The sequence below is a fragment of the Cajanus cajan genome, chromosome 11 (assembly GCF_000230855.2).
Source record: "Cajanus cajan strain Asha chromosome 11, NIPB_CcT2T_4, whole genome shotgun sequence".
Lineage (NCBI taxonomy): Eukaryota > Viridiplantae > Streptophyta > Magnoliopsida > Fabales > Fabaceae > Cajanus > Cajanus cajan.
The window spans coordinates 46,449,195-46,584,286 of NC_138527.1; the positions used below are offsets into that span (position 1 = coordinate 46,449,195).

At 32.7% G+C, this 135,092-nt stretch overlaps 15 protein-coding genes, 2 long non-coding RNA genes and 1 other non-coding gene across 34 annotated transcripts; 10 read left to right on the forward strand and 8 right to left on the reverse strand.

Annotated features, from left to right (window-relative positions):
* Positions 1–3,329: 3,329 nt before the first annotated feature.
* Positions 3,330–8,536, reverse strand: LOC109795677 (Glycosyl hydrolase superfamily protein). Of its 2 annotated transcripts, none has more exons than XM_083066708.1 (8): positions 8,203–8,536; positions 8,042–8,115; positions 7,887–7,967; positions 7,106–7,190; positions 6,638–6,735; positions 4,748–4,835; positions 3,962–4,316; positions 3,330–3,696 (listed from the first exon to the last, which is right to left on the reverse strand). In XM_083066708.1, exons 1-8 carry the CDS (start codon positions 8,443–8,445, stop codon positions 3,449–3,451), a joined length of 1,272 nt encoding a protein of 423 aa, XP_082922834.1. In that variant the 5' UTR covers positions 8,446–8,536; the 3' UTR covers positions 3,330–3,448. The 2 variants fall into 2 exon arrangements, with proteins under 2 accessions (XP_082922834.1, XP_020210756.2); XM_020355167.3 differs by having other exon boundaries at positions 3,330–3,702; positions 8,203–8,534.
* A 7,093-nt stretch (positions 8,537–15,629) lies between these two features.
* Positions 15,630–16,337, forward strand: LOC109797080 (abscisic acid receptor PYL5). The gene is made up of 2 exons (XM_020356986.3): positions 15,630–15,764; positions 15,827–16,337. The coding sequence occupies exons 1-2, from the start codon at positions 15,630–15,632 to the stop codon at positions 16,238–16,240; spliced, it is 549 nt and encodes a 182-aa protein (XP_020212575.1). The 3' UTR covers positions 16,241–16,337.
* Positions 16,338–16,477: 140 nt separating this feature from the next.
* LOC145953080 (uncharacterized) lies at positions 16,478–20,283 on the reverse strand. Its single transcript, XR_014430629.1, has 3 exons — positions 19,669–20,283; positions 19,414–19,458; positions 16,478–16,945 (listed from the first exon to the last, which is right to left on the reverse strand). It is a non-coding gene; the product is annotated as an uncharacterized LOC145953080 (long non-coding RNA).
* A 1,625-nt stretch (positions 20,284–21,908) lies between these two features.
* On the forward strand, positions 21,909–26,575 carry LOC109797172 (alpha/beta-Hydrolases superfamily protein). 4 transcript variants are annotated; one of them, XM_020357118.3, is made up of 7 exons: positions 21,909–22,140; positions 23,726–23,829; positions 23,925–24,642; positions 24,742–25,245; positions 25,343–25,402; positions 25,481–25,897; positions 25,981–26,575. In XM_020357118.3, the coding sequence occupies exons 3-7, from the start codon at positions 23,974–23,976 to the stop codon at positions 26,407–26,409; spliced, it is 2,079 nt and encodes a 692-aa protein (XP_020212707.1). In that variant the 5' UTR covers positions 21,909–22,140; positions 23,726–23,829; positions 23,925–23,973; the 3' UTR covers positions 26,410–26,575. The 4 variants fall into 4 exon arrangements, with proteins under 4 accessions (XP_020212707.1, XP_020212706.1, XP_082922955.1 ...); XM_020357117.3 differs by lacking the exon at positions 23,726–23,829; XM_083066829.1 differs by lacking the exon at positions 21,909–22,140 and having other exon boundaries at positions 23,315–23,829.
* A 1,646-nt stretch (positions 26,576–28,221) lies between these two features.
* LOC109795948 (uncharacterized) lies at positions 28,222–35,325 on the forward strand. Of its 3 annotated transcripts, none has more exons than XM_083066176.1 (9): positions 28,222–29,209; positions 29,386–29,574; positions 30,191–30,283; positions 30,425–30,607; positions 30,686–30,788; positions 30,884–31,069; positions 31,299–33,715; positions 33,930–34,501; positions 34,781–35,325. In XM_083066176.1, exons 1-9 carry the CDS (start codon positions 28,976–28,978, stop codon positions 34,788–34,790), a joined length of 3,987 nt encoding a protein of 1,328 aa, XP_082922302.1. In that variant the 5' UTR covers positions 28,222–28,975; the 3' UTR covers positions 34,791–35,325. The 3 variants fall into 3 exon arrangements, with proteins under 3 accessions (XP_082922302.1, XP_082922301.1, XP_082922303.1); XM_083066175.1 differs by having other exon boundaries at positions 28,223–29,209; positions 33,927–34,501; XM_083066177.1 differs by having other exon boundaries at positions 29,070–29,209; positions 29,450–29,574; positions 33,927–34,501.
* A 5,141-nt stretch (positions 35,326–40,466) lies between these two features.
* LOC109797883 (uncharacterized) lies at positions 40,467–49,775 on the forward strand. 4 transcript variants are annotated; one of them, XM_083066430.1, is made up of 10 exons: positions 40,487–40,623; positions 40,713–40,841; positions 40,960–41,086; positions 41,435–41,590; positions 41,752–41,857; positions 42,143–42,325; positions 43,488–43,653; positions 44,336–44,595; positions 44,795–44,884; positions 49,279–49,775. In XM_083066430.1, the coding sequence occupies exons 3-10, from the start codon at positions 41,057–41,059 to the stop codon at positions 49,356–49,358; spliced, it is 1,071 nt and encodes a 356-aa protein (XP_082922556.1). In that variant the 5' UTR covers positions 40,487–40,623; positions 40,713–40,841; positions 40,960–41,056; the 3' UTR covers positions 49,359–49,775. The 4 variants fall into 4 exon arrangements, with proteins under 4 accessions (XP_082922557.1, XP_082922556.1, XP_082922558.1 ...); XM_083066432.1 differs by having other exon boundaries at positions 40,713–40,740; XM_020358038.3 differs by lacking the exon at positions 49,279–49,775 and adding an exon at positions 45,702–46,106 and having other exon boundaries at positions 40,490–40,623.
* A 330-nt stretch (positions 49,776–50,105) lies between these two features.
* Positions 50,106–51,174, reverse strand: LOC109796542 (non-specific lipid-transfer protein 3). The gene is made up of 2 exons (XM_020356210.3): positions 50,764–51,174; positions 50,106–50,259 (listed from the first exon to the last, which is right to left on the reverse strand). The coding sequence occupies exons 1-2, from the start codon at positions 51,120–51,122 to the stop codon at positions 50,241–50,243; spliced, it is 378 nt and encodes a 125-aa protein (XP_020211799.2). The 5' UTR covers positions 51,123–51,174; the 3' UTR covers positions 50,106–50,240.
* A 3,285-nt stretch (positions 51,175–54,459) lies between these two features.
* Positions 54,460–59,352, forward strand: LOC109796056 (cyclic nucleotide-gated ion channel 1). 2 transcript variants are annotated; one of them, XM_020355670.3, is made up of 9 exons: positions 54,460–54,617; positions 55,201–55,278; positions 55,720–56,290; positions 56,430–56,642; positions 56,852–57,150; positions 57,384–57,495; positions 57,809–58,045; positions 58,148–58,542; positions 58,851–59,352. In XM_020355670.3, exons 2-9 carry the CDS (start codon positions 55,250–55,252, stop codon positions 59,140–59,142), a joined length of 2,148 nt encoding a protein of 715 aa, XP_020211259.1. In that variant the 5' UTR covers positions 54,460–54,617; positions 55,201–55,249; the 3' UTR covers positions 59,143–59,352. The 2 variants fall into 2 exon arrangements, with proteins under 2 accessions (XP_020211259.1, XP_029126982.1); XM_029271149.2 differs by lacking the exon at positions 54,460–54,617 and adding an exon at positions 54,656–54,922.
* Positions 59,353–60,708: 1,356 nt separating this feature from the next.
* On the forward strand, positions 60,709–62,863 carry LOC109796057 (Ubiquitin-like superfamily protein). Its single transcript, XM_020355672.3, has 3 exons — positions 60,709–61,465; positions 61,563–62,124; positions 62,426–62,863. Exons 1-3 carry the CDS (start codon positions 60,810–60,812, stop codon positions 62,570–62,572), a joined length of 1,365 nt encoding a protein of 454 aa, XP_020211261.1. The 5' UTR covers positions 60,709–60,809; the 3' UTR covers positions 62,573–62,863.
* Positions 62,864–68,435: 5,572 nt separating this feature from the next.
* Positions 68,436–71,607, reverse strand: LOC109797335 (cytochrome b561 and DOMON domain-containing protein At3g61750). Of its 2 annotated transcripts, none has more exons than XM_020357344.3 (5): positions 71,029–71,607; positions 70,045–70,498; positions 69,477–69,763; positions 68,874–69,180; positions 68,436–68,766 (listed from the first exon to the last, which is right to left on the reverse strand). In XM_020357344.3, exons 1-5 carry the CDS (start codon positions 71,257–71,259, stop codon positions 68,762–68,764), a joined length of 1,284 nt encoding a protein of 427 aa, XP_020212933.2. In that variant the 5' UTR covers positions 71,260–71,607; the 3' UTR covers positions 68,436–68,761. The 2 variants fall into 2 exon arrangements, with proteins under 2 accessions (XP_020212933.2, XP_020212934.2); XM_020357345.3 differs by having other exon boundaries at positions 70,105–70,498; positions 71,029–71,584.
* A 6,172-nt stretch (positions 71,608–77,779) lies between these two features.
* LOC109797048 (Acid phosphatase/vanadium-dependent haloperoxidase-related protein) lies at positions 77,780–80,722 on the forward strand. Of its 2 annotated transcripts, XM_083066785.1 has the most exons (3): positions 77,780–78,434; positions 79,470–79,589; positions 80,328–80,722. In XM_083066785.1, exons 1-3 carry the CDS (start codon positions 77,955–77,957, stop codon positions 80,487–80,489), a joined length of 762 nt encoding a protein of 253 aa, XP_082922911.1. In that variant the 5' UTR covers positions 77,780–77,954; the 3' UTR covers positions 80,490–80,722. The 2 variants fall into 2 exon arrangements, with proteins under 2 accessions (XP_082922911.1, XP_020212532.1); XM_020356943.3 differs by lacking the exon at positions 79,470–79,589 and having other exon boundaries at positions 77,799–78,434.
* Positions 80,723–85,611: 4,889 nt separating this feature from the next.
* LOC109797221 (phosphatidylinositol 4-kinase gamma 4) lies at positions 85,612–88,787 on the forward strand. The gene is made up of 2 exons (XM_020357182.3): positions 85,612–87,616; positions 87,962–88,787. Exons 1-2 carry the CDS (start codon positions 86,210–86,212, stop codon positions 88,343–88,345), a joined length of 1,791 nt encoding a protein of 596 aa, XP_020212771.1. The 5' UTR covers positions 85,612–86,209; the 3' UTR covers positions 88,346–88,787.
* A 1,418-nt stretch (positions 88,788–90,205) lies between these two features.
* Positions 90,206–96,689, reverse strand: LOC109796082 (E3 ubiquitin-protein ligase SINAT3). Its single transcript, XM_020355709.3, has 3 exons — positions 96,101–96,689; positions 90,989–91,375; positions 90,206–90,789 (listed from the first exon to the last, which is right to left on the reverse strand). Exons 1-3 carry the CDS (start codon positions 96,293–96,295, stop codon positions 90,427–90,429), a joined length of 945 nt encoding a protein of 314 aa, XP_020211298.1. The 5' UTR covers positions 96,296–96,689; the 3' UTR covers positions 90,206–90,426.
* A 2,337-nt stretch (positions 96,690–99,026) lies between these two features.
* Positions 99,027–101,932, reverse strand: LOC109797806 (ENTH/VHS protein). Of its 5 annotated transcripts, none has more exons than XR_014430766.1 (3): positions 101,561–101,932; positions 99,398–101,228; positions 99,027–99,286 (listed from the first exon to the last, which is right to left on the reverse strand). XR_014430766.1 is itself a non-coding variant. In XM_083067041.1 (3 exons), exons 2-3 carry the CDS (start codon positions 101,237–101,239, stop codon positions 99,474–99,476), a joined length of 1,653 nt encoding a protein of 550 aa, XP_082923167.1. In that variant the 5' UTR covers positions 101,240–101,289; positions 101,561–101,703; the 3' UTR covers positions 99,027–99,473. The 5 variants fall into 5 exon arrangements, 3 of the variants coding, with proteins under 3 accessions (XP_082923167.1, XP_082923165.1, XP_082923166.1); XR_014430767.1 differs by having other exon boundaries at positions 99,027–99,290; XM_083067041.1 differs by adding an exon at positions 101,229–101,289 and having other exon boundaries at positions 99,027–101,115; positions 101,561–101,703.
* Positions 101,933–107,399: 5,467 nt separating this feature from the next.
* TRNAQ-CUG (transfer RNA glutamine (anticodon CUG)) lies at positions 107,400–107,471 on the forward strand. The gene has a single exon. It is a non-coding gene; the product is annotated as a tRNA-Gln (tRNA).
* A 345-nt stretch (positions 107,472–107,816) lies between these two features.
* Positions 107,817–110,998, reverse strand: LOC145953036 (uncharacterized). Its single transcript, XR_014430572.1, has 2 exons — positions 110,547–110,998; positions 107,817–108,126 (listed from the first exon to the last, which is right to left on the reverse strand). It is a non-coding gene; the product is annotated as an uncharacterized LOC145953036 (long non-coding RNA).
* On the reverse strand, positions 108,347–110,066 carry LOC109796829 (Eukaryotic aspartyl protease family protein). The gene has a single exon (XM_020356645.3). The coding sequence runs from the start codon at positions 110,007–110,009 to the stop codon at positions 108,609–108,611; it is 1,401 nt and encodes a 466-aa protein (XP_020212234.2). The 5' UTR covers positions 110,010–110,066; the 3' UTR covers positions 108,347–108,608.
* Positions 110,999–127,822: 16,824 nt separating the features above from the next.
* LOC109795843 (uncharacterized) lies at positions 127,823–131,495 on the forward strand. The gene is made up of 4 exons (XM_020355395.3): positions 127,823–128,222; positions 128,395–128,500; positions 129,806–129,896; positions 130,274–131,495. The coding sequence occupies exons 1-4, from the start codon at positions 127,884–127,886 to the stop codon at positions 131,226–131,228; spliced, it is 1,491 nt and encodes a 496-aa protein (XP_020210984.2). The 5' UTR covers positions 127,823–127,883; the 3' UTR covers positions 131,229–131,495.
* The last annotated feature ends 3,597 nt before the right edge of the window (positions 131,496–135,092 follow it).

Genomic DNA, 135,092 nt, shown 5'->3' on the forward strand with positions numbered 1-135,092 from the left:
TCTTAATTGTTATATATCAATTGATCTATATTCTTTTTTATAATAGAATGTATATTGTTGCCTATTGCTAATGAGTCTAATAATTAAGGACACTAATTGCACAATATCTCTATTAAAAAAGACATTTATAAAAAAAATATTTCATATTCAAATAAAATATATATATTTACTTTCATTTAAAACTCAATAGTCTACTATTGTTCTTTTTTTTTTTTAACTTCTGCAATAATGATGTCCTTCATTAAAAAAAAAACTAACTTTTTTCTTTTTATCTGCTCATTTTGAAAAGATTTTTTTTATTATCTATCTATTTAAAAATCCAAAAAAAATATTAATGACTATTTTTTTAATTATTTCTTTATCATTACTTAATTCTTAATGTCTTCGTTAGTGTATATAGTCATAAAACTATAGTAAAAGTTTATTAATTTTTCGTTGTAGGTATGGCAAGCTATAACTGCAAAGGAATGCCAAGAGGCCAAGGATTATGATTACTTAGAGACATTTGGTGATTCTATTGAAAAGTTAACAGCGGATGTTTTCACTGACATGAGGTCTATTTCTGTGAACAATGAGTGCTACGCACTGTTAAACTGCACCAACACATACTTTGTGACTCGGAAGTAGCAGATAGCATTGCTGACACAGTGAAAGGTGCTGAGTAGTTATCTTTGGAATCAACTTTTGGATGGGAGCTAGAAACATATTTCTGTGGGGTAAGTAAATTGTTTAATATTTGAGTTCAGTGCATGCATGGCTAAGATGACTTGTTCAAATCACTTCACTTGAAATTCTGTTTATGCATGACATGCAATTAATTACATGTCTCTGATTGGTTTTTACATGAGATATAATCCAAGTGTAATTTTTATTTTTATTTTTCAAAAAATTCAAATGATGATTTGTCATCTAATGTGCAAGTGATTTTTGAAACCGGTTATTTTATAATTGCAGTTTTCCAAGTCTCATGGCTAGTTGCTGTGGCAGAATGTTCAAATAAGATGTCGCCATGCTAAAGCCATTATGGTATTTTGAGGCCTTTGCTCGTGATATGGTGAACAAATAGTCCAATACCATCATTGCTTTCGTTATACGGCATCACTTTAGATATATTTATGAATTCAAATCGAAGGTTTAGATAATACATATTAAATCTATAATAATTTTCAAGGTTCGGAGTATAGGTGTATGTCTTGATTATGTTTGAATGATAAATGAAATAAATAATAAAAATTAATTAACTACATGAAAAAAAAGAAACAATCAAAGTTAATCACAAATTTTATTAAAAAATAAAATTATTTTTATAATTTAACTACAAGATATTCAAACCATAACTATGTATAATTCAAAATGTAAAAAGATAATATTTTATTAAAATATATTTTTTTTCTTCATAATTTAACTTAGAGATATGTTATACCTTCAAATTGCATTTGTCGAATTACTGTTTGAAAGGTTAAAAGTTGAAAATAATAACTTAAATTATTATTTTTATTTTAAATTAACTGACAAAATATAGAAGTTTAAAAAGTTGAAAGATATTTTGGTGTTTGAAATTTGAAAGATACAACATTTTCCTTTAACTTATCACAAAATCATTTTATTTGTAAGTGGATTCTATTTTTATTATTAACTAACAAAAATAAGACATTTTGTAACTTACTGTTACTTTAAAAAGTAAAAAATAAAAAAAAATAAGAGTAAGCCATTAATTTTATAATAGTTGAATAGTTGTAAAAAGTAGTTGAAGGGTAAGAAAATTCAAAAAAAAAAATGAAAACAACACATTTCCCTTATTAATAGTTATTAATATTATTTATGTCAAAGTGTAAATAAAAATGATTAAATAAAAAATATTTATGCATAGATTAAAATATTATATATTATAATAAAAACATCGTTTTCACTCTTTAGAATTACAATCAATGTAAGAAAATATTTGGGCAACCTTTTGTCGTAATTCCGAGAGAATGTCGAGCCAAAATTGTCATCGCAAGTAATAATTCATAATTATAACAATATTGCGGATGAAATTAAATATAAATAGTTCAAAATGCGATAATTCTCAAAATTCAACTAGAAGTTCGTATATGAAAATTAAGGAAAATAGTCTATTGTTGATGACTAGTTTTCATATAAACGAGAAAATGTGTAAAATTTTATGGGATTTCATTAACTTTGGGAGGGGAAGGAGTTATGAAAGAGGGAAAGTTCTTCACTGATCAAAAATCACCAACTTTAGTTTGGCACTTGCGATGAAAAGCGTTTAAATACGCTTTAAAGTTCAAACCGGTCAATTCAATCGGTTTGATGACTTGTTCATTAATTCTTTAAAAACCAGTCCATCTCTGAAATTGCATAAAAAAATAATAAAAAAAACCTGGTTAAACCAATCCAAAACCAGTAAAAATCCGTTAAAAAACCGATTTGACTTGCTTTCTATTTTTTTTTAATTGCTACAGTACCCTCAAAGATTGAGGGATTTCAATATATTTTTCTATGTAAACTCATAAAAAATTTTAAAAAAATTAATTTAATTATAAAAAGAATAATTCAAATTATACTTATAAAATAAAAGTAAGATAAAATTATAGAGATTAAAATTATAAGATTTCAATAATATTATAAAATATTAAAAAAATTAGTAAATTAATAAATAGTAAAAATAAAAAATTATTAAAATTACAATATAGAAATTAAAAAATTTAAGACAAAAAGATAAAAAAAATATACTTAAAAAATTATTAAAATTAAAATATAGAAATTCAAAAATTTTAAGTGAAAAGATAAAATTATACTTAAAAAAACTATTAAAATTAAACTATTTAAATATATAATAATATTATTACAAATAAATTAAAATATATAAAATAAAAATAAAATGACTAAATAATTTAAAAATTAAAAAAAATTATCATAAATATTATTTAAATAAATTATTAAAATATAAAATATAAAAAACTGTACCGGCACCCTCTCAAATAAGATGAGTACCATAAAATTTCTCTTTTTTTTTTACACAAGAATTATTTTGTCGATTACTTTTTTTAATTTATAAAACATAATTTAGTCATTTATATTAATTTATAACTTTTTATCCTGATTTCTAATAAATTTATATTATTTTGTTACTTAAACTACTGTATACAACATTAAAAAACATAAATTTAATTACTATCTGTAACTACAGTTGAACCAATGAATAAATACTTTCACTAATTTAATCATCAATCCAATTCTTAAAACATTGATTTTGCTCAACCCTTTGTGCCATGACATCGTATCTGTGCAAGTTGTAACTGAACTAACTGCGCATTTGCTCAAACTGAACAACTGAAAAAGAAATTCTGATTTAACCAAAAGGAACATTTAGATTATACTCAAGTACATAACAGTTGGGAACAAACACTAATATGGGCAATAAATGTAGTACACAAACGGGGTTTCACAGAAGGTCAAAAAAATAATCCAAACCTTGGCCAATTTCCCAGATCGAAATGCCACATCCCCATGAACGGGCTTCCTCTAATCGCAAAGAAATCGACTTCAAAGATGGATAGAATACCGCATGCCTGATATCCTTGTCGTCAGAGTAAAGGAAAAAATGCTCCCCACTTTTCTCATCCCACTGCAGTTCAGGCCTGTGCTTCTCCAAAAGTGCCAGGTAATCTCTCCCAATAACAGCCCCGCCACCTGCATCTGCACTCTCAACATTTAACTACTATGCAAAACAATTAAGTTTTTAACTCAAAAGCCAAAAAAGAAAAGCAATAGTCCTCTAAGATGATGCCAAAGTATCAAAATTGCTCATAAGGGTGCTCATGGTCCACTCAAAATGTGTGTACAACCATTAGTTTAGTTCAAAGGAAGAAATACAAGGGATTTTTGCCCTGGTAATCCAACCTCCTTCGTTCCCCTCCAACCAAACAAGTAAAGTTAGCAAAGGAACAGGAATTACCCCTTGAAAGGGAGAAATCATTTCCATAGAAGTTGATGCCGAGAAGTATCTTGGGGGCAAGGCTTTGGGCTCTATTGCCAGAGGTACCAAGAAGCAGCTGGAGAACAATTTGAATCCATTTCAGAGGTGCATTAGGACCAGGATTATGAGGATTAGAGAAGTCATATGTCATTAACGAGAATCCATCCACTGCTTCACTTAAAGTCTCGAGATCTTTTGGACCAAAGTCATGCTCTAGCAGCTTCTCAGAAGATGGTGGACCTATAACATAGATCAACTGTAGCTGCTTCCCACTAATTTTCTCTGAGCTTATAGAATGCAGTGCATCTCCAAGCTGTTTTACAAACTGCAATGCCTGCATTTGGAAAAGAAGAAAACACCATATCTATTACTAGAGCATGCCTAAATACAAAATGAATAAGCTGTCTAACAGAAACATGATGAATGAATTTTCAATTTTTTCCCATGGCAATGAATATATGCTACTAGAGTTATCAATAACAAAACTGTCTTACAGGTAAGGTGAAATAATCATAATGGCATGCTTCAAATTGCAGAGAACTTAATTATGTGGTCTATGTTCCATGTGGAAAAGGAACAACCTCAGTCATTAAGCAATGGCAATGGTAATGTAATATAACCACATAATGACTGACCTTGCAACTTTAAACATTCAACAGATTGGAAGAAATTTTAATAGCTCGGTACATGAATCACTGGCAGACTTCCGTATTATAACTTTGCTGTATAAAAAGTATTGACAAGATTAATGGAACAAATGCTCACCAAATTCCGCATGTTTGGATCATGCAAGATCCCATAAGCTGCCCACCTTGACCAAGATTCTAAAACAATACCATCATATCCCATTTCCCTACAGCAGAAGAACATTCACATGAGAGCATTTCATAGCACAACAGACTGAGAAAGGAAGTGCTTCATATATGCTTCTGATTTATCTGAATACATGCTTCCATGAACAATTTCTGATACCCCATGCAGTATATGGGTAATGAGTTTGCTATAGAGGAAGAACCTCTTTACATAAGGCCTTTGGCGGTGTAAAGAAAGCAATAATACACCATAAACCATGTTCAGGTAAAATAAATAATGGGAAAATTACAAGAAAAAAGGAATAATTGGCAATGATATCCCTGATTTAAAAACAAACCACTCCAATGGTTAGTTAAGTCGATTAGAGTTCACTTAACATCCACATGTTAAATGTTACAGATATTGTGAATATATTATAGATATTGTGGATACATATATTATGGTTATTATCCTCACTATAAATTAGGGATATGATTATATTAGTTTCCATAATATTAGAGATTAGTATCTCTATCATTTATTATATTCACTCTATAAATAAGATTGGTATGTGTACAACAATACACACAATTTCTGAATCACAATATGGTATCTAGAGCTTAGGTTCTTTTCTTTTAGAATATATTTTTCTCTCTTCTTGCAAAGGCCCTCGTTGCAACCTCCGGCCGCCGCCGCCGGCGGCGGCTGCCTCCGGTCGTCGCACCGCCGACCGCCGCCTCTGGTTGCTACCTCCGCCGCTTTCGGTCGCCAACTCCAACCGCCTCTTCCAGTCTGCCGCGTTTGGTCGCTGCCTCCGACCGCCGCATCCAGTTGCCAACTCCGGTCGCCGCCTCCGGTCGTTGACTCCGAGTACCGCTTCCAGTTGCCGACTCCGGTCACTAATTCCGACCGTCGCTTCCGATCGCCGACTCTGGTCGCTGACTCCGACCACCGCTTTCGATAGCCGCCTCCGGTCGTCGCCTCTGACCGCCGCTTCCGGTCACCGACTCTGACCGTCGCTTTTGATAGCCACCTCCGGTCGCCGACTCTGACCGTCACTTTTGATATCTGCCTCCGGTCGCCGCCTCCGATCGCCGCTTCCGGTCGCCCACTCTGACTACCGCTTTCGATAGCCACCTCCGGTCTGCGCCTCCGACCGCCGCTTCCAGTCGTCGACTCCGACCGCCGCTTCCAGTCGCCGACTCCGACCGTCTCTTCAGGTGGCCACCGCCTCCGATCGCCGCCTCCGACTGCCGCTTCCGGTCGTTGCCTCTGATCGCCGCCTCCGACCGCTGCCTCCGGCTGCCTTCGGTGACCAGTTAGCAGATGTGTTCACAAAATCGCTTAAAGGACCTCGGATTGATTACATTTGTAACAAGCTTGGTGCAATGATATATATGCTCCAGCTTGAGGGGGAGTGTTACAGATATTGTGAATATATTACAGATATTGTGGATACATATATTATGGTTATTATCCTCACTATAAATTAGGGATATGATTAGATTAGTTTCCATAATATTAGAGATTAGTATCTCTATCATTTATTATATTCACTTTATAAATAAGATTGGTATGTGTACAACAATACACACAATTCCTGAATTACAACATTAAACATCATTAACCAATTGATTGGTCAGTTGACTTCTAACTGAACTACAAATATATTATCAAGAATTCCGTCTGCACACGGCACCAAGAGACAAAACCGCTGATGATAATAAAAAACTAAGTAGCTAAATAAGAGACCATGAGAAGCTTATAAGCAAAAGCAAGACATTTTCTAGCATTCAATAAATAACTGTTCTCATAACGCCATAAGCCTAAAAGAGACATCTAGAAAAATAATCAGAAGCTTACTCGCACTCTGTTACAATAAGATTAATGGCTTTGTCCCTTAGTTTTTCCTTCCTCAGCAGCACTGCTGGTGATGCTTCCAGAACAACTCTAGGCAAAATCTACATCCAATGAAAAGATAAAAAATGGATGGTTTAGTGAGGTCTGTTACAAAGAAAAGGATAACAAGAATCCTAAGACAATTAAACAAGTGTTAGGTTCAACAAGTTAATGATATCATGAAAGAGGGTTAGCCACATAAGTAACCAGTCCAAGGCCAAGATCAGTCCTATTAGCAAGCCTATACATAATTCTCTAATTTAACTCCACTTTCTAGTTTACATATCCAGTATTACATGTCATCAAGTAAATAGCTTTCAAAATGAAAATAAGATACGTGCAAGTGCAATAACTTTTTGGATAAAAAAGGCATTTAATTTATCAGTAATGAGCTGAAAATAAGTTTGAAGGTAGAGGACTCATTCATTGTACCAAAGCTTCTCCTGTCTTTTTAAGATCTGACATCCATCCTCGGTCAGCATTATGTCTCCCCTCTAGAACTAAGCTAGTCTGTTGGCTGGCAATAACAACTGATGAAGCAAAACCATAAAGCAATATAATAAAAACACACTAAATAACAAACCCCAGGACTTATAATCAACTATTCACTAGAATTTCATCCTAGTGCATAAATTAGAAACATATGTGAGTATATAAAAAATTCTGTTGACCCTCAAGAAGGCTGTTGATAACAGTTAAAATCAACCCTGGTGTTTTATTTCCAAAAGTAAGGCATCTAAAGTCATCATAATTGTAGTAAATAAAAAGGAAGGATACATAATATATAGAACTAAGAAACCCGAATGTAAAGCTACTAGAAACTTTTGAATGCTTGTAAAATACATTTTAAAGTTCTGATGAGCTGGCACAAAGAGAGTTTGAAATGAAACAGATCTTAACTCTGCTCCCACCCCACACCTCAACATTTTCAATAAGGATTTGTATGGATAAATTTCTGCAGAAACACTACTAAGAGAAAAATAGGAAAGAAAAATGAAATAAGCTTCTCTATAAGCTAAGATTAGCTTAAGCTAATTTGTCAAAACTCCTTTTTAGTAGTTTTTTCAAAATCTTATTTTTAACTTAAGCATAAGTTAGTTTTAGTTTCTGGAGAAATTAATTTCAATTTTTCTTCCTATTTTTTTCCCCTACAAGTGTTTATAGAAAAGTTTATTCAAACACACCATAAGACATTTAGGTCAGAGGTACATACCTCTTTAGATCATACCAGACGGGTGATAAATGTGTAAACTTTGAGTTGAACCTTTTTGCCAATTCATAACCTCGAGAATTCCTGTCACAAATAAAAAAAATTGAACATGCAAAAAGGTTCAAAATAAATATACAAAAAATAAATAAATAAAATACCAGGGAGTAATGTAGCCAAGCACAGGATAGGTATAATGGCGCTGAGAGGTATTTTCTGATACCTTAGAATTTTCCTAATCCATTGCAAATTTTCAACATTAGATACTAAAATCAAAACTAGAAAAGGAAAAAAAAACTGTTGTGATTTGGGCGATACTCACGGTGAGTACATGGTGGTAATTAGCATGGGTTGTAACAAGGCCTTGCTCATACACATTCGAATCTTTATATTCCGACTGAGAGGATCGCCTGAAGCGGTAAGTGACGATGATAGCAATGATTGAAGACACGATGAACAAAACAACGAGTTTGCTGCGACCGGAAGCTGAGTCCACTCGTGCAGAAGATGGTTCGACTCGGTTTTCCCGACGACCGCCACTCGGGCCTGATCGCTTCTTCGCCATCTCGCCCGACTAGGTTTACTAACACCGGAAAGTAGGAAACGACACCGTTGTGCTTCGTATCCTATATCTGTGTAAGGCAAACGGTCACATGCACACACAAAAAATATAAACTGACTATAGTTCTTAGGAAATAAAAATAAAAATATTTTAATTTTTAAATAAATGAAAAAAATTATATGTTTAACTAAGTATGTATTTTTCTATCATAAATGCAAGTATGTATATGATACTTTGGATATATGAGAGAAAAATATAGATAAAAAATTGTTTATACAGGATATTATGTCTTTCAATATAGACTTCATCTTTTCACACACTTAAAAGTCCAACCCATATTGTTTACTCAACATTTATTATGAAAAAAAAAAATAGTGTACATTTTGCTAATTGACACAAAAATTGAGAAAGGTGTGAAAAATAAAGAAATATCAATAAGATTGGTGATATAATGTGATAAAAAAAAATATAAAAAATAAAATGTTTCAAATAGGTATCTATATTTTTTAAAAAAAATCTATATATCATTGCTCCTTTGTTATTCTTGTTATTTCTACGTTATTTAAGGCTAATTTAACTAGTATAATAGTAGAAAAAGATTATGAGGCATGTCTTTGTAGCAAGTGAATTTTTGTGTATCATAAAGGGTTTAAGTAAAGATAAGATAACCTCTAACATGACTTTGACCATGTAGCATGCTTTATTATTTTTTATTTTATTTTTTATTTTTTTACTTTTTTTCATGCAATGTATCATGCCGTGTAAGAAATTATATGGATGCAATTTCATTTTTGCATATCCATTTTCTTTGGATCAAGTAAGAAGAATAGAAATTAACTAGATAATTAAAAAGGTAATTTATCTCAAGTCATATATTTTCTTTCCTTTCATATTAACAAAATATTAACATTATTTTAAAAAAAATAAAAGATAAAGTTATTAAATATTATTATAGATATTAAATATTTCAATAACATTGACAATCTTGAACCTAACAATCATTTGTCACAAATCTAATAGGATTAAAAAAAATGAGAAAAAAATAATAAAATGTAAGACTAGATCAAAATCATAAATTCTAAACTCTAAACAAACAACACCAAATACAAAAAAAAAAAAAAAAAAAAAATCCTTTCATATAATAACACTCACCTTATAATAATACAATATTTATCACTAAAAATAATTATTTTTATTTATACTATAAATATAATATATATTGATATATTACGAAAAAAATCTTATTCAAAATCAATATTAAAATTGTGTACAGTTATATGTTAATATATATATATATATATATATATATATATATATATATATATATATTATCTATAGAGATATTTTTTATGTGTCATTATATGTAACATTTTTTTGTGTAATGTCATGAATAACTATATAAAGAGTGGGATAATTAATTATTATATTTTTTATGCATTGTACTTTACTTTAATTAGTCTTATTTTTATCTGCATTTTATTTTTTAATAATAAAAATATAAATAAAAAAAACTTGAATAACAATATAATATCACAATATAAAATGATAATTATAATAAATTTACTTTTAATTGAAAGTTAAATTTATATAATTAAGTTGTAAACTATAATTTAGACACATAAATTTTATATTGGTTATATTTTTGTGCCTATGTATGAACAACTAATCAAACACAGTTTAATGATCAAATTTTAATCTAAATTGTTTTATAATTTGACAAACTACTATGATCTCATTTAAATTTTATTTTCTTTAAATTTTACTCATTCTACCGTGACCTTATTCTTAAGCAACTTTATAAGTATTTTGTTTTTATGGAAGTAAATAATAATATTTTTTCATTGATGGGTGAACTCACAAAAATAGAATATAATGAAGATCAAATTATTACGATCATTGCAAATCAATTAACAAACATCTTTTTCCAATGTTAGTACATAGGAAAAGATTCCTTTATCAAAGTACTCTACAAAAGGCCAAATACTTTATTGCTAAGTAAGACAATTGAAAAAGTTATTGAAAAAAGAGATATGGCATTATCCAAAAATTTTGAATAGCCCTTTCATGCACTAAGTAAACCAACCATGAATTATAAACAAAAAAAAACCCTCAATTAATTGTGTTTTAAGATCAAACAAAATAAGAATTGCGGGTGTGAAAATGTAGTTAAAGCAATAGTTATGAAAATAGAAAAATATATTATGTTTATGTGCATGCTTAAATTATAGTTATGAAAATAGAAAGAAAAAAAAGCTTCTAAGGACTTAGAACACCTAGAAATAGTTGACGAAGATGAAAATTATGACAGAAATACTATGATAGGTCCAAGTTTATTTAAGAAAATACAAAAAGAAGGTTTAGATTGAAAAGAATGAGTAAATATTAAAAGAAGTGAAAAAAAAAATATATTATGAATTTATTCCATCAAAGAGAGAATATTATATACTGTGGAAATATAATATACATGTGAACAACTTATAGACATATATTAAATATATGAAAACACTTGTTTATAATTATTATCCAATAAAAAATTTTAAAAATTAAGCAAAGAAATAAATAATGAAAGTGGTAGAAAAAAGATTGGATATATACATAAAAGACTAGAAAAATCACTATTCTAGAACATAATTTTCTTTAAAAAAAATATAATAAAACTTGGAGATAAAATATTTTCAATAACTTATTCAATTAGCTATGCATTAACTAATTCTCATCGTAATATTAGCTTTAAGAATTATGAAAAAAATAGATGTTCCTAAATTATTTGAAGAAGTAGGAAAAATTTACTATCCGCCAAAGAATGAAATAACTAAAGCAACAGTTTTAGTAAATAAACTAGAACCGTTAAAAGTTGAATATACTAAGATAACCAAAATTACTAAAATACTTGATATATTAAAAGGAAGATAAATGGGGTCATTTTACACCTATGCAAACCTACATAGTCCAGCACGAGTTGTAACGAGGAGCTTATATTGTTGGCCAAGTTTGACACCGACAAACTCCACCAACTCTTGTCGATGTTGGTGCTGAAAGAGAAGCAATGAGCTCGTGACCTTGGTCGATTGATTCATTTTATGTCATGGTGAGTAGATGATTCATATGACTGATCATGGCAGGTTGGTGTATTTGTACTGATGAGTGGTGTTTGTAGCTGTAGTGTGGTGTGTTTGGTGGGTGTTGCTGCTTAATGATGGGTGTAGTGTCGTTGGTGCATGACTGGTAATTAAGTTCAAAGTGAAACTTGAACAGTGTTATCAATTTTTTTTTTTTTTATATGTCATATACTCGATAATAATTATGATATGCATAAGTAACAACCTATTTGTATACAAGGGAAAATTACATTTGATATTATGTTTGTAATGACCCATGGTAATGAGGCCAAGAACTGTATAGGAGTAGAAGATTGTGGAAGTGACTTCACCACCAGCCAAATGTTGGGGAATAGGCCTAAACGCACTATAGTTAGGCCCAAATACTTTGAGGACTATGATTGCAATGTTAAGGGTAGATTAAAGTAGGTCACATGGCTTATTGTGGGCATGAGGGCTGGATAGTATTTTTCTGGTTGTTATGATTCTGCTAGATTGTTATCTTCCTGTTTTGTGACGTGTCCTTTCTTGATGGACACTGTCTTACTATATGTATTCATTTTGTTATGGAATAAAGACAGAGAATTATTAGTACCTTATTTTTTCTTTATGGAGGAAGCCTAACCTGTAAGATAGGTATTACAATTTGGTGCTTTCATTGAGAGTCCTACACCATGACTTCATCAAAACATGCTGACAAAATGGATGCCATTCTTCAGTTACTTGAGAACCAGAGATCCTTCGAGGAGGAGATGAATGATCGAATGACCAACTTAGAAGCCCAAGTGGTTGCTCACATGAATACAGGGCCCGAAAACCCAAGACACAACTCCGTCATTCAGCCGTTCACCCGCTCTACCATGAAGCTCGATTTGCCCCGTTTTGACGGAACCGAACCGGTGTCGTGGATCTTCAAAATTAAGCAATTCTTTGATTATCATCAAACGCCAGAAGAACAAAGGCTTCGTATGGTCTCATTTGCCTTGGAAGGCGAAGCTTTAACCTGGTTCCAGTGGGTACATGCCAACAACATGATGACCACTTGGGAGGCATTTCTTCAGGCATTGGAGGTACGCTTTGCATCGTCACACTATGAGGACCCAAAAGGAGCCCTGTTCAAACTTTGCCAAACCTCCATCATCCACGAGTACCAGAACCAATTTGAAACCCTCGCGAATTGCATTGTTGGGTTACCTCTGTCGTTCTTCCTCAGTTGTTTTGTCTCCGGCCTCATTACCATGGGTCATTACAATGTCCTTTTAATTTTTATTTTTTTTTACGAAGAGCTATTTTAAGCTGTTAAGATTTGCTTAAGGAAAAGCAAAAATGAAACCACAATGAGAGAAAACATGACAAACTCCAACACGCTATAGGATTGTCCATAAAACTTACCCTTGGTAGAATAAGCAGGAATGTACAAAAAATACAAATTGATCCGAACTGATCCATAACTGATCCAATTTGTATTGAAAAATCTGATTTATTTTGAAAAAAATCCAAATCGATCCATTTCATAAAACTGGTTCAATTTTCTAATCCATTTTAACAAAATGGATCGGTTCGGTTCGGTTTAATTTAAAAAAAAACCAATCTATATATGAATAAAAAATAAATAACCGCAACAAATCAAACCAATCCAATTTTAGAAAAACGTTACATAATTTAAAAAAATCGAACTGATTCATTTTATAAAAAATAAATCGATTAATCAATCCACTCTTATAAAAATGAAGCAGTTCAGTTGAATTTTTTATAAAACCGGATCCATGAAAACTCCTGGTGAAGAGTTCAAAAGAGGGGCTAAATTTCCTAAACGCCATCGTGAAGTCTATATCATATAATTGACTGTAGATTTGCAAAATGATCCTATGAGAAACAGACACGTCTAGACTTATTCATATGTTGATGTGACGACTATGCTGTGTCCTGTGTGCTTGGGTTAATTTTGAGCAGCTAAAGCACAACCCACACTGAAAGCGGTCCAACAATTTGTTGCAGTTAGGATAAGGATTTGAATTCTTGTCATACGAATTTTTTCTGCAAAACTACTATATATTTAGCTTTGTGGAGAAAATTATTGGCCTGCTTCCCCTTTTCTCCGCCTCATATTTACTATCTAATTGGTTAGTGGCAAAAAGTAGCTTTTATTTAATGGTATCTCAAATTTTTATTTTCTGATGATAAACCTTTCATGTTCATCCGAAAGATGGGTGGTAAATTTGACAGAGCCAAAGATAGATATTTTCCATACGTGTTATGACTTTTTTTTTGGGTACCCTACATGCATTATTTTTTCCCTTCTATATATATAGACTCGACAATAATGTAGGAGAGTGAGTTTCGTTCTTTTCTTACTCCCTGATACTATTTTTATTGCATCGAAATTCCATAACGGTAGGAAAATAAGTACTCACCCTTGACAGAACAGAAGTTGGGTTTCCCCACCACTCTGAGTCTTTGGTACTAATTCCATTACTTTTCCGTCAAAAAATAGGAAATATATACTTCGTGTGTATCTTTCTTGGCCCCACTTTTTTTTTTTTTTTTTTAGGACAGCTTTTAACTTTTTTTACTTGATGCATTTATTCATATTCTATATGCTTTTTGTCTAAGAATCAATTAGTACTAGTATTATTTATTCAATTTTCTAAATCGATTAATATTATTAAATAAGCTTGTTTGTAAACATATTCCACAAGAAAAATACACACAAAATGTTAGACAAATAACACATTACATTATAGAATACATGAAGATGTTTGCATAATTTCCTGAATAGCATGGCATCATTCTTATTCTTGCCCTTAATTTTAGAAACCGAAAAAATTGAAACTCAATCTTAGTTGCAGAGTTTTTTCTTGTTAAAATAAAGATATTAAATTCTCTCAAAATTATTAAAAAATATATATATATATATATATTAATATCAACGATGGTTCACACAAGTAACAACTTATATTTTTTAACAAAATTATTCAAGTTTGAAACCAAATATTGAATATGAAATAGACTATATTAAAAAATAATACTTACTTTATGCAAACTCAAGATTTTTGGTAACAATAGATACATGTATCAATATAATGATTAAAAATATACACATTAATTACAAAAGAATAATTATACCTTTGAAAAATTAGATGTTACTTGCTTAATATTTTTGTTGTATAAGAAAAAACAAATAAATATATTATATAATCGAGAAACACAGAAAGTTTTGAATAGTACTGAATTATGAAAATAGAAAATAAAATACATCCAAACATATTATGGTATTTAATGTGAACTTCATAACTTATATATGGTAATTACTAATTAGAGTCTTGAATTCTTCAGCTGTATCTATAATTAAGCTTAGTGCTTTGGGAAGCTATGCACATTGATCCACACGCTTAGACTTGAACATATCTTAAAGAAAATATTTTGTGAGATTTCTCACAAATTTAGTGAATATTGTGATCTGAGTTATAATAATTACTGAGTTCATAAAATATTTTTTTTAAAATCGAAGGATAGAATAATTAATTTTTAAGACTGTGAAATGTTAATAATATTCTTTAAAACGTGAAATTAACCATCATTAAACCAACTACAACTAGTCCATCATCACGGAAAAAGTTCATTATTTGTTTAGTTGTTTTAACCTGATCGAATTATATTCCTGACTAAAGTCCCATCTATTTTAACATTGCCTAAATGGTATAAAACTTTATGATATTGACATAGTGCAAAAGGGGTAAAATGACTTGCCAGGACTTAGAAAACAGGATTTGATGTGGAATATTGAACATAGCACTAACTGGTGTAGATATTATAGCCTATAGGCCATGCCAGAAGGAATGGAAGTGGAGAGGAAAGGGAAGAAAAAAGAGAAAGAAAAATGGACAAGGTCGTGAGTGGTGACAATTTTTTGGACTGCTACTCGTCCTGGCGCTGAATTGCTGATGCTGCAGAATTTGTCGTATAGTGGTTATTATTATTTTTCTTTTCCTTTATGCAGCAAAGAATCAGTGGTTGATTTAAAAATTAGAATTTGAATAAACTATTTTACTTGTGGCATAAAAAAAAGAAAGAAATTGAAAAATTGCAATGATAAAGGGGGGCAAAGAGAGGGTGAAAGTAAGCGAAAGAGAGATGGAGATATGGAGGCATCACAAGCATGAAGCGAGAGAGAACCAGTGCACTTCCGCCCTCGTCAAGCACATAAAGGCCCCTCTTCCCCTCGTGAGTCGTGTCGTAACTAACTAACTTTCTAGATCTCATATTTAACTTTAATTTCTCTGTAGGTTTGGTCTCTGCTTCGAAGGTTCGACGAGCCGCAGCAATACAAGCCCTTCGTCAGCGGCTGCGTGCTCCAACAGGCTCACGTCAGCATCGGCAGCGTCAGAGAGGTCAACGTTAAATCTGGCCTCCCTGCCACCACCAGCACCGAGAGGCTGGAGCAGCTCGACGACGACCGCCACATTCTCGCCGTCAAGATCCTCGGCGGCGACCACCGCCTCAGGAACTACTCCTCCGTCGTCACCGCGCATCCCGAGGTCGTCGAGGGGGCGCCCGGCACCGTGGTGATTGAATCGTTCCTCGTCGACGTTCCTGATGGGAACACCAAGGACGAAACGTCTTACTTCGTGCGGGCTTTCATCAGCTTCAACCTAAGCTCCTTGGCCACCGTTTCTGAGAGGATGGCTGTGCAACCGTAATCTCATCATCTTTTATGCTTGTGGAGTGTGTGCAGAGTAGTCTTGTTTGTAAATATCTTTGTTAAAAAATAATAATACTTTTGCAGCTGTCATCACATATGCTACTCATCTTAACTCCATATGTTATGGCGAACTTTTCAGGGCTTTCATCTAACTTCTGATACATTCAATTAAGCTTTCGCATTTCATAAATTAATTGACTCGATATACATTTCAAGTGTTCATCGAAATGGATGCCTCTCTTGCCCAAACAAACATGAAATTCCAACCCAACCCACAAATCCATTCAAATCAAGCAAAATTAAGAGTTTATCATGTTATTTAGCTAAAAATGGTAGCCTGTTACCGAACATTAAAAATAAATTTTTAAAACAAATACCAAGTAAATAGGTTGAAACCCGCTCCACAAGCTTGAAATTCCTACCAGCACACACTCCCTCTTTTCTTTTCTCTCAAGGCAACCCTTATTTTTCAAGAGTGAGAGCAGAAAACTATCTTCCAACAGCAATCTTTCTTTCCCTCCTCTAGATACTTTGGTGATTCCAACGGAGGTAAGCTATTGTATTTCCCCTTCTTCTCCCTATATTCAAGTTTTTGATCCAATGAAATGCTCTGTAGTATCAAATTTCTGATGTGAACCTGTTAGGTATGGTATTTGGTGTTTCATCGAGTTTTCTTGGCTGAAGAGTGTTTCTTTCCTCTCCTCTACCCAAAGAAACCAAAGCTTAGTATTAGGACTATAAGAGGTAAGAAAAGCTTATTTAAATGCGTGTATGTCTGTTGAGAACTTGAAAATGAACTCAAATATCCTAGTTATGTGGAGTTGTAGAAACTGAGTTGCCATTGAATCTGTGTAACATGTATTGTACTCATTGTTTTGGTGATTTTTTATGCAAAGTTTGAATAGTGGATGGTATGGTATGTAATGTTAAATTCATGTCATTGATATTAGAAAAAAGATTTGAAGCGAAAAACAGCCATATATCTTTTCTGTCATTTTTGTTGAGCGAAGAAATATGGTTGCCAGCAAAAATGACATCAAGGGAAGGGAAATAAATTTCTAACACAGTCTAATAATCATTTATTTATGGTTAAAATCCTAATTTAGTCCCTTATAATATTAAAAAAATTTAATTTAATCCCACTTTAATTTTTAGTTTCAATTTAGTCTCAATTTATTTTAAAATTTTTAATATGAGACTTACGTCCAAATTTTACAAATAACGTTAAAGATCCGAAAGAATACGGACGTGATTCCAAATCACGGCTGTGATTATCACGGTCAGATTCTCACCATTTCTTTTTGCACCTCTTAATCTCATGTAATTCCCAGGTTGTGAGAGTCACGGCCGTGATTTGAAATAATCACGGGTATGATTCTCTCGGACCTTTTTGTGAAATTTGGATAGAAGTCTCACATTGAAAATTTTTAAATAAATTGGAACTAAATTAAAACAAAAAATTAAAATAAGACTAAATTGAATTTTTTAATGTTATAAGAGACCAAATTAGAGTTTTAGCCACCATTCATTCAATTACTACCTTACAATATAGTTGATATTATATTGAATCTAACTTTTTTAAGCTTAAAAAAATTGAAAAAGACAAAATTTACAAGTATTATTAATATTTTTAGTGCCTTCAATTAAAAAAAACTAAGATCATTAATATCAAATTAATGCTCATTATTTAAGTCTTTTCTTTTTATAATTCATCACCTATAAAATTCTCAAATATATTTGGATACGGATAAAAAAATAAAGAAGAAGAAATTAAGTTTGGTTAAAATTACGCTCTTGATCTCTCTATTTATTTCAATATATAATTTTAGTTCTTTATTTTAAAATAAAAATATTTAATCCTCTTATTTTAAAAAAATATAAAATTTTTGTCCAATTGATAATTTGATGTTTGTTGATTGTTAAATTTTAACGTTAACCAATAATTTATCACCATTTAAATGACATAATATTTAGTGATGTGAATGTAAGAATAAATATTAAAAAATAACATACATAAAATCTTCGTTTATATTTTTTTTAACAAGTGATTGATATTTATTTTATTAATAAATTTTATTTAAACTTTTTTTATATGTTATGTTATTAAATATTACATTATTTAAATATAAGTAAACATCAAAATCTATTAATTATAAGATGTCAATTTGACGAAATGATAAAAATTTTATATATTTAATAATAAAAAAATTAAATATCTCTATTTAAAATGACAAAAATTGCAGTTATTAAAAATAAAGATTCAAAAACAGAATTTAGCCTTTTTTTTTTAAATATGTTATACAGTTAAAAGAAAACAAATTATTCATTTAATATGTATATAAAACAATTGAAACTAAAATAATTAATCTTTTACTGAATGTGTGATCTCACAACTACTATTTCAATAAAATCAATTTTTTATGATTGCTACTATTTTTTTTATTAAATTTAATCTCTATATTCCATCTATTGTATTTTTTGTTTGAACTTAATGTAAAATAAATTTTCTCATAACGTTTCAAATGAATAATAAAACTTTTCACACAATCTATAGTCTATAGCATATTTATTTATTTGTATACATATTTTTAAACTATATAATCTTAGTAATAAATTAAATATGAATAATATAATATAATTTTCTATTAAACAATTAAAATTAAACTACTTTTTATAAATATGGATAAAAATTAAAAACTTGAAAGGGGATTACCTAGCTGGCTCTCCAGTGACCACGACTAGGGATGGCAACGGGACGAGTCGGATACAGGTTTCATGATACTCGTCCTTGTACCCGTTCCCGTACCCGTACTTATCGGGTATATGATTTTCATCCCCATCCCCATCCTTGTCAAGTATCGAGCATACCCTCAATTTTTTTTTTGTAAAAAAATGATATTTTTAAATTATTTTTTTATTTATATTAAAATTATAATTAGATTATTTTTCTATCTCATATTATAATAAATAATCACACATAAAAAATATTAAAATTATTTAATATAATTAAATTGAAATGGGTATTAAATTAAAAATAATAACGGGTACGGGGCGGGTAAGTACATATCCCTATCCGTACTCAATTTAATATATCGGGCTTTACCCGTACCGTACCCATAATTGGTCAAACCAGGTATTTTTCATCAAAGTTGGAATGAGTTCAAGTATTACCTGCAGGTACGAATATATATGCGATCCTTAACCACGACTTTGCTTCTGAAAAATGCATAAAGAGTTACACAGAAAAAAGAAAAGAAAGAGGTGTGACAATTAATATTAGATGGGCCAACAAAATTTAATCCAACAATGGAGTGTATCCGGTAAGAAATGAGTTGTCTAACCCAACTAAAGTGTTCATTCAGATCACACTTGAAAAATATGTTTTGTAAGGAAATTGTGATTGAGTTCCAGAAATGATGGAAATACCTCATTTCCTTTGGCATGTGAAATTGTGCTACAATTCATCAGTGACATAACAACAAAGAACTGTGTTAAGCAGTATCTGGAGAATTTTTTCTAGAAGACAAGTTGATGAGTTGGGAACATCACTTCCCCTTAAATAACCTTAAATTAATATCTGCTTCCTGTTTTTTCTTCCACTAGTTAGCAAACTTGTTGGTTGGTATTTATGGAATACCATATGAAACTTGTGGGGTCCACATAGAAAACTTAAAGAGGCTACATTAAGGGCAATGGTTGTATCATGTTTGGTGTTGGTGAAGATGATAGAGGGTGAGGCAACAGTGTGAAAGTGAAAGAGTAGGGCTTTGAATGAATGAATGTGACAATAAGAAATGTGGCTGTCACTGCGCATCGTGCTTCATGCAACCGCCCATTTGGCCCTCGCACGTGCCACCAGGTGCTCATCAAGTAAAACATGAGCACCCTCTACCCGATCATTTTACCAAAATGCCCGCGACTGAGGTCCTAACCTATGTCCTAACAAATCAGCCTTTTATTTTATGCCTTCTAATTTTGGATGAATTAACTCACATTTTAATTTTTAACCTACTCTTTTTTTTTTTTTTGTTTTTTTTTTTTGTTTTGTGTTTTAATCAGTCCCACCTGCTTTCTAAAATTGATTTTGCATAGATACTAATGGATGAACGAACAATTTTAATCTTTTATAAATTTTTATTTGTTTAATTAAATATTATTTTAATATTATAGATATTAAAAGAACTAATAATAAAATTTTATAAGAAGAAAAATGTTGCTCCCATGTTTCATATTAGATCAATCAGAGTTATATTTAATCATTTTTTTGTTCACATATTTTATTTTATTGTGGGGAGTTGGTTCTTATAATTGATTTAAATTAAAATAACTTTAAGTAATTTTATTTCTTTACATCGAAAATCTTATATCTATTTTTTCTATTAATTTACTTTTAAAATTTTAATGCCAGAATATGATGAAACAATAAGATAATTACTGTATTCTATCCGACATTTTAGCATGTGTTGTACATGATGCTCATTTATTTTATATAATTAAATTTATGGAAATTATTTTTAATATATAATAAATAAAGTTCTGTTTGATTAAACTTTTTCTTAAAAATGATTTTATAATCAAAACAAATTTTTTATAATTTTTTGATGTGTTCGTTTTCATAACTATTATTTTAAATAGTTTTCTATTTTAAAAAACATTTCTATTTGTTTTCTTAAAGAATCACTAATTTAAAAATATTTTAAAATTTTAAATTAACAATAAATTATATTTTAAATTTATAATAAATAATTTATAATGTGATATAAAATTATATTTAATTGTTGATAATTTTCAAAAAAATATTTCAATATCAAAAATGATACATCCTCCGAAACTAATCTCCGAAAAGTATTCCAAAAATTAAAATATTAATTTAAATTATAAAATATTAAATTAAATAATTAATTTATAATAAATTTATTAAAAAATATTAATAAAATATTATTCGAAGGATGATTTGGCCTCCTTTTTTGTAGCAGTGTTCTTTAAAAAAATAAAAATAATATATATATATATATATATATATATATATATATATATAAACTGATATATTTAAAGAGATAAAAGATTAAAAATTGAAACAAATTATAAAAAAGATGTCGAGAGATAATATTTAAAATGAAAATAAAAATGAGTGAGAATGATAATAACAAAATGTTTACAAAATAAATAATTATTATAATTTATATATTTAAAAATTAAAAATAATTTATTTGATATACCAATAAGATATATTTTCTTATCCTATTATAAAGATTAAAATTTTATATTATTCTTTTTATATGTTTTTTTTATAATACTTTTATCTCTTATCTTATCAATAATTAAAAATAATATTGTATTGAAATATAAAATTATTTTTTTATAAACATAAAATATAATTTATATATTTAAAAATATTTAATATATTAATTTTGAATTAATAATTTATATATTAAAATACATAATAATTACCTATATATGAGAATTACATCGGTATGGACGCTAAAATACTAATAGAAATAAAACACGAACACAGAAATAGCTCGGTTTGATTTTGCATTAACAAAAATTATCAGGACTTACGGAAAAGAAGGAAAATGAAAAGGATATTTTGGTCCCTTTGGTTTGAAGATTAGAGACCCCACGTGAGTATATTCTCTCATGGTCGTTTGTAAATCATTTATTATCACTTCTCTTCCTCAGTTTTCTGTAAAAACTAAAAACATGCAGAGAGAAGAAAAGGGTCCTGCATCTGATCTGAACACTTATAATTATATTATTTTATTCACTTTTAAATTGCGAGATTCCCTCATATGCACGCCATTGGCGGAAAGCTTCCATCTGTGTGGAACTTCGTGGTTGTCTTCTCTCAATAGTACTTCTCTTCTCTGCATTCATTGCTCACCTGCGCCTCTCTAGGTATATATACATATATATATTCTTTGTTTTTCACTTCTTCTTCTCTTTCACCTCCTTGGTCCTTGCATTGATTAATCATGTAACAAGTGTCAGTTATTTTCATAGTTTTGCTCATTTGATCTCTAAGCTTTCTCCTTTTTTATAAACCAAGTTCTTTTGTCATCTCATCTCCCTCTTTCTATATCAATTTTGCTTGCATGCCTATGGGAAAACTGGTTGTGATTCATAAATTTCCTTGGCTTTTGGTCATTGTTGTTTTTCTTTTTTAATGATTTGTTTTTGTAATAAAAACTATCCATGAGAGACTACTTTTCATTCTCCATCCAATTCCCTTTCTTCTTTAAAACAAGTGATGGTTTTGTAAAATGTTTTTCTCAAAATCATTTTTATATTTGTATAACTTAATTACTTTTACACATCAATTGATTTTTGAAACATTTACAAAGTAGGTAGGGGTTGCACTTCCAATTTATCTGGTTAATAAGTTCCCCGCGTACTTGGGAGAAAGAAATTAATAAGTAGTTCGTTGCCGCCGGAGTGGTTATAATCTCATTTAATCTTTGTATCACATGTATTTAATAGTTTTTTTTAAGTTATAAAATAAAATTAATAATTTTCACAATGCTATAAATTCGCCTTTTTTCTTTACTTGAATTACATGCACATGCATGTTAAGTATCGTGATTGATGACTATAAAAAATATTAACTAACTTGGTGTGCAAATAATTTTAAAAGTAGTTAGAACAATTGATATTTTTTCTTTTAAAGGCTCATCCTTTCGCAACGAGAAGAATATGTTAGTAATATTACATCGGTAATTCCAAGGTACCTTTCCTTGTATAATGCTTTTATTTTGTTTGGTACTTTGTGTGTGGAAAAGTATAGTGTTTGGTATACTACTACTGCTATTTAATAGTGTTTATTTAAGTTGTGGAGGAAGTCTTTTTCTTTTTAATTTTTCCTTCCTACCATGTCGGTTGAAAGCGTGATCTATTAAATATGTGACAATTCCAAGAAAATTATGGTACAATTTCAGATGTAACCCTCACTAACTAAATTAAGGAATATAGTTGGGTAATATTTCCAAAAAAATATTATCACATTATTGTTTTGAATTTGCAAACTAAATATAATAATTTTTACTTATCGAGTAACATCGGTTTATAATTTGTGTTAACTCAAATATATAACGACATAAATCCTAGATTTCAATAAATTAAAGTAATATAGTAATCTTTTCTTTTTAATAAAGAGAACCCAAGTTCAAAATAGTGCCTTTTGTTTTCATTTTCAAACAACAAATGAAACTTGTTTCTCCCCCATTCTTTCTTTGCTGTAACTTTTTTCCCTCTCATGAACCCATACTATCTCCATGTGCACATACAACGACAAATAGCTATCTAGTAAATGTCTTTATTCAGAAATCATAGAATTCAACGAACATGTCATGTCTTTCACTCATTCCTTTGGTCCAACGGTTTAGTTGTCAATATTTTCCAATAAGCACGGTCTCGAGCTTAACTATGTTTTGGCTTTGGTTGTAACACACCGCATAACGATGTTTTCGTCTATACCTTGATTTAGGAGTTGCATTCATTGATAGGTAAAGTAATTTAACTAATATGAGCAGATGTGAAGTTTGAACATCTTTAAGAAGATCCTCGTTGATAACAAGAAACATAGTTGTTGTAAGTTTTTGTTATAAAATCCATATTTTGTACTTGTTTCAATAACCACAACACAACACATCAAGCTTTGAGGTCTGATCATTTATAATCTACAGAGACCAAGTAAAGTGAAGGATCTAGCTATCTGATATAAAAGTTACAAGCATGGCTCACACTGCAGTTGCCATGCCTACCTCTCCAGCAGCTATCTCTGCATCTACGGACATTGCAAAAGAGCATAATGGTCTTCGTCGTTCCCAATCCAGCACAGAACTATGCACACGTTCCATCATGCGGAGGTCTTATTCTGATAACCACCTATGTTGCTGCATCAATCGCACACAAGCCACATCAGTGTCACCAAAACTTAAGAGCAATCGGTCATTGGGAATTTCTCCATTCCAATTTTCAGGCTCCATTCTTCCAAATTCACTGCGGTCCTTGTTGTTTGACCCAGAAACAAGCAAGGATATGAGTGTGGGGGATAAGGAGGTAAGTATTGAGGAAAACATGGTTGAAAGCAGCAAAGAAGAGATTGTAAATAGAGCCAACTGGGTAGAGAGACTTATGGAAATCAAGAAACATTGGAGAAACAGATTACCAAAAGAAAGCATGGACCCAGATGCGATATGCAACAGCAATAAGTATGATGAATGTGAATGTGATGCAGATGACAGTGTTTGTGTGGTTGGTGAAGACGAAGATGAGCATGAAGTGACATATGATCGTGAATCATTCTCAAAGTTTTTGGTTCAAGTACCATGGTCTGATACCAAACTATACTCTCAACTTGCTTTCCTGTGCAATATGGCCTATGTAATACCCCAAATCAAGGTAATATGAGAGTTCATATGTGTTTATTCGTTTTCCTTTCTTTCATGTAAGAATCAAAAAAGAAACACAATCAAACAACTCCTGTCAATCAATTTGCAGGCTAAGGACTTGCGAAGATACTACAACCTTCAATTTATAACATCTTCTTTAGAAAAGAAAGCCGAAGTGGCCAAGTTAAAAGTTAAACTTGATCAAGACTCCACTCGCGTTCCTATAGATGACCCGGTAGTCTCTCAAGATGTCTCAGAGAAAGGCAAAGATACTACACCGAAGCATCAAATGCAAGTAGCTTATGATATTGCTGCCTCAGCGGCCTCTTATGTTCAATTACGAGCTAAGGGACTCATGTACCATGCTGCTAGGTCACAACAGGGTGAAAATGAAGATTCTAATGAAAAAGGAGAAGATCTAGAAGGCACTTCACGAGGTTACAAATCAGAGGTTGCAGCTTATGTTGCGGCATCCACAATGACTGCAATGGTTGCAGCAGGGGAGAAGGAAAAGCAAGAAGCAGCAAAGGATCTCCAGTCACTTCATTCCTCACCTTGTGAATGGTTTGTTTGTGATGATCCCAACAATTACACTAGATGCTTTGTAATTCAGGTTATTTCTTAATCACTCTTTGCTATCCTGATCCATACCATAAGGCTATACATTGTTCAAGTTTGACTGACACGTGCAATTTTGTTCTATGTTGCAGGGGTCAGACTCCCTGGCATCTTGGCAAGCAAACCTCTTCTTTGAGCCAACCAAATTCGAGGTAAGAATGTGTCTTCTTTAATTTAGACGTTACAATCTTAAAATAATAATGTATGACTAAGGATCTTTTCTCTTACAGGGCACAGACGTACTTGTTCACAGAGGAATTTATGAAGCTGCAAAAGGAATATACAAGCAATTCATGCCGGAAATAATGGACCATTTGAAGAGACACGGGGATCGCGCAAAGCTTCAATTCACTGGGCACTCCCTTGGGGGTAGTCTTTCTCTTTTGGTTCATTTGATGCTATTGACTAACAAGGTTGTTAGTCCCTCCACTCTTCGACCAGTTGTCACTTTTGGCTCACCATTTGTGTTTTGTGGAGGCCAACAAATAATCAATGAACTTGGTCTGGATGAGAGCCACATCCACAGTGTGATGATGCATAGAGATATTGTTCCTAGAGCCTTCTCCTGCAATTACCCAAATCACGTTGCTGTAGTCCTTAAACGCTTAAACAGCTCATTTAGGTCACATCCTTGTCTGCTAAAAAATGTAAGCATCATAATACTCAAAAATCATGAACTATACTCACCACTTGGTAAAATATTCATCCATTTTCTCTGGATTTTTTTCAGAAGCTGTTATACTCACCACTTGGTAAAATATTCATTCTCCAACCCAATGACAAGACATCTCCTCCGCATCCTTTACTCCCTCCAGGAAGTGCCTTCTATGTCTTGGACAATACTAAATGTGGATACTCTTCAAGTGTTCTAAAAGCCTTCCTGAATCAACCACACCCTATTCACACACTAAGTCATCCAACAGCGTATGGTTCAGCAGGCTCAATTCTAAGAGACCATGACTCCAGCAACTACCTTAAAGCTATGAATGGAGTCTTGAGGCAACATTCAAAGACTCTTGTTCGCAGAGTGAGGAAGCAACGGATTAATCAGCTGTGGCCACTGTTGACATCACCGTCACCACACTCTTGGAGCCATGAACAGAACTTGGAGCCATGCAGATTGATGACAAAGGAGATGGTCTCACTCACAAGGGTTTAAAAACTCTTTTTCTTCAAGATCATGATCAAACATTTTATTTTTATATTTCTAAATAAGTAGGGTAGTAACTAGTATCTATCTGTTACTCCATATTTAAAAACCTTTGCCTTGTGCATATCAATGTCCATAATTCTTACAGAAAATAGAAGAAAAAATATTCTACTGATTTTTTATGCATAGCACCCAAAACCACAAGCAAGAGAACGAAACCATTCCAACCATCTGAATGCACAGTCGAGGCAAATTACCTTCCGTCTTCCCTAAAAGGAAAGGATAATATATAGTACATATGTGATATTTTTTTTTAATGAAAACAGAGTAATTTGTTCATATTATCAGGATAAAATAGTACATACGAGATTATAGTATAGTATAATAATCAGCTATCATCAAAGGGATGATTTCTCATGTTTGTAACACAAATATCCCAATAAGACAGAAAAATAAAACCAATGTTAGTGAATGTAATAGTACTTTTGTGATACTGCCACTGAAAATAGCAAATGTAATTATTTTAAAAAATAATTACTTGCTTGTTGATGAAAAGATATAAAAATTTATTATTATTTCTTCAAAAAATAAAAGTTTCAAAGACACAATTTGAAATTGTTTTCAACTCATTATCGTTAGAAGTCGTTATAATGCTTTATAACTAAAATTTATAATAATTATATATATCTATAAATATTATATTTAAATTCTATTTATATATATGTTTTAAATATATAAAAACATTTTAAATTTATGATAAATATAAATATAATAAATAAAATTATAAAAAAAATCACTAAAATTTCTCTCACAAAAAAAATCTTTAAAGTATTCTCACTCAACCTCTACACTAACCTCTCCCCACCCAACTACTAGGTTAACCCTAGTAGTTCATTTGTCTTTAATATATAAAGATAAATATATGAATTAAATTTTATATTTATGTTATATAATTTTTGTTGTGACAAAATATTATTTTTAATTATTGATAATTTATTTTAAAATTATAAAAAATAATTTATAAGTAAATACGATAAATAAAAATTTTAAAAATAAAAAATCAGAGCAACTCTTAAAAATCTTCTAATTAAAATTTTTAAAAATGCACACTGGTGCAAGATGATCATACTTAATATATAAAATTTTATTATTTTAAATTATTAAAATTTAATTAATAAATAAATATGATAAAATAAAATTAGAAATAGATAAACAACTGGAAACATTTTTACAATTTTCTCTATTCAAGAAATTTTTTAAAAATATTCTTTTACAATTAGAAATAGAAAATATTTTCTCAAATCAAACACACTCTTAACTTGTGTTTGATACAGAAGAATGAAATAGGTGAAGAATATAATGAGGAGAAATAAAAAAATGAATTGAAATAAATAAAAAATAAATTAAAAATTTGATTGTTTAGTTGAGAAGAAATAAGTAAAAAATAAGTGAAAAATATGTATAAAAAAAAACAAGATTTATAGAAAAGAAGAGAGAGAAATAAATAAGAGAATCAGGTCTAACATTTTTTAATTTTCTATTCTCTTATTTTTTTCTCATTCAAACAATCAATTTTATTTTACTCTCTCTATCCTATTTTTCACCTATTTTTTCTATATCAAACAACTCTATCTTGTTACAGTCAATGAAACTGAAATTTAAAAAAAATAAAAATTGTTAAGTTAGTGTTTCAGTTCACCATGGCGTGTGGATCGGCAACAATAATGGGCTGGACTTTCAATATTTTTGATCATGTATGTAAAGAGACCCATTAACAGACATAAAAACGATCCATTAAAAAAAAGAAAGATTATTATTATTATTATTTTCAATCTTCCTCTTCCTGTTTCTTGTATCCCTCTTTCTTTCTTTCCCTGTTTCTTCTTCTTTCTCTCTCTCTCCAGATTCTATCCTATCACACCCTCTTCTTCCCAATATATTTTCAATTTCAAGAACCTAAAAGAAAACGGCGCAACGTTCTTAACTTCAACACCCATTAATAATAATCTGCATTTGGAATCCTCGTTCTGTTTTCTATCCTTAGCCATTGGATTTGATACCCAACGGATGTTCCCTGCATTTCCATTTTTGCCCTCTTCGCTCCTCTCGTGTCACTGTTGCTACGCCCACACTTCAGTCCTACAGTAAATGCGATTCACAACTTTCCATTAGGGTTTTAATCATCTCAACTACTATACTGTTGTTTGAAAAATTAAAATAAATAAACCCTCAACATTTCCTATTCATTTGCTTTTCTTCTTGTATTTTTTGATTACCTTCCTTTTCCTATCTTGGGATTCACTTAATATTAGCTGTGCACTATGATATTGTTTTAGGTTCTGTGTTTTAGTGTTGTTTTTGAAACATGCCAAGAATTGGTTAAGTGGTACTCTGCTGCTTACTTCTACTTCGGAGGGAAAAAGAAATCCTAGGTTTGTGTTGTATTGTTTATGTTTTTTTCTCCACCAGCAAAGTTTCCCTCTCATTTGTTGCCTCCATTAGTGGTGTGGCAGTGTGTTGGGTTGGGTTGTTAGGTTTTGTAGGAAGAGTTTTCAAAGGGAAAGCTTAGGGTTGTATGGGAGAGCATGAGGGGTTGGCACAGCCACCAAGTGAGATATTGCCAAATGGCTTGCTGCCGAATGAGACCGCATCGGTGATGCGAGTGCTTGACAAGGAGCGATGGTTAAAGGCTGAGGAAAAGACTGCAGAGCTAATTGCCTGCATTCAGCCTAATCCGCCATCTGAGGAGCGTCGCCATGCAGTTGCAGACTATGTGCAGCGGTTGATAACGAAGTGCTTCCCTTGCCAGGTGGGTTTTGTTGTCTTGTGTGCTCAAACAAATATGTTCTGTAACCATTCTGAGATTGAACATGACTGTTTGATCAAGAGCTTTTGATTATGGGCTGCTTTAGCTGCATTATCGTATGATGTTTGAAGTATTGGAGACTGCTAGGACCAAGCACTATCGTTCATGATTTATTACAGGTGTTCACCTTTGGGTCAGTACCCCTCAAAACTTATTTACCTGATGGAGATATTGACTTGACAGCATTCAGTAAGAATCAAACTCTGAAGGATGCGTGGGTACGCCAAGTTCGTGACATGCTGATAAATGAGGAAAAGGATGAAAATGCAGAGTTTCGTGTCAAAGAGGTTCAGTACATCCAGGCTGAAGTAGGTTCTATCATATAATGCAGCATTTTTTAGAATTGTTTATCTTTGTGTTTGCAGTCTCTATCATAGATGAAATAAGATTTGAGGTGTTATTATGGAACTGACTAAATCATGAGACTTTTAGTGGTTCTGTAGATAGATTGTTGCAGCCACTTTAGGTCATTGGACGTGAGTATGGATATGAGAAGTCATAATACCTGATTATGGATATGAAGTGACCCAATAATAATTGTGAAATGCAAGTTTTAAGTTGTATAAGTATTATATTATATTCTTCTGATGGAAAAACACTGGTTTATTATTGAAACACGGGAGTGAATGTTAACTGAACTGAGTCACGTGACTTTAGTAGGTAAATTGTTTCTGGCCTGAAAAACCTGTAATTTGATTACTAATTACTAAATTAATATTAAACTTCAGAGTTTTTGGTCTGGATGTGATAACCATATATTCTTAATTGCGGAAGTCAAAATTTTAGGCATAAGCTAATGGTTTTATAATTCTTTTCAGCTGCCTGACTTAATTTAAGCTGGTCTAAAATTTTATGTGGGTTTTGGACAACTACTGGATTATATAATTTCTATTTTGCTTGCAATATTTTTCTTCATTTTTGCAGGTGAAGATTATAAAGTGTCTTGTTGAGAATATTGTGGTAGACATTTCATTCAACCAGCTTGGAGGGTTGTGCACCCTTTGTTTTCTTGAGGAGGTAATTGGGTGAATCCTACTTCCTAGAATCCTCATTGTATCTATCTCTTTGAATTTTGACCTTGATACCAAGTTTCCTTGTGTTGACAAGAATTTAATCTCTTTTTTTTTTTTTTTTTTTTCTCTTTTTTTTTTTCTGTAGGTTGATAATTTGATTAACCAAAACCATATATTCAAGCGTAGCATTATACTTATAAAAGCTTGGTGTTACTATGAGAGTCGTATACTTGGTGCCCACCATGGACTTATCTCAACTTATGCACTAGAAACTCTGGTTCTTTACATATTTCATGTTTTCAACAATTCCTTTGCTGGACCTCTTGAGGTAGCAATATTTAAATGGTGTTATTTTATGTTTTTTTTTGGTGGTTGTGTTGACTAAGTGTTTTCTTTGCTTTTGTAGGTATTGTATAGATTTTTGGAGTTTTTTAGCAAGTTTGATTGGGATAATTTCTGTGTAAGCCTATGGGGTCCTGTACCCATTAGTTCACTCCCAGATGTGTCAGGTAGTTACAATCTGATTAAAGATTTTGTTTTTTTAATAATGATATAGATCCATCTTGCTTATTGTATTCTTCCTTCCCTTCAACATTTTTCACAGCTGAACCTCCTCGGAAAGATGGTGGAGATTTACTGCTCAGCAAAATATTTCTTGATTCCTGCAGCTCAGTTTATGCCGTTTTCCCTGGTGGCCAAGAAAATCAGGGGCAAGCATTTGCTTCCAAGCATTTCAATGTTATTGATCCTTTACGTGTCAACAATAACCTTGGGCGTAGTGTCAGCAAAGGTTTGTTGCACGCTGGAGATTTTCTTTTATTCTTTCCTACATATTCAACTTCACTGTGTTTATCTGATGAGAATTAGAATGAATGATGAAAATTATGCAAAAAAATTATGCATGCTGTGGAATATATAGCTGAAATCATTCTTTTATTGATATTAGTAGTTTATTAGTTTCGCTGGACCATCTGATTTGGTTATGGCTAATAATTGCATTTATGATGTGCATGAACCAGGAAATTTCTATAGAATACGCAGTGCTTTTTCATTTGGGGCCAAAAGGCTTGCTAGATTGCTTGATTGCCCAAAGGAGGACTTGTTTTTGGAAGTCAATCAGTTCTTCATGAACACTTGGGTCAGACATGGAACTGGGCAGCGACCTGATGCTCCAAGTAATGAATTGTGGCGTTTGAGGTTATCAAGTCATGACCAATTACAGGGGTCTGACAATATCCAAAAAAATAGCAAAAAAATTGATGATACCTATAGTCATGAATTTCAAGTAAAAGGGGTGCATGCTTCACAAAGTGTTCTATCTCAGCACTGTATTTTGTTCTCTGAAAGCTTATCTAAGAGTAATGATGCTTCTACACGATCACATTCTTATGCTTACCAAAATAATGCAAGGAATTATTATCAGGTCAAAAGGGAAGTTAATTGTAATCAAGGTGCTCATGTTGATAAAGGACCGAGAAATGTTAAACAAAATAACCCATTCAATGATGTTCCAGGAAGGCTTTTATTTGCAAGAACATGTTCTAGTCCTGAGTTGACAGACTCGTATGGTGAAGTTCCTACTGATGGAAGAAATACAAGAGCCCCAGAGGGTAGTAAAGGCCCAACTTCTTCTGCAAAGTTGGAGAATAGTCACAGGAAGCCTCTTGATTCTGACATGCCTGCTACTTATGGTGTTAGAATTGACGATTCATCCACTAGGCACATCATATCTCGTCAAGTTAATGATAGTGCGGATAATTCAAACAATGGCTCAAATAGTTATGATGATGATGAATCAGGCCATGGTGTCATGGGTGAAGCATTTGCATCTGTTGCTGGAGTAGCTAGAACACATATGACGCATCAAGAGGAGCAGGACCTTTTGAATATGATGACATCTTCCACAGCTCAAGGTTTCACTGGTCAGGCTCACATTCCAGTGAATTTAGCTCCAGGTCACCTACCACTTCCATTTTCACCTTCGATTCTTGCATCAATGGGATATGCTCAGAGAAACTTGGGTAACACTCCCTTGATTGAGGCTCCTTGGGTTACTAATATGCAATTTCCCCAAGGTTTAGTCTCTTCACCATATTTCCCTGGCATAGGATTGACTTCAAATCCTGAAGATTTAATTGAAACTGGTAACAAAAATTTCAACCCTGTTGAAACAAGTTTAGCAGAAGCTGATAACAATTTCTGGCATGAGCAAGAAAGGGCTTCTGCTAAGGGGGTTGAAGTTGATAATGGAAATTTTGAAATGCTTCCAGATGATAAGCAACAGTCAACTTCTGGTGGTTATAACTTTATACCACCATCTCATGCTGACAGATCTAGTAATGCTGCTAGACTTCAGCAGACATTTACTGAAGAAAACCAAGGTTCAACCAGAGAGGAGCACATTGGTAGTCCACTGTATCAAGATGGCAGAGGAAATGGTGCTTATTTTGATGATAGAATAGCAAATCCTAGATTTCCCAGTGCACCACCTTCAAATTCCTTCAGGAATAAGACATCTTCTGAAAGCTCTTGGGAGGGATCGTCAGCTAAATCTTCAAAATCAACTAGGGAAAAAAGAGGGAAGAAGAATAATACTTCATCGGTGCCATCTGCTGTTTACGGAAAGGGCAATAATGATTCATATATCTCATCTAATCTAGTGGATGATGAAAACAGACGATGGACTCCTTTGTTAACTACAGCATCTGATATGTCCGAAAGAAGTGCTGGGCCTCTGGCTGTTGCTCCCATGCCTGTTCCAAGACAGCAAGTATCAGGTTTTGAAGTGGCTCCAACAAGCGGATCAGATTCTGTGTTACCCATGGCACCGGTGCTTATAGGTCATGGTTCTCGCCAAAGAACAGTTGATACTTCTGGGGTTGTTCCATTTGCATTCTATCCCACAGGACCACCAATACCATTTGTTACTATGCTTCCATTATATGATGTTCCTACATCAGCAAGCATCTTCAATGCGGAAGAAGATGCAGATAACAGTGACTGTCGTCAGAATTATGATCCATCTGAGGTGTATGACCAGCCTGAAGTGTTGAGCTCTTCCAGTTCTATGAGAAGAGCTTCTATTGACTCGTCAGAGCCCAAACCTGACATTCTTAATGGTGACTTTGTTAGCCATTGGCAAAATTTGCAGTATGGGCGATTTTGTCAAAATTCAAGCCATCCTCATTCAGTTATCTATCCTTCTTCTATTATGGTGCCTCCTGTTTATATGCAGGGTCATTTTCCATGGGATGGTCCTGGAAGACCACAGTCAGCTAATATGAATCTTCTCACTCAGCTCATGAGCTATGGGCCACACCTTGTACCTGTTGCTCCTCTCCATTCAGTTTCTAACAGACCAGCCAATATTTACCAACGTTTTGTAGAGGAAATACCACGGTATCGAAGTGGAACAGGAACCTACCTGCCAAATCCTGTAAGATAAATTTCTAAGTAATCTGGTACTTTATACTATGATTTGCTTTTACTTGCTGCGAATGAGATACAAATGCTAGTGCATGCCTGCCTTCTAAAATAAAGTAGTGGTTCTTTTTCTAAACCTATGGTCAGTGTCTAAGCTTATGGTCAGTCTGAAGTACTGCTGTTAGATTTTGTAGTATTTTACCTTCATTCCCAATTTATTTCAGAAGGTTTCTGTTCGGGATCGACATTCTACAAGTACCAGAAGAGGTAATCACAACTATGACAGAAGTGACCAACATGGTGACAGAGAAGGGAATTGGAATAATAATTCGAAGTTGCGAACAAGTGGGCGTAACCATAACCGCAATCAAACTGAGAAGTCTAGCTCAAGGCCAGAGAAGTTGGCAACAAGTGAGAGCCACGCTGAAAGACCATGGGGTTCACATAGACATGACTCTTTTGTTTCTCACCACAATCAGAATGGTCCTGTCCGGTTAAATTCCTCACAAAACAGTCCAGCAAATGTGGCTTATGGAATGTACCCTCTACCCGGCGTGCCCTCCAGTGGGATCTCATCAAATGGACCAACAATTCCACCTGTTGTAATGTTGTATCCTTATGATCATACCTCACCAGCGGAACAACTCGAGTTTGGAACTCTGGGACCTATGGGTTTGCCAGCTGTCAACGAACTATCACAGCTGAATGAGGGAAGCCAATCTGGTGGTGCATTTGAGGAGCAAAGGTTTAATGATGGTACTGCTCAGCAATCCTCACCAGATCAACCCTCTTCACCGAGGTAACTTTTTGTGTCTAAACCATCACTTTTATTTAGGAGAAAAACTAGATGGGTGTGGCAGCTTGCAACATTCAGCTATATTACTTTTAGGATAGTTAGTGTCCCAGTACCTAATCTTTTTATCCAGTCATTTTACCCATGTTTTCATTTAGTTCAAATTTCCAGGGTGATGAAGTTCCTTGTTTATTTCAATTTTTTGCAATTCACAATGGTTGTTATTATTAGTATACTTCAACTGGACTGCTTTATGATGTCTTAATTTTATGATTTTTTTAACAGGGGGCTTTGATTCTATCACCAGATCACTGGTCAGGTGGAAATATTAACTGAAAGAGGAGGATTAACTCCCCTTGCTTATCAAGACAACCAGGCAGGGAATGTAAGTGGGAAAAACTATGATGTGAAACCCGCCTATGTCAACACATTCTTTTTCTCACCTCCCTTGAAAGGACAGAACTTTTGGTCTTTACTGATTCTTTCTCAGGAATGCCCTGCCTCTTGCTTGTACACTTAAAGGTGATCAACCCACTTCCGTTACATTTTTCCATCCAAGAATTAAAACTTTATTTTAGGATGAGGAACATTAGTGGCAAAGATGATGCAGTAGTCGGTGATTAGTTTCCATTCAAGGTTTGGACACAGTTGTAACCCAATCAAATCACAAAACTGGCTTAGATTCAAAGTTCAGAAATTTCACCATGTTAACAGTTTTGTCAGCTTCTCCAGTGTAGATGGTCTGTGGTAGATATTTCTTGAACTTTTGAAAATTGTTAACTGTGTATCAATAACAATATCAGAAAATAATATTAGATGTCATTTTTATCTGGCTTCTCCCCCAATCTTTCTTATGAAACCCATGACTCTAAGTTAGAAGATGGAAATCAATTCAACAATGCTGTAACAGATTATCCCAATGAATCAATGACACAAACGTCAAAATATGAATGAGCATAATATTTAGGACATTATACTCATCCCTAGGAACAATTTTTTTTTCTTTCGCTTTTCCCTCTTTTGACTCTACAAACTTACCTTAATTTCTATAACAATATATCACTACGTATTTCATTAATACACACCTCTCCTGATTTCTTATACATTTGAGGTCAGAATAATGTCAAAAAAGAGAGGTGGTATCAAACCTCGGAGAGTAAGTGCAACTTATCCTAACATACAAGTAACGATCTAAGATGAAATAATTTCTCATAAAAATTGTTCGGGCTTATTGCTTGTAATCATCATTGGTGCGCTATAGGGTGTCTCAGCTTTTATTACCGTTGATCTTTAGTCCATATTGTGCAGGTTATTTTTTCATTTACATTTTTCTTAATAACCCATCCAAATGATTATGGTGATAATTTATGCTGAAAAACCAAATAATGAGAAATTCATAATTTGGTGACGAATTATATAACTAGATAAATATGAATGAGTTCAAACGAGACAAACCCTAGCTTGTACGTATTGGGTTCAAGTCGCTACTACACCACGTGAAGACACGGTAAAGAGAGGCGATTGAAGTTGATCTGTTGTGGGTCTCCTAATTAGGTTAGCTAAAGTTTGGTTACATTAGTCGTCTCCTGGCAGCACTATAGTTCATTATGGAAGTGCTTCCATTCAACCTTCAGGACCTATCTGATCTGACAATTGGATCTTATGGTTTCTAAGTTGTCTCAGCCATGTGAACCAAACAGTTTGTGACATGTCAAATTGGTTGTCCTTTTAAGGGGATATACTATTCGTCCTCTCTGTTGCTAGTTGCACTCTATCATGTAATCTTAGCAAATTTTTCTGAATAGGACTGTAGCAGTCTTCTTTCAGATTTTGGCCCTTGCTGGAAAATGGCTGTTTTTATAGTGCACGTGAAGCTATTAACGTGTTGCATAACTCCAAAAATAAGCCTTTATATCATCAAAAAAATTTGACAAAGTTAAAGAAATTAGAAGGGATGAGTTTCTTGAGTAAATAAGAGGAGTAAAAATAGAAAATTGGTTGAAAGGGATATTAAGAGTGATAAATCTAAAATATTATAAAGATACTACATTATGATACAAACAACTTAAACTATAAAATTGAGATACAAAAAGGGGAATTTTTTTTTTCATTTTTTGACACACTTTTAACTACTGTCTCCACATAATTCACTTTTTTATTTTCTTTGTTGTTTTTATATTTTCTGCAGATGATCATTAGTATGATATTGAATATATTGATAATGAGACTTAAATTTCACGTTAAATTGTTCTAATATGACATGTGATAATGAGATTTACAATATTTTAGATCAAACTTTGTCATAATATACAATATTTTCACTCCACTCATATTCACTCCACCAACACTACTCACTATCATGTTTTCAAATTCAAGCACAAACATACATAAACAATATTTTTAAGAGAAGAAATTCATCACAACATACAACATAAGCATACAATATTCTTCACTTATTTTGCTCAAAAATCATTAAATATGTAACCAATTTTTATTTGCTTTTCATTTTGACCATTAAGTATATAATTATGTTGTTGTCAATTATAAAAGCAGGGAAACAAAAATTAAACTCTTAAATTTATAACAAAATCTCATAAGTAGTCATCCCAATTCCTAAAAAATGAATATTATACCCTTAGTTGCAACTATATAATGAAAAGATCGAGATTTAAAAAATTATTCTACTACACCACTGCATCTTTTCTAACTATTTCTTTCCTTAATCTTATAAAAAAATATATTTTGTAATAGCTAATATATTAAATTCAAAACCTTCATCCAAATTTTTTTAAGTTTGTACATATTATCCCTAAAATAAAATATCAATAATTCAAACTTTAAGAAAAAAAGGAATTGATATCACACAATAATAGTTGAATTGAAGAGGAAAAATAAATTATATTTTGTCCTTCATTTTCAAACTTCTACAAATTGATCATCTAAATAGAATTTAAAACTCAAAAAAATAAATGTTTCTGTTTGGCCAATCAACAAATATCATCCATCAACACCTATTATTGAGAAAAAATGATCCACTAAAAATAAAAAACAAAAAAAATCTAAAAAAATAATAATTCACCTCATACCCTATAATGATAATGCAACTTAAATATGCTGTAAAAAAAATGAAACTTCATTATGCAGTTACACAATTAAGATGGAGATTTTAAAAACTATTGTACTGTCTCACTAGATTTTTTTTTAATCTTATTTTAATAACGAATCTTATAAAAAAAAAATTTGTACATATCAAATTTAGTCGATTTAAAACCCTCATCCAAATTCTTTTCAAGCATGTACATATTATTTCTAAAATGAAATATTAATTATCTAAATTCTTTTTATTGATCATTTGACAACCAAAAACATATAAATATTTATGAGAACTATGCAATTCAATATCAATTATTGAGGACTTGTCAATCATAACAAATTACATGTAGCACTTAATTACATTTTCATTATGAGCATTGCATGCAACAATTATTGTAATTACACTTTCATTGTTTGCACAAAAATGTAAACTAAAACAACACATGCACAAAAATCAATCCAAAAATTGTAAAACTAAGAATCTGGTTTCACTTATAATAATTAAGTATCAACAACCTTTAGATGTTTTAGAAAGTAGAATAAAAACAAACTTGATTTCCAATGTAAGCGACATAACAAATATATAATCCTCATCAGTATCTTGATATTTTCCTAAGGAATGATCAATAACAACAACAAGCTTGTCAGAATCCAATTCTTCTGGTGTCGAGCCATGTGAAAAGTGATCGGAGCATTGTTTGCTGTAAGAACTTTCCCATCTAGAACTTTTTTCACATACATATTTTCAAATAGTCGAAAATTTGTTGTCACTTGAATCGAAAGTGCAATCAATATACACCTTCAATTCCTATTGATTCACACATGTTATATACTACATTGATTTTGTTATTTTAAAATATAAAAACAGATAAATATAAATTATTTAAGAAATAAAATATTATAATAAAATAGTGTAATTATATATTTTAAGAAATGAGAAATTTAAATAAAAAATTTGATCGAGTTTTATATTTAAGAAGTTAAAAAGTAAAATAAGAAATAAAAAAATAAAATAAAAATTATTTCGATATACCTAAAGGTCCCACGTTACTTAGAAGTCGAGGTTAAAGGTAATTTATAAATATTCTCCTTCTTTAATTCACCAAGGTACCTTTTAAAAGACAAAATTATAACTCATAAAACACTTATGTTTTGTAAATGCATATTCTTTGTAAAAGATAATACTTGACAATAATTTCTGTAATTTGATAAATTCGTTATATTGGTGAATGTGACTAGGAATGTCAAATAAATTTGTATCTGAGTAGAAAATGAATATTTTTTATACTCGCATGTTAATGGAGAGGGTACAAGTATCATACTATTTGTATCTGTGGATACTCGTACATTTTAATATAATTCATTTTGATTTATGTCTATCTGATTTTATTTGGACTTGTATGAATTTGATTTTCTTTAGACTTTGTTTGGACTTATAATAGTTAAGTATTGTACTTTATTATATTTTATTTGGATTTATGTGTAATTCAAATATTTTATTTTAATAATTATTATTTGATCTTTAAACTTATATAATTAAATGATTAAAATTTAGCTTTTAAATTCACTTATCGTTATTAGTATAACTATGAAGAATATTTGTACTTGAATTTTATAATTTTCAATTTTTTTTACATAGATGTTATTTAAATTTTAGTTATAATTTTCAAATTTTTTAAGCATATTTTATTTTACAAATTTTTATAACTTTTTAAAAAAATTATTATAAATAACTAAAATGTGTAGTTAAAATATTTTTCTTGAATATTTTTAAGATACTTTTTAATAAATAATCGCGAGTACCCATAGATATCTACGAGTATTGAAAAAATATGTGGATACTTGCTCATTAAATATCCATCCCATCCCTAAATGTGACAAATAGAGTTATCCAATATAAAAACAAAAAATTTGAGTTTTGATTGTGTTCTACCTTATGCAATAATTGAAAATGTAATATCACATAATAAAATTGTCAATATCCTTTATTATTGAGATTTCAACGTAAACTTTATTAATATTTTTTATATAATATTTTTTCAATATTTCTATAATCTATAACATATATAAAAATAATAATTTAATTTAATGTAGATATTTTTTTAAATAATTTTATCTTTAAATTTAAATAATAAAAAATAAATCATTTTTATAAAAACAAAATTCGAGACTTTATAATTTAAAAATCAAATACAACATCGATTAATCTAAAAAAGATGAATAATTCTTAAATACTTTTATTAAATAAAATATAAAAATATAAAATGTATATATCCAACTAATCATATATATATATATATATATATATATATATATATATATATATATATATATATATATAACATGTTACCTTGTTATTTTTTAATTACTTGCATTATTTGATGAATTATGTTCTTTGCTCACTCCAAAATTTATAAATATTTAATATATTAAATCTAAAAAGCAACAAGTAGTTTCGAACTTGTGAAAAGAATTTCTATTACACTTAGGAGAATTACCTCAACCCTAAACCTTACTAATGTACAATCCACACAACTAAAATAATATATATATTTTTTTATTAAATTTTCTCGATCTCCTGATAAATTATAATAAATTAAAAAATAAAATAAAAATGGAGCTTGGCGGTACACAGTGCCATGTATTCCTATTATAGCCGTGTCCGAAGTTTTTTGTTTTGGATTTTAATCTCTTTATTAAAGGATAAGTTTTCAAATTATTTTTTTTAAATTTGCTAAATTAAGTATTTTTATTTAAAAATTCTTAATTCTTAACTTTATAAATATTATTTTATTTTTAAAAATTTTATAGTACAACATCATTTTTTTAAAGAAAAAGAAAATCTAAAATGATCTGCCTTTTGCAAAATGTAAAATTACACGAATTGGGAAGAAAGATCCATGATATGACACTGTGTAATTTCAGTTTGACCTCACCAGCAAATGTGTCGTTTATATTCTAGTTTCCACATCTTGCTCTCAATTTTGTCAGAGTTACCTACATACTCACTTTCCTCCATTCATCTGCGTGCATAGGTAATATAAATTACTATATAATCTTTATTTCCCTCTTCGGATACATACTTTGCTAATTGTTTCTGCGTTTGTTTGTTTTAATCTTTTAGTGAATCTCGCCGGTGCTCTACACTGTTTGTGAGTTGTGACCTAATGCGGTGTAGCAAAAAAATGTGAAATACATAATCTTTATGCTAAAAAAGAGAGATGGAATTCAATTGCAGCAATTGAACTCTCTTGTAATTTAATTTACTGAAAAATTCTACTCGTTCACGTGTTTTTAAGATTTTAGATTTCTTTGTAGATGGGTTTGTTCACATTAAGATTTATAATATCCTTTCCTTACCATTGTTTCAGATGAAAACTACTTCAACTCGAGGTTTTCATAGACTTATATGCATAATATATTGAATTCAAGCTCATTTCCTAAGTTTCCCAAAGACATGTGCTCAGCATGCTTTCGGCAGAAATGAAGAACTGGCAGGTTCTCTCCTGTTATAATCATTTATGTTGTTACTTAGTTTGCAATATCCACAAACAATTGCCCTATGTCATCAATTTTACGCATTTACTGCATCTGACCATATTGGCAGAGAAAATTAAGGATGTGAAGGCCTGATATTGCTCCTTTCCATACCACAATTAAGATCAACAATTTTTTTGTACACCGTGGTATTCTGTGGTGAAAGGACAAGTTTTCCATAACAAAATTACTTCAATCAATCAAATGCATACGATTCCTGGATTAGCTAAGCTTACATAGTCAACTATGAAAAACATTATTGGACTTTGTTATTGTATTGAAGTTGATTAACCTTTTATGGATTGGCAGAGCACACAAGAATTACAGTCCCCAGCTAAAGCTTCTCATGATTCACAGAGTGAATGTCCAAACAATCACACAACTGATGCACCTATCACAGACTCAGCTTCAGCATCTGCTTCAAGCAATGATAGCAAAAAAATTTCACGGCAGGATATTGAGCTTGTAAGAGAATTTTGTTAAACATTTTAGTCAACTCTTGACTTCTGCACTTGTTTTGTGTTTCCCATGCTTTTACAGGACAATTTACAAAAGCTAATCTGGACTAATCTTTTTTTTTTTTTTTTTCTTACCTTTTTGACTAAATATTCAAACAAATTTTGTAGGTACAAAATTTAATAGAAAGGTGCCTACAATTATATATGAATAAAGATGAAGTGGTCAAAACACTCTTGACACGGGCAAAGATAGATCCTGGATTTACAACTCTGGGTAGGCATCTTGAAGTCTCTGTCATGTCATTTATAATTTCATTCTAATAATAATAAAAATAAATTTATTGTGTCAGTTGTTCAAATTTTTATTTAAATATAATGGTTATCTTTTATGTGGCTTTATGTTGCACATATAAACATTATTTGATATGAGAGTGAGACATGTTGCTATTGAAAAGAATGGCCTCAAATGCATTTTTATCTATTTTCCTTTTAAAATATATGCTCTCAGATCCCATTGCCTTCTGTTTGATCCTTTTCTTTTTTCCCTTTTCAAATTCAGTATGGCAGAAGTTGGAGGAGGAGAACACTGGTTTCTTTAGAGCCTACTACATCAGGCTAAAATTGAAAAGGCAAATACTTTTGTTCAATCATTTGCTTGAGAATCAGTATCATCTGATGAACTATACCTTGCCTATGAAGATTCCTTTGGCTCCCATACAGAATGGAGCCCATCCAATGCCTGGTAAATTATTGCCTCATATTGTATGACTACTTAAACTTTAAGTTCTGAGTGGCGACACTTACATTTTCCTTCTTGTGTTATGCTATAATTATTCCGAGTTTCTGACTATTATTCTTAGTACACTGCTAAATTCCTAGTCAACAACAAGGATCTGACCATTTGTGTCAAGGAAAAGGTTTCTACATCCGTATTATGAGATAGAAGAAATAGTGTGAAAGACTTGATGATTGATAGGTGGGTCTTTGCATATTGAGCAGCCTTATTGATAAGGAAAGCTCGAGATAAATAGATATGTGGACTTAGAAGCAAACATCAGATTGAAATCTAATTATGGTTACATATGAACAAAATTCCTTAATCTCATAATAGTGCTCATCCACAGACCAAAATAGGGAAACCTTGATCCAATGGGAATTCCTGCAATAACGAATTTAAACAAGGAGTACTTACCACAAGAATCTACTCACAAATCTTGATACTGTTCTAGTAAGAATTTATAAACCCCAAGAAGAAAAGATACTTTCACCTTTGGAGAAGAGAATCTGAAATTTCTAATTCCAAGTAGTATTTAACTCCCAAAATCAATATTTCCCCACCTTATATAGGCAACAAATTTGGGTCTTAATTTAAGACCAAAATATGGAAACTATTCTAAAATCCATAACTAATGAAAAGAAGTTCAAAATTATACATGAGTTAAATATATGAATTCTAGCTATAAATGTTCCTAATTTCATCAATTTACACAAAACTCTCTTTTCCACCTATAAATCTGCATGTGGTTTAGATTTATCTCCATGCAAGAACCGTAATACCAACGCATAATTTAAGCCTTGTTGAACTTTCTAACAAACCAAACTACATTTAGTCTTCCAAAGCTTTAACCACTCGTGCATGTATTAAAGTTATAAGCTAAATGTCTAATATATAACACTAATGGCACCTCTCTCCCCTTTGAGAGTAGTGAAGGGCTAGAACAATGGTTCATAACCTAATTAAGATTTGAGACGTGTGTGCTTTTATTTACCTTTTGCTTTTGGCATGAGATCAAGCTTCACCGTTTATCTTCTTTATAGGAGTGTAAATTCACTTGTTTCTGCTCTTCCCGTATATTTTTTTCTCTCGTCTTGTAATTCTTGAACACCATTTGTTTGCAGTGCAGTCAACAACCTACCTATGGGATACCCCGTGCTACAGCAGCCTTCCATCCCAGCAACTGGTCTACCACATCTTGACTCCATGGGTAGTGGTATATCAAATTGCCATGTGGTTAATGGAGTCCCTGCACCAAACAACTTCCATCCAATTAGGACAAGATCTGGGAATGGGTGAGAACATGTCTGACCTCACATGCTTCTTTCAGTTTAGTCATTCAATGGACATGAGAATAACAAGGTCTTCTATTTAGGCCTTGTGTTTTCTCATTGGCTTTGTATATTGGAATTTATATTTCATTTTGTCTTTAAATGTGTTAAATGGCTGTTGTGCATAGTACCAACTGGTTTTGTCGACGAACTGTTTGGTGGCTTGATTTACAAAGTGTTTCTAAGTGTTTGTTTAAATAATGATGGTCTTCTTAGCAGGCATTTAATTTATATGGGGAGCTGTAGTGGTTAGTAGTAACCACACAACATCCAACAAATGATATTCTTCATCTAAGTTTCTCTTATAAGAAATAACGTGTCTTCACTGAATAACTTGAGCAATTAAGCTTTTAAGGAGATTTATTAGTTGATATGTCTATACTTCAAGCCCAAAGGGTCCTTGCATTCAGGTGACTGTTGGAAATATGAAAGCTTTGCTTCACCATTGTTTCCGCATTATTATGCTTGGAGTGTTGTGGTTATCATGTGCTTAAATGTTAGTTAAATTAGTGGATGTGGAACTACTTCCTCTCGTTCTTTTATTAGTATTTTGCTTGATAGAATAACATTAGCCGCTTTTATCCTTCTTGAAGTATTGTGATGGACCATAGTACTCCTAATATATCTCATTTATTCCACCAAATAGTGCAATGTCATCCTTGTCAGAAATGCCTGTTAGTCCGCAATCAGTAGCTTCCAGTGGCCATTTCCCTTTCACTCCTCCAGAAATATCAGGAATCGGCACAGATACATCTGTCCTTGATACAGTATTTACATCTGATGTGACAAGCTCTTTAGGACTGCAACTTGCACCAGATAATGGCACAGGGATTTCCAGATCACTTGATCAAATTCAGTGGAATTTTAGCTTATCTGATTTAACAGAAGATTTGTCAAACTTGGGAGGTAATTTCTTACTTTGCTGTGAGATCCATTTTTAGATACATAGTCAAAGTTAAGGTGATTAGAGGCCATCTGGAAGTTGTCTGAGATTTACAACCTTTAATGATTTTGGGACCTTGGCTTCTGTTGTAATTTTTTCCTTTTAAATCTCTATCCTTTGTGGACATATTCATGGTTATTTATGAATTATCTTTCTATGCAGATCTAGGAGCTCTAGGAAACTATCCTGGTTCACCATTTATGCATTCCGATTCAAATATTTTGCTTGAATCATCAGATCAAAAGGACATAGGTAAATGCACAAAGACACATTTATGTACATGTATATCCATTTTTTTCATCTCAAATTTATAAATTTGGTGAATAGCATTGGATGAAATAGATTTAGTCTTAGATGATAATCAATAGGATCTACTAAATTCTTAGCCTCGGCAAAGTGTAGGAAGGTTAAAAGAAATGTTTGGAACTTCTTTAAAATCTAGTTTGCAGTCATGAAAGATTTCAGAATATACATCTAGAGTCAAGAATATAGACTGTAAACTTCTATAAAACCTAGTTAAGAGAAGCAAACATTGAAATGACTCAAACTACAAAGCTATAATGTCAAATACATACATCATAAAGAAATCCAAAGTCTCAAATTTTAAGCTAGGAGAGCATATGAAACCATGGAGAATTTGATAATTTGGAAAATATAGAAATTTAAATGAATTCTCATGCAACAGTTGAGAAGGTGACTAAGGGAGTTCCTTATCAGCACCTTCTGTGCAATGAGGTTCTATAGATTAGGGAGTATCTTAGCAGAGATTGGAGTCTCGTGATTCAACATGTTTTTAGCGAGGTTAATCAGTGGCGGATATGTTAGCAAAGTTGGGTGCTTCATTAGATTTTGATTTTGTTTTGCTGCTTCAAGCTCATGCAGATTTAGATTTATGTTTAGCTGCATCTAGTTGCTAAATAATATTATACATAATGAATGGAAATGGTTGTTGTTCTTTAAGTTTACAATATTTGGTAGCACCTGGTTTCTCTTGTTAGTTATTACTGCGTAGTTTCTGAAGTTAAGGTCAAGGTTGAGTGTAACCTTGATACCTTTGTTTTTATTTCAGTGGATGACTTCTTTGTTAATACAGAGCCCCCAGATTCTCAGTCTGACGATGAGGGATCTTAAGTGAAGTTGAAGCTAGTTATGTTCCACATTAAAATTGTTAGGTTTGGTAAAATTATGACTAATAATTATAAATGTGTTATCTAGATTGCACGGCGTATGTAGGCAGCCTGATGTGTAAAACCAGCGCGATGATGGAAAACTTAAATTGATAGCTGAAGTAGTAATCTTTAGAATGTTATTTTTAATTTTTTTGAGAAACTGCTATTTGCAAATATTGGGTGGTGCGTTTAGAATGTAATGGATGCATTGGGATATATATTGGTTGATTCACATTACATTACTATTCTACAAAATAGATAGAACTATTATTATTCTTCATGAAGAATAAATTTATTTTGTTGGAGATGATGTGAATTACCAAGTCCTTTCTGGTCTCTACTCTTTAGTAAGATTCAAATTGTTTTTATACCATATCTTCCAATTTCTATTTCACTCGCTATTTATTTTAAATGTAGAAAATTAAAATAGATACTAGTTAAATTTCCTGTAATTACTAACTAGTATTATGAATTTTATTTTTTATCCCCTCACCTTTATTTTATTCTCATTTTTTTTTCATTTCTATTTTGATTCATCCCTTTTCCCTCTTATTATTGTTTTTAAATTCATTTTTGTTTTGTTGTCCTGAAAATTATTTATACTACACCTACTAGGCCAAATCCCAATGTACTTTTGTTTTATTCCTTAGTTCCTGATATATCTTGAACCCAAATTTACATTTCCCCCCTTCATTTCATCTTTACTTTCCCTTTATTATTTATTTAGGGTTTGATCGGATAAACTTCTCTAAAAACTTCAGCACTTCTAGGAGAGAAAAATAATAAAAATAAATAAAATGAGTTTTTTCGTAAGTTAAAATCAACTTATGCATAAATTAATTTATAAAAGTTTTATTCAATTAATTTATTCAAAATCTTATTTTTAACTCTTGTATAAGCTAATTTTAGCTTATCGAGAAATTTGTTTCAATTTTCTTTCTTAATTTTTACTTCTAAAAGTGTTTTTGAAGAAACTTATCTAAACATATCCTTAGATCTCAATACATGCTCTCTTTCTTATTTACCTGAGATGGAACTTTATTATTATTATTTTCGTACATTTGTTTCACTTTCGGGTTTTGGCCACTTGATCCCAACTTTCTTATCTTATACATTCCTTTGGCTCTGATTAGAGATGACAATGGGATCTTGTCGGATATTCCTTTGGCAAGTACTAGGATATTTGAATTTGTCTCGTCAAATAAAAATTTGTCCCGTGAATATTAAAAGTATTATAAATAATTATAAATTTATATTTGATGTTAAATATATTGTAATATTAAAGATAAATAATTGACATTAATTTTTAACCTGTAATTAATAATAGTTTTTTTTAATTAAAAATAATATAAAAAATATAAGTTAAAATACAAATATTTAAATAATATTATTTAATGGGTATTTGTGAATATCAGGATATAGATACTACCGTATCTGTTCCCATCCCACTTATAAATGAGTAAAAAATATATTCATACATGTTATCAATGAATATTCATTAAGGGCAAAAATACATTTTTCGTCCTTTATATTTTTTATTAGTGTCAATTTAGTCTCACTTTAATTAATTGAATCAATTTAGTCCTACATCTATTATCCCAATGTTTAACCTTTCATTTTTTTCGTTTAAATATTTAACAGATCTGACACGTATCAAGACACATGTCATGTTATCATGCCACATGTCATGCCATGTGTCATGATGACATGACACGTGTCATGACACGTGTCACATTCGTTAAGTATTTTAATGGAGGAAACGAAAGGTCAAATATTGAAATACATTTTAAAGATGTGAGACTAAATTGATTCAAATAATTAAAGTGGGACTAAATTGACACTAATAAATAATATAAGAGACGAAAAGTATATTTTTGCCAAAATTTAAGTTATTGAGTGAAGTGTAAATAAACTTACTTTTAAAATAAGTAAATTCCTCTTTATATATATATATAGAGAGAGAGAGAGAGAGAGGAGGGAGAAAGAGATGAGGGTTAGGGTAGTTTAATGGGGAGGAATAATGAATGTACATGTAAAAAAGAGAGTGTTGATAGTTAAATCTTGGTTTTATTTATCGTTTGGCTTAATTTGACTATTAGAACCCAATTTTTTTTATTTTAATTTGTTTTTAAACTCATGATATATATACCTCATTTTTTATAAGCACACCTCTTTTTTAAAAAAAATAAATTTCTAAAATATCCTTAAATATTTTAATTTTTAATTTTTTTATTTTACACTTCTAACATTCACTTTAGTCCATTTTTTCACACATCTTTTTCCTTCTTTATAGTTTTCACATGTATTCACATTTTCCCCACTTCCGACCTATTTCTTCCACTCCTCATATATTTTTGTAGGTAATTTTAATTCTTTTGATTTTTACATTATTCTTTTTTCCTTTCCTTTTTCAATTTTTACATTATTACCTTCTCCTTCCCCTCTTTTAGTTTCCACACGCACAAGAGACATAACACTAATTTTCATAGTAAAATTAGTGTTTTGGAATGTCTTTTTCATAATACTAAATTTAATAAAGTTTTTAAAAGTGTGAAAGGGGAAGAAGTGTTCAAAGGAAAAACACATGTCAAACTTGATAGGAATTTTCGAGAAAGTCGTACGTGCCTACAACAATGTTGCACACTAATTCTATGATCTAAATGTATGTGAAAAATAAAAATAGTGAGAGAAAGTAATGTGAAAATTGAGAGAATTAAAATTATCTACTAAAATAGATGAAGAATAAAGAAAATACAAGGGGGTGAATGTAAAAATTAAAAACGAGAAGATTAAACATATGTTAGAATTTTAAAAAAAAAGAAGCAAAAGAGATGTACTTATAAAACTCATGATATATACACTTCCTTATTTATAACTATACCTCCTTCCAAAATTATTCTTATATATATTCAAATATCTCCTATCTAAACCAATTATCAATCAACTTTCTATATCTTTTCTTAGACAAATCTAATCATTAACATTATAAATATTATTTCTGCAAAATAAAAAAATCAATTGAATAAAAATAAATATAAATTTTATGTAAAAAAAAAGTAACTAAATTAGAATAATTGAAATCTACAGTGTAAATAAAATAAAAGTATTTTGATGAGTTGAAGTTTGTTGCTTCTCAATTTCGACGTCTTCACAGAAATCATCTCCAACATGTTTTCAGGTAAGGTTCGAGAATTGATATCGTAATCATGTTAATTTCTCTTTTTTCCTCATGTAACACTTTGTAGACAATAGAAACAAGGTGCAGATATAATGCTTTTAACATCAGATTGTAAAAAATTATCAATAATAGAAGTCATAAAAACTATGACCAACCTTAAAGTATTACTCATTTTTCATGAGCACATGTGGGATTATGGTAAAGATCTTAGAAATTAGAATACTATTCTCTCCTAATTTTTTACACAAAACTTCATAACCTCATGAATTTTTATGCAATGTGTTTGTTTTTTCATGCAGGTTCTATTATCACAGCGGAAGACATGGGCTGCCACTTTCATACAAGCAACTTGACGTTGGTACTGGAAAAAGAAGATTGAGAAGTCATTGCGCGAAGCTGAAGACAAGCTACAAGATGCTTTGGCAAATGAGGAGGGGTCTACTCTAAGCCTTGGTGTTACCATGTATGCATCAAGGTTTGTTGCTAATGCATTGCGAACGTTGAGAGAAAATAGCAACAGAGACTACTATCTCTGTTACCTCCAAAGCCAGCTGAGCCTAATTTCACTGCTCTGAAACGCGAACTTGCAAATTCTAGTGTGTACATATTTTTGGTGGGTTTTTAAGAATTGCTTCAACAACTATATGTGGATATGTACCGGCAAAAGACTTGCATGAACATTTAACATTGCATTAAAATTTCATGAAAATTTATAGGGAATATATATGTACAAAAGATTAATGTAAATAATTTAGATTACAAATTTTAAATTTAAATTTATAAATTCAAAATACAACCTTATAGTCTAGTCAGTAATCCAACACTGACAGTTTCCTTGAAAATGCACTAATTATGAACTTGTAAATTATGCTGATTCTTTGAGACAAATATAGTCCATATTTTGTATTCACGCTGAAGAAAGGTAGCTAAAGAAGAAAACGCACATTTTGTAGAGTAGTCATACTTGTCCTTAAACAAATGGCCACATTGAGTTTAACTAGATCTAGTTTGATCTTCTTGTTACTTTTGTTTAGATGATCAAGCTTGCAACGTCAAGTTTGATTCAGTTATTTTATGGCACATTACCAAGTAAATAAATAAACTTAAAAGAATGAAGCAATAAAAATAGATTTTGTACATATAAAATGTATTTTATTTATTCATGGCCCATAGTACAATCCTGGTTGGCAATTTATTTTTCAACTTCCTTAGTAACTTTTCCTGGTCACGTTTCCATTAGTAGCACCACAAAAGTAAGCATTCACATCATAAAGCTTACACTGTATGAGCAAAAAAGAAATAGTCAACATCGTCCTCATAGTTATATTAAAAGATGCTGTTAAAAGCATAATATAAATTGAAAGACTCGCATTTTTTTTTGTCATCTAATTTCACAATTTCACAAATTTTGTCATCCAACTTTTGAAATTACACATTGTGACTTAACTTTCAAATTTTCTCATATTTTGTTATCTCATTAAATTATCATTTATCTTTATTAATTAAATGATAACATAAAATGTTGATTATTTATATGACATGTTGATATTGATATGATATATTATATGCTTCATCAACATCCTAATGTCATATCAATAGTTTCTATCAGGGATTAACATGATATATTTTTAACATGTTATATCAGCAATTAACTAATAGAATAGTTAAATATGCAAAATTTTGAAAGTTGTGTAAGTGATAAAATTCATGAAATCATGAAATATGGATGACAAAAAAGCAATTAAGCCTAAAATGAAGTGAAAGAGAACAAAGAAGAGACTTACTTGGAGCAATCAGTTTTCTTATCAATGGGAGGAAGTTTAACAGACAGACCACAAGCTTTGGGAAGTTGAGGTATAAGATTAGGATCATAATTTCCAACCAAAGCCAGTCCTTCCTTGAGGCACTGGCATATATCTGCTCGATCTTTTTTGGTAACACCCTCACCACTTACTTTCTTGACGCCACTGCAACATGCCTGAGAGGGCTTCTTAGTGCTTTCTTGCAAGAAGCTAGTGCAAGGTGCAACCTCCTCAATAACTGTGGAGCATGGTACTGAAGCCAGAGCTTCACATCTTGTAATTATGAGAATGACTATGGATAGAAGCCCAGCTAGAAAGGTTGCTGTTCTTGACATTTTCATTGTCAATGAAGCAGCACGTTTAAGGATAGTTGGAACTAGACTGTTTTAAATTAAGGACCAAATGTAATATATATATAGAGAGAGATACTTGTGCAATTGGTTGGTTGGTTTCTCTACTTGCATTGCATGCAAACTTCATGACTTTCTCAAGTTTCAACAAAAGTGAATCCCAATGGTATAGGCAACTACTGTTTGCGTCAAATGATGGGAAACATTACTTAATTAAGTTGGTTTTATAAATGTCATTCCAAGTGTGTGATTGGTTAACGACATGATTGGAAAAAAAAAAAAGAAAGAGACAAATACCAAGTATTAACGAGGTATTTGGTATATAAGAGTGTAAATAAATTATTACTCTACGAAATGTAATAACATGGACAATTATACAACTTAAATTCCATATGTTTACTTTCATATTTTAGATGGTTTTCAGCATCGCGTTGCATGTTCAAAGACCTTTTATGAGTTCTGAAATCTGACTAAAATAGGCCAAGTTGCAGTTATGAGTGATGACGGACATGGATCCTTTGCAACATATACTTCTCTCCATCTTCTCAAATTCTCATTAAAATATCTCTTTATCTCTCTATCAATTGGCTTCCTCTCTCCATGTCCTTGTCCTTTTCTTTGTTTTTTTTTTAATCACAGTTTGAACTTATTATTCCAATCAAGATCCCATATGTTTAAAGTAGCAAATTTCATATATCCCAGTATGATACAGTTAAAATTAAGGTTACAAACGTTTAAAATGGCAAACGTCAAGTTTGAACACAAGATATGCCAACAAGTAACAACATCTCCCCTGTTCCACCAAACAACTAAAACTTTTAAATATTTATTTAAGAATTTAATTTAAACGTGAAACTCATCCACCACAAATTGATGTGTTATAGATTTGATGATTTTTTATATTAATTATTTACTTGGTTCATTTTCAAGAAGAATTTTCTCCCAACATAATTAAAATGAAGTTTCTCTAGTTATCCAATCAAACAACTCCTAAGGACATACTAATACACAAAAGGATATCAATCATCAATATTAAGGATATCCGTAATATGATATGTGACAAGCTCAAAAGAAAAGAATCACTAACTCTTAATTTTTCATAGAAACAATGTCAGTGACATTCTTTTTAACATTCTATTTCTAACACCCTTTTTATTATTAACTGAAATTCATTAAAAATTATTAATTGAATTATTTTGATGTGATTCATTATAATATATCTAAAGACTTATTTGATCTATCTATTTGTCACTCCTAATGTTATTCCAAAAATTTTAACCTACGTATTCTTTTTCAAGATTTTCATAAATAATAATAAAAAAAATATATTACAAAGTCAACTCACAAAGTGAAAATATGTAAGTTTGAGCATAAATACCAAATTATTTTCTTTACATAAAATAAATCTACTTAAACTTTTATATATCTATTTGTTTAGAGAACAAAGTCTAGCAAATGAAGAGTAATAGATATAGAGCAAGATAACTCATTAGAGTAAGTACACAATATTTACTCTTGTTTGCTATTTATGTTTTCTAGTTATAGTGTCATTTAGATTTGTCTATTGAGAAAAAAAAAGACTATTAATCTTCTTGTTTTGATTCTTAATTAAATGCAAGAGAGACCGTTTCATGTTATGTTATCTTATGTTTGTAGAGTCTTTATTTTGACTTTGGAGTTTACATACCAAAGATTATGGGGGAAAAAGTATAATCAAGTATAATTTTTAATATAATTACTAATGTAAGTTGTGATGGACGTTGCAACCCCCCTTCCCTTCCTCTCAAAATAAAGATAGACATCATTTGTGTATCGTCGTATTGTTACCGTGTTTTTTCTTTTTAAATAATTTTAAATATTCCTACTAATTCTAAATCTTTCATTCATCCTCCAATGAATCTCTTATTCCCTTTGGCCTTGTTATTTAAAAAGAATTAGCAGTTCTTTTTATAATATATTTATAATTTTTATAAAATATTATTATTATTTTTATTATTTTCTTTATTAAGGATTATGAATATGTGTTTTTTTTATCTCAGAATAATAAAAAAATATTTAAGAAAACATTTTCTCTCTCACCTTAATCGTAAAAGCTTGTGCATTTTTTTCAAAAAAAAAATAAATCAATATTATTGATTACGGTGGATAGGTGTTTTATTTCATGTATTTTATGAAAATTTAATGATATAAAATTAAAATTAGTATATTATAATATTTATTTTTAAAAAATAATAAAATCATATATATACAGAGAGATCTACTTACTTTAACTTTCAGGAGTAAGTTTATTTTGACTTACTCCACTTATAATTTAAATTTTAACGATCCAATTGTTGAATTAAAAGTTCTTATGCATAAATCAAGTATTTAAAATTTTAAAAAATTTGAAAACTATTTGATATTCCATTTTATTAATTCAAATTGACGGATAATCATAAAAATATTTATATGTTGATTTGAATTAATAAAATGGGATATCAAATAATTTTTAATTTTTTTAAAAAAATTATAATCTTAATCTATGCATTAAAAAAATTTAATTCAATAATTAAATAATTAAAATTTGATATAAAATTTAAGTATTGAATTGAGTAAATTTACTCATAGAATAAGTGGGTTCGTCATTATATATATCGAGGAAGAATCTGTTTATTCTAAGAGTAAGTTTACGTAAGTTTATTCCATTCAATAATTCATATTCTACATCAAATTTCAATAATTTAATAATTAAATTTAAAGTTCTTAATATATGGATCAAGTTTATAAATTTTTAAAAAAATTGAATGTAGATTAATTTCTTAATTCTCCTTTATAGTAAGTATTGGATGAAAATAAATTAGCAGAGAATATCCTTTATAGTAAGTATTGGATGAAAATAAATGCATTTAATATCTACTCGTCATTTAAGATAGTAAGAGGTGGAATAGGAGGATATAATAACAGCGTTATTGTTTTCTTTCTTAGACTTTGGTTACCTAACAATTAATTTCTGATTAATTCGAATTGAGGTGAACAAATTTACTTGAGACTAAATTCTTTGACTATCTATTTCTTTTAACCAGATCTAAATCTCATTTAGGAGGCGGGTTTCATGTGTTTTTTATTTTTGTTTAAAAAGGAAATATTGCTATTTTCGTTATCTTTAATATAATATTTCTTGTATTTTCCGTACCGCACGGTGTTTTTTTTATACCGAAGAGCATAGTTGTAGCTTATATTTAATTAAATTCAACAAGAAATTTGAGTGTTTCATTTTCATGTTGCTTTCATTCCGTTGGAATTTTGCATGTATTGACGTGCTGGCTGCTGGATTTGACTCTTCTTACAGCGTGGACTTGGTCTGAGTCTTTCCTTCTCTCACTTTCTTTGTTATTTTCATTCTATCTAATTTGTACAACACCAAAACGCCAATCATTTCCATCAATATCTCTCTGAGCTCTCAAACCTTGCAAACGGTTCCTCCAAGGCTACAAGTTATTACTGCATGTAATGTAACTTTGCATATTTAAGATTGTTGTTTCCTTTTCTGTAAAAATAGACAAATCTTTTATTTAACTACCTTTCTTCTTCTTGGTTTTTCAGAAATCAAACACCGAGTCTATTGATTAGTCTATTTGATTGGTTGATTGAAGTTTTGCTTATTTGTGCCTTACATGTTTGTTTTCTACCAGTGGTTCCTTATAATCGATCAACTAGTTCGTGTTACTGTTAACTACGTGTTTATCTTTTTTTTGTTTCATCTTAGTCTTCATCATTATTGTTCTCATGATGCCGATGCATAGTTTCATAAGGTACAAGTGTTCCCTCTTAAAAAATTGTCGTGTCCTTTTTGGTTATTTATATACGAACAGTCATTTCTGACCTGGTCGACGTTGGTTGTCGTGTCCTCTTAACTTGAATTGAATATAAATATATGCAGTGTTGGTGGCTATACTTCTGTAAATTTAAGTAATTAATTAATGTATATTATCGTTTAACAGATCATTGATCCTTGCCCTTTCTAGTTAAATTTGCACTATAACTTTTGGAGGACGAAAATAAGTTACTAATTTGATATTCGATTTTTCAGGCCTGAGTCTTCTGTTTCTGTTCTCACTGGATGCTGAAATAGTTTAACCATGAATGCAAAGGGACATAAATTTGTGAGGTTCGGTTGCTCAGTCCTGGTGTTGTTGCATATTTCTATTGTTTTAATTTTAGTACTCTTGGTACACACATTCGAATCCATTCTGCTTCATCTTTTTTGTAATTTCATTCGTTCATATGTTGCTTTTCTAAACAACATCGCTCATTTGCCTCCAAAACGTGACAGTTTGACACCGAAATGTGCAACTAATAATCCAAGTTAGATAATTACCAATTTAAAATCGATAGCAAGATCAGTGTCTGCGTGTGGTGGTTTGTATTCTCTATTTTTTTCAAGTTAAAACACCACTACTCTCCCTCTGGGCGCTAGTAAGGAGATTTGATCATGATATCGTTTTAATTTTGGAATATGTAGTAGTCAAACTCAAACACAACCATTGAGGTGTCCTTTCGGAGACTTGATCATAATTCATTTGATAAGTTTAAATTTCTCTCCATCTAGGTTTGAGGACTGGAAATCAGAGTCATCTTTTAGTATAGAGCAAGAAGATCCTATTAAAGATGTACGTCACAAAAGAAAAGGTAGACCAAGTGTGAGTGCTGTTTTGAAGAGTATAGGAAGAAGGCTGGAGAGTAAGTCAACGAAGATGAAGGACATGAGAAGAGCTTCAGTCGTCCATTTTGTAAGTGATGGACAGAAAAAGCTGCCACCTAGGAAGAACATTCTTGATCCACAGGGTCCAGTCCTTCAAAAATGGAACAAAATCTTTGTAATAACGTGTGTGATGGCAGTCTCTGTGGACCCCTTCTTCTTTTACATTCCAGTGATTATTGATGATAAAAAATGCCTTGATTTGGATACAGCATTGCAGATCACTGCCAGTGTTCTTCGCACCTTCTTTGATCTATTCTACATTCTTCGCATAATCTTTCAGTTTAAGACAGGGTTCATTGCCCCTTCTTCTCGTGTTTTCGGAAGGGGTGAACTCATTGATGATCCTGTGGCTATAATGAAAAAATACTTGACTTCACTTTTCATCATTGATATTCTATCAATTATTCCACTTCCACAGGTATAGTTCCTCTCAAACACAATCTTATATGTATTATTTATTTATTTTTCAAAGATAACAAGCCAAATTAAAGGCATTTTGTTTGTATCAATTAACATTTTTCAGTTCGGTTCAATTTGATGTTGTGTTTGACACTTAGGTGATTGTTTTAGCCACAAATCCAAGCCTGGGAACAACAGATCCATTTGTAGCAAAGGAGTTGTTGAAGTTTGCAGTATTAATCCAGTATGTGCCAAGGCTTTTGCGGATCTATCCACTATTCAAAGAAGTTACTAGAACTTCTGGAATATTGACTCAGACAGCATGGGCTGGAGCTGCTTCTAATCTTTTTCTCTATATGCTAGCAAGTCATGTAAGCGGATTTTTATTTTTAGAGTTTATTTGGATACAAATTAAAGTGATTTTAAGAACTTTACCTATAAAAAATCTCCTTATTATTAATAGATAAGCATTTTAAGCATCTATCTAAATTGATTGTTAATATATAAATCCAATTTATGCATGTTCCTAGGTAGTTACCATGCTGAGCTTTATGATCACTAAATACGTGTGACTTATTAGGTGGTTGGAGCTAACTGGTATATGCTTTCGGTAGAGTCAGAGGTGCGGTGCTGGCGCAGAGAGTTGAAGAAAGCTTCACTCTTTCATCAAAATTACACGAGTTGTGGAGTTCGAGATAATGAAGTTCTTTCCCATCTTCGTAGAAATTGTTCTTTCGTTGATCCTGATAAAATCACAGACAGAAACACCTTCAACTTTGGAATATATTTTGATGCTCTAGATTCAGGTGTGGTAGAATATACAACAGATTTTCCTCAGAAGTTCTTCTACTGCTTTTGGTGGGGTTTGCGCAATTTAAGGTTGGCCAATATAATCTTCTGTTTTCTTGTTTTTCATACATACAAATGCAGTATGCTTATTAATTTTATGAACTCTAGAACTTCTATATCCTTATCTAATTTCGTTTTCAATATTTCTATGGATTTACTATTAGTGGTTTTAACATCTTAATTATCAAGGAAAATTCAATGCAATTTATTATAAGATGGGGTCCAAAGCATACCAGAATTAAAAAATTTGTCATCTATTGCAGTGCTCTTGGACAAAATCTCAAGACAAGTACTTATGTTCCGGAGATAGCCTTTGCAATCTTCATTGGCATCTTTGGATTGTTTTTATTCTCGTTGCTCATCGGAAACATGCAGGTAATTTATGGTCTTCCAAAAAGAAATAATGTTGTTGTCGAGAAGTTCACGAGTGTTTTTTTTTCTTTCAAAAAATGTTAGCTTTTCAAACGTTGGGGAGTGGCCTGATGAAGCAACACATGTAGAACTTCCTATCTCCAATATTGATTTAAATACTATTGTTAAGAAGTTGTCATCCAAAAATTCTCCCATTTATAGATCACTGTATTACAGTTGACTCCATCAGTAAATTAGGACATTCCCACCTAACATTTGAAAAGTTAGTTTTTATGCAAGATTAGTTTGCTAACTACCAAGTTGAATATTGTTACAGAAATATCTGCAATCTACAACTGTTAGAGTGGAGGAGATGAGAGTGAAGAGACAGGATGCAGAACAGTGGATGTCCCACCGTATGCTACCCGAGAACTTGAAGGAAAGAATTAGACGGTATGAACAGTACCAATGGCAAGAAAATAGGGGTGTTGAGGAGGAAGCATTAATTCGTAACCTTCCTAAAGATCTCAGAAGGGACATAAAGCGTCACCTTTGCTTAGCTTTAGTTAAAAAAGTCAGTACAATCCATAATCATGTTTCCTCATCTAATTATTTAGTTCGAATTGTAGTGAAAATTGTGTAACTAATGAACATTTTTATGTTGTTATTGCTTTAGGTGCCAATGTTTGAGAAAATGGATGAGCAGTTGTTGGATGCAATGTGCAATAGACTTAAGCCAGTCCTTTACACTGAGAAGAGTCAAATTGTTCGTGAAGGAGATCCAGTTGATGAGATGCTTTTCATAATGCGTGGAAAAGTTTCTACTATGACAACAAATGGTGGAAGAACTGGTTTCTTCAACTCCTTGTTTCTCATGGCCGGTGATTTCTGTGGAGAGGAGCTTCTAACATGGGCCTTGGATCCCCACTCCACCTCAAATCTACCCATTTCAACTAGGACAGTAGAAACTATATCAGAAGTAGAAGCCTTTGCTCTCATGGCTGATGACTTGAAGTTTGTTGCTTCCCAATTTCGACGTCTTCACAGCAAACAGCTCCAACATGCTTTCAGGTAAGACTCGATAATTGATATCATAATCATGTTAATTTCTCCTTTTTCCTCGGGTAAAACTTTGTAGACAATAGAAATAAGGTGCAGATATAATGCTTTTAACATCAGATCAGATTGTAAAATCATTATCAATAATAGAAGTCATAAATCCATGTGATGACCAATCTTAAAGTATTACTCTTTTTCATAAGCACATGTGGGATTATGGTAAAGATCTTAGAAATTAGAATACAATTCTCTCCTAATTTTTTACACAAAACTTAATAACCTCATGAATTTATATGCAATGTGTTTGTTTTTTCATGCAGGTTCTATTCCTCACAGTGGAAGACATGGGCTGCCACTTTCATACAAGCAGCGTGGCGTCGGTATTGGAAAAGGAAGATTGAGAAGTCATTGCGCGAAGCAGAAGCCAAGCTACAAGATGCTTTGGCAAATGAGGAGGGGTCTACTCCAAGCCTTGGTGTTACCATGTATGCATCAAGGTTTGCTGCTAATGCACTGCGAACCTTGAGAGAAAATAACAGACACAGTAAAATGCAACAGAGACTGTTACCTCCAAAGCCAGCTGAACCAGATTTCACTGCTCAGAAACACTAACTTTGACAATCTATTATGTGTGCATATTTTTGTTGTGTTGTTTAAGAATTGCTTCAACATCTATATGTGATTATGCAGTGATGTAATATTGCATCAAAATTGAATACTACATATTCACATGGTGTTGCGCGATTTATAAATAAATATGATATACTTTGGAGAAATTAAAATTAATACAAAATTATTTTAGTAAATTATATAATAAAATAATTGTGAAATATCTATTATATATATAAATTAAGAAAGTTAGTTAATATATTAATCTTAAGGCCGAATTATTTGGATAATATTCAAGTTCATTCAAAGAAACAATTTTTAATTCGACTCGATCCATTATGTGTTGGATCAACTCAATCTGACACACCTTATGATGAGCTTAAAAAAAATCAGTTTGATCCGGTCCACCAGAGGTTGATAATTTAAATCATAGTTTTAAAAACTGGACCGGTCATTGAACCGGTTAAGGTATTGAGTCAGTGGGTCAAAGGTTGAACCGGTGGGTCACTAGTTGAACTGCATATATAAATCATTCACAACCAACTTAATCAACTTATAAAATCAAAATTATTATATAAAATATTAAAAAATAATATCAAATTGATGTCATAAAATATTAATTATCATAGTTTATAATTAATATGTACAAAATTGAGTTGATGACATAAATGTATAATTACTTAAATTAACACTTAAGAACCTAAAAAAAAAAAAAAAAAAAATATACTAGGTGAGCCAATTTGGCTTATCATAAGTTAATTGGTGGTGAGTCGAATTGTAAGTGAGTCAAACAAATTTTTTTTATAACTAGAATGAGTCAAAAATTTCTAATTCAACCCGACTCAAATCTTTGGTAGGTCGAGTTAATTTTTGAATTTTAATCAATTTTAACAACTCTACTTTATTGATATTTATTTTAAAAATATTAAAATATTACTTGTAAATAATTATGATAAATAAAAATTAAATTATATAAAAAAATTAAAAAAATCTCTAAATTTTTTTTGTTGTATAAGAAAAAATTATGTTTAATTTATAGAATTAATTTATTTTAAAATATTAATATTTAATTTATAAGTAATTATAATAAATAAAAAAATTAATTTTTCTATAAATTCTTTTAGCTAAATTTTTTTTAAAAAATACTTTCACACAATATAATAATTCATGTTTGATATTAGAGGTTGATTTATATCTATTATATAAGATATTTACATAGATATTTTGATAAATATCAGCTTTATTGTTATATATAATAATATAATATAACAATAAAATAATTATATTATTTATATTATATTAATAAATAAAATAATGTAATAAGTAATCAATTTATATAAATTAAAAATATAATCAAATATCACCGGCATTTGATTATAATTAAATTTTTACATAAATTTTTCATTTTTGATATAAGATATTATACAAATTAAAAATAATAAAATATCACCAACATCTATTATTAGTTGATTAAATTAAAAGTAAGTTGAATTTTCCAAAATATAGAAACTTTATGGATGGAATAGTAATCCCGTTCTATTATTTTCCATATACGAACGAGGAAAATAAACGGGAGGTATAAAAATATTTACACGCAGATGATATAACATTTCTCTCCGATTTCCCCAAACCCTAATTTCCGAAATCCTGGTTTTGGATCGAATTCGACAATGGAGCAGAACCGGAGCAAGAAGATGTACAACCTGTTCGTGAAGCATTTGGACGGGAAAACCCTAACCCTCCTATTCCCCTCTCCGATTCTCTACGCGAATTCCATCAAGGATCGCCTCTTCGAACTCACCGGAATCCCCGCGCAGCACCAGCGCCTCGTCACGGGTTTCCGCCATCTGAACGATGAAAAATCGGCGATCCAATGCTCCCCGGAGGACGGCAACATGTTCCCCTCGGTGCGCTTGCTGCTGCGCCTCAAGGGCGGGAAGGGCGGCTTCGGCTCGCTGCTGCGTGGCGCAGCGACGAAGGCGGGGCAGAAGAAGACGAACAATTTCGACGCGTGCAGGGACATGAGTGGCCGGAGGCTGAGGCACGTCAACGCCGAGAAGAGGTTGGAGGAGTGGAAGGCCGGGGAAGAGGAGAGAAAGCTCGAGAAGGTGGCGGAGGAGTTTCTGAAGAAGCAGATGAAGAAGGGTAAGGGTAAGGGTAAGGGAAAGAGTGAAGGTGATGGCGAGGCCCATAAATACGTCGCCAAATACAGGGAGGAATCTGAACGTTGCGTTGCTGAGGTTGCCTTGTCCGTTAAGGAGGTACTCACTGCCAAGCGCAAGGGCCCTTCACAACCCCACAATGATGCCAAGAGGTTGAAGATATGGTAAATTGACATGTGTTTTTTGTTAATTGTTTTTTATATTAATTGAATGATTGTTTGTACTTTGTGGATTGTTGATAAATGTATTTGTGTTTTGTAGGATGGGGAAGAGGAAACTGAATGAAAGTGACAGTGATGTGTCTGATGAAGAGGGGGAGACTGAGAAATCGGATTTGTTGGATGGCCAGAATGAGTCCGGTGCAAATAAGGGTGACGGTAGTTTGGATTCGGTAACTGGGGGTGGAGTCTCGTGTGAAAGTGGGTCTGAAGAAGAGAAGGAATATGCTGTACAAGGAAAAGTGAGTGGCGAAAGTACCCAGGCAGGACTGAGTGTTGTGGCTGAACCTGTTGTAAGCGACAAGGCTACTGCAATGCCAAAGGAGTCAGTGGTTGCTGGACTTAATGCTGAAGAAAATAGATATCAGGATTGCCGTGGAGGTGTGTCTGACAAGTTTGATGGTGCTCTGAATCAAACCTCCAATGCCTCGAATACTGTGGGCTCTGAAAACGTGGCCAGTGCTGGTGAATCTAATGATATGGAAATTGATGGATCTCTTGAGCATAAAGTAGCAGTCAATGAAGAAAGCTCGCCAAGCACTAGTGTTCCCACATTGGAGGAGCCCCTGAATTTTGATGCTTTTAATGCAGCTGCCGAACTTGAGGTATAATTTCATTAACATATTCGCTCCTTCTGTCTGTCTGTGTGGTAGTACCTTTTGTTATTATTTTAATTATACACTGCTGCATTAATATGTTGAATTTTATTTGATGAATCTTGTCTAGCACTAACTTTTAAGCTAACTGTTTTATGAAAGTTCTATTGATATTTTGGTGTTTGGATGTAATTTTGTTACATGTCACAAACTTGTAGTTTTAGAGATATTTTAAAATATAAGTGGCCATGGATTGTTGTTTATTAGCATCTGAAGTTTAATGCGGTTGCCATTTCTATGGCCTTGGCAGGTTCTTGGCTTGGAAAGGTTGAAGTCTGAACTGCAGTCACGTGGGTTAAAATGTGGAGGTACTTTGCAGGAGCGTGCTGTTAGGCTTTTTCTTTTAAAATCGACTCCTCTGGATAAGCTTCCAAAGAAGCTGCTTGCAAAGAAGTGAGGAGTATTTTGGGATGGCAGTTCCTTCTCTGTACAGTATTTTCATAACTATTTGGACCTTTTACTTAGGTGTCAGTTGTATCCTCTGGCTTGGGGATCTGACTGATGCATGCCTTTTCCGTTCGTTTTAGTGTTCATCGTGGGCTGTGTTTGTTGATGTAGTAATAATACCTTTGCTGGCAGCCAAAGGAAGCTGAACACTGTATAACCCAAGAATTATGCATTGTGAACAATTCCAATTTGCTGTTTTAGTATTAGATTATCAGAGGAGCTTTCCCCTTGGTATCATCAATGGCTGGATATTATTGTTCTTATTTTTTCCAATTATTTAAGGGTGGGCATAAAATCCAATTGTGTAAAGCCAATCCGTAACTAGATTGACACAAATCATTTACAAATTTGATTTGCTGGATTGGTATTTTATTCAAAACCATCTATTTTTTTCCTTTTCACAAATTGGTGTCCATTTCTTTGACTTGTGAATTTTCAAAATGAAAACCAGAAATTCAAATCCAAATTTGTAGACTTTGTCGTTCAGGCATTCATGTCTTCACAATAGCTCCACCTCTATGCCTTAACTCCAAAGTCAAAACCAAATCCGTAGCACGTAGCACCCTTCCTACCTCATTTCTAACACACCCCAAATCATTCCTTGTTCAATGTATCACGGTATCTCCCTTGTCACAAATTCACAAACCTTAATTCCCAATCTCATCTCTAATCACTCCCATTTGCTTTCAATTGCTCCTCTTCGTTCACGGGCCAAGGTATTGAATTTTCTCATTGTTGTAGGGTGATTTTGCTGCCCCGCTATTACAGCCTTAATGTTTTTGGTGCATGTTTTGATGGTTTCTGTGGCTGATGGTGATGATTTGATGCGTGTTGATGCAGATATGTTAATTTTTTTATGATTAATTTTAAATTCAATAGCTTGTTAATTGTTAATCTGACCCCTGTGACGTACACGGTCATAAAAGTAGAAATTATAAAGTGAAATGCAACTGTACGAGGATACAGTCCTACCCATAGAACTTCCAATAAACCTGAGCTTGTTCTGCTGCTTTGAGAATCATAGTGTCTCTAATCAGAGACATCAGGGAAAAAGGTCATCAAAGTTCTGCTTTTACAGGCAGAATTTGTCAAGGTTAGAAGCTTTTACTTTTTAAGTTTTAATAGTTAGTTTTTACATTCTCAAATTCTCAATCAATATTAAGTACTACATAGTACATGCAACATACATACTCCAGTATTCAATTATTTTTTAAAAACCATTTGATGTGTACAAGCTAGCTTGCGGCAGCAGAAGAACAACTTTGGGAGAATGGTAGGAGACAAAAAAAAAAAAACCATTATAAACCATTTTAACTTGCGGAGGTCGAGTCGAAGTAGACATGTTGCTTGAGTTTACCAAACTCTTAAAATTAGAGTTTGTAGATAAATAAAGTAAATAACTTGGGACTTGTTCGGATTGGTTGTGAGCTTTTGGTTTTCGGTTTTTAAGTGTAATTTTTGAAACCAAACGTGTTATTTTTATCATAATCGATAACATTGTTATTATCGTCATTACCATTATTATTATATTTATTGTGACCATTATATCTAATATCATCGATCAATGGAGATTTTACAATCACCACCATTACAAGAAATGTCACCATCATGATCTCACACCACTATTATCATTATGATATTATCACTAGTAACACAAACACACTCTTAAATTAATTTAACATGTTATGAAACTTCAAAAGTAAAATAAACTAGAATTTAGAAGAAGAAAAAATCTAAAAATTGAAAATTAATTTAATTAAATCACTTCAAATGATCCTTACTTTGTAGGATTTTTACTTAGCTCTAGTGCCTAGATATTGATTTTAAATCCAATCTATTCAAATACACATGGGTTGGGTACAAAAATCGACCTCAACAATTATTATTACAATCTATATTATACTAAGAGCAACTTCAATGGAAGTTACTTAAGATTTATCTTAAAGACAAAGAACAATGCTTACAAAAAACTGTCATTGGAGTGATCTTGCAAGAAAAGTTGAAAATTTTTTAGATCTGTTGCTTTAGGTAGGAACGATGCTTGGGTCTCTGAAATGCCAAATGGAAAGCTCTCAATGGTTCATCTTCCAAGCTAGAAGCTTTAACAACACGCTTTGGACAACCACACCTCAGACAGCCACGCCTTAACAACCTTGGAATTACGCGGAGGAGTGCAGTTCAATGGTGGTGACGAACCCTGTCGTAGTCGTCGACTAGCGCCACAGCTGCCAACCCCCATGCTAGCCACTCCTCGTGCGAAGACCTCGGAGAAAGCCTCGGTCATGATGCGCGGATGAGCTTCTCTAGAAAACCCACCTTAGTATCACAAATTTTGGAAAGGAAAAAGAATCGGTCATGATGCGCGGATGAGCTTCTCTAGAAAACCCACCTTAGTATCACAAATTTTGGAAAGGAAGAATAAGGGAAGGTGAACGTTGAAAAAAAATAGGGAAAAGTGTGGTAATCTAAAAATAAATGGGACAGTGGATGTTCGAAAAAATTGTAATTTTTTTAATTATATAATTTTTTTGTTTGTTATTCATATTTATATATTATACATAATTAATTTTTTTAATTTATCAAAAAATGTAGTGTGAGTTGTCAAAAAGTGTAATGAGTTGTTAAAAGGTGGAGATGCTTATAAGTAATTCTCATTGAAGCAAAAATTATAAAAATGTAAAATGAGTTTTTTATGAGTGATGTAACATAGTGAGACTCATTTAAAGTAGACTAGAGTACTTATAAGCAACTCTTATTGTAGATGCTCGGGATAAACTGTTTAACATTGAAATACTCCAAATAATATAAACCTTTGAAGTGTGATTACCGAACAGTGAGAGTAGATGAATTTGTTTCCCAAATTTGACGTTGAGTGCTTAATGGGTAAATCAAGGGTTACTGGACATAACTAGAGTAGTAGAAGGAGGAGAGGAGGGAGAGTTGCGACAAAGGGGGCATGTTCTGTTCATACGAAGCCATTCATCTATGCGATCAGCATGGAAGCAATGTGCACATTCAGGAATGCATCTGATTGTCTCTTTGGTTTTATAATCTGACAGGCATATGGTGCAACATCCGTCACTGAGACAAGGTACTCGTCGGCTCTCACCTAGTACCAACGTCTCATAAGACTCCATTGTAGATTCATCTAACCCCATCCTATCAATAATGGCAGGTTGGGGTGGGTGATATTGCAGTTGTTGTTGACCTCTGTGCAACACCAATGTTGGCTGTATTGCCTCTTTTGTACTTGAAGGACACGTAGCATGCCATCCCAATGGCACAAATGATAGCTGATCCAACAATGGATAATGTGATGATTCCAAAATCTCCAAGACCGTGCTGTGAACCACCTGAAAATTCAAGAGTACTCACTAATAATGAGTAAATACAAGACCAAGGTGCCCTTTTGTATTTTAGTCTTCAAAAAGACCTTAATCATAAAATGTTACTCAAAAATCTTCTGTCGTGCTCTAGTCCTCTATTAAGGCAAGTGTAATATTTTAATTTTTAAGTATTAATTTATCAACAATCTCTGAAGACTTAATAGAATCAAATTTTGCATGCAAGCCACCAACTTTAGTATGTTTTTCATTAATCAAGTCCCAACAAGTAAACCAACTGTTACAGTCAAGAGACGTACATAACAGAAAATTCGTATCAAAACATTGACTTTAAATTTTCTAACAATTTCTTTTATGACAAGTGAGCTTACGACTCACATAATAATGACAACTCTATCGAGAACACGAACAACTTTGGATTATAAGTTTCTGACCAAAGCTAATGAGTTAACATTATGGAAAAAAGCATATCGAAAATAAGATCACATAAAAAATAAGATGACGCATATTTACCCGTTCGATAATCGAAGAAACAATGAACTTGACGACTGTTTCTGCTCTCAAATCCGCACATGGCCTCTTATGATTCGCAATATCTACAATCAGGTGCACTCCATGTTATCAGGTAAATAAATATAATCCAGATGTTTCTTCATATTAGACGAACTTAATAGGAATAGACTCACAGTCATGGATCGATACATGTGATCATGAAATTTCATATAATTAAAAATTAATATTTTTTTAAACAAATATTTTGAATTAAGTGAAAATATAATAACAATATAAGTGTTTACAACTTTTTATAATAACTACTATAAAAATTATACAATATGTGGGATGAATTTTTCGTAGTTTTTCAGTATTAAAATTTGTACATTAATAATAATACATAAAAATAAAACTATTTATTTTAAAAATCATACATATAATGTTCTTTTTAATTAATATACGTTTTCAAGGGCTGAAGGTGAAATTCTATAACAGCCAAACCTGAAGGCTACTAACATAAAGAGTGTGATGCTTATTTAGAAGACTGAAGACTAGAGTAAAAAATATAGCATCAAAATGGAACAGAATTCTCTATGTTGGGCACCTCCACGGAGTTGACTATGGTTTATTCGCAACCCTTTTTAACAAACCTGCAACTCCATTTCTTATTACGAGACACACTTTAAAAAATAACACATAAATAAGTTCCACAACTACTCACAATACAATATCAGAATCCAAAGCGAACCATCTCTCTGCGTTCACTTCCTTTATCAATTACTTCAATGCTTTGGAGTTCTGTGCTATTAATCATCTTGGTGAACTTTTGATTAGGGGAAGAAGAAACCAGAAGCAAACACTAAGAATGCCAATAAGTTTGCTAACTAGACCCAATAGCCCAGAGTCATTTAAGGTTATTTATAACCGTGTAGTCAGAGGAAGTGATGTTCCCAAGTCCGTCAACTTGTCTTCTAGACGAGATTATACAGCTACTTCTTAACCAGTTTCTTTATTGTTACTCATGATTTGTAGCAGAATTACTGCCAAAAAAGGAGATATACCTCACAATTTCACATGCAAAAAAGAGATGCGGTATTTTGATCATTTGTGGAACCCAATTACAATTTCCCCGCAGCTAGATGTGGCTGCCCTGCCCTTCCTAACCTTATGCAGAAGTTTAACTTTTGGAAGTGAAGATAATATTGTATTCTGTATTGCCCCAAAAACTACATGCTCTCAAAAAGAATGCATCATTTATTGTTTGAAGAAACTATAGTTGCATTAGTGAAGCCTTTTCATCATGCAAATCAGATTTCACTTTGACTGAAAAAACTTGCAGATTTTTCTTCTTGGAGATGGAGAATCTGAGGCTTTTCTTCAATGAGGTATTTCCAACTATAAAAACTGGAGCATTTATTGATTCCATTGTCCCAGCTAGTATCGGTTTTATATGATCTAGAACGCACTTACATATTTGATATTAATTGGGACGTGGAAATGTACTTGTAAATTAAAATCATATTTGAGTAGCTGCAAACAAATGCTGATAATTATCTTGTTCAGCATGCAGGATCATTGCTATCAGTTTTGGGGTTTCAGAGGCGCCTTGATGGTGAAAACCTTTGTTTATGTCGTTAGGCAATTTTGACATACTGAATTACAGGATTATAGATAGTTTCTAATTTTCCTTGTTACATAATTGTCAATTGCTTTGTTAATTAATTTGGTTCGTATGTATATACTCAATATTTTTGCCGTGTACCGGTGATTCTCTTTTGTTGTTTGACTTGATATTTAATTGTTACAATTGAAATCATGTGATAGAACATATTAATGAAAATCATTGTTTTTTAATACAATGATCCAAAAGTATGAACCCTCTGACGACAGTTTGTGTGTGCACACGTGAGCATATTTCATCCATCTACATTCACTTAATGTATACAATTAAAAAAGAATATGATCACTCACCAAACCGATCCTTAAATCTCATCACATTTTCATAGAAGAACAAAATACAGTCGTAAACGTAGGCATTACATTACTGATCATGCAGCTGCAAAAAAAAAAAAAAAAACATTCAAAATGAAGAAAGCAAAAAAGTTCAATCTCAAGTTCAGGTGAGGAAGCCAAACGTTAGGATTGTTCATCTCGGCTAACTTCTAGCTGGCTATATATCTATATACATCAAGAAGTTCCATGACTCCGTTCACATGCAGTAGGATGAGGCTTAGTCTGAAGTGGTTGAATGGGACACGTGACACAGCTTGTACAAGTGCAAACAAATCTAGGAGCGAACACAATTACCCTGCTTTATCAAAGTGACATACACGTAAGATACAACTAATAAGTTGGTTCTTCAGCATAAATTTCAGTGAACAGATGAAGTAAATATGAAACAAGGGAAGAGCGTACCTTTAGCTAGATTGGTTGGAAAGGTAGCGTCTCCAACTGAGTCCATTTGGTAAGTCTGAGGAAGCGAACGCTTTTCTGATTTTTTCAAATACGCCAATACTTCGAGAACGATAACTGCCACAAGTATAATGCTAACAAGGAATCCATAGCCTATCTTCCAATCATTCCCTGCCCCAGCAGCTCGCATCCCCAACACTATATTCAAGGCTGCAAAGAAAAGTGCCATTCTTCCAAACCAACCGTGATACAAATTCCAAATGTTTCGAATCTTGGAATCCTTGTCTGGCCTCAAGAAGAATGCCAATATCTGAATTCACAGCTTTACATGTCAGTTCTAATTGCACTTTACATGGAAAGTATATATCTGAAGTCATCAAGATTAATTTTATGCCAATGAAAAATTGCATTAACCCCCTTTCTCTACATATAACTTTTTTTTTTAACTATTTCACACGAATTAAAAAAAAATGGTTAATTTAGTTAAGGAGCTTGTATTTAGGAATGTGATGAACAGTACTATGCCTAGGTAGTACTTAACAAAGCGATTGGCAGAGGACTGAACATTACATTGAGTATAATACATGACACGGGTCAGTAGCAGACCTGAAGAATACTTAGGACAAGGACAAAGATGCCTATGCCTCTGTGAGCTAAAATGTGCACATGCGTTTTTCTATAGAGTTGTAAACCAAGAAGGACCGTGCCAAGCCCAAATGCAAATCCCACAAATTGAATGACCGAATGGAGATAGAACCATAGGGGATCCTTATGCCTGAAGTACCTAGCAATAATTGCCCCCACAGGCAGGATTAGGCCCCACCCTATTATACCCACTATTCCATGGCTCTTCCTCATCTGAATCAACCCATTAGATACCGGACCCGTAGAACCTGCCACATGTATAATTGTCAAATTTCTTCTCTGGAAAAAAATTTATCATATAAACATCTAGTCATACGAAAAAGACAATTATATCTTTTTAATTTTATGAACATAATGGCTAATTCAAGTTTAGGCCCTACAATTAAAAAGTTCTTCACTTTGGGATGAAAAATTAAATACACTTGTTCAAATTAACTTCAATTATTTTGGAGTAAAATGTGGTTTTGTTAAAAACATTAATTAAAGCGAAATTTTCCTTTAAAAACTTAGCCGACCAAGTTGGAAGCACCTGTAACTGTATGCAACAACATAGCATAATAATTATGAAGTGGCACATCTGGTTTTGCACCTGAAGAAAAATCAAATATAACTGCTGTTTTGTCAACATGTTTTGACAAATGGTGGTTCTGTGGATGTTTAGTACTGAAAGCCAATAGAATCGGTTGCTTTCCAAATGGAATAGTCGTTTGCAGCTGAAAAGCTATGTAAATTTCAGCCCCATTTGTTGCCACGGCTGCAGGCACATTACTTAGAGGCAGTTCACCTTTGTCTACAATTACTTCTGATTGCCTCCTACCCCTTAGATAAAACTGCTTCACTTTTGCATGACCATGTTTGTTAATCCATCCCACCATTGCACTCGAACCAGCCATCATACCATCCCTAGAAAATCCAATTCCCACCCACCCAACAGTGTAGGGAGCAGACAATATGATAGTTGTGGTATCACCCGTTTTAGTGTACTGCAACATAAGTTAGATGCAAAGGGACAATCATCACATTAAAATTACAAGAAAGCAATCATTTACAGCTAATTTAGCAGTTGTCCCACTTCTGAGACAAACGTGTGTGTTTGGTAAGAATTTTGTTACTACTTGAAGTGAATCCATCGAAATAACTATTAGTTGCTTTTCTGTCTAAATTGGCGTGATTCATGTTTGGATGTGGATTCAAACATGCATGGCATACAACACAATTTCTAAAATCATTTTAAAATAAATAAATAATACATGCATTCACCGTCTAAAGATTTTTTTACGCTTTTATGGAAAATTTATCTTAAATAATCACAAACTCAGATGATAAATTTGTTAACTGTTTTCATAATTATCTTAGAAGTCATACTAAAATGAGGCCACCCAGAACCAAAGAACGTTTCAGATCATAGTAAACAAGTTTCAACTTGCAACAGTGTAGTTTCTTAAGAGAGAGAATAAGTAAATGAGTAGAACCTACAACCTAGCATTAGAATTCTAATTCAGCTCAAACTTACCCTCAATTCGTATGAGTGCCAAACAGGTTTGCATATGGTAGAGGATATATTCTGATACGGTGGAGGGAGGAAAATCTGATAATTTGTGTTCTTGCAGTTACCTTCTGATACAATACTGCTACTTCCAGTGTCATCTGCTAATGCTACGATGTTGAAGTTCAGAACAACATTCAGAATACACGATCTGACAATAGAAGGCCATATCTGAGTCCAAGATCTTGGCTTTGCCATTCATAGACTGGATCCAAGGCTAGCAACAATGGCAGTTACAAAGGTTAAGAATAAGAGAGGAAATCTGAATAAGAGGGCCTAACAAGACAGTTGAGAGGTGTTAGTCTCTTGCGTTTGAAGGTTGGAATTTGGTTGTTGGCTTGGTGGGTGGGGATAGTGGTTGGTACCAGGAGGTAATCATCACCCCCTTCTGTTCTTGACAGCTCTACATCCAACTTCATTTCTTTCATTGGATTGGAGCTTTTTACTGATACTTCTATAAGCAGTTTAGTAAATATATTCAAAGGTTCAAATTTTCAAAATTCAGTAACAAAAAAAGTTTAAGAAGCTCATTTGCATCTGTGTCAGTAAAACATAACTTTTGTCTGGTTATCTTGTCTGTGGAGGATGGGGGCAAGGTTTTGCTTCAATAACAAGATAAAACAGGCAAAAAGTCAACATTGTTTAGTAAACAAGATGTAAAAGGAATTAAAAGACTGAAGGAAGTTATCAAATAGCAAAAAAAGATCTGCTTATGCTGGCCAAAATTGATGTAGATAGTTCTGGACATTTTGCATAGGGATTGGCTCATGGGTCTTTACTAGAATGAAAGGCATGTAAAGATTTATTTACATTTGGACATGGTTTGTGGTCCGTATAGTGATACTCTCTATAATATATTCTCTCACTTAATTCTTCTTTCTCGTTTTGGCTTTTTATAACTAAGAAATGTACCATTGTCTAATTGGTTGCTGAAGACAAAAATTGTGAGATATTAATTCCGTTCCATTTTGTTAAAGAGACAGGGATTTAACAAACGATGAACAAACATATATACAAAAAGGTCATTTCATGATGCATTTGCTGCTGATTTTGTGGAATCTAGGGGAAAAAATAAAAGAGGTAAAGTGGAGAACAAATCTAAGGCAAGGAGCTACACTGTGCAGTTAAGTTCAAAATTTTGAATGCTTGTGAATAAGTATCTCGGGAAAACAGTTGGAAGATAATCAGATTGTCTAAGAATGCAAAACAAAATTATTTATTTTAATGATTACAATGTCATGGATAGTTTTTGGTCCACCTAAGGAGATGTTCATGGATAGTTTTTTTGGTCCATCTAAGGAGATGTAACAAATTAATATTTACCGAGTTCCATCACCAAATTTAGCATTGACGTTTACATTGAACAAAGATCAAGGTGATTTAGGTCTAAAATAATAGGTTCTACAAAAACATAGGAGACGTGCTAAATGGCTTAGTTTCTGTTTCATACTGTAATTGTATTTGGTTAATTAATTATGAAAAGGTTATGTTAATTAACTCAATTCCCTTTGGTTAACACTAAGCACTAACTCTGCACTTCTTAGTCTCAGTTTATTAATTATGAACCTTTGACACATTTTTCTTAAGTTGATTCTTCTTGCATACTGATCAAATCTTATCTGTGTATTTGGATAAGCTTATTCTGTAGTATTTAAATGACATATAATTACTGAGAGAGTTTTGATTAAATGTGACATGTTTTTCTAAAAACTAAACACCAAACATGCAGTGTATTATTTCCAACGGCATGTTTAGCACTTTGACACCAAAGGCGTAGTAACTATTTTCTTTTTCTAGCGATATTTGAAAGCTACCATGTTAGTTCCACAACAACTCAATCTGGGACACCTTGAATATATGTTTTTCACCGCTCTCTTCATCAAACTTGGCAACCCATTTACTCTTGCTTTTTTTCTGCTACAAAATTCTGTCACCCCAAGTTTCTTATCAGTTTCATCATTCTTGTAAAGCATAGTCACTTGCATACCTTTTCCTATAGGGTGCTTTAGAGATTTCACCGTTACTTTCTCATCCTTTGTTCTTACATAATCTCTCAACTCTTTTGTATTACCAACCAAATTGTTGCTCACCACTACAGATCTCATAGGGTTGAGATCTAACAAGTTGAGCAACCTTGCATAATTTTCATCTTTGCAATCAAAGAAGGAGAAATCAATATTTTCATAATATGACAAAATCCTGGATGGATCTTCAATTCTAAATTCTACTTGATCTTTAAGTCCCGAGTTCCTAATAACTTCTTCTGACTCATCAAGTACTGACTCATCAAGTACCGGTTCTGGAAGAATACACACATGTGTTATTTTTTAATGTGTGTCTCGTAATAAGAAATGGAGTTGCAGGTTTGTTAAAAAGGATTGCGAATAAACCATAGTCAACTCCGTGGAGGTGCCCAACATAGAGAATTCTGTTCCATTTTGATGCTATATTTTTGACTCTTCAGTCTTCCAAATAAGCATCAAACTCTTTATATTAGTAATTCAGGTTTGACTGTTATAGAATTTCAGCTTCAGCCCTTGAAAACGTATATTAATTAAAAGAACATTATATGTATGATTTTTAAAATAAATGAATTATTTATATATATTATTATTAATGTACAAATTTAAATACTGAAAAATTACAAAAAATTCATCCCACATATTGTATAATTTTTATAGTAGTTATTATAAAAAAAATTACAAAAACTTATATTATTATTATATTTTCATTAAATTCAAAATAATTGTTTAAAAAAGTATTAATTTTTAATTATATGAAATTTCATGAGCACATGTATCAATCCGTGACTGTGAGTCTATTTCTATTAAATTCGTCTAATATTAAGAAATATCTGGACTATATTTATTTACCTGATAATCTTTTTATACTTATAGGTTGTAATGTGATATTATTATTAATTATCAGCTTATATTTTTTTTTTTTAGTTTCTCTCATTTTTTTCTTTAAAATAAATATTTTTTAACATTTATATTCATTCATTCATTCAATTTTTTTAATTGATCATTCTTAATTTCTACTTGTAGGAACTTTTATAAAAAAAATAAATAAAATTTAGACAAGAGTATTAAATAAAATTAAATACTTTTAATTGCTGCTGATTGTTAGTTACTATTAAAGACAAGAGTATTATACTATTTTATTGTCATTCTTACAACAGATATAGACTTAATGTACAGTTTTCAAATAAAAAATATAAAGAACATTATTTAATAAATATTTTTTTATTCATTTAAAACAATAGAACAGGTAATAGACAAAAATATTAATATGTCTTTTTCACAAACACTGTTGGTGGTGTAGCTCGTATGGTAGAACGCTTGCTTTGTATGCTAGAATTACAGGGTTTGGTCCCTGTATCTCCATAATTTTACTTTTTTCTCTTATTTTTTGCTGTCAGCAACAAAATCAACATGGGGGTGTAGCTCATATGGTAGAGCACTCATTACCACAATATTATGTATTTGTCTTTTTTTTTTTATGGGTTTTGGTTAAGTAGTTGAGAAATTCTCTCTCTTTGAAATATTAAAATTTATATAATTATTATTGGAAAAATTAGTACACTTTTTTGTTTGTCCATATTGAAGGAGAAAATCCTCTTTTTTATGGGTTTTGGTTAATTAGTTACGAAATTCATTCTCTTTTTTGAAATACTAAAATTTATATGATTATTATTGGAAAAAATAATAGGCTTTACTATGACGAAGTGTCTTATTATATTTTAGAAGACTTAAAGTTTTGGAGTGATAAAAGTTCATAATATTTATCTACTCGAAAAAATGAAAATAAAGTTATTAAAGATGTTTGAATTTTGAATAGTCAATGGTGGAATAGTTAAAAGATTTTAGCATGTGTGGTAGAGGTAAAAACATGTCAAACAGTCTATTAGGATCTCTGAAATATATATTGTGATTATATTTAAAAGATAATTATTAATAATAATTTATAATATTATATCAATTTATTTAATAATAAAGAACTTTTATTTTTAATTTGCAGCTTGAAATTTGTAAGTTCATACCATATTATGTTTTTTTTGAAGCACATACCATACCATATTATGTTATAAACTTATTTCACACATCTTTTATTGCTTTAAAAAAAAGATATTTCACAATGTCATAGACTATTTAGATTTGTCCAATTGTCTCGGATGCTTGATTTGAAATAAAATTAATCATATCATATGAATATTTTTTAATATAAATATAATGATTTGCCGATAATTATAATGAATTATTATATTTATAAATATATAATTATAATAATAATAATAATAATAATTATTATTATTATTATTATTATTATTATTATTATTATTATTATTAACCATATCATAAGTTTACGTATTTCAAAACTTCATTTGACCTACTCCTATGTATGATTGCTCAAATGGAAGAGGAGGTGCTCGAACAAGTTGTTGAAGTAAGGAATAAAACACATAAACTTGGGGTATAATAATAAAAAAACTTGATGTTAAAATGAACCTGAGATATAAAGCATTATTTTGAATTTGAATTTTAATAATATAAAGCATTATTTTGAATTTGAATTAATTAAATAAAATGTATTAAAATTGTTCAAGTTTCCCAAAAAAAAAAAAAAAAAGAACCTTAAAGTTGAATGATGCATAATGGAGTGAGTTCTCATTGGTTAATTAAAAAATAAACACAGTTGGAATAAGTTAAAGAAATTTGACTAAAGTGTAAGACTATGTAAGAGTATCATTTGACCATAGTGTAAAACTATGGAAGACTATTTAACCATTTAGTATTCTAAAAAAAAAAAAACATTTAGTAAAACGTACATCTACATTAACCAAGTTTAATGTGTATTATTATCCTAATAGGCTATGCAGTACACATTAAAGGTTGAATGGTCTTTTATTAAGTATGATGAGTGTTACTAGGTGTATCTCTATTAGATAAATGGTCTTCGTTAAGTATCTCTTTTATTAAGTATGATAGGTCGTTTATTAAGCATTATTATATGATACAAGATAAAATTATATTAATTCATTTTAAAATGTCATAATTACTTTAATTTTTTAAAAAGATTAATTATAAATTAATCACATTATTCCACATGACAAATTAATCTTTATTGTTTGTTTTACAACATGGGCTAAGTTTTAATTGAATTAAGAGTCGAAGTTTATTCAAAAAATTATTAAAAAATTCTTTTTTTTCATCGTCAATTAATATTCATAATCAAGTCTTAATTAATTAATATTGTAAATATTTATACTTATTGATGATACGAATCAAGCTAATTAAAAAAGTAAATAAATTAGATAAGTAAAATATATAATAAACATAATAAAAATAATTTAAATATCAAATATTTCAACATATAAGTAGAGTTGTGAAAGTTAATTTGGTTCAATTGATTGGTTCGTTGAATATCTAGGTTAAATTGAGCCAAATTTTTTAGTTATATCTGAAAAGGGAAAATCAGTAAATCAAGATGAACAAATAAAATGAACAAATAAAAAATTATGTTTGAAAGGCATCAAACCTATTTGACTTGATTTTTTTTAATATATATATATATATATATATATATATATATATATATATATATATATATATATGAGGAGGGTTCAAACGACACCGGTGTAACTTTTATCAAGTGTTACACCGCTCCAAAACTTTATATTAAATGTAAATTTTGTAAATCCAACCGTTAGATTAAAAGATTTTTACTCTTAGATCATATATACAAAATTTTATATTAATCCAAGATGATTTGATATTTCATTCTTATAAAACAAAATTGACGTAATATATTTATTTCAAAATATACTAAAATATGGTCATTTTGATTACCCTTAAGTTGTTGTTCGATTTTAACAAAATTTGATATACACATATAAAGTGATATGAACTTTTAATCTAACGGTTGGATTTACAAAATTCATATTTAATATAAAGTTATTGAGCGGTGTAACACTTGGTAAAAGTTACACCGGTGTCATTTGAACCCTCCTCTATATATATATATATATATATATATATAAATTATATGTAATAAAAATAAAACAAGTAACCCAATTTAATCCAGGTCTACGAACTCAGGAAAAATAAATACGATATGTATAAAAGTCATAAAAAATTAAATTAACCTCTTTTCTCATCGACATGATAAATCAAATTAAATCAAATTATTTAAAAATTCTAAGTATAATTCATTACATATTCATTGGTGGTAAAACTATACAAACATATATTATTAAAAATAAAATTTACTCAATTTGATGTTTAATTTTATACGCCTTTACTTAAATAGTTACTAAAAAAGTATATTTAATTAAATATTTTTATAAATAAGTATAAGCTATGTGCTAATTTTACAAATATATAAGAAATAAAGATATGTATAAATTTGGTTAGGGAAAATGAATCGAATTTTAATTTGATCCATTCCAATAAAATATTTCAAATTTTAAATTTTTATTTGTTTAATTTTCAGCTTATTTGATTTCTAATCTTTTAGATTGAATTTTTATAGTAGATTAGATTGATTTATACGGATTTAATTTATTTACAATGATGAGATGGAGATTAAAATTGAATAAATTTTTAAAATTCCATCCATTCCAAGAATTTAGTAAAATGGACCAAAACCCAAATTCTGTGCCTAGTGATTTGGTATCATGTGACAGAAATGTGGATCTTTTGGAGCAAAGCAGTGAGGAAAGGAAAGGATAATATGAAACGAATATGCCTAAATTGTCCAATAAATTATACTCAGCGTCTACACGGCACATTCTTATCCCCGCAGGTTCAAGTTTCCTCCGACTCCGATGCTGATGTCTGTCATTGTTCCCCATCCCCTCTCTATGCAATGCTGACTGAACCAACAGAAGACACATGGATTCTCTCCTCTCTCTAACACCCAAACTCCGACCCTTCAGCTGCACCCCTCTCTCTCCCTCCCTCTTCCACGCGCCACCTTCTTCAGTTCAAATTCAAAGAGTCAGCGCAGTGCAGAGCAGAGGCTTGCGCGTGGCGCTGCTCAGCGTGACCGCCAACGCCAAGCTTCGGATCAGTCCCTTCGTGGCCTCGTTGGCTTCGAACCCCACCTTCGTTTCGGGCTTGGTGGCGTGGGTCATAGCGCAGTCCATTAAGGTCTTCCTCAACTTTTTCTTTGAGAGGAAATGGGATTTCAGGCTTTTGTTTGCTTCCGGTGGAATGCCCTCCTCGCACTCCGCCCTCTGCACCGCCCTCACCACCTCCGTCGCCATCTGCCACGGTGTCGCCGATTCTCTCTTTCCGGTATGTCTTGGCTTCAGCCTTATTGTCATGTATGATGCCATTGGCGTTAGGAGACATGCTGGCATGCAAGCTCAGGTAGCTAACTCTACTTTACTATCTCCTACAATTCCTCTTACTTAGTTTGCTTTCGATTTATGCTTTTTAATCTAAATTCTAATGAATTACTTTATCCTGAGAATGTTTGGTTCGAATTTAGTATTATATGGGAATGTTATTCACATTTCAGATAAGAGAAGAAAATAAATTATCTAGTATATAAGCTAATTTTAGCTTTTGGATAAGCTTATCTCCAGAAGTATTTTTAAGAAGAAAAAAAATAGAAAGAAAAACTAGTTTTTACTGGTTAAAGCATAAGCTAAAAATAAGATTTTGAAAAAATTAATAAGAGTTAGTCAAGTTAGTTTTAGTTTATAGAAAACCTTTTTTTATTTTTATTTTTTATTTTTTCTTCTAAAAGTATTTCATGAGAAGTTAACCTAAATAGACTCTTAATATATTTTCATCTTTTATAGTGATTTTGAAAAAATTTGTCCCAACAGGTCCAAAATCTATCTCCGTTTCTCTCTCTTTTGATGTCCTCAAATTCATTCAACTATTGGCCTAGTTTTCTATGGTTAACATAGCAACTCTCTTGTTGAATTATCCGATAACTCTCAATTTTCCTGCGGGAATACAATATACCCACCACTCCTCACTGTGGGAATGAAGACAGAAAAATATCTGGATGTCATATACCAAGTTTACATAACATGATAATTACATATTCCCCGATATACATTCCCAGGAATCAGTTCACATAGCTGGAAATAAATTTAGTTTTGGAACATTAGGAACATTTCTCCCCTCTTCAATTACTGCAAATAAGCTCAAGGGGAAAGAAGGGCGAATTGAGACTATAAAATGACACTCGAAAGTACTACAATTAGCGTCCTAGTTCATACTATGAGATTCATTAGGTGCTATATAAGATAGCACTTTGGTGAATTTTAACATGGGTTATGGAATGACGAAAGTGCTGACAGTAATTGGTCCTTGCTTGTAAATAAATGTTAAGCTTTCATAATCATATAACTATTATTGGGGTTCAAAATCACATTTGATTTGCACCAGCTTGATTGTGCCAAGAGGAAGCCAAACATTTTGGCACATTGCTCAACGCATGTTTGGTCCTCGGAAGTGATTTGGGGAGGACCAAATAAATATCCAAACAGATACTTATTGGATTCAAGTGTAAGTAATGTTCGCAACGAAAACATTATCCTTGAATGTACCTTTATTTTTTTGGATGTGGAACCTTTAATTTTTAGTGCTGCAAGAAATGACCTATTGATTTGCAAATATTTGGTTTTCTGCCGTGTTGGACTCTTGATGGCTGTTAATATGAGATTTTAGAGGATGTTGTAAGCCCAAAGCTAAGCTTAGATTGCCAGAAACTAGCTAGGTTTTGTTATGCCACCAAAAATAGTTGTTTCTCTTTCTCCATTAATATTTTGCTCTTCCAAGTTGTACTCTACTTATTTTGACTTTTGAAGTATTACTTGAATTGGAAACAGGCAGAAAGTATGGTGTCATGTTGATATTTATGTCCAAATGTCCTCTAATGTACTACTTCTAAGTCATCAGTTAGGTTTGAATATCTCGACCTTTTGTTAGTTTGTAAATCATATCACATATACATCGTATATTATCATTTGCATTCCATATTTATTCGATGACAATCAAATATTGAAAATTTAAAGCATTCCTTGTCGATGTTTACCGAAAATGTCAAAGATCTAGAAACTATCACTCGTAGACTTTTGAGCCAGCATACTCAAATGTTTCTTTATTGCTATTGTTCCTTAGGCTAGGAGGATATCCAACTTAAATGACAGGAGAGTTCTATTGTCATTGTCCAGTTTCTATGTGATAGTAATTTGATACTTTGGAAGAAAATCTTTGACCAGAAAATTGTGTGGCTCGACACAGGTTCTTAATTTGATTGTAGCTGACCTGTTTCAAGGGCATCCAATTAGTGAAAGGAAGCTGAAGGAACTTCTAGGTCACACTCCATCTCAAGTCTTTGCGGGTGCTGTGCTTGGCTTTTTAGTAGCCTGTTTCTGTTGTCAAGCTTGCGTAGTGGGAGCTTAGGTGATATTCCATTGCCAGTTTTGGTCAAACTCTATTCATAACATATTGTTCACTCTGATGCAGCCTTCTGGTATTTGACATGGCCTGCTTAATCAGTACACTGTATTTTAAGGACAGATACATTAACCTGAGTAGAATGTACATGAGATTGTTTCTTCTTTAGTATCTTACACCGGAATGCTGACCATTAAATTGCCACATGGATTATAAAATCTCGGAAGACTTCGCCTGAATTACTCCCCTCCCCCTTCCTTGAATGTTTCATCTTTCTGCTTTGCTACATATAACTGGGCATGTCACGGGAGTAAAAAAAAAATCATACTTTCAAGCATTGTGGAGCCATGCCTATTTATTAAATGAGTCATGACAATAATTTTTTAAAAATTTATTTAGAGATTATTTGGATAAATTTCTCTATAAGCATCTTTAAGAGAAAAAAATTAGAAGAGAAAATAAATTAAAATTTTCTATATAAGCTTAATTTGGTTTCTTTGGGCTAAAAATCAGCTTTTAAATAAGTTAATATGAAAGAGTTTTTATATATTAATTTATGTTTTTTAACTTTTGAAAAACTTATTATATTTTTCTTTTTTAGAAACATTTGTAGAAAAATTTATTCAAATTTCTTTTAAGTCTAAATATCTGACCTTATTTAGTTGGAACTTGGAACTGCTTTTCAGTGATTTCTTCCGCCAAGGTATTAATCTCCCGCTAAGTTAGCACTACAAGGATTCTGCCTGTTCTACGTGAAGAATCAATATCTTATGCCATACATCAAAATTTTGTAATTGAGTTATTTTGAACACGCATTTTACGTTCAACAGTTATAAAATAATAATATCAAAATTATTTTTCCTAATTTTAAAATGAATTGGTCTTAATATTCTTTGTTCTTTAGTATGAAATTATTGAAATAAATTACACCTTGAAATAATATTGAAAAGTATCTCGGTTAAATCATTTTAAAGGTTTTAGCTCCTCCGTTCTTCCTCAAAAAAAAAAAAAAAAAAAAAAAAAAAAAAATATATATATATATATATATATATATATATATATATATATATATATACACGTGTGTGCACATATTTATAATGACTAAAAAATTAATGAATGAATTATATATACACATCTCATTTAGGATTATCACTTACGTGGACTCATATTACGCAGGTCTAGAAAACTATTTTTATATTAATATTTTTAAAATTTTGGAAAAATTATTTCTCATGATTTTTTTATTCATTAAAATTATAATGACAACAAAATTTAAACTTTCAATTATATGTATCTTTAATTTTTTACTAGACCAGCTAAAGTAGTTTATATATTTTTTTCAAAATGACACTCATTTTTTTTTTAGTTTAAACAAACATTCACTTCCCTTATTTGTTTAATCAGACACATACACGGAAAAAATGTTACTGTATTAATGAAAGACGCCTATATTAACTTATTTGCCAAACCCTTATTTGTTTAGAGCATCTTTAATCAAAGAATCTTATTCGGATATAAGTCTTCTTTAAGAAAGCAACTGTACACCTCACGATTACTAAGAAAGCAAAAAAGTTGTATTTATTTTTTATTCAATTGATCAGATAAAAAATGATTACTTTTAATTATTCAATTAAATTAAAGAAATGTTATTTAATTTATAAGAATATTTATTTATTTGTATGTTCTCTTTTATATATTTTTTCTATTGTTTTTAAATTAAACACGCGTATTTCTATTTATTTATTTTTACCTATTCCTCCCTTTTGCCATCTAAATACAGTAAGCATAATTTGAAATTTTCTCAAGTTAAAAATTCAAATTATATCATAAAGTGGAGGTAAATTAGTAATTATAAATATAATTTTACTCTATTTCTTGTTTAATTTTTTATATTAAATAACTATAAATTTTATTTTATTTCACTTTATTTTTTTTATTAAATCAATTTTCATCATTCATTTCATTTCAATCTATTTTTTTCCTCTCGCTAAACAAAGCATTAAATTTTATAGCGAACCATTATCATTGTTGATTTTGTAATTCTGCTGTCTAATAAGAACTAAGAAGGCGGCAAGTGACAGGAGAGGGAAGCATACCCAGAACAAATGCAAAAGAAACATCTCAATCTCGAACTCAAAGTAGTGGTTTGGTTTGCATAAAATATAATCCAAGTATACAAACGACCAAATTGGTCGGTGGACAAAACGCACCATCCATTGCCACTTGCCATTTAAGTGATAAAATAGACACAACCATGAATGTGAAAGGGAAAATATTTGTATGTTAAAATACATCTAAAAAGAAAAATAAATTAAAAGAAAGAGATAGATATAATAAATATATGATACAATAGAAAAACAAAAACAGAAAGAAATGTAAGGTATTATTGAAACTAAATCAGTGACCCGTTTGATGTATGAGATAATTTTTAATCAATTTATAATAATATTAAAATAAAATTTATAATCAATTTAGTGCTATCAATAATGTTAAATTTTCATATGAGAGATAATTAAATTTTATTTTTGATCATTCAAAAATATAATAATAGCTTATACATAATTTTTTATATTAATTAATAATATTCATCGTATCACCATTTATATTAATATAGTTTTCAATTTTATAGAAATAGTATTTTGAGAAAAAAAATTGAAAGAATAATTACATAACAATTTTTTTTACGTGAATTTTCATGGATTTTGTGAAAAAAAAATGGTATACCTTTTTGTTTATATTTATTTTAAAATTGTTCATAATTAATAATTAATATGATTAATATTTTAGGATGTCATTAGATGTTAGTTTCTTGTAATTAATGTTTCTTTAAAATCTCATAGGAAATTAAATAATATTTCAGAAATTATTTGTTTGAGAAAAATAATATTTTAGAAGATGTTCCTTTATAATTTTATTTATTTGTTTTAAAATTTTCCATAATTAATAATTATAATTAATGTTTTATTTTATTATGTCATTCCGATTCCAATTCTTATAATTAATTTTTTTTAGAAATCTTCTAAAAATACTTTAATAGTTATTTAGAAAGAAATATTTTAGAAGTTGTTCGTTTTTTTATTATTTATAATTATATTAAAACTGTTCATAATTAATAAAATTAATGTTTTATTATGCTTTTACCATTTAAATTTTATATAACTGACTTTTTTTACATGAATTTTTATTATAATTTATTTTACATGAAATATTCTGAAGTTTGTGAAAGTAAATTTAGCATAATTTTTTTATTTATATTATGTAAAAAAAAAATCATGTGAGATGCTTTATCTTAACCACGTCGGACATGAGTAGTTTAGCATCGGATGTAGGTGAGATAAGGAATACATGTTTTTGCTAAGATACATAAAAATTAGAGGAGAGTAAGTGTTGCTTTTAAAAATTTATATCCCATTATATTGATATACGTTGTGTTGCTTTAAAGGCCCAAGTGTTGAAAAATCTTCAATAAATAAGTTGAGTTCTGAATGGTAAGTTATTTTGTTGCCTCCTTTAGATTTTATGTGATATTCTTATGTAGCCAAGGTCGATGCATACGTATATAAAGCGACCAATTGACTAAAGTTCGAAATCGAAAACTTAATTCCTAATTGAGTATTGAAAAAGCATACTACTTTGAGAATAATCAATAAGCTAATTTCATAGGTGACTTAGTGATACAAACTAATGTAGTGGTAGACTCATGTCCAAACCATTTTACTCTAGTAGTTGAACTAGACTTCCTAGTTTATGTGACAAACCCGAGAAATCAAAATGAGTTGTTAGCTGACCTGGTTAAAATAGTCACACATTGTAGTTCGATAAGATCTAACCACTTAAACTACCCACTTGTATTTGCAAGAGATATGCATAATTGATAAGCGTAATGATGCATTGGATATAATTATATATGTGTTGTTGTGTTGAATGTGTTGAGGTTGATCAAACTATTTGAGTTATACAATATATTGTTAGTAGAAAAGTTTTATGTTGTATGTTATATATATATATATGTGTGTGTGTGTGTATTTGTGTATGTATGTGAAGGTAGTGTTGAAAATGTTATGAGTTGTTCATTTATGTAGCGTAATAATTTCTTTCACAAGTTTATCTTGTATTTTTCTTATGGTTAAAATTGCGATAATCTTACTTAGTATGAGACTAAGACAAGATTAGCAAAATTGCTTAGTTGGTTAGGTGGTGAGTCATGTTATGGTGACTTTCTTATGCATTAGTGTTGCTCTAATGTAGCGTGGTCTTGTATAGTCACTTGACCAGAAAGTAAGGTTTATTTTGCTTACTGTTATGTATTTGATGTAGTTGTATATGTATTTGTACAATATATATATATATGGTCTGTCAGAGTTTCCATTTTTAGTTGTTTATTTTCTACCATATACAAATAAACTTACACGATAATTCTTATAATTGTTACATGATAATTCTAAGTTTTTGTTATATGTGCATTCTATAATAGCTAAATCATGGTAAGTATAGTGACCTATTGAATTGTTATAGTTTATAATTGTTATAATTAATTTTTTATATAGAAAATCTCTTAAAAAATAATATTATAATTTATGAGAAGAAATTATTGCATGATAATAACATTAAAAAATTTATTGCACGAAGAATTTATGAATATTTAAAAAATTTGTGTGTGGAAATATGGAAATTGTTGCCTTCCTTGCTACATTACCCTCAATTTTAATATTGATACATGGTACCGTTAGTTTCTAAATAAGAAGAAAAGAACTTGCTTTGTACCTCCAACTCATTTCCACACGTCCGTTTCTGGTTGGCCATGCCATGTCACACACAATACGAACCTTCCTAGTTTCTACTTCCTTCTATTTTTTTCTTCTCAACGTAAAAGGACAAAACTGACCTTAAACCCACCTCCAGCTTAGTTAGTCATGTACACGTGTACGTATGTATGGTAGGTAGATACTATATTCAGACTTTTTTTTTTTTTTTTTTAATTCGTCAAAAACCTTTGTAGTTTGTACTCTGTATACGATATACAATACCAGCTACATGCTAGATTGAGATTTTATTTTATTTTTCTTTCGTTAAAAAGCTTTGTACTTTGTAATTGTATACAATATATAATACCAGCTACACGCGTTTATACCATATTTCTCTCTCTATCTTTGGCTTTCGCTTTATGTCAGAGTCAACAGCAACTCTTTCCTCTCAATAATAGAGTTGGTAACCGGTAATCACCGCTTCTCACTGCCTTCAATTCGAACAATAACTCAATAACCCGTTGCACCTTTTTTCTTTTTCTTTTTCTTTTTTGTTGTTGTTGCTGCTTCTGAAAAAGTTGTAAACTTGCAATCTCCGGCGTCGTTTTGATAGGCTTCTGGAGGGGTAAGGACCCGCTCCTTTGTCTCTGTTCTCAGCCTTTTGCCATTGATTCCGATTTAGACCCATTTTTGTGATTTGATCCGCTTTCATAAATCTTAGGATTCTGAAGGGGGAGGGTATGGGGAAATGGAATTAGTGCATTGGGGGGGCCTGAATCTTTTCCTCTTTTCCTTCAAAAGATTATACCTTGTTGTTCAAATTTGTTGTTAATGCTTGTTTGGTGAAATCATCACACCAGGTAGCCTATTTGTACAAATATGGCAGTGTTTTTGTGACATTTGTAGGGTTTTAGGGGTTTAGTTTATTTTTAAGCTTGATTTGTTTTGCATTCATTCTCTTGTTCAATATCAATAGCGAAAATGTCATCAGCCGGTGTCACTACTCTTAGTGTGGTTCCTACTGAGCCATTGTTATCACCAAAGGCATTCCCTTTCCCATCACACTTGTCTTTGGAAGATAAATCCATTTTCATATACCTCTCCTTTTCGGGCTCATTGACTCCAATCCGTGTTATGGAGTGGGATACCATCGAGTCTGTGAAATTCAAAATCCGAAGGTGTGAAAGCCTTCCATTTTTAACAAACAAGCAGAAGTTGGTTTATGCTGGCCGAGAGCTCGCGCGAAGTGATTCGCTGCTCAAGGACTATGGAGTAAGCGATGGAAATGTTTTGCATTTGATAATCAAACTGTCGGATCTTCAAGTCATCAATGTGAAAACTTCTTGTGGGAAGGAGTTCACATTTCAGGTCGAACGAGGCAGGGATGTTGGGTACATAAAGCGACGCATTGCCAAAAGGGAGAAACAATTTGATGATCCTGAGCAGCAGGAACTTGTGTGCAATGGGGAAAGGCTTGAGGACCAGAGGCTTATTGATGATATCTGCTGCAAACATAATGATGCAGTGGTACATCTGTTTGTTAGAAAAAAACATGTTAAAGTTCAGAGGAGACCCCTTGAGTTGTCCATTGTAGCAAGAGATTTGATTGATAAGAAGAAAAATGATGTCAATGGAAATACTTTAAGGAGAAGTTGTGATGTTGGTAAAGAAGATACTATTAGGAAGTCTAATGCTATTCAAAGAGCTGTGTGGAGAAGGGCCCCCGCTCGAGATTTTATTTTGGAGCCAGTTATTATTAACCCAAAAATTGAATTAGCTCCGGCTATTTGGAATATGGTGAACTCCACATATGATGGACTTGATAGTGGAAACTATCCAATCAGATCTGCAGAGGGTACAGGAGGAGCTTACTTTATGCTTGATTCGTTGGGGCAAAAGTATGTGTCTGTTTTTAAGCCTATAGATGAAGAGCCAATGGCTGTGAATAACCCTCGAGGTCTTCCTTTGTCAATAGATGGTGAAGGCTTAAAAAAGGGTACAAGAGTTGGTCAAGGAGCATTCAGGGAAGTTGCAGCCTATGTTCTTGACCATCCATTGAGTGGGCGCCGCACATTATTTGGTGATGAGAAGGGCTTCTCTGGTGTTCCTCCAACATTGATAGTTAAGTGCTTGCATAAAGCATTTAACTACCCTAAAGAATTGACTCCTAAGATTGGCTCCTTGCAAATGTTCACAGAAAACAGTGGAAGTTGTGAAGATATGGGCCCCGGGGCTTTCCCATTAAAGGAAGTACATAAAATTACTGTTTTGGACATAAGACTGGCAAATGCAGATAGGCATGCTGGGAATATTTTGCTCAGCACAGAGGAGGACAACAACCAAACTGTTTTGATTCCAATTGATCATGGATACTGCTTGCCGACAAGCGTAAGTACCTTACTTATGCCCTCTTTGTTGTGTTTTAATGCATGTGGTTATGCTTAGGGTTTATATATTCTATATTCTATATTGTTTAATGGTAATACACTAATGGAGTAAAATAGTTTTATATAGTCATTCAATCACAATTCATCTTAAATAATGAATAATAAGTTTGTTGACTTTTACAATAATTACCTAAAAAATCATACAAATTATGATTTTTGATTGGTTGTATGTATAAATTTTTTTACACCTACAATGTATGACCATTAAACTCATTTTTTATTTTCCTTTTCTTTATCACTTTATATTCTATATTGCAATCATTTGACATATTTGTCACTCCAACAGTTTGAAGATTGTACCTTTGAGTGGCTTTACTGGCCCCAAGCTTACCAGCCATACTCCCCAGAAACCATTGATTACGTAAAGTCGCTGGATGCTGAAGAAGATATTGCCCTTTTAAAGTTTCATGGATGGGATCTGCCAATCGAATGTGCCCGCACTCTTAGGATCTCAACCATGCTTTTGAAGAAAGGGGTAGAGAGAGGATTGACCCCCTTTGACATTGGAAGTCTAATGTGCAGGGAATCATTAAACAAAAATTCTGTGATTGAAGAAATAGTACAAGCAGCACTGGATTCTGTTCTTCCTGGCACAAGTGAAGCTACATTGCTGGATGCTGTTTCCCAAATCATGGATATGCACATTGATGAGATCGTCAGATCTCGTTGATAATAGCATTGATTTCTTCAATAGTAGCAGGTATATACATGTCATTGTGTAGTGTACATATGTTCACGTACATATGTATAGGTCAAATAATTGGTTTTTTAATTCATGACAAAGGAAGTCTATTTTCTTTGGTTGGAATGTTAAACCATTCTTAGCTTAACTTCCTAGGTTTTATTCTTTTGGTAGTTTCCAGCCGATGACAAATTCTTTCAAGTTTGTTGTTGATTTCTTTATTAAATTTGAATTTTAGGGATAGTAGACAATCCCTGTCTCTATTTGAATTGTAGTTTGACATTCTTGTCCTGTAGTGAGTGTTGTCTTGTTTCAACTAAAAGGTTGTGCTTGTTAGAAGTGTAAAATTGGAAATGTGGAAAAGTGTGTTCAACAGTGTTTGGATATATATACAAAAAAATAAAAAGTGTTTGGGTACAGTAAAATTAAATGTGTCGTTATTTCTATCCATTCGTGTGTGTATCTTGTGCTTAGATCGGTTATACGTCTTGACATTTACAATTCACAAACCATGCAACCGGAAGTTTTCACGAAATATATCAAATTTACTGAAATTTGTATATTTTAACTGATTTTTCATTATTCAAGAATATTTAAGTAATAGTATTTTATTTTAAATGTATAGTTTATTATATTCATAAAAATGTTTAAATTTTTTCTAAAAAATTGATATACATGATAAATATATGTATATATATGAGAAGGGTTCAAACGACACCAGTGTAACTTTTACTAAGTGTTACACTGCTCAATAACTTTAAATTAAATGTGAATTTTGTAAATCTAACCGTTAGTTTGAAAATTCATATTACTTTATATGTGTATATCAAATTTTGTTAAAATTGAACAACTTGAGGGTAATCAAAGTGTTCATATTTTAGTATATTTTGAAATAAATATATTATATTAATTTTATTTTATAAGAATGAAGTATCAAATCATCTTGGATTAATATAAAATTTTGTATATATGATTTAAGAGTAAAGAACTTTCAATCTAATAGTAGGATTTACAAAATTTACATTTAATTTAAAGTTGTTGAGTGGTGTAACACTTAGTAAAAATTACATCGGTATCGTTTGAACCATCCTCGATATATATATATATATATATATATATATATATATATATATATATATATATATATATATATCACATAATTTAACGATTAAACTGCCCATAAAACGATTAAATTTATTAAATTCTAAAGATTACACAAGTTTGTTAGGTGAAAGAGGGCATGGGCATCTAATACACCTAGTATTCCCAAATCCACTTTATTTAGCTCTTATTTTACAAATGTATATATCACATGGCTTCACTGCGCATCTATACCCATACCATGGCGTTTAGGCAATTATGAACTCGAGGTAGGAATTTGAATTCACAAAAGTTAATCAACAGAATTCTCGAAATAAAATTGCCGGTAGGAAAATGCAATCATCGTTACCATGTCGCTGATTGTTTTAGCTTGTAAATACAAAAATGCCGCTTTTCAATGTAATAGCTATTTTCTTTCACTATATAATACTAGATACGTGTATACTCTAAACCTTTCATAAAAGTTAACAAGCGGTCTATAGAATATTATCCTGCGATGTGCGTTTAAATATTATTATTTCTTTTAAAATTTTGTAACTTGTGTCCCTAAGGGTAATTTTAAACGCTGAAGAAAAAAAAAAAAGTAGTAGCTATGCAAATTAAAACCCTTTCGCACTATTTCCAAAACATTTCGACATTCATAATTTTTTTTGTATTCACTAGGTACAAACTTGCTATCACCTAGTTCACAATTGATTTTGATCCATTTGTGACTTGATCGGCTTCAAAAGTGTTCTGCATGAAATGTGAAGTAAAATTCCAAAGCATGTTGAAAAGTAGCATATGATACACGCAGGACACCAAATATCTGACAAAGTATCTTGGTTAGAACTCAGTTTTTTTTTTTTGTTTTTTTTATTTATTTTGTTTGGAAGTTGAAATCCCCATGACCATTCACCAGTCAAAGATTAAGACTTGTCAAATTATCTACAGCAAGAAATAGCATTCAAGAGAATATGCAAATCAACCTAGCTACAAAGGTTGGGTATGCACACTCCACCTTCAGGGTTTTGCTGTTCTTTCCATATCCTCCCTGTTACTCTTAGCTTCAACTCTTTCCTATCTCCACCTGAGAAGAAAAGCGCCATGTTGCGGTAAATGATGAGACCATCATGACTGTCTCTGACTTTCTTATGGCTATCTCTAATGCTTCGCGGACTGCCCTCGAATGTTAGTTTGCGTCCATTTCCTCCAACCTCCAAGCTGTAGCTGTAGTTCCGCGCCTCTCTTTCGTCACCCATGAATCGGAGGAACGCCATGTAAACGGGAGCCATGCCTAGCTGGAAGGCCTCAAAATGGAGGCAAAAATACTGACCAAAACAGTGGAAAACCTAACATAACCAAAAATGAGTTAACAATAACAATTTGGATGAGATTTCATGCAGTGTAAAATGTAGTTGTGCTTGTGCACTAAATGAAGGAATTTTCTGCAAATGCATAGCAATGAATATCATTCAAGTCCATCCCATGCACAACACTACTACACTACACTACACCCTAGAGAAGGACATGCATAATTGTTATAGATACCGTTAGCATCCATGTAGCATTTTCCACTTCCAGGGGATTAGACTTGACATAGCGATGGTTAAAAGTGCATCCAGAATGCATATCAACCCTGTGGTCATCCCTTAAATGAGCGACTAGGCATGGAATATCCCCAACCACTGAGCAGTCTGACCCGGCATAAGGGCAGTTGTAAGGTCTGAAGTTACAAATAGCCTCATGCTTGAGTTTGCTGTAATAGGGAAATATCTCTGGACACCCGAGAGAGATGTATCTGCATGGCAATTCAAGTGATTCTGCTATCTTCTCCAATGCCAGACATCTTATATCACCGAGCTCCTGCCTGCAAGTTGGACATCGGTTGTGTACCCTTGTCTTGCAAGTTGAACAGAGTGTGTGCCCATTGTGGCACTGCATAACAAAATTGGTTTTAAGAATCAGTCACTGTTTTGTTAGCATCATTATTCAACTATATCTAGTTACCTGTATTCCTGTACAAGGATAAGGGCAGAAGGTTTCAATATACTCCGACAAATAATATAACCAAAATACACAATATAATGTTATGCACAATACACTCATTATATTCCTCACAGTCTAATGACAAAATCTGACAAAATGCTCCACCCCTTGTTAAAATAAACTTGGCCCATAACAAAACTTAAGATTTGATTGATCACCTATTTTTTTTTGCAAACGCAAGCTACAAATCAAAAGACTTGTGATCAATGTAGGGAATCCATTGTCTTAGATACTGAATTAACAAACACCTTATCTCACAGCAAAAGTAGAAAGTAACACCTGATCCTTTTATTTTTTCATTACAGTTACTTTTCATTGTAAATAATAACTGCATATTTGGATGCATTGTAATATCTCAAACAAAGTGTAATAGAAACCTGTGTCTGTGCATAAAAATTATGTCTAGATATTATTAACTAAAATCAAGTTTGCTCAGTAGCTCTAATACATACTATGCCCCATTTGAAAAAGCTTATAAATAACTTATTTGTACTTATCTTATTCTATAAGTACTTATGAGAGTGTTTGGACAAACTTATAAAATATCTTATGAATAGTCTATAGCATGTTTTGAACTTATTTTAATAAGCTATCCAATATAACTTATTAATTAACTTATGCGGGAACTTATTGAAAAGTACATAAGTTCTAATCCAATTATCGACATAAATAGATTTTATTTTTATTTTTTTCATTCTTTCACTAAAAATCAATTATATATATTTTTTTCATTACTTCCTCCAAAAGTTTTCATTCCTCCCTCCAAAAGTTTGTTCCTCTTCATTTTTTTTCTCTTCTCCATTTTTTTTTATCTCTTCCACCTAAAATTCACATTCGCCTATTAGAAAAAAAACCTCATAACTTTTTTTCTCTAAAATAGCATATCTAAAGTAATTTTGTTAATATTTATGCAATAATTTTTTAATCATGATTTTATAAAATATATAGAATTGATTTTGAATTTAAAAAATTTATGGTTCTTTATTTTTAATCATGTTTATATATATAATTGATTTCTCATATTTTATTTAATTTTTTTTATATAAACTAATTTAGGTGAATTGTGACTAGTATTTTTTTATTATTATTTTTAATATTATTGTGATGTATGATGTTATTTATTAAAAATATTTAGTTACTTTTTATATTTTTATTTGACTTAAAAGTGTTTTTAGTCCTTGTAAAGTTAGGAGTTTTGATTTTGATCTCTATAATTTTTTCTTTGTTTTTCTTCCTTCTAAAAATTGAAAACATTGTGTTTGTTCCTCTCGTAAAATAAATAATTTTGGTTTGATCCCGATAAAATATTTTTCTATGATTTTCATTCCTCTAAATTTTAAAGTCACTTATTTTGGTCCCGAACAATTATTTTAAGGTAGATCAATAATAGTTATTTTAAGGATCTATAAGAATTTTTAGAGCTATCAAATACTAACATAATATGACTAACATTCATGTGTAACATAGAATGTTCACTTAATCTTTTAATAAACATGGGCTAAAAACAATAATTTTAATTTTAGAAGGATGAAAAACAATTTTTTTATAGGAATTAAAATCAAAATCAGCTAATTTTGTAAAGACTAAAAATATTTTTAAGCTTTTTTATTTTAATTTTATTCAAAATTTAATTAGTATTTTTTAATTTTTAAAATGAGATAACATCTTATAAGTGTTTAAATAATGGTACACTTTGAAATCGTGTTTTTTAATATGTATATCCAAATACAACAACTTATTGAATTTTAAACACTTATAACATAAATTTACATAAGAACTTAATAAATAAGATTTTAAATAAGTTGTTTGTCCAAACGAACCTTATATTGGGACGTGTTGAGATAAACATCTTAATTAAGCGTTTATTGGATAGTGCTTACATATAAATTGTTTCTATAATTGAACAGAGAAGAGGGTTAAATTATTTTCATTTCAGTTATAAGATATTTTCATAAGCTATCCTGGAGAACTTGTGAAAATAAGCTAAAAATAGCTTATGAACATAGCATTAGTTATTTTCATAAGTTCTCCCACACACTTATACAAGAGTTTATGTCACAAGATAAATTTAAATAAGCTCTTCCAAATGCACCTTGAGTCTAACTCAATCCCAAAAACTTGCTCAAGGTGAAAGGATTGGCCAAGTCTCGCTGATGTGAGGTCTTAATAAACAAGCCCCCCTCGTGTCCAAAACTGAACATTTTGGATCATGAAGTATGCAAGATTGGACATTTATTGAGTGTCCACTATAAAGGTTGGATAAGGATCTTAACAAATTCCATACTAAATTTTACTACAAACTTACTTTACAGAAAAAATTTCCATGCATAAACTCTAAACATTTAGGTGATAAAAACCCATGTTCTTGCATAAAAATTATATCTAGGAAGTAGGAACAATTTACTAAATTCAAGTTTGCTCTAATACCTTATTAGAAATGGACAAAGTCTAACTCAATCTCAAAAGCTTGCTCAAGATGGGAGGATTGCCCAAGTCCTGCCAAGGTGGGATCTTATGTCTAGGAAGTAGGAACAATTTACTAAATTCAAGTTTGCTCTAATACCTTATTAGAAATGGACAAAGTCTAACTCAATCTCAAAAGCTTGCTCAAGATGGGAGGATTGCCCAAGTCCTGCCAAGGTGGGATCTTATAACCCCTTACCTTCCTCCATTCCAAAAACTGAACATTTGGAGCATGAAGCTTCCAAGTTTGGACGTTTGTCCAATGTCTAACATCAAGGGTAGATAGGTTCTAATATCATATTAGAAATGATTTAGACTTAATTTCAAAAGCAACTCATTTTCAAGTCTTAGCAAGTTTCACACTAAATTTTACTACGAACTTACTTTTGGGATAAAGAATTGTAAGCAATCATTTCACTTCAAACTCACTTTTAACCAAATTAATTTTACAAAATTAAAATAATCCAAAGTCAAGTTAGTAAACACTCACCTAAACACACAATAAGTCAGAATGCAATGTTCTCATAGCAATGGAGTTGCTTATCAATTCAAGCCATAGACTTCAATGCCATGCCAAAGAGTAAAAGTTTTAATATTTTCCTGCCTTCTTGCATGAGATGCATCTAATTCTCCTTTAGGTTACCACGGTACCACCTCACAGGAAAAAGCTGAAGTCTCACAAGGATTTAAATACTTGTGACAACTTCTGTAATGAATGCATAGAATGTCACTTCAACTATATGACTATACATCCTAATTAAAAGTCAGGACCATAGTAGCATCAACATTAATCATGTACATATCAATCATTCATAACTCATAATAATAATCTCTACTTATTTTCGGGATATTGTAGCAAAACCAATCATGTCAATGTTAGAGAAAAGACAGATAACTAACCTCCCAAATACCAATTATAAATTACAAACAGAAAGGGGAGATAAATCAGACTAGCAATACAATGGAATTCTACATCAATTACTATAATGAACAATGCTAACAACACATTCTTTTAATGTATTAAAATTATGTATCTCATAAATAGGTCACTTTTTAAAGCAAGTGTTGGCATTTTAAATAATAGAGTAATATCCAATAATGAAGAATGCGTTGCTAGCATTTGTCATACCACAATATGCATATAAGGAACTAAATAAAAGATTTTAAACTATGATACATCCCAACCAAAAATGATTCTCTGGTCCCTCAAACTTGAAACAGATCTAATAAAAAAAGACATAGGTGCTCAAATTATTTAGAAACAATAACTCCTTATATCAATCACCAGTAGGCGACAAACCCTGTACATCTTGGTGGTTTTCTCTTCAAGCCTTTATTACATCCTTACCTGCTCAATTAACTAAGTTCACTTGATTGATCCACAGACATTGATTAAAGTCCTCCCTACACATGGGAATAATAAGTTATACAGCCTAATAATGTACCTAAGTTTCTTTTATTTTTAATCAAAATCTACAGGGGTACACTAGTGAAAATTCCACCTAAATATAACGATTATGCCCATTTTATAGCAATATATGTTCACGCCATACCTTATGTAAGTCTAAAAAACACAACAAAGACTAGAGCAAAATTCTGTAGAACTTGATGAAAAGGAAAAAAGAAGATTTGTCCTCAATTTCCCCCTCCATTCATCACCAACCTAATTTCACTGTAAGCAAACAAGGCAATACAGGTAAAAAGGAACTCAGAAAAAAAAAAGATTTGTCAGAACCAATCCTTGATCAAAGTAACCCAAGATAGCAACCAAATCCTCAACATTCATAAGTGGAACCATACAAACTGAAAATTTCTGCAAACATAAGATCTACACACTAAAAAAAAAAAAGAAAAAAGAATTAAGAAATCCTAACAATAATTGCACATCCCCATCCCCTTTTTATCCCTAAATCGAAGACTTCCAATGCTATCACCAAAAAAAAAATCCAAACCCTCCCTACCAGACACGCCCATTAAAAGAAGAAGAAAAACCCTATTTCTATAGGACCAAATAAAAAACGTAAAGTAAATAGAATGATGGGCACAAACAAATCGCAGGGACAGAACGTAAAAGGAAAGAAACAAAGTAGTCCCAAATCAAGTAATCTGAGGAAGCAAACCTAAAAGGCAAAAATGGAACAGATAATAGACCTGATGAATTGGAGGGTACATAGAGTTGGTGCAGACGGGGCATTCGAGAAGGTCGTGGACACTCGTAGTGGTGGGACCGTTGTTATGCAGCTTCGAGATTGAAGAAAACTGAAGGGGATGCTCATCCTCTTCCATCATAGTCATCGATGACACAGTGTTGCTCTCAATGCTACTCGATTCCATTCTCTCACTCATAACACCAATACCCTTAATTTTTCGCCACTTGAATCATACAAGTTATAATGCTTCAGCTTCAGCAGCTGGGTGGCTGTGTTGTGTTGTGCTGTGTGTATTTTTTAAGAAAAGAAGAGAAGGAAGGGAAAGAAGCAAGGATTTTTAAGCTGATTGCTCGCAAAAATTGATGCTTTTCTTCCTTTCCTTGGTCTTCTGAGACAACAGAGGAGTGATACGAGATATCTGTGTCCGAATCCTGACGACCCTTTGATCAAAATCAAACGGTTTTCAGGATTCTCCAACGAAAACCAGGAAGAGAGAAGGCGTTAAAGAGATCAAGATCGAGGAGAATAACGTAGAGATTGGAGAACCAAGAGAGAGAAGAAAATGTAGATCAAGTAGTCTGGTGATTTACTCATTTAATATTTAAGGGGCAGGTAAATGAGGCTTTTTTTTTCCTTTTTTTTACCACAATGATTGGCTATGCCATACCATTGCCAAGGTAAATTAACTTAATAAGCAGACTCATTTATGAAAATATAAATTAATTTAATTTTTATAGAATATATACAACTTTCACCGAAAATAATCTTGTTTCTGTGAACATTATTATTATTATAAGAGATAAAATTCTTTAGCTAAGTATTTAATAATAATGTTATATATATTTAGGTTAAATTAGAACAACTCTTTACTAATTAATTCATGTCTGTAAATATAAAATTTAACAGATGATTTTTATACTGAGAATTTAAAAACTAAAATTTAACCGCATGTTAAGATTTGATTATTTATTAACTCTATTACACCATCATGATTCATAAGTATTAATTTAATGAGGGAATCAATTACTCGTTTTCCCAAACTAGATTAGGATGGCAATTAGAAATAGTAGCTGTCTTTTGGTTGAAGTCCTTTAGAATTGTGGCATGTGGAGGAAGAAATGGTGGTCTCACTCTCATGGTATGCGCCAGCACCATTCAAGGGAGCGCAACTTCATTTGAATGATTGCCGGGGTCTACACCTTTGTGTACAATGGATATACCATAGGTCCACTATGCCACTATCAATTATTTTCGCGTGGATGCCAGGCTTATCCGCAGTTTGAAAAATATTGTTTCTTAGTTGGGTGTTCAAAGTGTTGCTTCTCTTTTATATTATTCATTTGTGGACTTAATTATCTCTAGTCATACGATTGCGTAATTTGAGGACACTCTCAAAACACGTATACCTTAAGGATGTTCTACGAACTATTTTTCAAAAAAGTTTTGGGCCACTAGCTGGATTAATGTTTGCTTCTATAGTTCTATTTCGAGGCTTACACAGTTACACTTGTTGATAAGATGATAGTTTAATTATTGTTAGGTCCTTCTGATCATGACGTTTTTTTCCCTTTCAATTTTTGGTAACCGTCGTCATAATTACTTCATTTATACTTTTATCGTGCATATCTTGTCTTATATGTAAATATTTCCTTTTTCTATTTTTCCTTAACTTTTACTGCTAGTACATCATGGGACAAATGAAAACTAAAATAGAAGGAAAGAAATAACGTATTTAAAAATAATTTTAACATTTGCATACTTTAGTAAATTTAATAAAATAAAATATTTATAAAAAAAAACTTGCATGAAAGTTCTAAACTTATCATAATCTTTCCGATGTCCTTCTCATCGTAAAACGGATATAAATGAAATTAATGAGACGAGTAACATCGTGCTAGTTTTTTTCCATTAATTGTGGTTATCAAATCTTGATAATACTGGCATGAAGACAACAGAAGAAAGTCATTATAACAATTCGGCTTTAGGAAAGTCATGCATAATAATGAGGTTTGCTGGGTTACATATGATGGTAAGAAGAAAACGATTTCCCAGGAAAGATTAGCGCGAATAATGTCACTGATGTAGGAGCACTATTTTTGTTAACCCGTAAGCTCCGCAATGCAAAAGTTAAAACAGGAATCATGGTGTGTGAATCAGTGCATTATTATATTAAGATCGCATGAAGATACTTAGTTGCATAAATGTAAAATATATTGGTAGTAGTTCCCTAGATTTTATGAGCTGGTTCCCAAGTGTGCTCATCGTTCCAACCAAGGAAGGTTTGCCATAAAATATTGGCATCAGAAATGACTCCGCTTCGACGCTGCTTCAAGGCAAAATCCACCGTGCCTAAAGATATTTAAAAGGTACTACTATTAAAAAAATTGGTCGAATTTTAGCCCAAGTGGTAATGTTCTGACAAAAGTTTCACTCGCGAACCACAAGTGATAACCATACAAAAGAATTATTAGCAGCAAAAGTTCAGGTTTGGTGCCAAAAAAATGGGGCAAGAGGAATATTTCTTTTTCTAGTTCCAGGTGACTCTGCTCCACCTTCCTACTACCTTTATTTTGAAATCATTAAAAATAAATAAAATCCACTTACTTATGAAAGCAACATCTGAAGCAGTAAGCTCAAGCTTTTCTATTTTAAAGGGGATTGAGCTTTTCTTAGTAATATCATCTTGTTTGGGTAAGAAACACTTGGCTTATTAGTCTTGGAGATCCATCAGCAACAGCAACGACTTAGACCACTTGGCTGACAGTTGAACTGCCCTTCTTTAATGGCAATGGAAACCGTTTATGAAACTTTTCAGGCTGATAAAACACCACACAAGGCTTTCCAACTTAGATTACTTCCTGGGTTCCATATGGTGTGCATCACTACCACAACTTCAGTTACTCAGCCATAGAAATCCAATGTCAGTGTGCACTAATGTGATTTTGACATTTAATAACAATAGTTAATGAATTTAAGACTTGTTACAAAGCAGTTATGGTTAACTAAATACTAGTACGAGTGAATTTGTAACTTGGCATCTTTGGCAAACTTAAAATCCTCTGGCGCCAACAATATGCTAAATCATTTTACAGAAAATGTGGGGAATAAATTAAAAAATAAAAAACACATAAACTGGCCAACAAACAGCTTCCCTTCATCCTCTGCAGCCAAGCTGGTCCTTATGAGTCTGCCTTCAAAGAAATAACCATGCAGAAAAATAAATGAATAGATGAGTAGGTTTTTATTTTTTGAACTCAATTTAACTAATCAGCCTCACGACTCAAGGGCAAGGCTTTACCCAAATTACAGTTGATTCTGAAGTTTGGTTCAGGCTTCAGAGTAATCAGACAAGCTCAACAAAGATTATACCCAGTTTACCATTGACTTGGGAAGGCTTCTCTATAGTTGGCATCCTCACGTGAAACGTGCTGCCTATCTGCCGTAACCCTTGCCCGTGAACTTAAAAGTTTCTGAGCTATTCTATCTTTTGGTGTTACTTTCTTTCGCAGCATGGAAGCAAGACTTTGCTTCTTGTCTCTGGCAGACAGTTTATCTTCTACCTCCAAATCTTCTCCAAGCGTGGCTGATCTTGAAGTAGAAGCCAAAGCAGCATCCCGTAAAACAGCTTCATTGTGTTCCCGAATTTTAGCTAGTTTTGCACGTTTAAGTGTCTGTTTATCAATTTCTCTCTTCTTTGCCACCTCTTGGTCTCTTTCACGAACATTTTTCACTGCTTGTTTTGCTAACTGCTCAACTAAATCAGTCCCTAAATCCATATTCATGTCTTCTGAAGAGCTCTGATTGAGTGGCCTCCCTTCATCATCTCGAGGAATGATTGGTCCATGAAATGGACAAACTTTTAGATCTCTTCTCTGACATAATCCTCCTTTCCTCAAAGGAGCCAGGCATGGTTGGATCTCAATTTCCTTTTCTTCATAAGGCATTGCATGAACATTCAATTCAGCGATTTTTTCTGCTGGAATAACTGCATCATCGTCCACCCTACCCCAGTGACTATCAAGCTCCAAACCCCGCTGGTTAGCCATAAAAACCCTGTTCGAACCCCAATTATCCAAGTAAGAACTCCATCGTACCACGGGAGCTTCGGCTATAAGTTTACTTCTCTGAGGGTTTGACTCAACTTGGTGTCCTCGATGAAGCAGTCTGTCCGTATCAGATCCATTAGACTCTTTATTGTGCAAACCAAGATTATCATTATTCATTTTATGAGAAGTTGACGCCACATCAAGATGTTCATTTTTATTGTCAGGTGCACTACATGAGATTTCCATAGATACAACATTACCCTCCTCCCAAAAATCTTCCTCTTCATGTTTTGATGAGTTTAGAAGAGAACAACCGGCCTCTTCACATTTATTTTTAACTGATTTCAGTCTATTGCGGATATCGATGAACTCTTTCAAAATGGAATCTCTGAATCTATTGTCCACTAACTCAACTCTTACTAGAACAGAAATCCACTCTTGGATGGAAACCAAATGCTTTGTGATCAGAAGTTTGTACAGCTCTCTCAATGTATCAAAAACTACCGTGTTTTCACTGTTCTCGTAAACTTTCTCCCCTTCTTTCAATGCTTCAAAACGAAGCTGTTGCAGCTCCAAAGAACGGAAATCACCGAGTTCTTCATTATCTAATATATCATCCGACATAGACTCCTGTTTTGCATGCAAAATCTCCAAACACTCATCAATCTCATCCATTGTAGACAGAATCCCTCCCTTTATTGAAGATGAATTCTCTTGCAAAGATTCATACTTGCTCAACAAAATCGCTCTTGACCTCCTCTCCCTTTCCCTTCTCTCCTGCTGAATCCGCTCCACATTAGCTTGTATGTTAGGAAATTGAAACCTGAGAGTATTCTTCAGGTAATCATAACCTAATCTGAGCTGTCTGTAATGAACCCCAAACGTCACATTCCACTTCTCCAAAAATTCAATGGCCTTCGAACGCAAAACAGATGCAACAGCCGGTGGATCAGGAAGTGGCAAATTTCGCCTGAACCCAACACTCAAACTCAGTAACTGATCCAAGTTCTCAACAACAAGGGTCCTAAAGAGCTTCGAACGCATAAAGAGTTCATCAATTATTAGAAGCGCAAGGTACCTGACCTGCAACACATATCTGTCAAGGTCAATCTGAGGACTTTGTGTTGCAGATGACAGTCGTAATCTGAAAGTTAAAATAGGGGTTGAGCTAATGAGGGCAGGTTTTTTTTGTTTTTCAACTTAGCAATATGAATTAAATTTCATCGTATCATCACGCTTATAGCATCAATCATAATAGGACTAAATAATATTCAAATTTCCCTGAGGAATTGTCATTTGAAACAAGCTTTTCATTAAAAATGTAATTTAATGATGCATAATTCAATGGAAATCAGCATAAAAGAAAGTGAAACACTAATAATTCAATTGACCATAATTAAAATTTAAAAGTGTACCTGAGAGTGGTCACGCTTCATGAGATCCATAAGGGCTTGGGTAGCGAAACGGAGCTCCGAATCGGAATAGCGAACCACCGCCTTGATGGCCTTGAGGAGGCGGGGATCGACCTCCGGAGCGGTGGTGTTGGTGGCCTTCTCAATCAATGATTCCACCTTTGTTCCCTTTCGATGCCCTACTTCTTCCGTATCCATCAAGTTCCAATCCCGCACACCGGTTCGTCTATACCTGATTTTGAGAAACCCTAATTTATATAGGTCGTTATTTTCCCCCTTTTGCGGGATTCGCTTGCGCGCTACGTCGTCCACGCCTCGAGGGTTCTATTTGATGAAACGGGATGTCGTTTTCCAAGTGTTCATTACTCATTAGTCGCACCTCAGACATGTGGGAAGGCTACATAGTTTTTTGTGTTAGTTGAAGTAGTATTAATTAAATAATTTTATTTCCATATAATATAAATTTTTTCGTCAGTCAACTAATATGACTTTTATACGGTATTAGTAATATTTATTATAAAAGTTAATAAATTTACTACACGATAATATATGATTCTATAACATTGTGAAAAACTCTTATATTGACAATATGAACTATATCTAATTAATTATACATAATTTTAATATTATATATGCGTTTTATAAAATTAAAATTAAAATAATAATAATAATAATAATAATAATAATAATAATAGTAGTATAATAGAATGTTAGCTTAGTTTTAAAATGATTAAAGTAAGAGCAATGATATATATTATAGAAAAATATAAATATTGTTAAAATATACTAGAGAAGCTAACGCATGTGATAGTTAAACACGAACATTTCACACAAAAAAAAAATAATAATAAATAAACACGAATATTAAGTTTATTTTTATTTGTACAAATAATATTTTGTCTCAATGATAAAAGGTGGCATTTAGACCATTAGATGCATTGGACCCATTATTTTCCCATACAAATACAATGCATATTTTACTACAAAACGATCGGAGAAGTTTTGTCTGTACCCTCATGCATTACTGAAATCTGTTTTCTATCAATTATTCACATGCAGCTTCGCGGGCATGGCTGAGTATTCTTTAAGCATTGTGTATAATAAATTTGGAGTCGTCAGAATTTCTAGTCAATCATACACATAAGATTTTATATATAAAAAATAACATATCACATTTTTTAACATATTCTTTTAAATATTATTTATTTTTAGTTAAATTTATTAAAATTAATTTTTTTACAAGTTCTAGTTTTTATTTTGTAAATTCCTCTCATACTTTATACCTTTTACTAAATTTTAATAATAATTTAAATAAATGTATTAGAAAAATACTATTAACACTCATCTATATATGTCGGTTAAATTTCACTTGAAATTGGTACCCAAGTTCGATGAATTGAAGCAGACCTTTCAGAAATATTTAAAAACGTAGATTTCGAAAGGTGTGTCGATTCCTTTTGGTCACACCCTTAAAAATGTAAGACCAATCACGGAATTAGTCCAACTTTTTACAAGCATGATATATCACACAATTTTACTATGGCATTCTTACTGAGAATCATATATTACACTGGTGATTTAACAATAGCACAAATTTAATGACTTGCATTTTTCCCAAATAATTTCTTAAGGGAAAAAGTGGAAATATTGTATGAGAAATTATATTCGTATATATTAAAAAATATATCGTATAACAAATAATGAAATAAGAAAAGAAAAATATAATATAGAGGTTAAAAATATTATTAAAAAAAATTAGTATAAAATTATATATAGTATATGAATAAGTGAATAATGGATTGGAAAGACAAACTGCCTAGAACCACAATCTTACAACATATCAATAAAAATATTATTTAATTTATATAATATAAAAAATATTTAATTATTTGTAAAAAATATTATAGAAAATAATTTAATTACGAACAACTAATTAACTGGTAAATGATTTTTCATCAGCAAAAATTTACGCAAAATTTTAGAAAAATTTATTTTTTCATTTGAACATGAAAGGTTCACATAAAATCATAAACAAAGTTTATCTAAAACTTTCTAATTTTTTTTCGTTATACATAATTTATCTGACTTTTTTTATTCTCTTGATTGTGATTTCCCTACTTTGTTGGAATCTCAAAATCAAATTGCTAACTTTCACTTCTAGTGCATATTTAGATACTATTTCAAAATTACATTCAATGAGGAAAAAAAATGCATTTTGATGAAAAAAAATCTTGTAAATGTAATTTTATTTTAACTTCATTAAGTTCAATTCAATTGATTCTCAAACACACTTAGTTATTACAAATTTCTTTGTAATGTGTTATTGTTATTGACAAGGTATTCATCCGATGCATATAAATAATAATCAACTCACATCACATCACATGCACACACCACAACTAATGTGTCATCAAACATTTATCTATGAAGATATTCTAACACGCATGAGTAGTCTAAGTGATTTGATTATATTGAACCAACCCGGTTGTTTTCACACCAATGTGTCTATTTAACACAGATAAACAATTTAAGTGGCTTGGCCTTATCGTTTTCACGCCCAATACACCTACTAGATTGACAACTAAAACGAGATACCAATCTCTCATCTGATTTCTTGGATATTGTCACTCACACTAGAAAAGTTTGGCTCCACTGTCAGGACTAGTATAATTGGGTATAAGTATACTACGACCTTGACATGCATTATTAAATCAATTATGGAGTTAGTCCACTAGCTATATTTAAGGAACCACACAACTTTTCAGTAATCAGTTAAGGGTGGTAGCCCTTGACTACAAACTTTACTCCTCATTAATTAAGGTTCTAGAGGAGACTCAACAAAATATAATCTGAGAGTTTCACACCTACTCAGGTAAGATTTTCAACAATTGGCCTTCTAGAGCACCAAAATAAGATTTCCTATACGGGATCTTCAACTTTCAAAACAACATCTTTTCCTCTAGTCTTAAGTCAATCATCATGCTTTAATGTCCACAACATTCTTAGCATCAACACATATACATACACCATTTACATAAATTACACCAAGTCAATGCATATAAAGATCAAATTATATCAATCATATACATAGCATACCAATACTTAACACCTCAACCAAGAATAGTATATCAATGCTCAACATTTAACTCAAGTACAATATATCAATGCTCAACCATTCATTCAAGAATAGCATATCATTCAAAATCACTTCATACAACAACAAACATGCAACAACACCCAACAAGTATAAACACTTCATACAACTCATTTATAAGCTACATAATAGCATGCAAACCCAAATATTTGTAATCATCCAAAATCACCTCCATAGCTCAAAACAACAAAACTTTTTTCCTTCACCATTCAATCTGATTTTAGCCACGTACATTCTCACATTTGACGAAAACAACAACAACAAAAAAACAAACAATTCATCAAATCAACCAACCAAACTGTTCTAACTTCTCTTACATAAACTTCAAGCAACCAAAATTGAAGAAAAGGGAATCCAACTCTGAGCTCCAAACAAAGAAAGCTTTGCACCAATCACTCTGATTCACACTTTACTATGACCTAAACCACAACACACAAAACACAACAATGATAATGGCGAAGGAATCATTCGATCAAGAGAAAGTTTAGAAAAGAATAGAATTAACAGACATAAAGCGCTTCTCTCTAGTTTATCTCTTTAGAATTTAGAGAACATAAATTCACGAGGCTTAGTCCTCAACAAAAACCTTACATACTACTTCTTCTTCTATAAATCAACCGAACCTTTAGGTAAAGACTTTCAAAATAAACTAGACTCCTAAGACTTTCTCAATTCTTAGAGCTCCACAATACACCTCAAGCGCCTCAAGCACACTTTTTGCTACAAAACAACAATTAACATACTTATAGTGTTATAATGTTCCTCCCTACATGACTTATTTCATATCCAAGATCAATATTTAGGTCTTGAATAACTTAATTAAAAGACATAAGTTATTATTGCTTGTACTTGGTTAGTAAAACAATGGAGATTGTATTCTATATTGGAAGGTTTAACATTGTTTTAATGAGACAACTTGTACTTTTTATGTACCTTAGATTGTGAGATGCGAAAAAGATTATAAAGAAAGTGAAAGAATTATTGAAGTTGTTAATTCAAGTAAAGTGACTCTTTCATTGTCTTAATCTACTATTAATTATGAAAAAAATGACTCGACTTACATAGTTAGATAATCATAAAAATTATCATAAAAAAATAACCATATAAATATGAATATAATTTGAATGTAAAAATATGATCATTAATGTAATAAATAACAACATACAAAGTGTACATGTATTAAAAAATTTGATATCTAAATTTGTCTCATTTGTAAACAACAAAGTTGTTTCAAAATCTCAAGTATGATTTGCATTTTTTTAAAATTGAAATAAGAAGTCTCTAATTAAACTCTAACCTCATGTTCGAACGAAATTCCACTCTACACTACATTTCAATTATCCATCTTTCTAGTACATTATTTTCCATTGAACATAACTTAATTGCATAAGATTATTATCCCTAGTTAAAGAAAGTAGATCTAGAGTGGTAGGCTAGTGCAATTTGTAATTGCATTGGTTAGGTTCGTTCTGCTGCCACATCCATCATTGCATTGTGATTTTCAAAAGCAGGAGCTTGGCGTGTGTTAGTGCCATCTCCACTTTACAACTTTTCTTTAACAGCTAGACTCCATGAATGTGGAAAAGAGCCATTCGCTTTTTCTCTTTCCCAACTTACCATTTGTCTTTTACCTCTGCGTTTTGAAGCATGATCCTCGCATGTGCAATATAGCACCAGAGCAAAGCATGTGTGATGTGTTGCTTACCCATTATAAGACACACAACACTATCCAGGTGTAAGGCTTTTAGGATACCCATTCCAAATTTTCAATTCCAATACTTCTGTTCCATATGCGTATTCTCGATCCACCTTATATAAATTAAAGTGAATCAGAATAATCTATTTTTCAGGAATCGGTTCTATTTTAATATGTGCATTATGCAAAATACAAATAATATTATAATTAAAATTCATAATAACTAAATATATTAATAGACATGAAATAAGTTATTCAAATCGTGATATAAGTTTATTTTAATTATTAACAGTTTCATTTTTTAAAAATTATTGAAATGTAATTTAGAGATAGAGATGGGGGATTTAAAAATTTGAGTATATATACAAATAAAAATAAAATAAAGTAATTTAAGATGATTGATAAAAAGCTAGTCATAGAGGTAATATGTGAAATGCAAATGTGTACTCTATTCTCTAAATTGTGTATTCTACGCCCGCTCTCTATATAGATTAATAGATTAAAATCACTTTCTTTTTAAGGAAAGTATTTTTTAAAACTATTTTTTTAACGAGAGCATGTTTAATTGATATTTCAACGATAGTATTTTAGACTCATTCTCACATCTCTTTCAATTTTTATTTTGTTTTAAACCGAATGTCAATATTTTTTAAATTATAAATAACTAAAAAATAATCTTATATTATCATATAAACTATTTATTATAAATTTAAAATATAATTTTGTATTATACACATTAAAATGCTAATTTATAATATAAAACTAAATATTAAAATTGAGTTAGGAAAAACTAGTTTTAATTTATTAATAAAATAAAATATATTTGTAGACCAGACATAATATTTTAACAAATGTTTTATATCAGGCAACATCAATTATCTGAGTGTCAAACTTTTACACCTATATTATTTACTAATAAATTTTGTAAAATATAATTTTTTTCATATTAAAAGTTAATAATTTATTTATTGAATATAAAATCATAATTGAAAGGTTCCATGGTCTAGTGGTTAGGACATTGGACTCTGAATCCAGTAACCCGAGTTCAAATCTCGGTGGAACCTTTCAATTATGTTTTTTTATTTTTAATATGTAAAATTTAAATTTTCAACATTTCTTGGTTACTACATAGTCAGCATAAACGAAATTAAGTTAACTGAAAGAAAAAACTATGTAAAAAAAAGTATAACAGTGTAAATGAATTTGTAGACACTTTTCATTTATACTATTGCTACAAGTTAATCATATACATGTGATGCATTATAACAATCATATAATCAAACTTGTAAAACTTACGCTTTGTGAAAGAAAGATAAATAAAAGAAATTAAGGAGGGAAAAAGGATAAAAAACTAAAAAGGTGAGATGATTTATTTATTTATTTGGTAGGGAAAAAAGAGAAGGAAAGAGTGAAGAGAAAAATAATTATATTTATAAAATGTAATAAACATTGATGAATAAAAAAGGAAACAATACTTAATTTTATGTTTTTAATTGAATAATTGAATTCAATCAAGTATTTCACGGGTCCAGAAGTTTCACTCTTCCCCCAGCCCTAATCACAAGGCATGTCATCTCCGTACGGAAGCTCCAAAACAAGAAAATGACAGTCATTCCGTACGTGTTTGTCTTTCCAGTTTCCACGATTTCTCTCTCTAGCTCACATCATTTCAATTCATCAGCGGCAGGATTCTATATCATCATCAATTTTGTCCCTCGGCTATATCAATAATTAAGATGATATTACAATTCAAAAGGTTCAATGAATCAAAAGTAATTGCGCAACAGGCTCTATCTTTCATGCTAACAACAAAATTCGATAAATAAAACTAGCCGTGATTAGCGCAGCACATGGGCGTGAAAGAAAAAGGTATGCACAAAATATCTTAAGTCAAGAAAATGGCGAACATGTACTCGTGTAGTACCTAGCAATCGAAGGATTAAAATGGGAGAATAAGCATTGTATTGAATTTGAAGTAGTTGGAGTATTTAATTGGGAAATAAAGAACACAGCAAACGACAGCCAAAGGGCGGGAACTAGAAACATTCTCATTATGTTCAATCTAGGTCCTCCTTCAGATCTAGATTAAGATCTCACCTTCCTTCTCTACTCTAACCTTTTTAATAAACTTAAAAGATGCCAACAATAATAATTCATAATTAGAAAACGAAGGGAAAGAGTTGTTTCCCACATCACAAGATTCAAACGCAACCTCTCGGGGCAAACCCGACCCGAGAACCCGCGAGGTCGTACACCACCCGGAACCCTTGCTGCTGGATGTTACCAATTATGGACAACCCGCTCATGGTTCCCGCGAAAGCGAAGCAGAAGCTCCCACTGTTGTCCACCGGAATCAAGTAATTCGTCGCCGGGAGAGACACGTCGGCGCCGCGGAAATGCAGCACCACCGTCGGCACCTTCACCTCCGTCAGCCCTGACAGGTCGAAGCACGTGTCGAAGAGGGAGAACTCCGGCGCGCGCTTCAGGCGGGCGGCGCCAACGCGGAAGGCGTCGCGCAGGGCGATGTAGGCAGGGCGCGTCAACCGCGTGACGGAGGTGCCGGAGTCGATGATGACACCGCCGTTCCCGGCGGCGTCGAGGCGGAAGAGCGAGGAGGAGAGGCCGCGGACGGGCGTGCCACCGACGCTGATCCCGAGGAGCTCGACGTAGTAGAAGGTGTCGAGCTTAGGGTTTTTGAGGAGCGGAGTGAAGCGCGCGGTTCGGGAGACGGCGGAGTCACCGAAAACGACGGAAGACGGTTTGGCGGAGGCGGAACGGTCGACGAGGCAGTATGAGAATTTCTGGTTGAAGCGGCGTCCGGTCTGAACCGGAAATGAGAGGCTACCCCGGCCCAGGCCCAAGAGGCCAGCAGCGCCAATAAAAAGACCTTCGTTGTCGTGGCCGCAACCTAGAGCGACGCGCGTGACTCTTGTTTTACGAAACGTGAGCGTTTCGGTGGAGAAGTCACCGAATGTGAAAGAACCGTCTCCGTAGGATACCTGGTACTGGCAAATTTTGTTCCTGTTGCAACCGGGGGAGTCTAACCTGCGGCAGAGTGGGGCCCCGCAGGGGATTCCGGCGAAGGTTCGGGATTTGGCGGGGTTGAAAACGGCGTCGGTTTGGGAGTAGCATTTGCGGCAAGGGGCGCATTGGAGCCAGACTACGTCGCTTCCCGTGTCCAGGACCATGTACACGTATCTAGCGGGTGTTCCTACGCCTATGCGCGTGAAGTACTCGCCGCTGCCTTGGGCCAGGCCCGATATGATGGAGCTGCTGAAGCTGGACCCGGATCTGCGGGCCTCGCTTTGGTTGACTAGGGTTTCCACTCTGGCCGCGTCCCGCTGGAGGCGCAGCTGGAAGAGCTGCTCCGGGGTTTTGTCGGAGGAGAGGGCGTCTATGTGGTGGAGGTGGAGCGAGAGGGCATCCGGGTCGGGTTCCGACTCGGATTGGGATTCGGGCCATGAGAGGGCGGGCGGGTGGGGGAGGGAGCGGAGGAGGAGCGTTTGGAGTTCCGTGGCGGCGGAGAGAGAGCATAGGAATAGGAATAGGAATAGGAATAGAAAGGGAAGGACATATTTGGCTTTGTCCCCTTGCAACTGCATTGTTGGAGTGAGGAGTGAGGAGTGAGGGTGTGAGAATGCCAAGTGCGAAAGTGGTGGAAGAGAATAAATAAGGAAAGACGGTGGGTCGTGGGTGGGTGGGTGGGTACGGTTGTAAAAACCAAACAGTGGACGCGGTTAATTATGACGATGGTTGGGTTGGGTAATAGTCTAATAGAGTAATAGTCTAATAGACCATCCTCATCCCTCATCTTCACTGTTGCAATTTACGTACTCGTACTACCAGTTACAATCAAATATCACCACTTCCACTTCCATTTAATTCTCTTAATCCTACCCAGTGTTGTAAAACTCGGCTCGGACCGGCCGGTCGAACCGGTTGAACCGAAAACCGGTGGTTGGACCGAGCCGAACCAGTGATCAGACCGGACGTGCAGCTGACTCGGTATGACTCGGTATGACCCGGCTAAAAAACCGGTTGAACCACTGACTCGCGGGTCTCAAAACCCAAACCGGGTCATCACTTTTTCTGGAAAAAAAAATTTAAACGGCGTCGTTTTTTAATTTAAAAATTAAAACCTTGAAATGTCTCTCGCATTTGCTAGCTGCACGCTCAAGCTTCATCTTTGAGAACCTAAGTTTTGTTTTGCAGTTTGATTTTAAGCCACAATCGCCGCACACAACTGCATAGCCACAATCGTTGTTCCGTCAGATCCTTGCACAGCTGCATCGCCGCACTGCTGCATAGCCACACAGCTGCACAGCCGCACCACTGCATGTCTACACCATCGCATAGTCGCACGCACCACCGCAGCATCACCGTGTCTGCTTCTCCCTAAGGTTTGGTTTTCAGTCATTGGAACGAGTGTTTTTTGAAAGCTTTTTACTGGGTTGTTGCTGAAATCGTGTTTCATTTATTCAAATTGGGATCTTGGTGTTGATTGGAATTCGTTTTAAATATAGCGTCTTTCTCACCGGTGCATTCAATTGGAGGAAGGTTTAACATTTATGTGCGGGTTTAATTATGGAACGGAGAGGACGCATTTGGTAAATGAAAAAAAAAAAAGCAAAAGAAGCAAAGATTTTATGCAGGGAAAAAAAGAAAGAAGATTGATGACATTTCTATGTTTTTCCCTTTTTTGTAATTTTTTTGAAGTTTCTTTTAAGGTATGATGTAATTTTTTTTTTAAATTTATAGGTATAAAATATGTATAATAATATTTTTTTAAAATTTTTTTTAATAGAAACCGGGTCATGCGGTTTAATAGGTGACCCACCGGTCTAACCATTGACCCATTGACCCAGTACTCCCACCGGTTCAATGACCGGTTCGGTTTTTAAAACACTGATCCTACCAATAAATGAAATTATCAATTTGTTCTTTTTTTAGAAACTCCCACCCCATTAATCAATCATAAATTCCTATTGCCATTCAGATTCTAGTACTTTTTTATAATAAACATTAATTGATGTATAAATTACATTAACAAATGAGAATTGTAATAAAATTCAATTCATATATAGGATTTTAAATTTTAAATTAATTATAATATTAACTATTAATTTATCAAATTATTATTACATTTTATCCTTTAAATTACAATCTCTTCATTTTTAAGAGTTCAATTTTTTTTAATAACGATTGTGGATACCTTTTATCATCTAAATTACACTATTTATTTTACATGAAGCAAATTTGAACACACTGTATTGATAAATGAAAAATATAAATTTACTATTAAACTGGTAATTAATTAGAGACATGTGTTCCGTGTCTTTTAAACTGGTGGGAATGTTCATTTCCATTTTATTAGAGGGTGATGCAACTAGATTTTCAACAATATTTTAGTCCAAGAAAAATTACATTATGTGAATAAGTGGTTTTTATTCTATGCTGGAGGTACAAGAAAATGATATTTCTATAAGAATATAATTTTTTATGACACTTGTAACTTTTATTTTATTTGGTTTTTATTTAAATTTGTTCCGGTTAGGGGGATTAGGGTTATTCTCCTAGGTCAACCTTTCAAAGTTAGAGCATTCAAGTGTGTAAGGTGTGTGATCTGCCTTTCTAGCTCTAGGGTTTTAGGTCTTATACTTTCTTGTCCATGGGCCTTATGAGCCACGTAAACGCGAAGATTTTTATGACGGTTTTCATTTGGAATATTTGGTCATTAAAGATAAGATTTTACCCCTGATATCGGGTTAGTGTCTACGTAGGAGGAGGGTCAGATCAGATTATGACCGAGACGTGTCATCTATGTAGGAGGACCAAATCAGATTCCAACCGAAACGATACACCTGTGTAGAGGGGTCAGATCGGATTCTGACCGAGATGATACGAATTCTGACCGAGACGGTACAAAATTATTTTGATTTCTTTTAAGAAAATCCTATTTACATAAAAAAAAATTATAATATTCCTGAAAATATTGTTTCTAAAAATACAAAATGATAATTTGAAACAAACACTTTCCTAATGAATGAATATGCCAAAAAAATTATTAAATATTATCTTAGAGATCTATTGATTTGTTATGGTTTTGGTAAATATAAATATTTTTGTTTTTATTTGAATAATAATTTGATAAAATCATTAAAAAAATAATTGGAGATTCAATTCTTGTAAATGAATTTTTGTATTCCGAGGTATTAGACTCTAGCAATATTTTAGACAATAAAAATTAATATAAGATTATTTCAATTTATAATTAATAGTTTCGAATTTAAATTTTGAATGAGTATTAAATCTTTCAAAAGATAATTTTACTATCTAGAGTAATTGTATCTTAAGCAAAATAATCTCTCGTCCGAATACATATGATATATTTGGAAAATAAATAACTATAATTATTTAAGAGAAATTTGTCAGTTTTATCATCCAGGATTTTAATCTTTGGTCTTAGCAAAAAAAATATTTTTTATTATAACTTTGTTGTTTTTAATATTATACTATAAGATATTCCTTTTAGTGTACAAAAAATTTCGACTATATTATTTTTACAATTTCTAAATTATATTTCATTGTATTATTTATAACTATCCAAAAAAACATCACCTATTATTCATCATCAACTATTGTTTAATTTTAATTTATTTTATTTTATTTGTTTTAGAATACATAGAGGTAATAAATGTCTTGTTTAAACTAATAAATTATAAAGAAGTTTATTAAGTAATAAGTTAATAAATAAAATTGTTATAAGGAAAAATTAATAAAAAATAATTAAATCATAACTGATAAGTAACTTAACAAGTGAAATTCATGTTTTAATTTTTTAAATAAAATCAAATTCAAACTTTAAATTTGATATATTTAAAATAAATGTATCAAGATTATGTAATTTTTTTTCTTCCAATTAAATCTAAACTTCAAATGCTCATTTCATTTCAAAAACAACTTTTTATCGTACACGCCAATAATGACTTTAATCCGCAGCGGTGGATGACTTAACTTTATTGGAAAAGTGAGGCATGTGATATAGTGGAATTTGGGTCAATTACTAGAGTGCCCTTGTCAAAATGCTGATTATGTTGGGCATCGGAAGCATAATTATTCTTACAACTTTGTCAAAATGAATTATTTGGTGTTAGTTGTGTTTTTAATGAAGCGTTGTTAAAAGTTGTGTAGTAATCGGCTGTGCGCCACGATAGCTTTCAATACGATAATTCTTCATGTCTTACAAGCACATCATGCTCCAATGTGAATGTTCATAACGTTGACCTATTGATGTACGGTCGGTGGTTAAATGAAGAAAATGCCACCAATCATTCTCACAAGAGCACGTGGAATGTAGCTTATAATATCCAAGGATCTCAGTGAATGATAATAGAAGAAAGGAGAAAAAAAAACTATATAGAAACACTTCGTTTCCAAGTATATTACCATTTTTATGCCACAATTTTATGATATTAATGGTTTTCAAACTAAATGTCACTTTCTTGTTTTATGTAAAGATAGACAGATGAACAAAACCCCATATGCGCATATGCATTGTGTACTCCTCTCTGTCCCTCCCTCGTGCATGCCCCTTTGATTTCATGTTTCTCCTCATAATCTAAACCATGAAATCACGCTAGCTTTGGCTCGATAAAGAAACTTAACAACTAAAAGTGGTTAATACAAATAATTGCATATTTGTATTCTTTAATTAAAGGGTGATGTTTAATTTTTTATTTGAACTCGTGATAACAAAAAAAAAAATACATCTTTACTCTTAAAAAAGTGACCTGATCGAAAAAAAAAATTATACTTTTTTTATTAAAAATATAAAATGAAACTTAAGCAAGACCAAACATAATGCATGATGAGTCCTCTAAACCTAAATTTATATCTAAAACATATGTTGATAAGCAAAATCCTAAACTCTAAACCTAAATTTATATATTAAAAAAATATAAGTTTGATTTTCACGTAAATAATTTTGTAAGTATTTCGATAAACGTTCACAAAGTCTTAATTTCATGATGAGTCCTCAGATCCAATTCACAAAACATTTTAAGTGAAAATAAAAAATAAAAAAAAATAATGCATGTGATGACGATATTTGATGGGATGATGAGGGATTTGATTTTATTTGGTTATTTTGGGTCGTTGATAGTGGGTGATAATAGCACGCATGAGACAAGGACATGTAAGGTTCAATGACACTCGTAACGCATAATATGCTATTCATTTAAAAGGCTCAATCCATGCTAGCCGTTGCGCATAACTAGCTCTTTAGGATTAAATTTGGAACCTTCCTAATATTGGCCAAAAATATTTAGTGGATAATATAGTAAATGCCTTTAATTTTTTTTGTCATTTCAGAATCAAGCACACTCTTTCATTTAATATTTTCATCCAATTCTTTATCAAAGTTCCATAGCCTTTGATTTCAGAACATGGGCCATCCATGATATGCCCACCTACCATTATTCACTATCCGTGAAACTCAAACCTACAACGTATTATCACTCAAAGATACTGAATATACTGGAATTAATACCCAATACTTATTACCCTATTCCTACTTTTTTTTCATGCTTGAGGATTCTTGTGACTTCTGTCTCCTCCTTTTCACCAATCCTTATGATGCCTTTGTGCATATACATTAAATCTTTAATTATTGTTTCTCTTTTTTTTACACACGTTATTATTTATTATACAACAATATTATGCTAATCTCTTTGAATTATGTCTTTCTAAATGATACTTGTACTTCTCTAATTTTTCCAAAACACCTCTGGTGAGATAATTAGCCTCAAAAATCACCCCCTTTATTACTGTGGTATTTGTATTTCTCTCCATTCATTTATGACTTAGATGCCATTTCATCTCTTAAAAATCATTAGAAAAAAGCATACTCCTCATTGAAAAGAAAAATGAGAAAGTATAAAGCAATGGCAAACACTTTAATTACTAAAAATACTTAATAGCAGGATTAAAATCCAGGAACATAGAATATAGTTTTGTTTTTGCAAGATATAATTAAGTACTTTTACATTTTTAGAAATCATGAAATGAAATAGAAAAAGTTGTGATATTGTTTCTGAGTATCGTATATCATTAACTGATAGGATAGACATGTCTTAATTAATTAAACAAACAAGTATGGGACCAGACCATACCATTTGATATAACCAATGATATGGATGAACATAAACTCCTCAACTATCAACTACTTCCAGAATAAATAAATTCACCCGCACATTAACTATTTGAAGTAAAATAACCTTTCTCATCAATCAGATCCTCTAACCTCTCATTTTAATAATATAACATCACAGTATGATGACATAAAATAATTATAACGAAACCTACTTATTATATACACATCTTTTATTCCAGAACCATCAATAGTTTCGTAATAAGAAAAAAAAAATCTACCAACCATAATTAATTTGATTTTTATGTTTTTCTCTTTTTTAAAAAATAGTGTGATGTTAATTAATTACGATGTCTTTCAGGTACGAGAAAAACATTGAAATGTGCTGTTGTCGTGGTTGTGATTAGTAACTTAAAATTGATAAAATAAGTGTGTTTGGATTAGTAGTAACTAGTAATTAGTTAGTCACCATAATTTTTGGAAGTAACAAGTAGTTTTTTTTTTTAATTCATCAAAAAAAATTATTTGTTAGTTAGTTCAAGTCACTATTGATCCAATAAGTATACACTGCCAATTGCCTATGGGCTGAACTGGATAGTATAAATGCGCGTCCATTAGCCGTTCTTGATCTCCTGCTAGTGCCACAGTTCATTAAGGTCCAACCCCTATTTTTTACTAAATTTATGCATTTCAGTGCAAATAGTATATAGGACCACAACATATTAGGGTTTAAAAACCCTAAACCTTAATATTAAAAACCGATTCAATAATATGCCACTACAGCATTAGCAGCTCATTTTATCCAGTGGCATGTATACCTTAGAATTCTTCCAACTCTAAAATGGAAGAAGCAAAGTCTCATAATTGTAAAAATGATCATTACTTTGAAGTTTGTTTATATATATATATATATATATATATATATATATATATATATATATATATATATTAGTTTTTTTAAGCTAAATTTTGCATCCTCAAGATCCACCATTATGTATTTTATATTTTATTTTTATGAAAATATCAATTATTTAATGTTACATAATTTGATATTATTTAGTATATTATATATTTAAAGACAAAACTCTGTTTTTTTAATATATAATTTTTTTGATAATTACAATAAAACATATTATTGCAACATAATGAGAGACATTATTCTTCTGGTGTGTAACATTTTCTAATATTATTTTGTAAAATACTTTGTATATATTATATTGATATAAAAAGTTGACTTGATTTATTATATATACTTAAAATATGTGAACAACAAGGGACATATTATTGTAAGAAAAAAAAATTACAAATATGAACTATTAAATTATATTTTAATGGTCAAAATTAAAACAAAATATACATGATGTTTAAGTAGTCATATGATCATTATTTTTATTTAATTTTAGCTAAATATGCATAATTATATAGACATATTTATAGTTTTCATTATTTGTAATAAAAAATATCTAACTTATTGTTTATATCTTCAATAAAAACATAATTATTTTAAACATTTTTTATAGTTTTACATTCTTCTTGAATGCATTCCTCCTTAAAAAAAGGATAAAGACGAGAATAAATCAAATTATTTGTAGGATAATTTTTTATTTAACTTGCATTAAACTTAATAAAATTTAAAAATATTTTTTTATTAATAATTTTGGGAGATAATAGTGTTTTATTTAAAGGACAAGAAAAATTCAAACTTGGACACTTTACAAAGCATTCAAACATACACTATAAAAAAATTGTCATATAGTAACATACACCCTATAGTAACATAATATGTGTCACTAAAAGTTACTTTTACTTGTACAATAAATATAATATATGTTGATATATTGTTAAAAGATATGAGTATAAGAAACGTTGGTATAATAAATAATTTGTACTAACGTGACATGGAATTAAAAAAAAAGTCTTAGGAAGTAACATCTTTTGAACATAAAATATTTGGGTAAGAAATGTTAAAGGAATGGGACATTTTTTGTTCAAAATATTTTGAACAGAAAGTACTTAGTGGGTAAATATTTTTTGTTCACATCTCATAATTTGAATAGAAAACGCCTATTCCTATACACTTTTTGTTCAAAAATTTTGAACATAAAACACTTAGGAAAATATGTCTTATGTTCAATTTTTTTTTTACTTTTATAATTTTTATAATTTAATTTAATATTTAGGTTTAAAAAATTATATTTTTATTATAAAATTTTAAATTTATAAATTTAAATATTAATTTTATTATATATGTAATTTAAGATAATATTTATAATTTATTTTAGTATTTTTGAACATTCTGAACATAAATTTATTTTCAAAACGCCTATGCCCTAAATGTTTTTTTGTTCAAAAAATTTTTAATTCTCAAAATATTTATAATTTATTTTAATATTTAGTTTTAAAACTATATTTATTTATTTGCATTATTAAATTTTAAGTTTATAAATTTAAATATTAATTTTATTATATTGTAGAGTTAAGATAATATTTATAGTTTTACTTAATTTTTTAGTATTTTTAAAACATTCTAAGTGTGAAATTTTATTTGAAAAGAAAGTCATTAGGGAGGAGGCATTTTATGTTCAAAATTTTTTTGAACAAAAAGTACTAGATTTAGGTGTTTTAGGGTTTAGGGTTTAGTATTTAATATTTTTTATTTAATTAATCCAATCATGGGAATTTGAACAAAAAAAATGGGTACCCTTAAGTGCGAAGCAACAACGTCTTGCCAACCCGACCGTTCCGCAGGGTTTGGTTGGGCTAAGCTTCTTGGCCAACAACGTCAATGCCCAAGATTTTCTGAGCCAGGATTTGACCTCAGAATCAGGTCAAGGGTTGTTGAGCCGGATGAGCTCAGCTAAAAAATGGGGCTTCTTCTGTGAGTTCCAAGTGCGAGCGGTGGCCTTGGCGCAGAGCAATGTGATGGAGCCAAACGGCGAGGCCGATGGACTGCGTCGGCAATTGGCGGAGCAGGAGAAGTCTCTTCAAGAGACGTTGGCGGCGCTTACTGACGCCCAAACGGCCAATGGTAAGTTTCTGGCCGAGCTGGATCGCCGGGGGCGAGTTGCTGATGACCTGGCTTTGAAGGTCCAACGTCTTGAGATGGCCTTGAAGAATGAGACAGAGAAGGGTGCTACACTGGCCAAGGAATTGGACTCTAAGAAGCTGGCTTTCGGTGCCTATAGGGAGAAGGCTCGCAACAAGGTCCTCTCTCAGCATCAGGCTGGGTTCGCCCATGCGGCTTAGTAGGCCTGCTTCTTTGGCGACTTCCCTCCTGAGTTTCACCTTGATATGACCAAGGATTTCAATCAAGGCAAGCTGGTGGACTTAACCTCCATCCCTCAAGGCCAACAAGCCGACGAGGAGGCTCCGGCACGGTCAGCTGGGCTGAATGAGGAGACGGCGTATGAGGAGGGTGCACCAGAAGATGGTCCGGTCCAGGGGGAACCGGAGGTGGCGTCTTAGATTTTGTTAAGTTCTTTGTAGGGATGGGTCGATAGTGCCCTTTTAATGTACTGCTCGGCCGTTAGAGCCGTTAATGAAATTTTAATTTGGTTTCTCATCGATTGTATTGAGCAATACTAAATTTAACGAACGAAGTAAACACTTGTCAAGCCGAGCCGGTTGCTCTCCATACGAGGTCGCCTTCATGAAATGTCCTCGGCTTTAAGTTGGAATTAAAGCGTCGGCTCATTCGTTGTTTACAAGCTTCGGCCACAACCTGCGCCTTTTCTCGCACTTCGTCCAGAACATCGAGTTCGGCTCGGAGTGAATTGTCGTTGGACACTTCATGGAAGTGTAGCTGCCGAAATGATGGTTCCCCTACTTCGACCAGGATCATTGCGTCGGCGCCATATGTTAGGAGAAAAGGCGTCTCCTTGGTGGTTGACTGTGGTGTGCACTGGTATGCCCAAAGGACTTCCAGCAATTCCTCGGCCCACGCTCCTTTTGCTGAACCTAGTCGCTTCTTCGATTCTGTCAATATGACCTTGTTGGCCGCCTCGGCTTTCCCATTAGACTGGGGGTGCTCAACCGAGGTGAATCGGTGCCGAATGCCGAGGTTTTCGAGGAAGGAGTTGAACTTTTTATCCGTGAACGAAAGGCCATTGTCCGAAACCATGGCGTGCGGAATGCCGAAACGGGTAACAATGTTCTTCCAAACAAACTTCTGAACGTTGGCAGTGGAAATGCAGGCAAGTGGCTCGGCCTCGATCCACTTCATGAAGTAATCCACTGCGACCAGGAGAAACTTGACCTGCCCTTTTGCCACGGGGAATGGTCCAAGTACGTCGATACCCCACAAGGCGAACGGCCACGGAGAACTGATGTTGTGTAACTCGGCGACCGAGGCGTGGATGAGGTTCTCGTGCTTTTGACATTGCACGCATTTTTTGACGAACTCGGCGCAATCTCCCTTCAGAGTCGGCCAATAATAGCCGGCTCGCAAGACTTTAGCCGCCATGGTTTGCCCGCCCGAATGGGAGCCGCATATACCTTCGTGAATTTCACGCAGGACATAATCGGCCTGGTGGTTGTCAATGCATTTGAGCAGCGGGGTGAAGAATCCTCGCCGGTAAAGTTCGTTGGCCACCACTGAATACCGAGCCGCTTGTGTTCGTAATTTCTTTGCTTCTATTGGGTCGGCCGGAAGTTCACCATTAACGATATACTTCTGAATGGGGGTTATCCATGAGGGTGCGTCTTCATTTATCGCCATGCATTCGGCTGTCACACTCGGGGTGGAAATCTCAAGATGAATAGTGGATCGCAACTGTCGGGGTTTTCGGTTGCTAGCGAGCCGAGCCAGTTGGTCAGCTCGTTCGTTGTTATTGTGCAGGGTATGTCGTATCTGAACTTCATTGAAGTGTTCCTTTAGTTGCTGGAACAGGTGATAGTATCGCAACAAGTATGAATCTTTAACCTGGAAATTGTCGTTGACCTGTTCGGCCACAATTTTGGAGTCGGTCCAGCATATGATTTTCTTGACTCCCATCTCACTTGCTAACTTCATACCAGCTATCAGGGCCTCGTACTCTGCTTGGTTATTTGACGCACGAAAGCCGAACGGAAAGGATTGTTCGACTGTGATACCCGAGGGGCTAGCAAGTATTATTCCGGCGCCGCTACCTTGGGCATTGAAAGACCCATCGACGTGCATGGTCCACGGTTCGTCTTCAAAACATCCCGAAGGGGTGAGCTCATTGACAAAGTTGGCCAGATGCTGCGACTTGATGGGACCCCTTGGCTCAAAAGCCACATCAAACTCTGAGAGTTCTACTGACCATGCCATCATTCGGCCAGCAATCTCTGGTTTCTGGAGGACCTTTGCGATCGGGCAATCGGTTCAGACTACTACCCTGTGACTCTGGAAATATTGCCTCAACCGGCGGGCGATGTAGATAAGGCTCAAAGCCACTTTTTCCAACAACTGGTAGCGCCTCTCGGCATCCTGCAACGTCCGGCTGATAAAGTACACGGGTTGTTCGTTACCTTGGTTTTCTTGCACCAGAACGACACTCACATAATAGCTTGATACGGCCAGGTAGACAATCATGTCGAGGTTGCTAACCGGTTTAGAGAGTATAGGAGGCGCGCTAAGACGTTCCTTGAATTGCTGGAATGATGCTTCACATTCTCGGGTCCAGCTGAACCGCTCTGTTTTCTTTATCAAGAGTAGGATCGGCTAGGCTATTTCGGCCAGGCGAGGAAGGAATCGGGAGAGCGAGGTGAGTCGGCCTGCTAGCTTTTGCACTTCTTTAAGAGTACCGGGACTCTTCATATCCAATATGGCTTGACACTTGTCGGGGTTTGCCTCAATGCGTCAGTTAGACAACATGAATCCAAAAAATTTCCCGCTTGAAACCCCAAACACGCACTTTTCGGGATTCAGCCTCATTTGATGCTGCCAAAGCGCTTGGAATACCTCAGCCAAGTCATGCACATGGGTGGAGACGTCACTCGACTTCACGACCATGTCGTCGACATATACTTCCTTGCTTCGACCAATCTGGTCGTGAAAAATTTTATTCATCAACCGCTGATATGTGGCTCCGGCGTTCTTCAAACCGAACGACATTACCCGATAGCAGTAGTTGGTCGTTTTGGTAATGAACGTCGTCTTCTCTTCGTCTTGGGGGTGCATACGGATCTGGTTGTATCCCGAGTATGCATCAAGGAAGGATAAGAATTTGTGACCGGATGCTCCATCAACGAGTCGGTCAATATTCGGCAATGGGTAGGCGTCTTTCGGACATGCCTTGTTTAAGTTGGTGTCATCAGTACACATACGCCACTTTCCATTTGGCTTCCGGACCATGACAACATTGGCCAGCCATGTTGTATAGTGTACTTCTCGGATGAACCGAGCATCTAGCAACTTGGAGACTTCCACTTCGATCGCTGCCTTCCTCTCTTCCCCGTCCTTCCGATGCCGTTGGGCGATCGGCTTTTCCTCATTACTGATTGAGAGCTTGTGGCAAAGGAAATCTGGGTCGATGCCCGACATGTCGGAGGGATGCCATGCAAACAAATCTCTGTTGTCGAGAACTACCTGTCCGATAGCTAATTTTTCTTGTTCGGAGAGGACAGTTCCGAGGTAAGTGAGCTGGGAATCCGAGACTCCTACCCGAAGAGGCTACTTGTCCTCGATGGGTTCAACCCTCTCATCCTGGTCAATTCGGGGGTCAAGGTCAATGGCTGACTGCTGTGACACTGAATGGATGCGTTTCGGCTCCTCGGTGATTTCTTTATTCGCTTTCGGTAATCGCAAGCTAACGAAGTAGCACTCGCGTGCGGTTTTCTAGTCGGCGTGGATGGTGATCACTTGTCCCGAATCGGATGGAAACTTCATGGCTAGATGAGGAGTGGATACGACCGCTCCGAGCCGATTCAAGGATGGCCAGCCGAGCAGAATGTTATAAGATGTGTTGGCGTGAACTACCACATACTTAACCGAAATATCTCGGTATTCTGATCCTTCAAACCCAAACCGGGTTGACAACTTGATATATCCTTTTGTCTTGACCCGTTCACCTGAGAACCCAACCAGACGTTCATCATAAGGAACTAGCTCGGATTCCAGAATGCCCAATTGCTTGAATGTGTTCTAATAAAGGATGTCGGCTGAACTCCCCTGGTCAACCAAGGTCTTACACACAATACAGTTGTAAATTTCAACGCTGATTACCATCGGATCATCTTGTTCCGGGTCGATACCTTTGAAATCCGCCTCGGTGAAGGTTATGCTAGGCAAATGGCGACCGACTTTCTCCACTGCATACACGTGCCGAACGGCCCGCAAGTGCCTCGGTTGCGCCGACGAGCAGGAGCCACCGCCCGCGAATCCACCAGCTATGGTGTTGATAACCCGTCGGGGTTGTGCTGAAGGTTCCCCTTCTCTTCGATCTCTTGACCGACTGCGCTCTCGGTATGAGCGTGTTCCTGTCCTTTGTTCATGATGATCCTGTCGGTGAGACCGATCTGCGTAGCGGGATGAATTCTGTCGGTCCACAAAGCCTTGTAGCTGCCCCTCCTTGATTAAATCTTTAATTTTATCCTTCAGGGCCGAGCATTCCTCCGTCGAATGTCCTCGGTTGCGGTGGTACCTGCAAGATTTGGTAGTATCGACCCTGGGAGGGGTCGAAGCTCTTTTCGGGACGGCTAGCACCTCCGAAGCAAGTGCTTGCTCTAGTATTGCCGACCGGCTGGTGTTGAGCGGCGTATGTTGAGAATACCTCGGTCCGCGGGGGGGCCTCTCGCGAGGGACCAGTTCTTTCTGACGGTTACGAAAAGTGTTTTCGGCCGGCTTTTCAGGCTTCGCCGCTACCTCTGCTCTGGCCTGGTTGCGGAACTCAGCTAATTCCTCCATTTGCATGTATTTGTCGGCTCGCCGCCGCAGGTCATCCATGTCAGTCGGTGGCTTCTTGCAAATGTTGTTGGCAAAGGGACCTGGTTTCAAAGCGGTGGTGAGGTGGTGTAGAGCCACAACAGGGTTCAAGTCTCGGATTTCGAGCGCCACTTTGTTGAATCGGCTCATGAACGTCCGAAGGGACTCCTTTTTCTACTGACAAATGCTGACTAATCCCAACGAGGTCAGCTGGTGGGGGCGGCTCGTGGCAAATTGAATGGTGAACTGAGAGGCTAACGTGTTGAACGAGTCAATCGAGTTAGCAGGAAGTCGAGTGAACCAGCTCAACGCACGTCCTTTCAACGACGTTGGGAAGATTCGGCACAAAGTCGCATCATCATTGGTGCTCAGAGTGACTTGAGTCAGGAACACATCGACGTGCTCGTCCGGATCGATCGTATCATCGTACTTGTCAAGTGGCAGGGACTTCCAATGATCGAGAAGTGACGACTGCATGATGTTTGGGGTGAAGGGGTGTCGGTGTGCTCCAGCTGGCACTGGATGTACTGGCCGACCGACCGAAGCATGGACGCCTGGGCAACAACAGAAGTGTGAGGGATGGAGGTGTGATTGCCGAGCGAGTGAAACGACCCCTGAGTGTGGTTCGTCTCAGAGGGCTTCCATGTGGGATCCCGATACTGGTTTTTGAGGGCGGCATTCTCTTCTCGCAACACAGCCATCTCGTCAACGTCTCTCTCCCGTTGCTGCTTCATGGCGGCCATTTCTTCTTTCATTTGGCGTACCATATCGGTCAAGTTTGTCTCCTCTACCGTCTCGACATTGTCTGCTCCGGACTGGTGCTCATCTTCAGACTGGTGGTCTTCAACGTTAGTTCTTCTTGTCTTTGCCATAATTCTCTTCAACGTAGTGCTCAATCTGTCTCTGAAAAGCTATCGGTTCGGCCCCACGGTGGGCGCCAAAATGTACTTGTCTTAAGGTACACTCGTAATCTTCTGGGAGGTGAAGGGCCGAACTGGAGCTTCAGGTAGATACTTCGGAGGGGGGAGGTACCTGCAAAAGGCACTCCAACGCTCAAGTCAGCACAGTCACGATTTTCTAGGGTAATCCAAATGAACAGTGACGTACCTCATTATAAGTGACCTATTTATACTACCTTTTATGGGCCCTGTTAGTGGTGGGCCTCTTCTGAAGCTTACCAAATTAGGTAATACGACGCTAATCGGCTGATTATGTCTTAATCATGTGTTTGTCTTGATTAATCGTGGTTATTGCCGTAATCTCTTTATCCTTCGGCTCATTATCGAGCCGACAGGCAAACGCTCGGAATGTTGGGTGTCTTCGGCTGTTAACCGAGCCGACAGGAATTTGTTCGGTTATCCAGGATCTACCGGCATTCGGTCGGGTCGGTACGTGGCATACGGAGACGCATAGTGGTGCTCCTTATCGGTCTTCAGCCGAGCCGAGGTTACTAGCGAACTCTTCTCGGCCCTCGACTGTATGCCGAGCCGACGTTGACGTCAAGGTTCGTGTGGGCATGGTAATTGTTTCCCGTCCGCGTGGGAGTCTGACGGGACGGCACGTGTTAGTCCACGTGGCCGGTAGGATCCCTCCGGTACAGAATTGATGAAAGACCAAATGATTAAAAGAATATCTAAAAGAGTTAGAAATAATACTTTGAAGAGCCCAACACCAATTAAAAGATGCTACAGTGAACTGAACTTTATTTAGTCGATTTACTTAGCTTTTGGACTTCAAAGTTACTTAACCCCACTTCTTAATTTTTCATGTAAGTTTCATTTTTTTTATTAAATAAGTTAGATGGCTTTTCATATTGCTAAGTCAGATTTTAGTATTTTAAGCTTTTTAGTGCAAAATAAATGTTAATGGACTTTAATTCCTAGTGCAGACTTAGTGAAAAGTAATGATTGTAAGTGAGAGGTTGCATATCATCCAATACAAACTTGAATATTACTCAAATTGTGAGTTTCTCACGGTGGAAACTTTCTCCTTTATTATTATATAAAAACTTGATAGTGTTGATTCTACTGACAGGTCGCAATTAGGGTCACGCTTCTTTTAATAACTTTGGTTTAGCTCGCGAGTCACGATTAGGGTCAAGTTTTTTCTTTGTTCCTTTACCTGATTTCAAGATGTTCCTATCTTATAAAAAAAACATATCATTAAATGATAATTGTGAAAAAATTAGATCTTGAGACCACGTGTAGAGGTTGTGACTAAATGCCAATTTTCACCAATATCTTGAATTAAAAGAACAAGTTTTTCCATACAAAGCATAAATAAGTATGGGGATCAAGGATCTCTTTGTTTAAGTACTCAATAAAGAGAGAAAAAAAAGGACAACTTCAAATTATTCCTTTTCAAATGCATGGTGGTAGAAGTGATGAAATTCATAATTAGGTAAACAATATTTGTAAGGAAATCAAAGTTAAAAAGTTTAACCCTTATGGATCTCCAATCAACTTAGTCATAAGTTTTTTCAAAGTTAATTTTCAACATAATGTATCTCATCTTGCTCATGTTCTCATTACAAAATCAAGACGGAGTTAGATTATATTTATGGGCATTTAGATTAGTTGGATAAAACATTACACAAACTAATTGCACTAAATTCTCGAATAGGCGTAAGAGTATTTGACTTTGGAATGAGAACAATCAAAATCTTTGTAAGTTAGGGGTGAGATAATAGCTAATGAGAAAAACATATGCAACCATCCTCCAAATGTCATTCTGGATGGTGAACCATAAAGTTTTGAAGAAGAATGTATAAAAGTCTTCAATAGGAGCCTTATATTCATTGAAAATAAAGCATTCATAAATTTCTTATGAGTAACAGGAGGAACGAGAACCTAATAGGCATGATCTTCAATTTAGGGAACACCAAAAATATTAACATAGTGATAGGGGAGATCGATTAATCAACTTAATAAACTCATCTCTCACCTTGTGTAGATTGGCATCACCACTAGTATTTTTCTAAGCTTGTGTGACAATACTCTCGTATTAAGGGAGAGAAATCCATGCAACTTGGAAATGGAAGGAAGAAACTTCCAGTGTGTCTAATTTGCGACAACAAAGTTAAAAATGATTGGTCAGAATTATAAGTAATGAGAATCTCTACCAAAGGAAGAGGAAAAACAATCCTTAAATCTGCATTAGCCAAACTCCTTTTGAAACTGGCCTCTTACTTTGATGTTTTTTCATCCCATGAACTTCACCCCAACAATTTCCATATCTATGAGGCCGCATTGAGTCATAACACTATAAAAAAATATGGATATGGATTATTGATAAGATTTCCAACCACCTCCAAAAGGGTGTAATATTTTATTCACGTTCCCCATAACCAACAAAGTAAAATGAACAACTCAATTTAAAAAAATCTGGTCTCATAACAATTATCGTGAAGTATGAATAGGCCAACCATATATTGCGAAGCATAACCACTTTGTATTGGGTCTCTCTAAAGAAAAAGGCAATACATTGATTCATGGATTGTAATAAGGTTAGGTTTATATCCTACTTGTTGGAGAAAACCTATATACTGCCAACATGTCCTTTAGTTTCCTTGTCAAATTGAGTATGTGTATCAGAGTAAAGGTAGGGATGACTTATGAGTTGTGACCAATTGTTTAACAAGTTGCTTAGTACATTAACTAACAGTTCCTTTAATGTTCCACGAGATTATAAATACATCTTAAAAAATTCTCAGGGAAATAATAAAAGAAATAGGTATAGGTCATAGCCTTTATGTGACCATAGCTTAGGAATTGTTGGTTGATGCTTGTATATCATCACATGTGTTTTCTTTTTGAGAATTGTTGGCCACTCTTATATAACTGACATCTAGTAATACTTCAAACTTATTATTTATAATTTGTTTGAGGTTTGAGAATAATTTAATTCCCTCATCAAGATAAAAAGTAGTTGTCTCGTGCTTTTGCAACAAAAGGTTAAGGGCACGGAGTTATATAAAGAGCTTTGGTGGTCATGAGATCATTGTTTTTTTGGCCATTGAATTTTAGGCCTAGTAGGTTTGAGTTGGAGTTGGAGATGATTTTAATTAAAATAGTATCAAAATCCATACGTAATTTCTTTTGCTGAAGTGGGATCACTACACATGTTTATTTTGTATGATGGTATTTGACGTTACTAGCATAGCCATATTACCTTATTAGCATCCATGGAAGTTTTGTGCCATGTTATGTTTTTTCTCATGTTAGATAATGTAGTTGATAGTTCGATGGTCTAGTGGTGAGGACAATGGACTCGGTACCAAGTAACCCCAGGTTCAAGTCTTGGTAAGAACAAATATTAATTTATTACATCTCAGTTTCAGTTTTAGACACGTCAGCACCGAGGCAGCTTCAACAACAATAAAAGGGCCAAATTTGGTTTCCCCCTCATTGTTTGGTTTAACGTGACTTTGGGGATTTTTTTTCAATGGAAGCGGAGAGTCGTCGGAAAGTTGAGGACATGGTGTTGGACATACTGAAGAAATCGAACATAGAAGAAGCCACTGAATTCAGCATCCGAGTCGCTGCTTCCGAGCGCCTTGGCATCGACCTCTCCCACTCCACCGGTAAACAACTCGTCAGAAACATCGTTGAGTCTTATCTTGTCTCCGTTGTGGCCAACGAAAAATCCAAAAACACAGAGAAGAAGGAAGATATCCCCGCCAACGACGACGTACAGAAGAAGCACGATGTTGTTGTTCCCGCCAAAGAAGGCACACAGGTGGCCAGAGTGACGAGGAAAGATTCCGAGCGCGTTATTTGCCAGGTCAATCTCTCTCTATTCAACTACGAACCCTAGAATTTTGAAATTGAATGCTGGACTGAGTCTGTGTAACTTTTCATTGAGTTGATGAAGAGAACAACTCTCCAAATTATAATCTGTGCTTGTTGGTGTTATATTTCACTTTGACTGAGTAGAGATTGGTTGTTTTGTGCAGCTGTCTAACAGGAGGAATGTGGCGGTGAAAGCTTTCAAAGGGACAACACTGGTTTCAATTAGGGAGTTCTATGTCAAAGACGGAAAACTACTTCCTGGTTCTAAAGGTGATTACATAATATATTGTTTGCATGATCATTGCTTTGCTCTTAAAAATCCGTTGTTTCCTGCTTCTTTGTACTGTAAATGTTGCTGGAATTTACTCATAAGAACTATGTCTCCAGTCCAGGCCATATTAGACTTGGACTACTATCTTATTGAAGTTCATGGATTCCCTTAACACTCGATGATGAGTACTTTTTTAGGGATTATATATGTTCTGATATGAAAAACCTCCTCTAAAGAAACTTAGTGGTAGCCCAAGTTAAGAATATTCAAATAGTGTAACCTAGCACATATTTATCTTAACCCCAAAGCTGAGTTATATACACGAATGTTTGTCTGAGGGAATCCGAGATTTTCAGAGATAATCCCAAAAATCCCGGAATCACTTGCTCTCTATTTTGGTGGACAATCTGTACATTTATGAGTGTGATTCGTCTCTATTATAGATTGAGGTTGGTCAGTTGGCAGTGGGCTCGCCGATGTAGTTTATCGATTGCTTTCTGGTTTGAGATTGGCTCAATCAGTCCTCAGACTCCTTACTTGAAACAAGGTTGATCCTTTAAACCTAAGAGGTTGGTCGGTAAGCAACCCCTTAGGAAATCCTGGAAACATATGGAGTTAGGCCCTTTTAGGTAATCCAGGTTGGCATGCAACCAACTGCCTTGCTATCTCCATTTGACGATCCCAATCGGAATCTGATCCTGAAGGGTACACAAGCCTCGCAGCCATGAGTACTAGGTGTGAGAAGGCTTTGAGATCAACTGATCCCAATTGGATTCCAATTGTGAAGGATACAATATATATGACCTAGAATGTTATTAGCTAAGTAACATTCTTAATTATGTGTTTAGATGTTGACCACGGCCAGTAATTTATAAGGCAGTCTCATTATAATGTGAAAATCTCAGTTGTCATTTCTTGCTAGGCATGAGGAGATATTAGGGTAGCTTTTATTGAAGAAATATGACAAAAAATCAATTAAGGTGGATATGTGCAAAGAAGGTAACTAGAGGCATCAGTAAAGAGAGTAAATTTCATGTTTGGTTTTTAACTGAATCCAATGATGTCGTGTGGTCCAAGTAACGGACATCATATAATGCGACAAAACTATTATTATTGTTATTGTCGTCTTGCTAGCTGTTACATGCATAAATTAGAGTTTTTGAGTTGAGCCCCCTGATTTAGCTTTAGAAGATTATTACTTGAGTTGGAATTTGTCTCCATATATTTGGCTCTGTTTTGCAGAGAAATTGATTACTCTGAATTTTGAAACTAAGCATGTCCCTTTCCTGGACTACTGATTTTAGGGATAAGTTTATCTTCTGAACAATGGTCAACCTTCAAGAAGAGTGTTCCTGCCATAGAGGAAGCTATCACAAAGATGGAAGGGAGGATACGGTGAGTATTCAATGTTGACACATGAGTTATGTGATAGCATGAAAGTTTATGTCTTCTGAATGATATTGATCATCTAAGTGTCAAAATGTGGTGGTGATGAAATTGCTGAGTTCTCATGTGCAGAACGCTTATTTTTGTTTCTATTCATTTGGTATATTGATTGTTTATTATCTGCCAATTATATGACATTCATTGTTGTAGTTTAGTTGGAGAAATTTATGTATTCTGAATATTTACCGGTTACTTTTTGGTTGGATAGAGAACATGTTGCTAGGTATTTGATTATGCATATAAGTGCATGGTAAAAAGTTGCTTTGGGACAACAGTGAAAACATTTTTTCATAGTCTAACCTAGAAGTATAATCAACACAATGTAGATTGGAGCATAATGGTAAGCAAAATGGAGATGCGTCAAATGCAGTTGTTGATGCTGCTCCTGTTGAGCCTGTCCCTACTGAGGTTGTTCATTTTGAGGTCCCTATTGAGGTCATCCGTTTTGATGGGAAGAATTACCAATTCTGGGCCCAGCAGATGGAATTACTCTTGAAACAATTAAAGATTGAATATGTGCTTACTGAACCATGCCCAAACCTCACTGTAGAGGAAGGTGCAAGTGCTGAAAAAATTGCTGCAGCCAAGGCGGCAGAAAGGAGATGGCTCAATGATGATTTAATGTGTCATCGCAATATCTTGAACCATTTATCTGATCATCTGTTCAATCTGCATGCGAACAGAAAAATGAGTGCTAAAGAGTTGTGGGAAGAGTTAAAACTGGTTTATCTGTACGAGGAATTTGGAACCAAGAGATCTCAAGTGAAAAAGTATATTGAATTTCAGATGGTTGATGAGAAAGCAGTTATGGAGCAAATCCGAGAATTAAATGGCATTGCAGATTCTATTGTTGCTGCTGGAATGTTTCTTGATGATAACTTCCATGTTAGTCTCATCATTTCAAAACTTCCACCATCATGGAAGGACTTCAGCATCAAGTTAATGCGTGAGGAGTATCTACCATTCTGGAAGTTAATGGAACGTATACAGATAGAGGAAGAATCTCGCAGTGGAGTAAAACAAGTGGGTGAACATTACGACAGTGTAGGATTTCACCTGGCCAATAGAGGTGGACAGAGGAGGGTGGACAATAGGCCACTGAGAATGCCTAGGAACAGGTCAGAAATTAATACCAAGAGCATACCTTGTAGTGTATGTGGCAAGAAGGGACATCTTTCTAAAAATTGCTGGAGAATAAATGACAAACAATCTAATGAGAGGAAAGCAGAAGAGGCTGTGCAAATACGTGCAGAAGTAGATACTCTGGGTGCTACCCAGTAGCTGGTACTAACATGCTTTTGTATTTTGAACCAGGGCATACACAATCGTTACTTCTTTTTTGGCAGGAGGCAAGGATGGCCATTTTTGGGTACAGGGTTTGATATTTATGTGGCACATAACTGTCTCTAAATTATAGTAGTTGGTAATAGCTTCTTTTATTTTTGCCATTTAGTAGCTATATCCGTGATGAATTTAATTTATGTCGAGCTATTGGCTGATTGATTTATTGCCCGCATAGATAACATTCAAAATTATTTTTGAGGATGAGTTTGGTTCTGCATCTGATAGTCTGCGTTGATGCGAAATTCGTATTAAATTTCGTAGATAATGCATGGGCAACCATTAGTTCTTTCAGAAGTAGTTAATTGCATCCACGGTTGTGCAATGCTGATCCAAACATGCGGTGAATCACGCCTCATTGTAGCAATTTGATTTTGCACAATTACATCTATTTGGTTGTGAAATAGTGGGGGACAATACACACCAATAACTTGGTGTATGAAATTTATAAATAATCTCATTTTGTCTCAAATAATTTTCTTTGTCAATCAAATACAGTTTTTTTCACATCTAATTAACTTTAAAATATCACATTTAAACATAATTTTTCTTTAAATCAACTATGTGTGTGTTTGGATTTGCGTTTGAAGAATTGATTTATCAAAATCAATTTTCTGGACGCAGAAGCTATATTTTTCAGCTTCATCCAAAATCAATTTTCACTCTTAAAATCATGTGATGAAAAAAAATCCAAACATCCTTTCTACATGAGGAATCACGCTTTTGCACGAAAATACGCACATTGAATCAATTCAACGTGTATCCAAACAGGCACTATATCAAAATCAGTATTTTTTTAATCAATTTTACCAAAATTTTATCAAATCTAAAATGAACACCTTTATAAACTTTTAACTGATGTAAAAGGCATCACAATTCACAAAGCAACTGTATAGGCTATTCTTTATCAACACTAAATTAAAATATCTAACGGAACAAATTCAGGACTTTATTGAAAGTTGATAGTTCAAGTGAAACATTGTGTGTGGAAGTAAACTTTTTTTGGGGGCCCTTTTTACGTGACAATTTGCTTGCAACTGCAAGTCTATTGACTTCCTCACTAGAATATCATTTTAAAAAGAATTGTTGGTCCTCCACATGAGCAATTGAAAGCGAAAGCCCCTCATGTTGCATCTCTATTAGATAACTAGAGTTAGAATTGGAAGATAAGGGTGAAGATTATAAGAATTTGGATGTGCTCGTGTGACATTTTCAAGGAAGTACCATCAAGTTTAGGTTACATCAAGAAATTCACCACGGCATATCTTTGCATAGCCATCCACTTTCTTTTGGGCATAACCCTCACTAACTATGTCTCTAAAACTAACAGCCAGTGCATACAATTGGATGTGGTTAGTTGCTAGCTACCATGTCTTGCAAAGCAACTTTCCAGGTTTACATAGTGAACTTTCTCTTTCTATAATCCAATAATTATTGTTACTCTCTGTGTATATCTGCATCAAGTTTAGTGATTTCCCATTTCAGCTTCCTCACCACAAATTGGCTTCAAAGAGCATCTGATCTTCATTCTAAATTATGCATGTATAGAATTGGATCCTATCATGTGAGATTTCACATCTTATGAAGAGATTAATAGACAAAAAAAATCTGCACATAACCTACATATTAACCTTAAATGGGGTCTCAAGTTCGTATCTAAGACAAGGTCAATAAGATAGTGTCTTAAGTCCTTTTATAAGTTATTATTATTTTTAATATTTTTAAATAATCAATTCAAATTTAAATATTAAGTGATATATTTTATCATATTACTTGTAGTTAATTTGATAATAAGAGTAGACAATTTAAAAATATGTATATTAATTTGAGAAGTTTTATTAGTATTTTAAAGGTTATGAAAAAACTAAGTTTACATTTTCTTTGAATTTAAATAAGAAAAATGACATTGACATGCATATAGAGATTAAATTTCAGAAAATTAGTACGATCAATAAAAAAATATTTTCGAAGAAAGTGATAATGATAAAATCGCATTTAATTAAAGGTTAATTCTTTTGATTCTTCTATTTTTATTTTTTTTTAGTTTTATTATGTATAAATATCAAATTAATTTATTTTCTTTTATTTACAACCTATTTGAACAAAATTTAAAATATAAAATTAATTTTAATTATTTTATTTAAATTTTAATAGATGGGAATTTTAAAAAATGAATTGAAATAAATACTGTATCAATTTTATATTAGTGTTCGTGACTCTCGCTCTCTTCTATTGAATTATTGGTGCTGAAAGAAATACTGACAAAAAAATTAATATTCAATTAGAAGTATTAAATTATAGGTTGAAATAACTTATTTTTATTTTGTAAAATAACAGGTTTTTGCTTTTAGTATTTTCAACTTTTTCCACGTAAAAACTTTTTGTTTTATTATTTTTATTTATCATCAAATTGATCTTAATCATAGGATCATAATAGAAAAACTAAAATTTAAAAATACAGAAGAAAAAAAATACTAAATTTTTGAAGAACTAAAATTTAATAGAATTAAAAAGAAATAACCTTTATTTACTTAAGCTAAATTTATGATTTAAACGGTTAAATGCAATAGATGCACTAATATAGAGTAAAAAAAAATTAAATCTATAACGAATACTTTAATGATTAAATAATTAATTAAAACTAAACATAACTTTGAAAAAGTCATAAAAAACACAAATCATCCAAATCAATTCTGTTTTATTTTATGTTTTGTTTTCATTGCTTTGTATTTGTTATATTTCCTTCATAACATCAAGTTGATTGTATTCTTATACGATTTTTATAAAATTTTATATTTAAGATTTTTTTTGGGTTTTTATTTCGTCACTAAAAATTTGTCCTCACAATTTTTTTGTTTTGTTTCTATTCTTCTTAATTTTAGTTTTTTTTTTGTTGTGGTTCTTTCAAATTTTGGCCCCTATTATTTTTATATTATTCTTTGTTAGATTTAATGATCAATTTGATGGTAATGATAAAATTAAAACAAATTTATTTTATAAAGACAAAATTGAAAAAATTAAATAGACCAAAAGCAAAAACCTACTATTTTATTGGGGCTAAAAAGTTATTTAAGCCTATAATTTAATACTTCTAATAAAATCACACATTTAGTTAAAGATTAGTTTTTTTGATTCTTTAATTTTTTTGTTAGTTTTTTTTTATATAAATATCAAATCAATTTATTTTCTTTTGTAACATTGTGTTGCAATTTGTTGTTTATTTAATTATTTTAATTATTTGAATAATAGTTGATATATTGTTATATTGTTTTAAAACTTTAAGGATAAATGAATCTTGATAAGTTTAGTTGTTAGAGAGTTGTTTTGAGTTAAGATTAAAGTTGACCAAATTTAAAAGAAGATATATAAGGCTTTTTTAAGACTTGAACTTTATAAGTTCATTTCCTGGAGAATTCCAAAGAGATTTTAGTGAGATAGATTCTAGAATCAAAGAAGATTCTTCTACCTTCTAACTTCACCGAAGAGCTCTAATCCTTCCCCAAAGCTCAAAGTGAAGGAGTTGAGTGGAAATTTGAAGCTCAAAGTGTTGAAAACCCAAAGTTCTAGTTGTTGCATGATGAAGCTCAAAAGACCAAGTTCTTCACCATTTTCCCTCCTTTTTCTTGACTATGAGAGATTCCAGGTAAGCTAAGCTTGTAATTTTCTTTATAATCCAAGTTGTAGATAAATATTTCATTGTTGTATTATCCTTTTGTATTAATTTGAGTTGAATCATGTTGAATTTGGGGTTGTTTGCATGATATGTGTTTATGGTGAAAATGATGATCTATTTTAATCTATATT

What these genes read in the sequence shown, in the direction of transcription:
- LOC109797172 (XM_020357118.3), top strand. Translation starts at nt 23,974, where the DNA reads ATGGCTCACACTGCAGTTGCCATGCCTACCTCTCCAGCAGCTATCTCT. An exon ending in TTGAGCCAACCAAATTCGAG is followed by an intron (nt 25,403 to 25,480) that starts GTAAGAATGTGT and finishes TTTCTCTTACAG; the next exon opens with GGCACAGACGTACTTGTTCA. An exon ending in ATCCTTGTCTGCTAAAAAAT is followed by an intron (nt 25,898 to 25,980) that starts GTAAGCATCATA and finishes GATTTTTTTCAG; the next exon opens with AAGCTGTTATACTCACCACT.
- LOC109797883 (XM_083066431.1), top strand. Translation starts at nt 41,057, where the DNA reads ATGCTTTCGGCAGAAATGAAGAACTGGCAG. An exon ending in AGATTTGTCAAACTTGGGAG is followed by an intron (nt 44,596 to 44,794) that starts GTAATTTCTTAC and finishes CTTTCTATGCAG; the next exon opens with ATCTAGGAGCTCTAGGAAAC. An exon ending in ATCAGATCAAAAGGACATAG is followed by an intron (nt 44,885 to 49,278) that starts GTAAATGCACAA and finishes TTTTTCATGCAG; the next exon opens with GTTCTATTATCACAGCGGAA.
- LOC109797080 (XM_020356986.3), top strand. Translation starts at nt 15,630, where the DNA reads ATGATAAAGGGGGGCAAAGAGAGGGTGAAAGTAAGCGAAAGAGAGATG. An exon ending in TAAAGGCCCCTCTTCCCCTC is followed by an intron (nt 15,765 to 15,826) that starts GTGAGTCGTGTC and finishes ATTTCTCTGTAG; the next exon opens with GTTTGGTCTCTGCTTCGAAG.
- LOC109796082 (XM_020355709.3), bottom strand. Translation starts at nt 96,295, where the DNA reads ATGAGTGAGAGAATGGAATCGAGTAGCATTGAGAGCAACACTGTGTCA. An exon ending in TGTACCCTCCAATTCATCAG is followed by an intron (nt 91,376 to 96,100) that starts GTCTATTATCTG and finishes TTTGTTATGCAG; the next exon opens with TGCCACAATGGGCACACACT. An exon ending in ATGCTACATGGATGCTAACG is followed by an intron (nt 90,790 to 90,988) that starts GTATCTATAACA and finishes TGGTTATGTTAG; the next exon opens with GTTTTCCACTGTTTTGGTCA.
- LOC109795677 (XM_020355167.3), bottom strand. Translation starts at nt 8,445, where the DNA reads ATGGCGAAGAAGCGATCAGGCCCGAGTGGCGGTCGTCGGGAAAACCGA. An exon ending in CTTATTGTAACAGAGTGCGA is followed by an intron (nt 4,836 to 6,637) that starts GTAAGCTTCTGA and finishes CTTCTGCTGTAG; the next exon opens with GGAAATGGGATATGATGGTA. An exon ending in ATCCAAACATGCGGAATTTG is followed by an intron (nt 4,317 to 4,747) that starts GTGAGCATTTGT and finishes TTCCAAATGCAG; the next exon opens with GCATTGCAGTTTGTAAAACA.
- LOC109797806 (XM_083067039.1), bottom strand. Translation starts at nt 101,755, where the DNA reads ATGGATACGGAAGAAGTAGGGCATCGAAAGGGAACAAAGGTGGAATCA. An exon ending in TGAAGCGTGACCACTCTCAG is followed by an intron (nt 101,229 to 101,560) that starts GTACACTTTTAA and finishes TATGTGTTGCAG; the next exon opens with GTCAGGTACCTTGCGCTTCT.
- LOC109797221 (XM_020357182.3), top strand. Translation starts at nt 86,210, where the DNA reads ATGTCATCAGCCGGTGTCACTACTCTTAGTGTGGTTCCTACTGAGCCA. An exon ending in GATACTGCTTGCCGACAAGC is followed by an intron (nt 87,617 to 87,961) that starts GTAAGTACCTTA and finishes TCACTCCAACAG; the next exon opens with TTTGAAGATTGTACCTTTGA.
- LOC109795948 (XM_083066175.1), top strand. Translation starts at nt 28,976, where the DNA reads ATGGGAGAGCATGAGGGGTTGGCACAGCCACCAAGTGAGATATTGCCA. An exon ending in CCCTTTGTTTTCTTGAGGAG is followed by an intron (nt 30,284 to 30,424) that starts GTAATTGGGTGA and finishes TTTTTTCTGTAG; the next exon opens with GTTGATAATTTGATTAACCA. An exon ending in TGGGCGTAGTGTCAGCAAAG is followed by an intron (nt 31,070 to 31,298) that starts GTTTGTTGCACG and finishes TGCATGAACCAG; the next exon opens with GAAATTTCTATAGAATACGC.
- LOC109796829 (XM_020356645.3), bottom strand. Translation starts at nt 110,009, where the DNA reads ATGCAGTTGCAAGGGGACAAAGCCAAATATGTCCTTCCCTTTCTATTC.
- LOC109797335 (XM_020357344.3), bottom strand. Translation starts at nt 71,259, where the DNA reads ATGGCAAAGCCAAGATCTTGGACTCAGATATGGCCTTCTATTGTCAGA. An exon ending in GGCACTCATACGAATTGAGG is followed by an intron (nt 70,499 to 71,028) that starts GTAAGTTTGAGC and finishes CTTATGTTGCAG; the next exon opens with TACACTAAAACGGGTGATAC. An exon ending in TTGTCCTAAGTATTCTTCAG is followed by an intron (nt 69,181 to 69,476) that starts GTCTGCTACTGA and finishes CTGTGAATTCAG; the next exon opens with ATATTGGCATTCTTCTTGAG.
- LOC109797048 (XM_083066785.1), top strand. Translation starts at nt 77,955, where the DNA reads ATGGATTCTCTCCTCTCTCTAACACCCAAACTCCGACCCTTCAGCTGC. An exon ending in ATGCTGGCATGCAAGCTCAG is followed by an intron (nt 78,435 to 79,469) that starts GTAGCTAACTCT and finishes GATTTGCACCAG; the next exon opens with CTTGATTGTGCCAAGAGGAA. An exon ending in GATACTTATTGGATTCAAGT is followed by an intron (nt 79,590 to 80,327) that starts GTAAGTAATGTT and finishes GGCTCGACACAG; the next exon opens with GTTCTTAATTTGATTGTAGC.
- LOC109796057 (XM_020355672.3), top strand. Translation starts at nt 60,810, where the DNA reads ATGGAGCAGAACCGGAGCAAGAAGATGTACAACCTGTTCGTGAAGCAT. An exon ending in GCCAAGAGGTTGAAGATATG is followed by an intron (nt 61,466 to 61,562) that starts GTAAATTGACAT and finishes TGTGTTTTGTAG; the next exon opens with GATGGGGAAGAGGAAACTGA. An exon ending in ATGCAGCTGCCGAACTTGAG is followed by an intron (nt 62,125 to 62,425) that starts GTATAATTTCAT and finishes TGGCCTTGGCAG; the next exon opens with GTTCTTGGCTTGGAAAGGTT.
- LOC109796056 (XM_020355670.3), top strand. Translation starts at nt 55,250, where the DNA reads ATGAATGCAAAGGGACATAAATTTGTGAG. An exon ending in TGCTCATCGGAAACATGCAG is followed by an intron (nt 57,496 to 57,808) that starts GTAATTTATGGT and finishes ATATTGTTACAG; the next exon opens with AAATATCTGCAATCTACAAC. An exon ending in CAGCTCCAACATGCTTTCAG is followed by an intron (nt 58,543 to 58,850) that starts GTAAGACTCGAT and finishes TTTTTCATGCAG; the next exon opens with GTTCTATTCCTCACAGTGGA.
- LOC109796542 (XM_020356210.3), bottom strand. Translation starts at nt 51,122, where the DNA reads ATGAAAATGTCAAGAACAGCAACCTTTCTAGCTGGGCTTCTATCCATA.
- LOC109795843 (XM_020355395.3), top strand. Translation starts at nt 127,884, where the DNA reads ATGGAAGCGGAGAGTCGTCGGAAAGTTGAGGACATGGTGTTGGACATA. An exon ending in CCGAGCGCGTTATTTGCCAG is followed by an intron (nt 128,223 to 128,394) that starts GTCAATCTCTCT and finishes TGTTTTGTGCAG; the next exon opens with CTGTCTAACAGGAGGAATGT. An exon ending in AAGATGGAAGGGAGGATACG is followed by an intron (nt 129,897 to 130,273) that starts GTGAGTATTCAA and finishes AACACAATGTAG; the next exon opens with ATTGGAGCATAATGGTAAGC.